The following is a 144,179-nucleotide window of genomic DNA, read 5'->3' as shown; positions in this document are numbered from 1 at the left end:
AGAGCGGCCTCTGTGGGTGTGAGTTGCCTCAGATCCTCACGTAGAACCACTGTGATGATATTTGACAGGAAAGATAGCCTTGCAATTTTAACAGAAATGGCTTGTGAAGCAAAGGTCATGGAAGGTATCTCTTCTGGTTCCTGTGCTAACCACTGAAATTAGGTTTCAAATTATACGGATGGCCACAGATGAATGCTGTTACTAATACTCACAATATCTGTATGCGATCCATTTAGTGGATAATAAATATTAGCAGGTGGTGTAGAGCTCTGACTGTTTCTGAATTTTTATTTTTTATTGTAAAAATGTCAAATTTACTGAAAAATTGCACAAGTAGCACAATGAACAACTAGAGAGGAGAGATGACAATTGCTAACATTCTGTCATATTTTCTTTGTGTTTCTGTGTGTACACTATGCTACTTTTTCTGGATATTACTTTTTCTGAATCATTCAGAAGTAATTTGGAGCTTTGTAACCCCTAAATACTTGAGCATCTATCTCTGAAGAATGGAGTATCCTCTTATAGAACCACAGGAGAAAAGTCAAATTCAGGAAATGTAACACTCTTACAAGACTGATATACAGCACATATTCAAATTCCATTAGCTGTCCCAACAATATCTTCTATAGATTTTTTTTTTTCTGTTTGGATTCAGGATCAATTTCAATCCTACATATTGCATTTACTTGTCTTTTTAGTCTCCTTTAACCTATCAGTACCTCAGTCTTCCTTTTTCTTTTGTGACACATCTTTTAAAAGAATAGGCCAATTCAATTTGGCTTTGTCTATTTACTCAGATCTAGATTGAGATTCTGCCTCATGGGCTGGCAGAGGTGCTAAGTAAGTCATTTGGATCCTTCTCAAATGATCACAGGAGGCCTGAGACATCAGTTTATGCCACATGTGTCAAACACAAGGCCCGTAGGCCAAATCCGTCCCGCCAGGCCTTGCAATGTGGCCCACACCGCGCTGTCATCACTGCACTCCGCTGCGTTTCCATCACAATGACAGTTTATGGCTGTTCAGTAAACCATTCGGCCCGCGATTTAGGCTGGATTTTAGATTTTGGCCTCTTCTCTGATTGAGTTTGACACCCCTAGTTTATGCTAATACTGATGATGCTGGCTTGGATCATTTGGTTAACATGGTGTCTGACAGTTCCTGGTACTGTTTTATCTTTTATCTTTTCATATTTTGGAACCTGTAAGGAGAACTTCCAAATGAGCCTCCTTCACTCCTAAATAGAAACTAGTCTGTTTGATCCATCTGCTACTTTCAGAACATACTCTTCAGTCTATCCTCTGTCCCCATCACTCCCCAAACCACTCTGTCAATGCCAACAGTGATGGTCCTATTGTTCTTTTTTTCCATCTTTCTTCACCAGTTCTCAGCAGCTTTGAACACTGTTGAGCGTTCTTTTTTTCTAGAACTACCTCCTTTGATAGCCTCCTGCTTTTCTGCTACTCATTTTCATTATCTGTCTTCTCCACAGACTCTGCCCCCTGTACTTGATCATTAAACATTCATCATAAAATCTGTACTCTTCTCACTCTATAACCTCTATACAAACTCATTTATGCACACAGCTTTCATTCCCATTTGAACATATTGATTTGAGAGAGAGAGAGATTTCTTGTTCCACTTACACATTCATTGGCTGATTCTTGTATGTGCCCTGACTGGGGATTGAACTCGCAAACTTAGTGTATCAGGATGATGCTCTAACCAACTGAGTTATTTGACCAGGATGAGTGTCTAACTTTTAAACACTGAGTTCCATGAAGACAAGGATCTACTCTTTTTTGGCTCATTATTTATCCCTAACACTTTGCTCAGTGTCTGCCATATGGTAAATATTCAATAATAAATAAATGTATACAATTTATTGAATTTTTAATGAAATACTTATATATAGGGTATACTAATAGGACCAGACACCATTTTTAGAAGATTACATTATTTAACCCATGTGTACTATTAGCCTCTATTTCAAGCACTTTCAGCTGTGTATTTTAGACTGCAATTTAATCAATATTATATCAAATTTGTGATATAAAGTATACATTTTAAATGATCAGGGTTTGTTTCCGAGCCCTTATAAAGGAAAGATTCAAGGGGCTTTTTGTGAACTCTATACACCACTCTAAAATGTGTCACAAATTGTAATGCAGAGAGAGATGACACAACTCTGCAAAGTTAATGGCAATGTCTTCACCTTGATGTGGACCCATTTGTGAAATGTCCCTTTTTAAATAAATATCTGATAATGCTTTCCAATCTAGCTCTTTACTTAGATGATTGCTATATAAATATACTAAGAACATTAACCATGTTCTTTTTCCCCCTTTTATGATCTTGAGCATTATTTAATGTTTTTTAAAGAGGTGGAGAGTATCTCTTTTTTTTTTTTAATATACTTTTATCGATTTCAGAGAAGAAGGGAGAGGGAGAGAGAGATAGAAACATCTGTGATGATGAGAGTCGTTGATTGGCAGCCTCCTGCATGCCCCTCCTGAGGATCAAGGCCGCAACCCACAACCCAGGCATGTGCTCTTGACTAGAATCAGACCTGGGACCCTTCAGTTTGCAGGCCACTGAGCTCTAGCCACTGATCCACTTAGCTCTATCCACTGAGCCAAACAGGTGAGGGCAAAATAGTTTATTTGTCTTTGTTTTGTAAGCAGTTAAGGGAAAATGCTCATTTTGAATATGCTCTGCACACATTAGCAGGTCTGGCAAGAATATTAAATTATGAAGGGAATTTGTTAATGAATTCACAGCAGCCTACATTATTTTTGCAAGATCTTGAAGAACTAAAAAGTTGTTAGGGGACAAAAGAAAACAAATGTAATTGGATATTTTAAAGAGTTGACTGAAGCAATTCACATAAAATAAGTCACAAAAATAGCTTATAACATAGCAGAAAACAATGGAAGAAATGGAAACAAGGCAACATGTCTCTACCAAAGAAAGTTCATGAGTCATAAAATTGATTAGATTTTTAAGGGGAAATCTAATTTTTTATAAAGTCACCGTATCCATAAGATGTGATATATTCTAAGCCCCTCTCTGGTAGAGATTTACCTAAGATGCTGATAGCATATTTATATACTTCCTGTATTAATATCTTTTTTAAAATGTGTCTTTTAAGTGGTCTGGAGAGTACCAGTTATACCCAGGGACGGCAAGGGGGGCAATAATAAAGCAAAAATCAATCCTTAAACCCAAGGATAAATAATCAAAATTTCAACACATGCTGCTAGTAAAACAACCTTCAAATCTATCAATAGCCTGACTGAAGGTTAATCACGCATCAGACCAACTCATTTCATGGCCCACGTGGAGTTATTTTGAATATGCAGACATAAAATAGGTATCATGAAAACTCACAAAAACATTTCTATTGTTGTCCACTGTTTTTGCTTTCATAGAAAAACGTTTTTCTATTATAAAATTCATTTGTTTTTAGAAATTGGAGAAGAGCATCTTTCAACTACTACTTAAAAGACAGAAGACTTCTGATGGGAGCCCCATTGCCATCTAGAGAAGATCACCAAAATATCCTTTCCAACTTAAAAAAAAAAAAATGACAATTGCCAAAACCGATTTGGTTCAGTGGATAGAGCATCAGCCTGGGGACTGAAGAGTCCCAGGTTCGATCCCGGTCAAGGGCATGTATGTACCTTGGTTGTGTGCACATCCCCAGTGGGGGGTGTGCAGGAGGCAGCTGATTGATGATTCTCATCGATGTTTCTAACTCTCTATCCCTCTTTCTTCCTCTCTGTAAAAAATCAATAAAATATATTTTTAAGTGACAATTTATAATAACTCTTTCTTACTCTACATTTTTCCAACTAGATTTCTTTAATTTGTTGGCAAGTTTGTGCTTCCTGGATGCTTCGTGTAATTGACAACATTGACCAGTGAATGGAGACGGCAGAGAGAAAATCATGAGATAAGAATTTAGAGGCAGGAAGTGAGGGCAGCACTTGGGTCATTTTTCTTGTCCCATCACAATAAGAAGCTCCCGCCCTAGATCTTAAGCATCTCTTTCACTGACAAGGACGAAGGAGCTCAACAGGCAGATGACTGGCTGGGACCTACACCTGCCTTTGGGTGTGGTTTGACATTGCTGAATAATTACTGAGCTATGACTCGCTGGAAGGCTTGAAACTCTTTGCTCTTCAACCTCAACTGACAAAGCAATGACTTTAAATCTATGGACAGTCAGTCCTCATAAAAGAAAAGGGGATTGATTGGAATCAAAAGGAAGATTTTTGCTGAGATACCAAAAAGAAGAAAGACAATTTCCCTCGTCAGTTTTACTAATCAAACACGAAGGAACTCTCTCAGATCTGGAATTTTGCATCTTATAGCACAGGCTTCTTCTAGTTTGAAAAGACAGTGTTCATTTGATTTTAAAGCATAATCACTATTTACATTAATTCTAAGAAGGAAATTGGCTGCCTAATTATAATATTGATGTTTTCTTTGTCTAATTGGGTAGGTCAAGGCACTAATTTGATTCACAGCTGTGGCATGTTTTTATAGACTTGGGTGAACTTTAATTGCTTATAAATATGGGATTATTAGACCATGAGCCTTCAGGAGAATCCTGTTTAGCCCCATGTGCTTTCAAACTTGACAATATGCTGTCCATTTCCTGAGAATCCTTCATTCCAAATGGCCCTGAGGGTGAGAGAGAAAGAAATAACACATATGGCTCACATAGCTCAAGTCCATTAAGATTTTTTGGCTGTTGACAGCACCTAATGAATTATTGTCAGGAAAAAATGTTGTCAATAAGCCCATTCTTCCATAATAATAAAATTGAAATACAGCTGAAACCGGTTTGGCTCAGTGGTGGAGCGTCGGTCTGTGGACTGAGGGATTCCAGGTTCGATTCAGGTCAAGGGCATGTCCATTGGTTGCGGGCACATCCCCGGTAGGAGGTGTGCAAGAGGCAGCTGGTCGATGTTTCTCTCTCATAGGCATTTCTAGCTCTCTATCTCTCTCCCTTCCTCTCTGTAAAAAATCAATAAAATATATTTTTTTAAAAAATTGAAATACAACGACACCACAGCTCAATGCCCTGTAGTCTTATTGTGAAAGTTAGATTATTTTAAAATGCTGCTCCTGATCCCATAACCAGCCTTACAATAAGTGTACATGGAAACTTTAGACGGGGTGGCAACTGGGAGTGGAGCAGGCTGCAGCTAGCTGATCAGGTTTCCTGAGTGATATGATAAAAGACCAAACTCGCCTCCTGCTGAAGCTGGTGGCAGCCTGTGACTGAATAACGCCTCCCAGAGTCTGTCCTACACTCCCAGTGCAAGCGGGGCCTGTCACTCTCCTCTTCCCTCCTCCAGTGCCACCTTCTGGTTGCAAGGCCTGGGGGTGTCAGCCCTTCGGGGTCTAGTTGAAACCATGAAGGGTAATCAGAGCTGGGGAGAGAATCAAGTCACGCTTGTACTGCTGGATTACAGCTTGGGTTTCCGGAAGTCACTCATCGCAACCACCCCTACACAGGCGTTCAGATTCCCCCAGCACAGCCATGGCTGTCCTGAAAGTGCAACTGTCCTCCTCCTCTCAGTTCCTGCAGTTCATCCCCCCCAAAACCATCCAGAACCGGTAATGACCAGCACTAGGTCAGGTCAATGATTTCAATTCCTTCCTGTTGCCCAGGTCAGAACTCTCCTGTTTGATAGTCAAGCATTCATTCTTTCTTTGGTCATAAAGGCATGGACTCAAACCCTACCACTGCCACTTGAGATTGGTGGTTAAAAACCAAATTGAATTTTATTAGAACCCATGGCCATAGCCATTTAAAATGTTTCTTTTAATATGAGGTATTTTGATACAGGTTTTGTATCTAAATGCTGACCCGTGAGCAACTTGATAGGAAACGTTTTTGTCTATTCATATGTTCAAGTAATTCCTCTTTTTAGGTGCTTGGCACAAGCAAACATTACATTTTAATTTTTCAGTGGCTCTGGGTGCTGTATGGAGGAGCAGCCAGTTGTAAGGCTACCCCAGGAAAGAGATGGCAGTGCCCTGGATGAGTCTGGTAGATGGAGATAAATACAATAGTGTTAGCAATGATTTTGAATCAATTTTCAAGGTGGAAAAGACCCACTGATGAAATGGAAGTGAGAATGACAAAAAAAAGTTACCTACAACAGCCCTCATGTGGAAGGAATAGAGCCGAGGCCCACTCAGCAGCCCATCAGCAGCCTTGGCAACCAAGAACAGAGCATTTTCCCGAAACCGGTTTGGCTCAGTGGATAGAGCGTCAGCCCGTGGACTGAGGGGTCCCAGGTTCAATTCCAGACAAAGGCATGTACCTTGGTTGTGGGCACATCCCTAGTAGGGGATGTGCAGGAGGCAGCTGATGGATGTTTCTACCTCTCTATCCCTCTTCCTTCCTCTCTGTAAAAAATCAATAAAGTATATTAAAAAAAAAAAAAAAAAAAAAAAAAAAAAAGAACAGAGCAATTCTGAGAAAGCAGGCAGCAGAATAGCCCTCCCAGGAGAACGCCATCATTGGAGCTTCCCAGGAAGATTGGATGGAGAGTACAGAGGTCGGGACGCGGGGCCTGGTGTTTTTATAGTGAATGGGATGGGGGCTCTACTCATTTCCATTGGGCCCTGTGGTGTTCAGAAGCTGGCTTACACACGTGATTGTTAAATATTGAAGAATTTTGTGACTCTCATCAATATCATGAAATTACCCAGCGTTGGCAATACTTCCACCACTTACATATCAGGGCTCTTCCCCCACCCCTGTGCCTTTTTCTCAGCCAGTGCTGGCCGCTAAACTGACCAGCACACCTCCGACAGCACCCCGGAAGCTGGGAGACCTCCAAACACTGGCATGTACGTCACTGACACAATCAGTTCGCATTGTTCTCTCTTCCAGGGAAGCCGAGGATGTGACTAATTCTCCAAAATGTACAAGCTTTTGGAAAACACGTTGAAATACAATGTCTACGTGTCCTACCGACCAAAATTCCTAAGTCCTAATGATGTTTTCCGGAAGATAATACTAATATGATCTTTCGTTTGATGGCACATATTGTATAGGGAATATTTGGATCACAAGAAAAGCTGACCCAATATTTAAAACACCACCCAAAAGTAGATGATAAAAGAAGGTGCTCAGTATCCAAGTAATCAAAACTACCTTTATTTTAATTTACTCTTATGATAGATATTTTATAATATTTATGTGACCCAATCCTATTCTAATTGACCCAATCCTATTTATTATAGCAGCATGTCATTGATAATATAAAAATGGAATATAATGGAATGCTTTAATTATAAAAATTGCCCCTGTGAAAGGCATCCTTCTGGCTCCAGGGGGTGCCAAGAGAGACACCCTTATTGCTAGCGTTAAAGAATCCAGGAACAAAGAGTTTATATAAACAAACCTCACTACCCTTTTACTAATTAACTCATACACAAGCCCAAACTTTGTTTAGATTCCTCACTAATGAGCAACCTGAACCTCAATGCCTCTGTCCTGTCATTTCTTCACAGATCCATTGTTTATCTGTCTAAAAAGTATAAAAAGCTGTGCGATTCATCATTTCAAAGAGCATCCTCTATGATTTCCAATGTGTGCATATTAAATTGATTTTTCTTCTACTAATCTGCCCTTGGGTCAATTCTATTATCCATCCAGCCATAAGAACTCAAGAAGGGGCAGAAGAAATTTCCTTTTGCCCCCAAAAAGCCAAAAGAAGAAAATTAAATCTAGAATTATAGCTTCTAGAGATAATCACTGTTTACAATTAGAGAACAGGATCAGCAAACTACAGTCCAGGAATGAAATTCAGCCGTACCCACTCGTTAAATGCTGTAGACGGCTGTTTTTGCATTCTAGCAACTGAGCTGCGTAGTCACAACAGAAACCAAACGGCCCCCAAAACCTAAAATATTAACTCTCTGGCCCTTTCCAGAAAAATATTGCTGACCTCCAGTCTTTTCTCAATATAGAGTAACAATCTGAAATCAAAAGACAGTGAGATCTTACATATTCTCCCACTTCCTTCTCCCACTTCCGTTGTATAGCGGATGCCCTTCCTTGTCCTTGAAATGATATATTGCATTATTTTTGACAGTTGTGTAAGCATCCATTGTCATGACATAACAAAATTTGTTTAGTTTATTTCCTATTATATTTTAGGTAATAAATATCCTTCAATCTAACCCTCTCCTCTTACCTCTAATTATTTTCTTAGAATTATTTTATTTTTATTGACTTCAGAGAGGAAGGTAGAGGGAGAGAGAGATAGAAACATCAATGAGAGAAAAACATCAATCGGCTGCCCACTACATGCCTCCCTTTTACAACCCAGGTATCTGCCCATGACCTCCTGGCTCATAGGTAGATACTCAACCACTAAGCCACACCAGCTGGGTCCTTAGAGTAATTTTATAATTGTAGAATTGTTGGATCAAAACTAGACATCCTTAAGTTTTAAGATTTGATAAGTTTTGCAAATTTGCCCCATGAAGAAGTTTTCTCTATGTATCTCAGAGCCTTGCTCTGAATTTTACTGTAAATGTTAGAGTGATGCATATTTTCCAGGTAAAAATTTTCCAAAAGTTATTCCATAATATTAGGAATAAATGTGCTTTAATATATGTCTTTATAAAGTACCCTTGTGAGATAAAGGCAGATAAGATTGATATTCTCTTAGATATTAAATTTTAGTCATAAATGTACATTTTTATTTTTATTTATTTTTATTTTTTTAATATTTTATTGATTTTTTACAGAGAGGAAGAGAGAGGGATAGAGAGTTAGAAACATCGATGAGAATCATCAATCAGCTGCCTCCTGCACACCCCCTACTGGGGATGTGCCCACAACCAAGGTACATGCCCTTGACCAGAATCAAACCTGGGACCTTTCAGTCCACAGGTCAATGCTCTATCCACTGAGCCAAACCAGTTTTGGTGATAGATGTACATTTTTAAAGTATATGAGAGAAAGTTGTAATACTGGCTATGTCAGAAAGCAGCTACAGTGATTTTTCTAATCCTCAGCTTTTGCACATATTATATAGGATAATAAAATAGATTACCTGAGATTATTATAATTGAGATAATCAAATAATGTGCATAAGAAGAAGGTATAAAATTCTATGAAATGCAGAGTTATTATTTCAGAAGACCTGATTGTTTAAATTATTTCAACAAGTTGTTTTTTTTTTATTACATTTAATTTTAGGTAGTAAAATTTAATTGATACGAAGATTAAAAAAATAATAAAGTAAATGTGTAACTGAATGGGATAAATTTTCCCTACCTCTTTTTTCCTTCAGAGGAAAATTTCCATGTGCACTTGATAATTCTCTGTGGAAAAATGCATGATAATTGCACGGGTTAGCCACCGCCTCTTCTACCCACTACCTACCCCCCTTCTTTTTCCATTAGGATACTAGGCTTGCTTGATTGCTTGGCCACCTCACCACTCCGTCCCTTTCTCTCTCTCTCTCTCTCTCTCTCTCTCTCTCTCTCTCTCTCTCTGTCTCTCTTTCCAATTAATTTCAGAGAGGAAGGGAGAGTGAAAGAAAGAAGCATCCATGATGAAAATCATCGATCGGCTGCTTCCTGCACACTCCCCACTGGGGATCAAGCCCACAACCCAGGCATGTGCACTGACCAGGAAGGAATCAAACCGAAGACCTCCTGATTTCATGGGCTGATGCTCAACCACTGATCCACAACGGCTGGGTGGATGAGCTGCTTTTCAACTTCCATGTCTTCTAGCTCATCGGCATTAAACTTAGCAAAGCCCAGCAGAGGTGGGTCTTCTGGTGGCCGGGGAACTTGACCTTGGCTCTGTGTAGGGCCTTCATCACACGCTCCTTGGTCTGCAGCTTGGTGCGGATGGACACGATGACTTGGCCAAGGTGGACCCTGGCCACTGTGCCCCAGGGCTCTCCAAAGGCACTCCGCATGCCTGTCTGGAGCTTGTCAGCCCCGGACAGGCCAACATCTTGTTACTGCAGATGGCATGGAAGGGGTGGAAGGCACTGGATGTGAAGCCAGCTTAGCCACAGTTTCTCACCACGGGCTGGTTGGCACAGAGCAGCCTCCAAGAGCTTTGGAGCAGAGCTGCTCAGATTCATTGGACACCATGTGGCTACAGAGGGGGAACTCACCCACTTTTGCCTTCCTCCGCTCCAGGTCAAGATACTGATCTTGGCATCAGAGACACCGGAGGAAGTGAGACTTTGAGGACAGCTGAGTCTCACAGTGCGCCTAACACCAGGGAGAGTGGCGGCCGATGGTGACACCAGGATCCTCAGTGGTACGCCCAAGGGAATCAGTGTTTTAGCTCTTCTGCCTGCCTCTTGTTAGATATTTATGGGACCAGCTCTCTCCCCTCCTTCTCAGGAAAACCCACCTACTTAAATTGCAGCCCCCACTCCTGACTCCTGCTTTTTTTTTTATCTTCTGTTTGTCATTTTTCTATAGTACTTATTTACAAAATTATACCATTTACTTGTGTTCATTATTTCTTACGTGCGCCAGTCCCTGCTCACACACACACACACACACACACACACACACACAGAATGTAAGTTCCATTTAGAGAGAGATCTTTGTTTTGTTCAATAGATTTAAAAGAATTAATAAATAGCTACCTCCTCGGTAGATAACTATGATACACATCAAAATAATTAAAACAAAATTAAAGATTTAGGAAGAAAATGTAGAGTAAAATAAAGAAAATTAGTTAAATGACATTTTTTGAAGACTCCATGCTATAGATTACTTAAATCTCAAAAAAGAAATTTATTATAAACAAGTAAAGAAAAGGATGGAAAATAAGTAAAACAGGCTCCTAGCTGACTAGAAATCAGAAAACCTTGGAATATAGTATTCCCAAAGAGTGAATGTATACAAGGATTGCATAAATTATGGCAAAGCAGTTTTAGTGAAATCTTAGTGAAGAGGCAATTTTCCTGTATGTAAACTTCTAAATCATGTTATTTATTTTTTATTAATAAAAATATCAATTAGTAGACCAGCAATTGGTGTCTTAAAAGTTCAGCAATGACTAGATAAATAGCCAGAATCTAGCTGTAGTGTACTTCATTTATTTTCTTAAATTTCTTTATTGATTAAGGTATCACATACCGTGTTTCCCCAAAAATAAGACATACTTACAGGTTTCCTTCTGAGTGAAATATAAGGCATCCCCCCCCCGAAAATAAGGCCCCCCTAGGCTAAACATGAGAGATTTGGTCCACTGATTCTGAAAGAAATGGAGTCACAAGAAATTCACCAGGAAATTCAGGAATTGGATTGTTATGATGTTCCAGAAGATGATGACATGATTGTCATTGAATAAATGAGTAAATTCTTGATACTGTAGGATTCACAGTTTGTCTGGTTTGTGTTGACAACTACTACCGTACTACCGTACCGTATACAGGTAATAAATTTCCTTTATTTTCATTTAACAATAAATGTGTACCGTATTCTTCTTCATGGAAAAATAAGACATCCCCTGAAAATAAGACCTAGCGCATCTTTGGGAGCAAAAAATAATATAAGACACTGTCTTATTTTCGGGGAAACAGGGTATTTGTCCTCAACCTCCTATTCCAATCCCCCATCCCCACCCACTCCTGCCCCCACCCCCCTATTGTCTACTTCATTTTTTTAAGCCTCTTCTTAAGGCCTGCTTCGAGTTTTTTTAGGAGACTGATAACACTGAAATAATTCGAACATGAAAGTGTTAGGACATATTAGAAGCTCGATTGGAATCTGTAAACAGAGCTAAATATGTGAAGGTCTTGGAAGCAACTCCGGCATTTGTATTCGTTTACTCCAAGACACGTCTCTGTTTTTAGTTGTGTTAGTGCCCTCTAGTGGTCAGAGTGGTATATGCGTTTTATTAAGTCACTCCTGCCTTCAAAACACATCACTGATGACATTCCCAAAAGATAAGAAGAAGAAAAAAAAAATAAGCCTTACAATAGAATCGTCAATTTTTTTAAATGCTGCACTCGGGATAAAAGAACATGTAGGGGAAGCCGAAACCGGTTTGGTTCAGTGGATAGAGCGTCGGCCTGCAGACTGAAAGGTCCCGGGTTGATTCCGGTCAAGGGCATGTACCTTGGTTGTAGGCACATCCCCAATGGGGGGGGGGGGGGGGGGGGGGTGCAGGAGGCTGCTGGTCGATGTTTCTCTCTTATCGACGTTTCTAACTCTCTATCCCTCTCAATTCCTCTCTGTGTAAAATCAATTTAAAAATATTTTAAAAAAAGAACATGTAGGGGGAAAAAAGAAAATTAATCATACTATTAACAAAAAAGTTTTGTACATTAATGGAATTTCAATTTTTTTTTAAGAAATAAGACTTTTCAGGTCAAAGATGGAATTGAGAATGTTGTAAAAGCTATGTGGACCCACTTCTCAAAGAAAAAAAAATACATGAGCAGGTATAATTCAGGAGTTCATGCAGCACCTGAAATTTGCATCCCAATACAAAGGCTTAGGGTTTATCTATACATGTTCCAAGTTCCTCAAGACAACCATTACTAGCTTACATGTTGAGCTTAAGTTTCAGGTTGGAGAAAGATATATACAGTATGACAAAATGAAAAATGAGACTATACAGTTATTATGTATATACAGTAAAAACATACAAACTATGGGAATGGTGAACATTTATTTCATGGTAGTGGTTACTTCTCAGAGCAAGGGAGATCATTCGATGAGGAGAAAAAAAGATGATCATAGTTATATCTGTAGGATGACATTTCTCCAGAAAGTATTCAAGTGTATACATGCATAATATTATTTTAATAAAGCTAGGTTAGTATATATTTAGATAATGGATTTCTATAATTTTATTTTCCTATTCTTTCCTATATATTTGATGTACTTCCCAATTTTAAAAAGTTAAATTTAAAGAAGTAAAATTATTATATCTTAGTAATAAATAATCTAATTTCACTGTCATGTACAAAAGGTTAATTAAAAAAAACAAACATGCCAATGGCCCTAGCTGATTTGGCTCAGGGGATTGAGCATCGTCCAGTGGACTGAAGGGTCCCAGGTTTGATTCTGGTCAAGGGCACATGCCCAGGCTTCAGACTCAATCCCCATTAGGAGGTGTGCAGGAGGCAGCCGATCAATGATTCTCTCTCATCATTGATGTTTCTACCTCTCTCTCCCTCTCCCTTCCTCTCTGAAACCAAGAAAAATATATTTAAAAAACAAACAAACATGCCAATGTAAGCTCAAATTCTGAGAAACATTTAATTCTACATCGTATAAAATCACCTGAGTATATTTTAAAATATAAACTAAATGTTAATATTTTAAAGGAAACCATTATTCTTTTCACAGAGCCCTTAAGAAGAAAGCCTTTATTTTTATGACTATAATTTTATTTCTTGATAGAGAAAGAGAGAAAAGGGGAAATTCTTCTGAAACTAGTGTTACATTGGAACAAAACTTATTATCGATCCATATTCATTCTACCATAAACTACAATGAGAGTTCAGATCAGGTATGATTCTGTTTGGAGATTTCATATATGACAAAGTCAGCATGAAGCCGAGCGTGCCATCGCCTGAGAGTCTGAACCTAATAGCCGGTTAATTGATTCATGCCCGCAGCCGCTCTGCCGCATTGCATCCCAGCTCTCAGACACATCTTATCACCATGCAAACCAGCGAACCTCATGCCTCCCTTGATTTAACTGGAACGCTGGAGAAATGAGGCGGCACAGGCGACATGGAAGGCTGGTAGAGAAGAGCATCAACACTGGTGCCCCTCTCCATGGATAGAGTGGACAGGCCCTAGACATGCCTGGGGAGGTCAACCATGGCCATGGCATGAACCACCTGCTGGACAAATATCCGCCGGTGGCCTCTGGGGTCAGATCTAGGCTCCCTGCCTTGCATTCTTTAGGAAAAGCAATGTTAATTCAAGAGGAACTTTGTGGGGCCAGTAGGGTGAACAAGAGAAAATCAATGTTCACCGGTAGGATGGAGGAGAACCTCCATGGGTAAGGTAAGCAACAGACACAAGACCTTATGGTTCTTTGGCAATGTTCTCCAGCTAGGTTTGTTTTCTTGGAGGTCCTGTCCTTTCTGACTTATCGCGTTAAAATGGAGAGAGCTAGGCCCTGCTTCCCACCTTCTAATTAACTCCTTCAACCTCTTCTCACCTCCCACCCAAACTCCACTTCCTGTCTTGGGAAGAGAAGGCCTGATTTAAGGCAGAGCATTAGACCACTTCAGTTTAGGTCTTAGGGAGAAAAATCTTTTTTCTTTGGGTTTATCTTATTTATTTATTTGCTTGTTTACTTCCTTTTTGCCACTAGAGTAAGAAGATCTGGGGGAACTTTTGGCAGTTAGGACTTTGACAAAAGACTCCTAGGAATGTTTTCAGTCCTGTGTGGTCCAGCACAATGGAACCAAACCCACATACTAATCTCCAGTATTCATGGGTGTGGCCTCCTCCTCAGTGCCTGTATCCCCTGTGGGGAATACGAGAGAGGTGGCTATTCAGAGAGCTAGTGATCTTGAGTATGGCCTCATCTCAACTCAGAAATGGCTGGCATACACTCCTGGAGCAGTCTGGAATGGAGTGAGGGGAACGCAGAATTCGGGCAAAAAGGAGATATCCTGTATGCTACCACCACTGTAAGGTGAGGACCCAGCAATGTGGCTTCCCCAAATCAATGATATTTCTGAAGCCTTTATATTACCCTGAATATTTGGATATTTTGAGGTTGTTGTTTTTTGTTTGTTTGTTTGTTTTTTACTTTGTTAACATTTAAGCTACCTCCCAAAGCAAATGCTGCCTGTCCCAAGTGATTTGTTTTTAAATCAGTCTTGTCTTTAGAATATTCCTACAATCAGGTGGTGAATATCAACACAATAGGCAACTATTCAGCTTCAGACCAGAAGAATCAGCATATTTCCCCATCAAATTGAGATTTTTAAAAAGCAAGTAATCTTAGTCATGTTGAGTGAGATTCACTGTAGAATTTCCTTCTCGTGAGACAAAGCTTGACATTCAGCCATTCATGCATTTCAGAGGTAAATGACATGCTGCAGTTAAATCGGAGGCATGATCCACGTTGCCATAGGTCAATAATGTGGTCAAGGTCCTGATGCCTCATTGATCCTGTGCCCTAACGTGGCTCCTAGAGATCGACTTGAGAGTTGCCCTTTGGTAAATGTGTAAGTTTTTAGGGTGTAGTAACCTTTTATTTGGGGTGGATGAAAGTGGTAGGGAGAAGCATTTGGTCTCTGAAAGCAGGCACACCTGAATTTGAATCCCAGTTTTCCTAATCTTGCTTTCCAGGACTGGCATAGAGCAGATAATCAACACATTGTTTGTGTTTCCTCTGCAACAAGTCTGGATTGGTTTCCTACTGTGGCTATAACAAATTACCACAAGCCTGGGCTCAAATGTGTTGTTCTGGAGGTCAGAAGTTCTGAAATCAAGGTGTTAGTGTTAGCAAGCTTGTTTTTCTCCTGAGTCTGGAGAGGTAAATCTGTTTCCTTGCCAGCTCATAACCCCACTACTACCGTATATTAGACACCAAGTAATAAAAAGAAAGTCTCCTAGGGTTCTCATGGCCAAGCTGTCTCAACATTTTATTGTAAACACAAATAACCACATTATTCTTCCATCGTGTCCATTTTCAAAGTTTTCGGTCTCAGAACCTCTTTATACTCCTAATAAATATTGAAAACCGGGAACAACTGTAGTTTATGGAGGAGGTACCTATTGGTATTTGTCATATTCAAAATTAAGATGGGGGTTACAAAAAATACATGGGAATATAGTATAAGCACACGCTCCCTTAGCTGTCAGAACAATATCATCACACTCCATGGAGGCACTGGAAACTTTGCTCTTGAAAGAATGAGATTCATAAAAGAAAATAACTGGCCAGGGAGCTGTTAGAGAGTCAGCCCACTGTGCCAAGGCTTTGGGTGTGATTCCCAGTCAGGCACCCACAGGAATCAGCCAGTGAATGCACAACTAAGTGGAACACCAAATCAATGCTTCTCTCTCTCAAAGAAATTAACTAACTAATTAAAAAGTTAGTTAAATAAGCAAATAATAGCTTAATATTATGATGAAAATAGTTTTTCCCTTTAACCCCTCTAAAAGAGTCAGGGAATCCCTGCTGTTCTAGAACATATCCCTTGATGAATGCCAATAGCAAAGTTCTGACAGAGCAAAATATAGATTTCAGGAGGCATAAGCAGTGACATAGTCAAAAGTTTTTCTCTGTCACAGGTGAAGAAGTGCAGCATATTCTAATTGAAAAACAGTGAACCAAAATAGCTAACTGAAGACATTTCTAGATTGAGTTCAATAACACTAAAGTAAATAAATACTCAAAAAAATGAATACAGCCGAAACCGGTTTGGCTCAATGGATAGAGCGTCGACTTGGGGACTGAAAGGACCCGGGGTTCGATTCCGGTCAAGGGCATGTACCTTGGTTGCGGGCATATCCCCAGTAGGGGGTGTGCAAGAGGCAGCTGATCGATGACTCTCTCTCATCCATGTCTCTAACTCTCTATCTCTCTCCCTTCCTCTCTGTACAAAATCAATAAAATATATATATAAAAAAAAGAATACAAATTTTCTCTCATTGATGTTTCTAGCTCTCTCTCCCTCTCCCTTCCTCTCTCTGAAATCAATAAAAAAATATTTTAAAAAATGAATATAATTTTCACATAATCATAGCTTTCTGTCATCTGGGGCATCCTCAGGCCAGTGAATGATGGGAGAGAAGCAGCAACGGCTGCAGAAATGCCGGCTCCCCACCTTTTGAAGCAATCGCCATGCTTACTATGCCGAAAATGGCATGGCAGCTAATGTTGCCTTCTTATATTTAATATCATTTCTTCTGCCTGGCTCAATGGTTTCTAGGCTTCCATGAAGCAACACTATTTAATTAAATACCAACAACATACCTGTTTCATGTGATGCTACATTCCATAAGCAATAATAAAGATGCTATTAAAAATCAAGAGAAATGACTCATCTAGATGTATGAAACAATTTAATTGAGAATATGGGTCAGAAGATGTCTTTTTTTTTTTTTAAGCACTTCTTTCCTTTGGGTTTGTGCTGTCTTTATGGTTCTATGCAAGTTTTTAACATTTAATACAGATCTCAGAGTGCTATTACTGAAGCTCACAGTTGAAAATGTTTGTTTACAAGGGTGTGCCTTGCCAAACAGATAAACATTGAGGTGCTCTGTAATGGGCTTTTGTTTTGAGTTTATCCATTGATTTGTAAAATTCAGAGGGAGCAGATCCCCTGTGCAGGTTTTAAATTTGCAAGCACCAGAGTTCAATCAATTCCAATTGTTGGATTGGGACCAACATCCTTAGATGAAAGAAAACATTACTTGATAACTCCTTTTATCTTTTCTAAGCTGAGAAAAGCAGCCATCTCATTCAAATGCCAACTTCCCAATGAGAAGCACACACTTTCTGCTTTATCTCCAGCATAAGGCAGAAAGAAGATGAGAATACAGCAAGCAGGAGAATATTACATTGTGTCTGAACATCTGATAGTCAGACACATCAGAAACAGATCTCAAATTGAAGGCTTTGCACCTTTTAATGGACTTATTCCTTTAATCATAAAAACCAAGGTTTTATATTGCTTCTCCCATGTTGAGAGTATTAAAGATTTTATTATACCCTTTTCCTGATTATAAAAGAAATACATGTTCACTATAGAAATGTGTAATAAAAAAGCAAAAATCATTCATAGGCTTACCACATATAGAGATATATGTTATTAATACTTATTTGTATTTCTTTCCTTTTTTCCCCTATGGATATTCACACATTTTTTCCTATATAGCTGAGATCATTATATGTATATCATATCATATTAGTGTGTATCTTAGTTTTTCACTTACTATAAAGACATATTTTCCAAAGTTAATACAAATTATTCGGGTACATAATTTCCTGTGGTTGCATAATATTATATTGTATTGAATTTATAATGCATATGAGCATTCTTCTGTTGTTGAACATTTAAGTTTTTACAGAGGTTAAGAAGATGGTTTCAAAATTGGTTCAATTCCTGGCTGGCTCTGCCACTTATTAGATACACAACCTTAATCAAGTTACTTAATCTCTCTCTACAGCAATTTTCTCATCTATACAAATTAGGACAATAATACAAGCTACTTTATAGGGTTGCAATAGTAAACAGGATGATGCATATAAAAGAGCTAACCACAATGCCTGGCTTTCCTCAAGAATTGTTAATTATTTCAATACTAGAGGCCCAGTGCATGAAATTCATGCACTTGGGGGTCCCTCAGCCCAGCCTGTGCCCTCTGGCATTCTGGAAGCCCTGTGTGTGTGTGGGGGAAGGGGGGGGGGGAGGGGATATTCGACTGATGGCTATGTCTGCCACAGGGAGCGGGCCTAAGCCGTCAGTCAGACATCCTTAGCGCTGCTGTGGAGGCAGGAGAGGCTCCTGTCATCACTGTTGCACTCGTCAGCCATGAGCCCAGCTTCTGGTGCTCCCGCTATGGCAGTGTACTGATCACCAAGAGCAGCATCTGCCCTCTGGTGGCCAGTGTGTGTCCTAGAGACAGGTCATTTTGCCATTCAGTCTATTAGCCTTTTATTATACAGGATTGTGATAAACATTTTAGATCACACAGCTTTGATCTAGCATGTTTTAGTTAATTTAAACAAATGCCAAATACACTAAGCATAGATTATGAGTATATTTTAAAGCGTACTTTTCAGTTTTGAATACAATCAAGAGAAATAAGTGAACAGTGACTACACTTTATCATGGCATGTTAGATAACTGTAAACAACCTGGTAAGACAATGTTGTTCAGTTTATGGATTTAAATGCCGCAAAAGCGAAAATGCCTAACTTCACTTGTAATTATTGGCGTGTTCCTCAGGTGAATAACAGAAAATTGACTAAGAGTTAAAAAATGGAAAGATGACTATTTGGTTCACTTGGTAAAAGAATTTTGTATCTATTAAAAATGAGGTTATGGACTTAAAAGGATGACAAAATATTCCTTTAAGAGCTGTTTCAGTATTATAAGACTCATGGCTGGAAGTATCATGCAATATTCTTTTTATTATTTCTTTTACTTTTAAATTTTACAAATAAACCAAATGTTGTGCTTGGCCTTTAAGGTTTCATATTTGCTGTGCCATAAATAATCTTTTTTTTTTTTTTTAAGTTTACTCTTACTTGTGACCCATTAGCTCAGCCTGTTAGTTACTGTGCTAAGGAGGCCCAGGCCTCATATCTGGTCCCCAAATGATGAAGCTGGTCTTTAGAAACTCATGCTGTGTCATTCGTCACAAGAGAAATCTAATGGTTGGTGAGAAGCTGGGTGAAGCAGCATAAACCCATCAGCCTCAAAATAACTCCAGTTTTTTTTTGTTTTTTTTTTAATATATTTTATTGATCTTTTTACAGAGAGTAAGGGAGAGAGATAGAGAGCTAGAAACGTCATTAAGAGAGTAACATCGACCAGTGCCTCCTGCACACCCTCTACTAGGGATGTGTCCGCCACCAATGTACATGCCCTTGACCAGAATCGAACTCGGGACCTTTCAGTCTGCAGATCGATGCTCTACCACTGAGCCAAACCGGTTTTGGCTATACCCCCCAGATTTCATAGGTTGATAGCATTTATGCCTTGGGAGCTACAGAAACATGTCAAACCCAGAGCTCACTATTGACAATGTCTTTTTTTGTAGCTAATGAATGATAAAAAGGTTGATCATAAATTTCACAGAATGCTTTAGTTTTATATATATATATATATATATATATATATATATATATATATATATATATATATTGTTGATTTTTCACAGAGAGGAAGGGAGAGGGATAGAGAGCTAGAAATGTCAATGAGAGAGAAACATCGACCAGCTGCCTCCCACACACCCTCTACCGGGGATGTGCCCGCAACCAATGTACATGCCCTGTCTAGAATCAAAGCTGGGATCCTTCAGTCCACAGACTGATGCTCTATCCACTGAGTCAAACCAGTTTCGGCTTGCTTTAGTTTTAATAAACCATTCACCAAAATATGAATAACTAGGACTTCTCCTGTACAGAAAAATTAATTTTTCTCTATCCATAGTTATAAATTGGTGTGCTGATGCTGAGCAACCCTTGGCTTATATTTAATTCACTCTGACTCATCTGGCTTATCCAGGGACTGTCAATTCCCTGTCATTAAGACAGTTCTAAGAGTGTTAAAGCCCTTCTTCACCACAGGCTTTCAAAGCCTTTAAAAGATCATAGTCCCGCTGAGACCGGTTTGCCTCAATGGATAGAGCGTTGGCTTGGAGACTGAAGGGTCCCGGGTTTGATTCTGGTCAGGGGCATGTGCCATGGTTGTGGGCATATCCCCAGTAGGGGGTGTGCAAGAGGCAGCTGATTGATGACTCTCTCTCATGGATGTTTCTAACTCTCTATCTTTCTCCCTTCCTCTCTGTACAAAATCAATAAAAATATATTTTTTTTAAAAATCGTAGTACCTTTTTTAATTTTTTGAGGTAACTCCATACTGCTTTCCAGATCAGGTGTTTCCACTTCTCGGAATTTATCCCAAGAAACCCAAAATACTCATTTGAAAGAGTAGTCTGGCAGCATGGCTCATGGCTGAGCTGTGACCATGAACCAGGAGTTTGATTCCTGATCAGTGAACGTGGCCAGATTGAGGGCTCAATACCCAGTGTGGGGCATGCAGAAGGCAGCCAATGAAGGATTCTCTCTCATCATGGATGTTTCTATCTCTCTCTCCCTCTCCCTTTCTCTCTGAAATAAATTTTTAAAAAAAGAAAGAAAGAATACATACAGTCTTAAGTTCATTGCATCATTATTTACAAGAGTCAAGATTTAGAAGCAGCCCAAGTGCCCATCAGAAAATGAGTGGATATGGATGTGAGGGCGATCTGGCTGTGACATCTGTCACCCCATTGATCGCCAGGGTTGATTCGGCTGATCTGGCTGGCTAGGCGGGTGTCCCCCTCCTCCCTCACTGATCCATGTGCGTCCCTCCCGAAGCTGCGCGCTCGGTCGAAGAGGACGACTTTCCCCCAAGAGGAGAGGACCGGTCTTCGGTCAAGGGTATACGAGTAGCTGCGCTCCCCTGCTAGAACCTCCAAACAAGCTCTCAAGAAAATGAGTGGATAAAAAAAGGCAGTACATGCCGAAACCGGTTTGGCTCAGTGGATAGAGCATCGGTCTGGGGACTGAAAGGTCCCAGGTTCAATTTCGGTCAAGGGCATGTGCATTGGTTGCAGGCACATCTCCGGTAGAGGGTGTGCGGTAGGCAGCTGTTCGATGTTTCTCTCTCATCGATGTTTCTAGCTCTCTATCCCTCTCTCTTCCGCTCTGTAAAAAATCAATAAAAAAAATATATTTTTTAAAAAGGGCAGTACATTTACACAACAGAAAAATACTGTGCCATAAAAAGGAAGAAAAATTTGCCCTTTGCAACAGCAGGGATGGGCCTGGAATGTTCATGTAACTTTACACTAAGTGAAAAAGCCAGTCAGAGAAAGTTAGGTACAATATGATTTCACCCGTAGGTGGAATTTAATGAACAAACTAAACTACCAAGCAAATAGAGACAGACTCCTAGAGAGCAGACAGCTCTGGTGGGGGAAGGATATGTGATGGGTGGGATGAAGGGATTAAGCAGAAAAGAAAAAAAAGAGAGAACTCATGGACATGGACAACAGTGTGGTGACTGAAGGCGGGAAAGGGTTGTTGGAGGTGGAGATGAGGGCATAGAGGAAATAAGTGGTGATAGAAAAAAAAATTTCAAACACACAAAAAACATATCTCCTCTCGGTACTTAAGGAGTCAGACTTCATGTTTTATCTGATAAAGGCCGAGAAAGGAGAGAAAGAGAAATTATTTGTTTAATGTCATCAAATATTCTTACCCCCTTACTTCCTATCGGGTATTGTTATTGAGTGACTTCCTATATAAAATTCAACAGGAGTCCATATCAAAAGCAGGAGGTTCTGTCGAGTCTCTTCAGTACTTAGTTTTTGCCAAAATCTATTCTCTCTTAAAGAGATTTTTTTTTTCTTTAAGGCAACATTTTGCATGCATTCAAATGAGAAAGCCTTCTCTCAGAGCCTTTACGGCTACTTGTTCCATTATTTCATTATGGGAGATAAAATAAGCTAATAAAATCATCTCGTTATAAATAAAATGTACAGTACATTAGATGGTAATAAGGCTCTATGTAGAGGAAATTGTGCAAAAAGGGGACAGAAAGTATGAGAGGCTGGGAAGGGGATTTATAAACACCTGAGTAGCTAACTCCTTCTTCTCCCTCAAGTCTTTCCTTAAATACCATCCTCTTAGCCCTAGCTGGTGTGGCTCGGTGGATAGAGCACTGGCCTGTGGACCAAAGGGTTCCGGGTTTGATTCCAGCTAAGGGCAGGCTCCTCCCAGGCCCAACTCATGCAGGAGGTAACCAATCACTGTGTTTCTCTCACATCAATATTTCTGTTTGTCTTTCCCTTTTTCTTCCACTCTTTCTAAAAATCAATGGGAAAATATCCTCAGGTGAGTATTAAATATATATATATTCCTCTCAATGAGGCCTGCTCCAATCACTAAAATGCATCATTTTGACCCTCTATTATGTGTTCTACTTTTTTTCATAAGATTTAGGTCAAATTTATGTCTTTATTATATGTATCCCTTATTATCTGCCTCTCCTTACTTCATGAGGGCAGGAATTTTTGCCTGTGTAGTCCACTATCACACCCCAGGATTTTAGAGTAGCGTGTGGCACAGAGTGAGTGCTCGGTGAACATGTACGGAGTGAATGAAAAGTGAGTCGGGGATGGCCTCCATGAGAGGCTGACCATGAGGGAAGATGAGGCTGCTCAGGGAGGAAGGCTTGCCGGAGGATGCATGCCCAGGATGTTGAAGCAGCAGCCAAGGGCCCACCAGGGTTGCAATGAAACAAACACGAGGGGGAGCAGTGGGAGACCGGGAAGGAGGGGCAGATGGCATAGGCTCTGTAGGTCATTACAAGTTCTTTGACTTTGACTCAGAGTAGGAGAAAACGCCACTGGAAGTTTCAGAGCAGAGTTGAAGCATGAGTGTAATCATGATTGTATATGTTTTCAAAGGACTTTTTTGTCTGGCCACTCTGTTAAGAATAGACTGCAGGGATAAGAGCAGAAGTAGAAGAAGAAGAAAAAAAACTGTCAGAAGGCTGTTGTAATAACGCAAGAGGCAGGTGACAATTACTTGGCCAGATTGGTGGTCATAAAAAGTTGTTAGATTCTTTTTATTTGGGGGGGGAGGTGTTGAGTCCCACTATGATTTTGATGGTCAAAATAGTTCACATTTTTTACTTCATTTATTTCCCAAATTCCCAGCAGTTTCTGCTGCAGACTTACCTCCAGGCTTTGTGAGTCTCCTAATAGCTACACTCTTGATATAACTACCCCAGAACCTTTCCGGAAAAAGGGCTCAACATAAGTATATATCGTATTTTTTGGACCATAAGACGCTCCGGACCATAAGACGCACCAGTTTTTAGAGAAGGGAAATGAAGAAAAAAAGATTCTGAAACAAATAGTGTCCTAAAATATTTTATGTGCATTAAAACCCAACATCACAGTCATAAACACATGTAATCAACTCTGTAAAGTAAACAGCAGCATTTAGAACCATTTTAGAGCCGGGCAAGCACACAGAGACCACACAGAGCCGGGCAAGTAAAAAAACTTTTTTTTTAAAGTATATGTGTAGGCTATATTTGGACCATAAGACGCAGGGACTTTTCCCCCCCACTTCTGGGGGGGAAAAAGTGCGTCTTATGGTCCGAAAAATACGGTACATTATAACATATACATATTATCATATATTTTTTTAGGTAAAGTTTGTTTGTCTCGGAGAGCTGCACATATTAGAGCAGATTTCAAATCCAAGAGTGACTTACCCACAGCCCTCGGGAACCATGACAGGAAGAGTGAACACCGAGGATTTGCCTGCAGCTGTGGGTCTAGTTATCCACTCAGCCATTAGTAGTCAGCTTCAAATCCCATTCCTTGTCCTCAAGAGCTGTTAAAAAAAAAAATGATTTTTCAAAGAGTTTAGGTGACGTACAAACTTTAACACGTCATGAAGCAGGCAGTCTCCTTCTGGAGAGCTGCCATGGGGCAGGAGGCAGGGGGCTTCTACAGGCTACAGAATAAAGAGCGAGGAAAAGGCAAGTGGGAGCTATGCGACTGGCCGAGACCTCAGAGTCAACCTTGTTTGAGGCAGAGAAAGAACGAGAAGTTCTCACTGAACGTGGTGCATAGATTCTTGAAAACAACCATGTAAGGAAACCAATTATACCAACTGATGTAAATAAGAGTTAAGGTCCCACAATACATTCCTCGTCACAAAAACATCAGCCAACTTCTAAACCAAGACCCTAAACTCTTCTAACATTAAACATTGAAGTAAATGTGAGGTATGCATACATTTAAGAAAGATTAATTAAAACAAGTCTGATAAATCTCTTCCAGGACACCTATTCCAGTTCAGAGTTTTTGGGACACCCCACCACCCCCCTCACATGATGTCCTCCACACACTTCTCTCCCTCTCTCCCTCCCTCCCCCTCCCCCTCCCCCTCCCCTCCCCTCTCTTCCCCCTCCCCCTCCCTCTCCCTCTCCCCCTCCCTCTCCCTCCTCCTCCCTCTCCCTGTCCCTCTGTCCCTCACAGACAGGGATAATGCAGACAGTCGCTTACCTCACAGGCACTTCTTTGAGACATGGAGGAACCCCAAGGCCACGGAGAAAACCAACACCGACGTGAAGGGAACGGGCAACCTCCACAGATGGTAGCCCACCGGAAATCGGTGTGTTTTTCTCATCAGAGTTATGAAAAAAATATCACAGACAGACAGACATGAGCAGAGCAAGGACTGTGGGCCAGGTACAGAAACTCACCAAGGCAGAAAGTCCCGGATGCCTAGCGAGGGACAACCTGGGAAAACAAGAACCTTGCCTCCAAGGGCCAGCTGCATTGACTGATGACCTGCCCAACACCAACCAATCAGTGGAGACCAGACCCTGAGAGAGCACACCGGGAAAGCTGCTGAGTATCCTATTGAATACCTCCCCTCAATGCTCCCCTAGGATTCCCACCTGCAAGAGAGAGAAACACTCACAGGATGAAGGACCCGGTGCAGACTCTCCTCCGGGGATCACGCCCGGCCATTCCCTTCCCCCTTCTTCCCTCTAAGAGACCCCACAAGACTTACAACCAGGAGAGCCATGGGCAGCGGCAGCTCGTCAGGTCCTAGACCTGTCTCCAAGGCGCCCTGTTCCCTGACTTCCCGGTGAGCTAGGGCAGCCCAGCCTGGGTTCTCCCTCCTGTGGCTTCTTCTATGCCCTTCCTTGTGTCACTGCCTTAAGTATACTTTTGTTGTGGCCAATAAATTCATACTCACTTTGCTACACTTGGTTTCTTGATTGAAATCTTTCCTTCAAGAAGACAAGAACCAACCGAGGTTTCATCGTCTCCCTGATAACAAAATGACACTATTCAAGGAGCTTGGCACTGCCAAGTGGGGGGACCGGCTGACTGGCTATATTGTGTTTCTGGTCCAGCAGGGCCTTCACGGGGACGAGGGACACGGACATTATCAGAGTTTCAATGTTCTGACGTGGCACTCCGGGCAGGGCAGCTCCATCTTAGGTCCAGGAAGGAATTGCCACACAGATTAGCACATTATGCCCAGAAATAGCAGCTTCAAACCATAAACACCTATTAGCTCTCAGTTCCCAGCAGCAGGGTACCCGGGTGCTGGCTCGGGGTCTCTGAGGAGTTACAGACTGTCTGGCAGCTGAGGCTGTGGCCCTCGGAAGGCAGGACTGTGGCTGGAGAAGGAGGCCCCACTTCAGGGCCTGGCCACACAGCCTCACTCAGGGCTGCTCCCGGCATGGCTGCTGGCCTCCGGGTCTAAGTGACCAAGAGGCAGGAAAAGCAAGGGTCCGAGGTGGAAGCCTCCCGTCCCCTCTGCAGGGTATATGGGTCACAGAGACAGCCCAGCTCCAGGGTGAGACGGGAGCACACAAAGGAGGAAGAATGGAAGGTGGGCATCATTGGGGACCGCAAATCTTTTTGTCAATGTCCACGATTTTCTGCCCAGTAACTTCCTGTGTACCACCAAGAGGATTGATGATGAGCTATTTGTTAAACAGTATTTCACTCTTATTTCTTACGTAAGGAAGCTAGGAGGAGGGATTTTTTTGCCAAGTTACTGACACATTTTGCGTTTAATGTTAGCACTATCTTGATTTTACCAAGTGTCACTGAAAAGTTTTTTTTTGTGTGTGTGTGTGTGTTTTGTTTTGTTTTTTGGCCTGAAAACTAATTGCTTATTTTAGTGTTCCCAATGCCAACCCAGTACAAGTGGGTATTCTATAAATGCTTGTTGAGTGAGTAAATATTTTAAAAATATATTTTATTGATTTTTTTTTACAGAGAGGAAGGGAGAAGGATAGAGAGTTAGAAACATCTATGAGAGAGAAACATTGATCAGCTGCCTCCTGCATACCCCCTACTGAAGATGTGCCCACAGCCAAGGCACATGCCCTTAACCAGAATCAAACCTGGGACCCTTCAGTCCGCAGACCGACGCTTTATCCACTGAGCCACACCGGTTTCGGCGATAAACGCACTTTAGTATAAAATACGAAGAGAGAGAATTAGGAAGACAAGACCAAGAATAAGAAGAGTATAGACCACTGTCCTGCTTTCTTTAAAAGACTATCAACGCATTTCTAAATATGAACACTCACATATAAACATGGATTGTTTATACACCATGTTTCCTGAAGTGTATCATACACTTCCTTTTTCATATTATCATTTTCTAAAATTGGAATCCAACTTAAAAGTAATGGGCGTGTTATCCCTTTCCTACTCAACAATAAGAAACTTGATTCCAGTCAAGGGCATGTACCTTGGTTGCGGGCACATCCCCAGTAGGGGATGTGCAAGAGGCAGCTGATCGATGATTCTCTCTCATCAATATTTCTAGCTCTCTATCCCTCTCTCTTCCTCTCTGTAAAAAAAAAAAAAAAAAAAAAAATCAATAAAATATATTTTAATCAATCAATCAATAAATAAATAAAACCAATGGTTTACTTTAGAATTGAAAAAATTCAGAGATTGCTTTTTTGTAGGCTGCAATGTATGCTCCCAGCAGAGTGTCTTTCATTCTTAGCTCTCTCAATACGTACAGTTCCGAGCGCAGACTTTATAGAGTGGGGGTACACAATTCCAACTCTACCATGTCCTAACACTGTGACCTTGAGCTTCTACAGGTCATCACATTCTGCATCTAAAAAAATGGGGGTGAGAATAGAATTCCTCTCATTGCATTATAATGAAAATAAATGAGAAGAGCAACTCGTTAGGTGGAAAGCATAACTAGCTGGCTATCTACACATGTAGATGGTTATCTTTGCGCTGCTGCCTTGATGCTGATGACCCAAGGAACGCCCTCTGCTGCTCCCTAGTGGTGGCATCTTCTCCTGGAGCACGGCCTAGAAATAAATCATCTGCTTTCCTCACTCTTTGAGGAGATGCTTTTCCTTGGATAGACTCAATGTTTTGTGTGGAACAACTGCATGAACTCACTGAATAAAGAATATCTATAGAGAATAATCTAAACAGAAAATGGCTTAAGTATTCTGCAATTGCACTTCCTTGAACTTCTCTGCTCTCGTTAAGCTTAAATGTCCTGAGTGCCCTCCTTTTATTCATTCCTGCCCCCTTGCTCTTCCCATCTTCACAAGCATGAATCTGGGAAGGGGGTGGGGAGAAGCAAACCGATACATGAGTTTATGCCATGAGCACTTTGTTCACTCACATTTATATTGTTACACATAATTCCTCTGAGCCCTTTCTAGTTTGCATTATCCTTAAAAAAATGAAAACTAATAATTTTATTTAAAGATAGCTTTATTTAGATTATTTTCACTTTTAAACAAGTTAAAAAAATTTTTGAGAACAAAAAAATATGCTTTTTTTTAAAATGTTATTTCAAGGATCTATCTGTGCCCTGTACTCTCTTTGCTATTATATCCATGTTGAATCAATGGTGCTTCCAAAAAAAAAAAAAACAAACAAACAAATAAGGAGATGTTCTTAAATGTTCATTGAAAACCCAGCATCAAAAAGCACAAATAGATTATGGTTTGGTTTTCATAAAACTTAAAAATTACATTTATTTATAGTTGACATTTAATGACAAAAAAAAAGTGATAAAAAATTATACTGATGCTTTTCTGGGGTAATTCTGCTGCTTGGAAATCTTTTGTTGTTATGCAGATTCAATAATAAATAGATGCAGGGTATGGTCTCTTGGGTCTGACATTTCATCTTAATCCTAAACTAGATTTTTCTAGGGGGAAGGAGACATATGACAGATGACAACTGTGCTCCATCTTCTAACTGAACATATGGAGAGATTTTTCCTACTCTTGAAGAGATACACATGTTTTGCTTCAAGAAAGCTTTGAAGTATTTCATTATGTTCTTATTCTAAGTGATTGAAAATATTTTTCTTTTGCTATTGATTTTTATGTGGAACTCTCCCCAGTGTTAACTGAAGATTTTAGTTTAACCTTGTACACTGACCTTTTATCTCCAAAATACAGTTACATAATATTAAAGATCTGATTTTTTTTATAAATTCTGAGAAACTACACCTCATTAAATGAGTTCATCTTCATAAAGTGTAGAGAACAGTGTGTAGCAGTGATATATGTTTGTAAGCTATATATTTATGATGGTACATAGGCATTGCTACAGCTTTATATTTGTAATGAGTATTACACATTGGTAGAAGTCAGTCTAACATATTTTATTTTAAAAGCTATAAAAAGAAATATAAATCCATATGATATGGGATTTTTTGGACCGAAACACACGGTGTTCCCTGGAATTCTTTGTCTGTAGGAGTCGAAGAATGAAACCACGATGAAACCACAGATGGGCCGAGACTGGTTTGGCTCAATGGATAGAGCGTCGGCTTGGGGACTGAAGGGTCCCAGGTTTGATTCCCGTCAAGGGCATGTACCTTGGTTGTGGGCATATCCCCAGTGGGGGGTGTGCAAGAGGCAGCTGATCGATGACTCTCTCTCATTGATGTTTCTAACTCTCTATCTCTCTCCCTTCCTCTCTGCTCAAAATTAAGAAAATATATTCAATAAAAAAAGAAACCACAGATGGAAGATGGTACAGCAAAGTGGAAATTTATTGAAGAACTAGAGGCCTGATGCACGAAATTCGTGCAAGAGTAGGCCTTCCCCTGGCTGCCAGCTCCGGTTTCCCTCTGGCACCTGGACCCGACCTTCCCTCCAGCTGCTGGCCGGCACCCAGGACCCAGGCTTCCCTCCCAGCCCCAGCTTCGTCTGGAAGGATGTGCGGTCTAATTAGCATATTAGGCTTTTATTATTACAGACAAGTACAGACTCCCACAGCGGGAGAGGGAAAGAGTCCCACCAAGTTCCTTTTTCCCCAGGTTTAGAAAGGCTGCACAGTTTGTGCCTCCACATCCCCTCTGATTGGCTACTAATCCCCTTTGATTTGGTCGCTATAGCAACTCCTGAGCTCAAAGGTCAAACTTCACAGGGGACTAGTGAGGCCCTCCTTCTTTATTTTGTAAATACAGACCTTTGACTACTCCCAGTTCCCTAGTCTTATGGAAATGTAACTTCTGCCTCCCCCAAATCCCATCTTATGAAAATATAACTTTTTTTTTTGCAGCTCTGTAGCCTGTGCTTTTTCCGTGGACCTCTTTAATTTTTAAAAGTTCCCAAAACCTGCCCATTTTACCCCCCAAATTCCTATTTCACATAAAAATTGATTCAGATAAAATTTTTATGAAAATCCTATTATATGAAAATTTACTTTTCCAGCCAAAATCGGTTCAATGGATAGAGCAAGGGTCTCGGGTTCCATTTCAGTCAAGGGCATATACCTTGGTTGCAGGCACATCCCCAGTGGGGGGTGTGCAGGAGGCAGCTGATCAATATTTCTCTCTCATTGATGTTTCTAACTCTCTATCCCTTTACCTTCCTCTCTGTAAAAATCAATAAAATATATATATATATTTTTTTAATTTCATTTTCCAGATACTAAGTCAAACACTTTTAAATCTATGTATATACACAACTATTTTATTTCTAAATTTAAAAATGGTAAGCCCTAACCAGCGGAACAAAGAGTCTCGGTTTCAATTCCAATCAAGGGCACATACCTCGGTTATAGGCTCCTCCCTTGCCTGGCCAGGGCCATGGGCAACCAATGTATTTCTCTCACATCACTATTTCTCTCTGTCTTTCCTGCTCTCTTCCACTGTTTCTAAAAATCAATGGAAAAATACCCTCAGGTGAGGATTAAAAAAAAGAAAAATTTTGAAAAGTTGAAATTCACATTCAGGACATGCTGAGTGTTTAGGTACCGTTTATTTTTCTCTTATTACTAAATCTCAGCATTATTTTATTTTTTTCTTTGCTACCTATTTTCTAGAAAAACCTTGTCGATATAAGAAATGTCCAGACTTGTAGATAATTTGTATGAGAGTTCACTTGAGCCAAACTGATGAACTATACAAGGGAGCAAGACCGCAAATGCTCCTCAGAACATGTTTTGCGGCTTCTTTTAGCCACTTAATTTATTTATTTATTTAAAAATACATTGTATTGATTTTTTACAGAGAGGAAGAGAGAGGGATAGAGAGTTAGAAACATCAATGAGAGAGAAACATCAATCAGCTGCCTCCTGCACACCCTCTACTAAAGGATGTGCCCGCAATCAAGGTACATGCCCTTGACCAGAATCGAACCCAGGACCTTTCAGTCCGCAGGCCCACACTCTATCCACTGAGCCAAACCGGTTTCAGCTCTTTTAGGCACTTTACATGAGGAAGACAGACACCTAAGGAAGACTGGAGACAGCAAGCAGGGGACTGGATTAAAGCAGTGGATTTTCAGCCTTTTTCATCTCATAGCACCCAGAAACTAATTACTAACATTCTGCAACACATAAAAAAATATATTATATTTTGGCCCATCTTACCAAAAAAAAAATAGGTATAATTTTGATCCACTCACACTAATGGCTATTGTTGTGTTGGCTGTTGTCATTTTTTAATTTGACAATCTAAGGGAAAAGAGGTCAATCTGTTTTAAAAATTCTTGGGGCATGCTGGTTGAAAATCGATGGAGTACAAGATAGTTAAGATTTTGTGCTCTCTTGAGCATTCATAACTTCAAAGGGTATTATTTCTGGTATTTCAAAGGAGAGTTAACCTAGATGCATAAAAACAATGGGCAGGGCTTGCTTAGAGCAAAGATAAACCTTTTATATGACTGGGGCAGACTACCCACCAAGACCTGCCCAGCTAGGAATTTATGATCAGCTCACCCTGGGGGGTTACTTTCCATAGAACTCCTTTCCTCCACAGGAATGAGAAAACAGACTCCTTTCTGCAGCTGGGAGCCCCAGCTGAGGAAAAAAAGATAGGCAGTAGTATGCTTTTGTAGTGTAATTCTAATAAAGAACATTTTAAAAGTTTCTATAGACAGTAACATATATATATATATATATATATATATATATATATATATATATATATACACACACACACACATACATATGCAAATTGTTATTTTCAAAGAGAAATTAATATATTGTTTTCCTTTTTTAATATTTTATTGATTTTTTTTACAGAGAGGAAGAGAGAGGGATAGAAAGTTAGAAACATCGATGAGAGGGAATCATCGACCAGCTGCCTCTTGCACAACTACTGGGGATGTGCCCGCAACCAAGGTACATGCCCTTGACCAGAATCGAACCCGGGACCTTGCAGTCCGCAGACCGATGCTCTATCCACTGAGCCAAACCGGTTTCGGCAGTTTTCCTTTTTAAAAAAAAAATATTTTTTTTCATTGATTCCTGAGAGGAAGGGAGAGGGGGAGAGAGACAAACATCAATGGTGAGAGAGAACCATTGATCGTCTGCCTCTTGCACGCCCTCTGCGAGGGTCTGAGCCCACAGGCCCAGCGTGCGCCCTGACTGGGAACCGACAGTGACCTCTTGGTTCACAGGTCGATGCTCCCCCGCTGAGCCACACAGCTGGACAGTTTTCCTATTTTTAATGAACCAAAAATAAGTCATTACTATTCCTCTCTGGTGTGACTCAAATACTATCTACTGATTTGCAAGGAGCTGCAGGTTTCAAGCTATTTTATAACGTGGAGTCAAAAAACTCAGAGGAGCGTCCGCTTTGCTTTGCCTCCCCTGTGGAAACGGTGGCATCATCCCTGAATCTTTGCTCTTTAAGTCTTCCGTTTATTTTATTATTTATTTATTTTATTTTATATTTTACTTATTTTATTTTGTTATTTTACTTATTTTATTTATTTTATATTTTATTTCATTATATTTTATTTTATTATTTTATTTTTTATTTTATTATTGTATTTTATCTTATTTTATTATTTTGTATTGTATTCTATTGTATAGTATTGTATAGTATTGTATTGTATTGTATTGTATTGTATTGTATTGTATTGTATTGTATAGTATTGTATAGTATTGTATTGTATTGTATTGTATTGTATTGTATTGTATTGTATTGTATTGTATTGCATTGCACTGTACTGTATTGCATTGCATTGCATTGTATTGCATTGCACTGTACTGTATTGCATTGCATTGCATTGTCTTGTTTGACGTATTAAAACGCGAGGTGGTTGCCAGGATGCAGTCTACCTCGGCCGCTGCAGGGGCTTCTCCTGGGCGGGCCCTTACCGCCCAGCCTGGGGGCGGCTGCGGGGCAGGCGGGGCTGCCCGGGGCCCGCAGGCCGGGAGGGATCGGGCGGCGGGGGAGGGGGGGCGGGAATCTTAGTGTCAATTTGGGGTCAAGGAAGGTCGGATGGAGCCCACCGCCCTCCCTTCCAGCCCCAGGCTCCGCTTTCCCGGCCTCCAATGAGCGGGGCGGGGGCGGGGCGATGGGCGGGGCGGGCCAACGGGAGGGGAGGGGATGTGGGCGGGGCGGAAATGGGAGGGGCTATTGGCGGGACGCCGGTTGGTGGGCGGGGCTTGGGCGGGGCGGGCTCAGGTGACCCACGTGGCGCCGCGGGCCCCGCCCCCTGTCTTCCGGATCCAGAGGCTCCAGCAGCTCCTCCTGCCTCCGCACGTGGTGTGACCCGGACCCGGACCCGGACCCGGACCCGGACCCGGACCCGGACCCGGACCCCGATCCCGACCCCAAACCGCGCACCATGGCGCCCGGCCAGCTCGGTGAGCCCCGCGTCCCCGGCGATGGCGCCCGCCGCCCGGGTCCGAGTGAGGCCCGGGGCCGGGCCGGGGAGGGGGCGGGCGATGGGCGGCTGCAGATCCGGGTGCCCTTCCCCGCACGCACCGTCCTGGGGGCCGGGGGGCCGGGGAGCCCGGGCCGGCGGGAGACACGTGCCCTCTCTTGCAGCCGTGCTCAGCGTCTCCGACAAGACCGGCCTGGCCGCCTTCGCCGCGGGCCTGGCCGCCGCGGGCCTGGGCCTGGTGGCCTCCGGGGGGACCGCCCGCGCGCTGCGGGACGCCGGCCTGGTTGTCAGGTGAGTCCCGGCGGGAAGGGGTGAGATCCGGCCACCCGGGAGGAGTGCACGCCCTGCAGGCCCCCAGCAAAACCCTGCAAAGCCCTCCCTCCCTCCCGCCTGCAGGGCTGACCCGGGTGGGCGGGAAAGGGCCGCTCAAGTTTGCAGAGTGAAGAAAGGTTAGAGCCCCAGGGCTCCTCTGACGAGAAACTCGCTTTAGGCCGTTTGTTTTGCAAGACAGACTTTATCAGTTGCATAATCTGTTTTGGCTGGCTCTTTAGTAAACTGTGGGCATCAAGGTGCAAGCAGGCCTCCCTCCCTTTAGCATCGTTGTAACCCTATGGAGTCATACAGTCTGTCCATCACTCAGTCCTCCCTCCACATCCACTCATCATCGGTGGAAGAGACAGGGAGAAGGGACCATAAGCAGAACAGTCAGGCTGCAGGTCCTGGCCCCAGGGAGGTGGGCATTCTGGTGGGAGAGGGAGCAGCCCCTGAGAATGGAGACAATGGAAAAGGCCTGATGGGAGAATCCAGAGGAAGGCGGTCCCCACCCTGAATATGTGTGAGAAGAGGAGGGAGAGATCTGCCTGCTTTTTTTCCTTTTTTTTTTTTTTTTTTTTTTGTCACGTGGACGATGTTGCTACTTGGCCTCTAGACCCAGGGGTGGTAAAGAATTACCTTTATCATCTTGTAATCCTGCCCTAAGGGGGCAGTACACAGCTTCCCCAAATTCACCAAGTTCCTGTGGCACAGATGCCTCCCTGTACACCTTCCCTGGTCTGTTCTGCAGCGCCGCCTGGTGTTGGCACCACAGCCCCTAAGAGTCAGGGAGGTGGGGTGGGGAGAATCCAGTCTGAACTCTTTCTTCCCGCGGTCCCCATGGGGGTTGCTTGTGGTTGGACCCTCCAAGTTAAGCAAGGCCCTGTCTGTATCCTCTTTCCCCCTCCGTCAAACGTTGTATTATGGAGACATTTCAGACATAAAAGGAGAAATATGAGCTCTTGTGTAGCATACCTGTCCTCCAGTTTAAAAATTTATCAACTCTTTAGTCTTGTTTTATCTATTAGGTCTAGTAATAATTAATGTCGTTTTCTAATACTTTTTTTTAAATCGAATTTATTTAAACAATACAACAAAATTTAATCAACAATATAGTTGCCGTTGTTTTCTACTACTTGTGCCCAACGCTCAGGAAGCATTTTAATCCCTCTGTTGTAAAATTCTTGTGATTTTGATGCAAAAAATTCGGTCAATGCATTTTTGAGGCATTCTTCATTATTAAATTTTTTTCCAAGAAGAAAGTTTTGCAAAGAATGAAACAAATGGTAATCGGAAGGGGCAATATCAGGAGAATATGCAGGTTGAGGGAGAACTTCCCATTCCAACTGGCGCAGTTTTTCAGCAGTGATTCTTGCAGTATGCGGTCGTGCGTTATCATGGTGAAGAATTACACCCTTCCGATTAATCAGCGCGGGTTCTTTTCCTCTTAAAGCTTGGGCTAACCTTTCCAATTGGGCATTATACACTGCACTTGTAATGGTTTGGTTAGATGGTAAAAGTTCATAATGAAGAATTCCTTTAAAATTCCACCAAACACACAACATCACTTTTTTCGCATGCAAGTCAGGTTTTGGCGTGGGCTGCGGAGCCTCATTTTTGTCCAACCATTGAGGCTGCCTTTTCAAATTAACATACAGCATCCATTCTTCATCTCCGGTAACAATTTGTTCTAAAAACGGCAAACGGTTTTGACGAGAGAGGAGCGAACTGCAAATTGTGACTCTTTGATTATGGTTGTTGTCGGTCAACTCATGAGGAACCCATTTTCCAAACTTTTGGACTTTGCCAAGTGCACGCAATTGATTGGAAATTGTTTTTTGTGAACAATTTAAAGTTGTTGCAAGCTCTTGTTGGGTAATTTGAGGATTTTGCACCAAAAGAGCTTGAAGAGTTTCTTGATCAAAATTGGACACACGGCCTCGGCCACTCTTGTCATCTAACGAAAAATTTCCCTCGTGAAATTTCTCAAACCAACGCTGGCATTTTCTGGCGCTAACTGCATCTTGACCAAGAGCACTACAGATGTTTTTTGCAGCCTCACTTGCTTTTCTTCCTAATTGGAACTCGTAAAGCATGCAGTGCCGAATATGCTCTTCATCCGCCATCTTCTTAGCCCTAGTTTTGCAACAAAAACCAAACCAAACACAAACTTTTTCAAGCAAAACTTGTTAATTGCACTTCACACGTTCTGTAGATACCACGTGTTTGAAGGTCATGTCAATACAAGTCAACGCCAAGCAAGATTTTAAACGAATGTTTGAAAACGACATTAATTATTACTAGACCCGATAGCTGTACCTCTACCTATTCCTGGTTTAGCCCCATTGTGGTGATGTCTTTTTTTTTTTTTAATTTGGGGATGTCAATATGTTCCCTATTAAAGTGACACTGATTGGTCACACTTTTAAATAAATATATTAACTCGCATAATTCCTACACCAACTAAGCATAGGTCTGCCTTTTCTCTTTTTTTTAGCAATTATCCTCTGTTGGAGAAGCTGGACTTTATTTTTTTAAATTCTGGGAAAGTGGAGTTTAAAAGCATTTTTATTGATTTTCAGAGGGAGAGTGTGAAAATTCAGTCCGCTGCCCCATGCCTACAGGGGATGGAGCCTGCAACCCTGCTGTGTGTCCTGACCAGGAATAGAATGGTCAGCCTTTTCGTTCACTGGATGGCACCCAACTGGCCAGGACACAAAGGGAATTAAAAAAAATGTTTTCCTATTTAATTTTTTAAGTTACTGATTGGAAAGAGAGAGGGAGAGAAACATCAATTTGTTGTTCCACTTATTCACTGGTTTTCTTGTATGTGCCCTGACCAGGGATTGAACTCACAACCTTGGCATATCTGGAAGGTGCTCCCACCAAATGAGCTACTGGGCCAGGGGTCTGGGAAAGGGAATTTTAACCTGTTAACCAAGCGGGACCTATAAATACGTCAAACGTAAACAATATTGGGAACGGGTAAGACGTATGAATACGTCCTTGAAATATATGTTGCGCCCTGAGAGGGACGGTATATATTTTTTGTAATCTTTATAATTGTTTGTAAAATCTATAATTTTTTAATTCGATGTTTCCATTTTTTTTGATAGTATTCTTTTCTATTTGTAATTTTGTATTTTCCTTTGTGCTTTATATATAAATGAACAAAAAATATATTTCATTTATTTTAATTAAGTATAAATAAAAAATAATAATAATATAAAATTACGTCCACTGAGCATGACGTACTGACACGTCCTAGTGAAAGTGTGTGCGCCCGTTGTACCCTGCATAATTAAAAAGGGAACTCCCCGGTTAACAGGTTAAATTGGAAATCATAATATCACCAACTCGTCTGTTTATATTGGAACTGGGAGTCCCTGAGTAAATTCAATCATTTGCAAATGGCCCTCAGGAAATTCTGTACTCTATTGTTTCAGATACAACTACAAACCTACTTTTGCCCCACCCTGTATTGTGGGCCTTTTTAATATATATATTTTATTGATTCTTTTACAGAGAGGAAGGGAGAGAGATAGAGAGCTAGAAATGTCGATGAGAGAGAAACACTGACCAGCTGCCTCTTGCACACCCCCCACTGGGGATGTGCCCGCAACCAAGGTACATGACCTTGACCGGAATCGAACCTGGGACCTTTCAGTCCGCAGACTGATGCTCTACCACTGAGCCAAACCGGTTTCGGCAAAAATCTTGTTGAAAGTTTTACATGTCTTTTTTTTTTTCTTCTTCTTCTACTTTGGACATATTTCTCATTATTTAATTTTGGTACTTTTTTTTTTATCCTCAAACCTTTGATTCATTGGGAATTTATTTTGGGATGACGTTAACCAGTTATTCCAATACCAACACCACTTTACTAAACAATCTTATTTCTCCACATATTTGATTTGTTTATGCTTGTTTAATCATACAACTATTTTTTTTGTTTGTTTTTACTCCAGTCTATTTCTGAGACAAGGATATTGTTAATGCTTTTTGTTATATACTGCCAAATTCTCAGTTAAATTTACTTTTAAAAATATTTTATCGGCCTGAACCGGTTTGGCTCAGTGGATAGAGCATCAGCCTGCAGACTGAAAGGTCCCGGGTTCGATTCCGGTCAAGGGCATGTACCTTGGTTGCCGGCACATCCCCGGTGGAGGGTGTGCAAGAGGCAGCTGGTCGATGATTCTCTCTCATCAATGTTTCTCACTCTATCCCTCTCCTCTCCTCTCTGTAAAAAAGTCAACCAAATACATTTTAAAAAATATTTTATCGGTATGGCTTAGTTTCAATTTCTGAATTTTAAAATTTAGGTGCTGAAAAATCTCTCAATGAAAACAGTAGGCTTCCTGTTAGAGGCAGCTGTGAAACAGCTGGACTGTGAGTGCCAGGTCAGCGGAAAGCACAGTGTTCTGTTTGTGTTTGCAGGGATGTCTCGGACCTGACGGGCTTTCCTGAAATGCTGGGGGGCCGTGTGAAGACCCTGCACCCCGCTGTCCATGCCGGTAAGTGGCGGGTGTCTTCCCTTTAAAATAACCCGCCGTCTCAGGGCTGGCTGGCCACTTTGTGGGATAAACAAGGAAAAAGGAAAGAACCCGTAGGCTATATTGATTGCGTCAACGTTTGCTGCTAAAGTTCATGATACATTAGAGAACGTTTGGAAACTCGAGTTTGCTTTTTATGGGATGAGTTCAGATTGCTTTCTTTTGCTTGCGCTGTCCGTGCTAACCTGAGGATTAACTAAGTGGTCGTTTCTGCTGGAGTTGATGAAAGTATGTAGATGTTATGAGTGAAAAGATGTTAGCATGACCATATCACTGACTTCCAAAGAGTTCTCTTTCAAAGTACTCTACATTGTTCGTTTGTTCATCTGAGACAACGAATTGCATGTCAGTCAAAAATAGTATGTTGCTAATTTACCAGTTACAGTAAAATACAGCAGCAGAAAAGGCTGTAAGGCTAAGAATTAGACAAGCCACTTATTATTGGAGCACATAGATTGGCAACAGTTAACAGGGAAATTCCTTTTACATTTTGTTGATTAAGAAAAGAGAAATCAAAGGGGCATTAATCTGATGGAAGGAGATTTGACTTGGGGTGATGAACACACAATACAATAAGTAATTGATATATTGTATTATAGAATTGTACACCTGAAACCTATATAATTTTATTATCCAGTCACCTCAATAAATTCAATAAAACATTAGAAAAAGAAGAGAGGACTCAAACTAATAAAAAAAAAATACTTTTAAAAAATATGTTTTGATCGACTCTAGAGAGAGGGAGAGGGAAACAAATGATGAGAATCATTGATCGGCTGCCTCATGCATGCTCCTCACTGTGGAATCAAGTTCAAAACCCTGGCCTGTGCCCTGACTGGGAATCAAACCGGGGCCTCCTGGTTCATGGGTCAGTGCTCAGCAACAATGGCTGGGCAAAAAGATTTTTAAATATACCCACTAATCTTATTTTAACTCTGTTTGCTATTCTTAACTAGGCTATATTAGAATTTCCAGCTTGATTGAGGAACTATATTGGAAAGAAGTGACTTATTCTGGCTTGTTTTTTGAACTAATGTTTTAACTTTGTTTAATTAGGAATCTTGGCTCGTAATATCCCAGAAGATAATGCTGACATGGCCAGACTTGATTTCAATCTTATAAGGTAAAAATTCAAAGTTGTTTAGATTTCCAATAATATTTTGCGGTCTCCATACACACGTCTTGTACTTTTGTTAAATGTATTCTTAATTTTTTCTGTTTTTGATAGTATTATATGTAGAATTGTTTTCTTGATTTCACTTTCAGATTGTTCAGATATCCTGCAGCCTTGCTGAACTCATTTATTAATGCTAATGGTTTGAGTGTGGATTTCTCAGTGTTTTCTTTTTATGAGGTGGTGTTACCTGCTAAGATATTATAGCTTCACTTCTTACATTAGTCCTCTTTGCCTTTTGTTCCATTTTCTCTGCTAATTGGCCTGGCTGGAATTTCTGGTACACTGTTAAATAGAAGTGGACCTTCCTGTCTTGTTCCTAGCTTAAAGGAAAGCATTCAGTCATTCACCTTTAATTATAAAGTTAGCGATGGGTGTTTCTTAAATACCGTTTATCATGTGAAGCAAGTTCTCTTCTTAATTTGCTGAGTGTTATCATGAATGAGTGCTCCGTTTTCACAAATGCTATTAGTGCACCTATCTAAATGATCAGGTAGTTTTTGTCCTTTATGTTATATTAGCTATTTTTTAGATGTTAAACCAACCGTACATTCCTAAGCTAACCCATACTTGGATATGGTATAGACCTCTTTTAATATTTTGCTGGATTCGGTTTGTTGATATTTTGTTGAAGACTTTTGTGTATTTGTAAGAGATACTGGTTCTTCTCTTGTGACATTTTGTCTGGGAAATGCTCTCTTCCGCGTCTCTTTTTTATTAGTTTTTCCAGTTGAGCTATTTCACTGGGGAACCTCACATGGCAGCCCAAGAACGGACGTGCCTCACTGGTTGTTCATTTTAGATCATCTGTATTTTAAATCGTTCTTTGGCTTCCATTGTTTTCCTTTTAAATTTAAATTTAATGCAATATTGTTAGTTTCAGCTGTGCGCTCCAGCGAGTAGACATATAACTTACTAAGTGATCATTCCAGTAAATCTTGTACCCATCTGATACCGTACATAGCTCTTAGAATATTAACAATGTATTCCCTTTTACATCCCCATGACTATTTTATGACTACCAATCTATACTTAATCCTCTCACCTTTTACCTTGATTGTATATGACCTCCCTGAAGATAAAACAAATGAAGTTTTTTGATGGTTTGATAGTGTAATGGGCGGCAACAATGTGTGTTGAGAGCATCTGCTCCTAAGATACTTCTGTTAACCTGTGCTCAGCCACATGGGAGATTTTGACTCTTCACCTTTAGAATTCTAACCTGTCAGGCTCACAGTTTATGCTTTAGATCTTTTTTGGGTTTTGGTTGTATATCAGTAGTGACTAACTTATTTTTTCTATGTAGCTGCCATGTGAGTTGAATCTTAATAACAGGTCTGTTCTTCCTTCAGAGTTGTGGTCTGTAATCTGTATCCCTTTGTGAAGACAGTGGCCTCTCCAGATGTAACTGTTGAAAAGGCTGTTGAGCAAATTGATATTGGTGAGTTGGGAAAACCACTATTTGAAGACGGAGAGAGGAGAGGTTTATTTAAATTTTAAACAAGACTTTGTTTTGAAATTCACTATTGAGGGAGTAGAAAATAGTTACTGCTCCCAGATTGTACTCTAGGATGACTCTAATTCATCTGTATTTTAGCAGTTCTTTCTTTTTTTAAAAAAATATTTTTATTGATTTCAGAAAGGAAGGGAGAAGGAGAGAGATAGAATCATTGATCAGCTGCCTCCTGCACGCCCCTCACTGGGGATCGAGCCTGAAACCCCAGCATGTGCCCTTGACTGGAATTGAACCCGGGACCCTTCAGTCTGCAGGCCTCTGCTCCATCCACCAAGCCAAACTGGATGGGAGCGCTTTCTTTTTTTAAATATACTTTTATTGGTTTTAGAGAGGATGGTAGAGGGAGAGAGAGCTAGAAACATCGATGATAAGAGAGAATCACTGATCAGTTGCCTCCTGCACACCCCACCCCGGGGATCAAGCCCACAACCAAGGCCTGTGCCCTGACCGCACATCGAACCAGCACCCGGTTCATAGGTTGGCCCTCACACTCAACCGCCGAGCCATGCTGGCCCGGGTGCAGCTACTACTTTGTGTAGGGGATTCACGTGGGTTGTCTTTTTCCCTTATTGTTGGAGACGAGAATTGGGTTGAAGTCTGTGTACAGGGACCGTGTTGCAGAGAGGTCAAACCGACGTGCAGATACAAATCCTGTTTGGTTTTGACAGGTGGGGTCACCCTGCTGAGAGCGGCCGCCAAGAACCACGCCCGGGTGACGGTGGTGTGCGAACCGGGGGACTACGCCGCCGTGGCTGCGGAGATGCGGAGCTCCGACAGCGGGGACACCTCCCTGGAGACCCGGCGCCGGCTGGCCCTGAAGGTGCGGCGCCCTTAGGTGGTGGCCCGCTCGGTTCTCACAGTTTGTACCGTCCACCCGGGCTCTGCTTGGAGGGAGCTGCTCCCCTTTGGTTATAAATGAGGAGATCACATGTTAGAGAGATGCTCCCTTAGAAGATCCGCAGCGAATTGGAAAGGGGATAATCCACGGTGCTATCTATTGTAGTATGATTGGGGTGCGGTTGACTATATAATAAAACGAATCCGTCCGGCTCCCACCTGAGGTGCTGCTTGTGGCTCACCAGAGTTCCGCTTCCTGTAGGCCTTCACGCACACGGCACAGTATGACGAGGCCATTTCGGATTTCTTCCGGAAGCAGTACAGCAAAGGGGTGTCCCAGATGCCCCTGCGCTACGGCATGAACCCGCATCAGACGCCCGCCCAGCTGTACACGCGGGAGCCCAAGCTGCCCGTCACAGGTAAGGGCCGAACGCATGGTTTGCCATCATTCACATTCACGTCACGGTTTGCTCTCTGTTCTGTATCCCGTGGGTTTTGTTGAACCACCTAAAACTTCCCTGCATTCCACTCCTCTCAGGCCTGCAGCCACAGATGTTTTTACTGCCTCCAGAGTTTTATTGTTTCCCGAATGTTAGAATGTTGGAGTCATATGCTATCCTGCCTTTTCACACTGGCTTCTTTCACTTATCAGGATGCTTTTAAGGTTCCTCTGTGTCCTTTGGTGACTGGAGAGCTCATTTCTTATCACTAAATATATTCCATTGCATATGGATGTACCATAGTTGGTTTTTCCATTCACCTATTGAAGGACATAAAAAATGAAAGGACAATTTTTGTCAGTTATGAATATAAGCTGCTAAAACATTCAAGTATAGGTTTTTGTGTGCCCATGTTTTCATCCTATTTGTACAAATACCTAATATTTTTGTCCAACCAGCATGGCTTAGTGGTTGAGCATCAACCTATGAACCCAAGCTCACAGTTTGATTCCTGGTCAGGGCACAGGCTGGGATTACAGTCCTGATGTCCGCACTGGGGGGCATGCAGGAGGCACCCGATCAATGATTCTCTCTCATAGTTAATTTTTCAATCTCTCCCTCCCTCCCTTCATCTCTGAAATCAATAAAATTGTTTTTTAAAAAGTTTAAAGAAAAATAAGTACCTAATATTTTCTATTACTTACTATTTATTGCTTATTTTGTTTCTCCTATGTTTTAACCCCTCTCATCAATTCTTATATGTTTATGTAGATCTGTCTGCCTCTTCACTTAAAACGTATTTGCACCGTTGTGATACAGGCTTTAAGAAATGTACACACATCCGACCTATTGGCCAGGCGGTAACGTTTGTGCATTTTCTGTATGCAGTTCTAAATGGAGCCCCTGGGTTTATAAACTTGTGCGATGCGCTGAATGCCTGGCAGCTGGTGAAGGAACTCAAAGAGACCTTAGGCGTTCCAGCCGCCGCCTCTTTCAAGCACGTCAGCCCCGCAGGTAAAGCACGCATGCCTGAGCTGCTCCAAACGCACTTCTTTCTCTTTGTAATGAGACTTGGGGAGCTCCTGGGGGAATGCAGACATTCTGTGACGTCTGAAGCCATTTTTTCTCAAGCCTGTTAACACTTTCAATATAGTAACATCATAATATCTGTAACACAGTAACACAGAAAGATATTTACAAACATACATTGTTATGAGATGGGGTGATTAGGAATTAGTTGTTTTGGGAGTGGGAACATAAAGTTTTAAAAAATAAAAAAATAAAATGGCTTAATGCAGCGTGAGTAAATAGCTTCCCACATGTTGGAAGACGGAACTGAGTGGCCCAAAGAAGTTATTCTCGGGACAGTTTATCTATAACTTTAGACCCAGCTTGTGAGTCTGCTTTTTTACATTTAAGTCAACATCATCAGATCTGTTGACAGCCCAACACATAAACCGGTCCTCCGGTTGATTCAGTGTTAAAGTGACGTGAGCCGGGAAGCAGTAAACGTCATATGGTGTGAAGCAGGATAGAGCGTCAGTAATGGAGTGAACGAGTTCCAGACACATGCCTGGGGCTGGCCGGCTTCAGACACGCGGCTCTGTTTTGAGACCAGAGCGGGGAGGCTCTCCTCTCACCTCCCCTGCAGCTCTATTCTTCGTGTTTAACTGGAGGCCCAGTGCACGAAAACGTGCACAGGTGCGGTCCCTCTGGAGGCCTGCAGCTCCCGCTCATCCGGCCCCACTGCATCTGCCACGCGTTTCTACCCAGTCAGTCTCACCTGCCACAGCTGTTGCCCTTCATCTGATACCCTCCCAGAGGGAGTGGCCTGCGGGGTCTGGCAGCCGGCTCTCCAGCATCCCCTGAGGGGTCCCAGATTGTGAAGGCACAAGCCAGGTCAAGGGACCCCACCAGCACACAGTGGGGCCAGGGAGGGGCCGTCCGAGGGCTCCAGTGTATCTGGCCCATCTCTTTCAATCCCCATTGCCGGACCCCAGCAGTAAGCTAACCTACCAGGCAGAGCGTCTACCCCCTGGTGGTCAGTGCACATCATAGCAACTGGTTGACTGTCTGCCTCCTGGTAGTCAGTGCACATCATAGCAAGTGGTTGAGCAGCGTTAGCATATCATTAGCATATTATGATTTGATTGGTTGACAGTCGACCAATCACTGGACGACCAGACACTTAGCGTATTAGGCTTTTATTATATCAGATTATCTGGCCAAGCAGGTTTTTGTTTAATTTGGCACAGGTGCTAGGATTTATGCTGTGTAGACAATGAAGCTGTTGGCTTATTTTATGGTTTTCTCTCTCAGGCGCTGCCGTTGGCGTTCCCCTTAGTGAGGATGAGGCCAAGGTGTGCATGGTCCATGACGTGTACAAAACCCTCACACCCGTAGCCACTGCATACGCACGAGCAAGAGGTCAGGAGAATAACGGGGTTTTGTGGGGTTTTGCTTTGTTTGTTTTTAACAGAAAAAGCAATATTTTATCCGAAACAGAATAAAATAGTAATATCTGCTTCATATAAGATTTTAAATTATCTTTGTTTTTTATTTATACTTCTGAATGTTCATCTGAATGCCTCAGAATAAATTTGTTTATAAAAGTGTGTTAGCATTTTAATGTAATAAATGGAAACATAATTGGAATCTGATGCATATAATTTCAGATTAGGCTGTTGAATGCATTTGAATTGCTTAATATAGGACTAAAATTGCATGGTTATTCTCGGCTTTACTGAATTTGGTTAGAATTATGTTTCATACATATCTAATTTGTGAGTTTAATAACCTGTGAATGTTATCATAACATTTATGGGGGATTATCAAGAAACCTGATGTCATAGTTTACCTTCTATACCAGGGGTTAATAAGCTATGGTTCATGGCAGGATCTAGCCCCCCCACCTGTTTTTTGTAAGTGGCTTGATTGGAACAGAGCCACGCCCCTTTGTCGATGTGTCAATGGCTGGTTTAGAACTACGTAGGTCAGGGGTCACACGAGAAACCATGTGGCCACAAAACTTTAAAAACAAAACAAAACACAATCTTAATTTTTATTTTCAGGGGCCGATAGGATGTCTTCATTTGGTGACTTTGTTGCCCTGTCTGATACATGTGATGTCCCTACTGCCAAAATTATCTCCAGAGAGGTTAGTGGGCATGCATGTATCTGGTCCATGTGTGACCGAGTCAAGCTTTCTTTGTTCCGTGTTTACTGAAACCGTAACCTATGATAGTTATGTTTATACCATGTATAAATTATCATTTAGAATGATCATATGTTATGTAGAACATGAATCGTGACCGAATTATAATTTGTAGATTTAATGAGTTGATGTTTCAAATACATATTTGGCTGTGAAGATAAAGTTTTAATTAACTTATTTAATTCTTTTAAATTTTCTAATAGTTGCATCTTAATTCCGAAGTTATTTTTTCTAAAGAGCAGAGGCTGTGATCTTGGATGGTGATGCAAAAATGAACTTTACTGTAAAGCTCCCTGAGTCTATAACAAAAAAGACTGTATAATGAGAAAGGTTATAAACTACAATACTTTGAAAAACTAATCCAAGTACCAAACAAGGATTTCAGAAAAGTGAGGGTGGTGCTGGGAGTGAGGAGATAAGGGGGGGGAAGATAGCTCAAATAGCTTAAAGGTAAGGGGGCAGGGGGAAGTAGAAGTGAAGGCTTAAAGCAGTGGTTGGCAAACTGCGGCTCGCAAGGTACATGCAGTTCTTTGGCCCCTTGACTGTGGCTCGGCATTAGAACCACTTCTTCAAAACAAACTCGTCCAGGCCAAAAAAAGACTACAAATTTTCAATTGCATTTTACGTGCGCGCCCACACGTGGTATTTTGTGGAAGAACCACACTCAAGGGTCCGAAGAGCCGCATGTGGCTCGAGAGCCGCGGATTACCGACCCCTGGCTTAAAGAGATAATGTGGCTTTATAATATTTAGGGATTCTTCCCATGACCACTGTCATCTCCAACCAGAACATGCTCTTTCTAGTGCAAAACAACACCCCATGAACAGAATAGTAAGAAATAGTTTTTCTTCCCAAGGGTATTAGAGCAAATCATTCCTATATTGGTGAAAGTGCCAATGACAACCAAAAACTCTGAAAAGACAGCAGATGAGATGAGCTCAGCTATAGAAAATTGTGTTCTAACATAGGCTTATCTTTCCCAATCTAGTACAGTAAGGATGTCCTCACTTAAGGTTGTAGATAGGGTCTGTGACTTTAAGCAAAACGATGTATGGTGAGACCAACTAATGGCTTAAATGAGAGTCAGTTCCTCTGGCATCTCATCCACAAAATGACATCATTTGAGGGCCTGCTGGATTAGCTTTGTCTTGGAGGTAGAAACCGCAATATGCGGCAGCATTATTTGATTAGGTGTTTGGAAATTCTTTAACACAGAAAATACTTTTTTATAGGTATCTGACGGTATTATTGCCCCAGGATATGAAGAAGAAGCTTTGAAAATACTTTCTAAAAAGAAAAATGGGAACTACTGTGTTCTTCAGGTTAGTGAATGTCATGTCTGAAACAATGCTTTCATTTTGTGTCCTTTCCCCACATTTAATCCTTGCTGACACTCCTGAATCCTGCCTTTTTCTCCTCCTCCTTTTCCTCCTCCATCTCCATCATCTCCATCTCCATCTCCATAGTGTATTTACACAGTTTTCTATTCGAAAGGTATCACAGGCATTTGAAGAAAAGTCTCCCAACCTTCCCTCTGCTATGGTTACTTTGTTTAAGTGCAACTAATTAAAATTTCTTGCTGATTTTTCCTGAAATACATGTTTAGCAATTATATGCATTTTTTTAAAATCTTTTCCTCAAGATTTAGGAGAGAAAGAGCAATAAATGACATATCCCCTTTCAATTAGCAAAGACAACAGACTACCAGTCCTGTTTTTCACCTTTTAGCTTCTTTTTAACTTGTAATTCAAGTATTGAGTATGTTATAATAGATTTTCACAAAATGAGAATTTAATTTTTGTGCCACTGCCTGGTTGTTAGCATATTTTGTTTCATCTGTTAATCTTTCAAAAAGGGTTGTATAGATAGTGCTTTTAATTAATGCAATAAAACATGCACTCACTGAAACTATTGGTTCTAATGTTATATAAAAACATGCAAACTCCCAATACCCTACAGAGTTGTAAAACCTATAAAATTTTTGGCACAAATGATTAGTGCCTGGCCTTTCATACCTGTATTGAAATGATGCTATGTATGCTAAAATAGGGGAAAAAACAGCCCTAGCTGGTTTGGCTCAGGGGAAAGAGCATCGGCCTGTGGACTAAAGGGTCTCTAGTTTGATTCCAGTCAGGGGCTGCAGGCTTGGTCTCTCTCCATTAGGAGGCATGCAGGAGGCAGCCAATCAATGATTCTCATCGTTGATGTTTCTTTCCCTCTGAAATCAACAAAATATGAAAAAATACACGTAATCTTTTTTTTTTTAAATATATTTTATTGATTTTTTACAGAGAGGAAGGGAGAGAGATAGAGAGTTAGAAACATCGATGAGAGAGAGTCATCGATCAGCTGCCTCTTGCACACCCCCAACTGGGGATATGCCCACAACCAAGGTGCATGCCCTTGACTGGAATCGAACCTGGGACCCGTCAGTCCCCAAGCCGACTCTCTATCCATTGAGCCATACTGGTTTTGGCAACACACAAGTAATCTTACAAAGAAATCCTTTGGATATAAATGATGAAGATTTTTGAGGGATGTAGATACATTACTTTAACTCTTCATATTTGTAATCAGATGGACCAATCTTACAATCCAGATGAAAATGAAGTTCGGACTCTCTTTGGCCTTTGTTTGAGCCAGAAGAGGAATAATGGAGTCATCGACAGGTCATTATTTAACAATGTTGTTACCAAGAATAAAGATGTAAGTATGAAAATATCTGAACTGTATGTTAGTAGTTCTGTAGGTCATGTTTTAATATTTATAAGCTTATGCATTTATGAAGGGCCATATTTAAAATTGGTTGATATGCAAATGACTAGTGTCTTTGAGTCATCAGGTAATCTTAAGAGCTTAAAAAATGAATAAAAGACCAATTAGAAGCTTCCGTGAATATGTATAGGCTTAGAGATTTGTCTTCATATATACATGAACGAAGTCATGTCTTTTATAATTCTGTTCTGTAACTTGCATTTTTAAATGCACTAAGTTACAAATGTGTTTCTGTGTCCGTAAACATATCCACATCTCCATCTGAAAGGCATAGAGCAATTCATGTATAGACATACTATTTGGATATTTGGGTGGATTTCATTTTTTGTGCTGTGATCTGTGTATTTGAGTAGATATGTTTTTGCTCTTATGCTCATAGTCATCTTTTAGGAAGACATATTCCTGGGATGATAACCATGTTTTTGTTTTGTTTTGTAATTACATATTTCATCATTGAATACAATAGTACTCCATGGAGGTGAGAGGAAACTACTATCATCTCTATTCTAAAGGTCAAAACTGACATAGAAGACAGTTAAGAAATTTGCCCAAGGTTACACAATAAGCAAATAGATGAGCTCTAACTCTCTTAATTGGCTTCCGTTCTGATGGATTTTTTTTCTGCTGGGTCTAATGTTGACTGTACTTTGTTTTTGGTTTTGGTTTTTAGTACTTAAGATATGTCACTCTTATTTTCTGGTCTTGTCTGCCCCTGTGCCTAGTATTTTTTGGTTGGTGGCTGGTCATTGCTTATAATCAGACTACAGAGATATTTTGAGGCTCTGGATGGCATCATTTTTTTCTTCAGAGGGTAGACTTATGCTTCTGGAAGGCAGATCAAATGGAAGTAAATCATCTTTATTCTGGCAGGAATGGAGCTAATTTGAATTTGGCCTTGAGTTTTTGTCAGGACTGGTCTGTTGATGGTTCGCCCCTGTTCTGCTGAAAGCCAGTGTCCACCAGTACCACTCTTCTCTGATACACACTGAACTCCATTTTTGCCTTTTAGTCCTGTAAGACTCCAACGGTTGCTCGGCTCATTCACCTCTGAGTTTGTTGCCTGCATCTTGGAAAGTGCCTTGAGGGAAAAGGCATAGATGGTCACACTCCTTTCTCCTGTCTCTGAGATTTTTCCTGTCTTTGCTTGCTATTTTGCTAGCTCTATGTTTAGCTTTTCTGTTTGTTCTTTGAAGAGGATTAGTCTGCAAAGAACAAACAGCAATCCTGAGAAAGAAGTACAAAGTTGGAGGATCACAATACCAGATACCAAGCTACATTACAAAGCCACTGTTCTCAAAACTGCCTGGTACTGGCACAAGAACAGACATATAGACCAATGGAACAGAGCAGAGAACACAGAAATCAACCCAAAGCATTATGCTCAATTGATATTTGAGAAAGGAGGCAAGTACATACAATGGAGTCAAGTCAGTCTCTTCTATAAATGATGTTGCGAAAATTGGACAGATACATGAAAATAAACTATCAACTTACACAAAATGGGTAAAGGATTTAAATGTACGAGGCTGGGGAACCATAAAAATCTTAGACGAATCATAGGTAGCAAAATATCAGATATAACTCATAACAGTATGTTCACTGACATATCTCCTAGGACAATGGAAACGAGAGAGAAAATAAGCAAATGGGAATACATCAAAATAAAAAGCTTCTGCACAGAAAAAAAAAATCAACAAAATAACAAGAGCTAGTGCATGTGAGAACATGTTCACCAATGTGATGTCTGATAAGGGTTGAATCTCCAAAATTTATAGGGAACTCATACAACTTAACAAAGGAAAGATAATCTAGTAAAAAAATGAGTAGAGTACCTGAAGTAGACACTTCTCAAAAGTGCGCATACATTAGGCCAAGAGGCATATGAAAATATACTCAAAGGCACTAATTATTCAAGAGATGCAAATAAAAACGACAATGAGGTACCACCTCACATCAGTCAGAATGGCTACCATCAACAAAGGACAAGTGCTGGCAAGGATGTGGAGAAAAGGGAACCCTTGTACACTGTTGGTAGACATGCAGACTGGTGCAACCACTGTGGAAAACAGTATGGAGATTCTTCAGAAAATTAAAAATGGAACTCCCATTTAACCCAGTAATCCCACTTCTAGGAATATATCCCAAGATTTCAGAAACACCAATCAGAAAGTATATATGCACTCCTATGTTCATAGCACAATTTACAATAGCTAAGATTTGGAAACAGCCTAAGTGCCCGTCAGCAGATGAGTGGATTAAGAACTGGTACATCTACACAATGGAATACTATGCTGTTGTAAAAAAGAAAGAACTTACCATTTACATCAGCATGGATGGACTCAATAACATTATGCTAAGCGAGATAAGCCAGTCAGAGGAATAATGAACAACATAAACTGATCCAGAAACAGAATCTAACAGACCATCGAATCTCAAGAGGGAAGGCCTGGGGGTGAGAGGGGAGTTGTGGGTAAGAGATCAACCAAAGAACGTGTATGCATATAAGCATAGCCAATGGGCACAAGGAGGGGGAGGGTGGGGGAAATGAAGGCTGGGCCTGCGGGGCAGGGGTAGGCTGGGTTGGCATTCAGCCACTGAACCACACCAGCTGGGCTGCATGTCTATTTTAAGAAACTGACAAACTTTTCCGGGGAGTTTTGGGAGTTTTACATTTTACATCTGGGGTGTATGAGTGATTCTGTTTGTCTGCATTCGTGCCAGTTTTTTTTTTTTTTTTTTTTTTTTTTTTTTTTTTTTTTTAGAGAGAGGTGTGTGGCATTGTCTCATTATAATTAGTGTTTCCTACTATCGAATGTTGGGGATTTTTTTCATGGGTTTATTTGCCATCTGTATATCCTTTGTGGTGAAATGTGTCTGTGTCTTTTGTCAACATTTTCTAACTAGATTCTTGTTGTGGGTGAGTTTTGACAGATGTTTATATGTTTTAGACACTAGTTCTTTGTTGGTGTGCGGTTTGCAATTATTTCCTAGTCTGCAGCTTGTCTCTTTATCCTCTCTGGGCAGGCCTTTTGCAGAGCAGAAGTTCTGAATTTTGATGAAGTCTGATTCATCAGTTTTCCAGTTAGCTAATTTATCAGTTAGCTGCTGCTTAGCTGCTGCCCACTTAGCATTCCCACACAGATCATCATCCTCTTCAGTTCCTATTTCCCCTTATATTAAAGGATAGTGACTCTGAGGCTATAATTCTTGTTTTATATTGGAACTGGTAGTTCGAAATGCATTTTTTAATATTTCTACTCAGGCTATTCTAGATAAAGCAGAACACGATCCTAGTTTGATTTTCCCCAAACGGCCTCGGCTGTGTGGGCATCACGGTTGTTTGTAATTACCCTCAGTGTCTTTTTCTGAATGTAAATGTTATCGTGCCTCCAGGAATTTGCTGGCACTGTGGTAGAGAAAACAGTATTAGTGTTGCAGTGGGTATGGCATCTCTTAATCTCGTGTGTGACATTGTAAACAGGCTTAAGCCAGCCAAAGCTGCTGCAAAGCGGCGTCAGTTTGAATCTGTGATGCATTAGGCGCTGCGCTAAGTTCCATGACAAATACGTTCAATATTGATCTTTTCATGCTAGTGCTTAGCCCGAACAGTTAACCACACGGTAAGTCTATCACAGTAAATGCCAACTAAGATGCTTGCGGTGAAATGAAGTTTAAAAGGCCCGGTGCCACTTACCATCACCCTGTGTCTGTGCAGCTGCCGGAATCCGCGCTCCGGGACCTCATCGTGGCCACCGTGGCGGTGAAGTACACGCAGTCCAACTCGGTGTGCTACGCCAAGAACGGGCAGGTACCAGCGGGGCACCCCGGGGGCGGTGGTTTTACAGAGTGACACTCAGGTCCGCCTGCCTGTGGTGCTAGACCCACCGGAAGGGGAAACGTTGCCACATTTTTCTCTCCGGGGTTTGTCAGAACTTCCTGAGTTGGTGGACGGTTCGAGCCTAGCATGGCACAGTGGTCGGCAAACTCATTAGTCCACAGAGCCAAATATCAACAGCACAGTGATTGAAATTTCTGCTGAGAGCCAAATTTTTTAAACGTAAACTTCTTCTAACGCCACTTCTTCAAAATAGACTCGCCCAGGCCGTGGTAGTTTGTGGAAGAGCCACACTCAAGGGGCCAAAGAGCTGCATGTGGCTCAAGAGCCGCAGTTTGCCGACCACAGGGTTGGCACATTTCGGATTAGTGGGACTAGAACAGCTGCTACTAAACTGGCTCATTCACCCTCCCCGCCATTGGTAGAAGAGTGAAAATGGTGACACCCCCCACCAGCCCATCTTTGCTCCTCGCTGTCTTCAGCTCTTTTCTCGGCATTCCTTTGGCCCCTAAGGCGAGGGGGAGGGTGGATATTCATTAGTGTGTGCCCTGGGAAACCCTCAGGCTTTTAAAAGATGCTAGTCTCTGGTGACAGGAACCTGGGAGATTGTGGCCACTGGTCTCCTCAGGTTCTAATAAGTCCCAGTAAGACCATGCTGCACTACTGATGTCCAGGAGTTGTAGAACCTTCCAGAATATGAAGAGGTAAACTGCGAATAGTAGTCAAAAACCTCTGACTCACCCTCACCTATTAATTACTTCAAATGTATTGCCATGTCTCTTGTTTTGGCCTGCTTCTTTCTTCCACGAAATCAGTGGCTGGGTTGGGGGATCTGAGACGGCCGTGTGGTTGAGGAGGCATTCACTGCCACGGCCGTGCTGTCCAGGTGATCGGCATCGGAGCGGGACAGCAGTCTCGGATCCACTGCACACGCCTGGCAGGCGACAAGGCGAACTTCTGGTGGCTTCGGCATCACCCACGGGTGCTCTCGATGAAGTTCAAAACCGGAGTGAAGAGGGCAGAAATCTCCAACGCCATCGATCAGTATGTCACCGGGACCATCGGCGAGGTACAGGCTTCTCGTAGGGCCGTGAGTGGGGTGTGTTAGCATGTTCACTCTTTTCTGGGTGACTTTTATCTTCCTCGCTACAAAGAGAAAATGCTATTGTTTTGAAATTCTGTATTATTTAAAATGGTTCCTCTACTCTTGTTACCAATTCCTCATTGTCCTCTTTCTCACTTTAACTTTCATCATCCCTTTCTGTCACTGCAAATTTTTTGTCTTTTCAAATTACAACCATTGGTTTAGTTCTGTGTGTTTGTAGTTCCCATGTTAAGTTTTTGACAGAATGGACTGATTTTCATGCATCCACGCATGACGCTACATGTTAGGTGTATTTTCAACATTACATACAAATTGCCTGAAAGCAGGTAACCAGTATCTCCCTTCTCCACCCATATTTTCTCCAAGCACTGTTAACAACTCATGCTTTTGTTATATTTCATGTTCTTTAATATCTTTCGTTCTGAAGGAGGTGTAGAGGAACATTAAAAGTGGCAAGAATCGGGTAGCCTGCCAAAAGAATAGGGGTTAGTCCGGTTTCTGGATATTAGCAAGAGCTTAAGGCTCATTGGATGGAAAACAAGAGAAAGGTCCTGTGATCAAACCTCAGTGGTTTCTGAGGGGTGAGTACTACACGGAGGTGTTCATTCAGGGTCAGGAACCCGGCAGAGCGAGTGGCACTGAAGAGTGAGTGCCCTGTGACGGAAGTGCCTGAAACAGCTTTTCCTTTTCACTTTAATTGTGTCCTTTTCTGTTTGACATTACCAAGCAAAACCCTTCTGATTTTCCTGGACAGGTCTTTATATGTGAACAGGAATAAAAGTATGTGGGTTAAGCGCCCCCAAAAAGAAAACCACCCAAAATGGAAGCACTTTCTTAAAATATGAATATTATGAATTGCGTTTTGATTTGTCAGGAAGACTCTACTTGAGGCTAATGGTGTAAATGTAGTGTTAGTTTTGCTTTGACACAGGAATATAAAGTGGTGGATTTAACTTGAGCAGATATTAAAGAAGAAAATATATTTGGGATAAATTGATTAGAATGTAAATGGTATAGTGTTTATTTGCTGCACTTAGAATCGATTTTCTTCCTCAATGAAATGTTAAAGTATGAAAAAGAGAGAGAGAGAGATTCTAGAAATATGAGCCTGAATGTAAATGCCACTATTTATTGGCATTTATTTCTAGAATATAATTTCTATAATTAATGAATTGATTAATTAAATTCCTATTTATAATGGAGAAGTGCTGGGAGAAATGCCCAAGTGCTCTCCAGGATTGTGGCATCAGATAGTCCTAAAGAGGATGTCAATACCCCCCCCCAACAGGATGAAGATCTGGTAAAGTGGAAGGCGCTGTTTGAGGAGGTCCCTGACTTACTGACCGAGGCCGAGAAGAAGGAATGGGTGGGCAAGCTCAGCGAAGTGTGCATCAGCTCGGATGCCTTCTTCCCTTTCCGGGATAATGTGGACAGAGCTAAGAGGGTAAGTGTGGCGTGTGGCATGCGTGTGCGGTGCAGAGAGCTGGTCACCGTGCAGAAACTTGCAGAATCCCTGCCGCTGATTGTATGTTCTGAGTTATGTATTCTGTGTGCTGTGTCAGGATAGTTGGAGAACTGTCTGACTTCTCCAAGTGATGTATGGATAACTGTGGTCCTGTTATTTCTCTTTTGTCTGAGTGAATCAGTCTGCAGTGCGAGTCATTCTTAGCTTATGCTTTGGTAATGCCGATTTTGATTTTTGTGCTTTTTAGCATAACATTGTGTTCTGAAAGTCAGTAACTATTCCCCCTTCCTCCCCCCCCAGAGTGGTGTGGCGTATATTGCCGCTCCGTCCGGTTCTGCTGCTGACAAGGTTGTGATTGAGGCCTGCGATGAGCTGGGAATAGTCCTCATTCACACGAGTCTTCGGCTCTTTCACCACTAACCTCATCACACGTGCTTTAAGTTTGTTTTTATATATATGGGGTGAAAAAATCATGGGGCAGTTTGGAAAATCCTTTGGAAAAAATCAGACAATAAATCTGAATGATAACCTTGGATTCATGGTGTCGTCGTCGTGTGTCATTTGTCCTAAAGATACAGGCTCTTAAGGCGTGCTCCCCGCTCAGGGACATGTGTGCCTTCCCTCTGCCCCCTCCCCAGGTGTGCTGCCTTTGCCTTCTCCTGAGCTCCAGGGGCCCTCTGCCTGTAACTGGTTTTCTGAGTATGCAGCCCAGCCGGCTCGCTTCCATTACCTTTAGCCATTAATTAATTTAATTAATCCATTCATTAATGACAGAAATTATATTCTGATTATTGGGGGGAGGAAAAAGATCTAGGCATAACAAACATTTGTGTGTAAGAAATACAGGACTATCCCGACCTCCTGGAGCTCGGTGCATCCTAAAACATGATTTGTGAAAAGCTTCTAAGAACCATCCCATGAGCCAGAGACACCAAGCAGCGCTGACTAGATGCCACCCTTCTCGGTTTCTGTTCATCACAGTTAAAGACCCGGCTTTCTGCCTCTAAACAGATCGTCCCTGGGGCCCAAACCTGGCGGGAGATGAATGTCTGCTGTGGACCCCCATCCGGACGGAGAATGCTGGTACTGACCTTTCCCGCTGTGAGGAGTGAAGCGTTTCCTGCCTTCAGCTGCAGAGAAGGTGGCACTGCTCAGCGCCCAGAGGCAGGCCCGCTCTCCCGGCCGGATTGCCACGGGGGGGGGGGGGGGGGGGGGAGGCGCCTCCCTGCGTCATGACGTAATCCTGCACTTCCGTGACCCGTTACACCTGCGATCAGCTAAAAATCTATCCTTAAACACGATTCCCACCTTCTCATGTCTTGAACAAGGATCAGACGTCCCGCTTTTGGCGGGACAGCCCCGATTTTTAACAATTTGCCCACCAATCGCATGCATGTTTTGATTTTTCATTGTCTGTTGTGAATTTGGTTGACACTTCTATTATAAAGGGCAAATAGCAATATGAAAATATTTCTTCTAATTAACTTCCTTTCAGTGTGCACGAATCCTTCCACTAGGACATTAGTAGTCTTAATAAAATGAGACCATAAAACCGACCCGCAATGAGATGCTAACCATCAAAGCATTTATAAACTGGAAATCAACTCAAATGTAAATTTGCTTTTTAAAACAAAGAAACCTGAGGAAATCTTTCTATAGAATCCTAATATTCATTACCAGGTTACTCATTGAAATATTTTCCTACATTGCATAGTAGCATATAAAATGTATTTTCCATGTCTTCTATTTTATGTGTTAATTTTTACTAATCAACTATTCCCAGTGCTATTAGTCTGAGTGTGCCAGGTTTAATCTCGAGTTCTGTTGTTTCCCCAAAGTTTGGCTTTTGCAGACCAAAACTAAGCTAACTGTCCAGCTGGGGGCCCCTAAAACGGCTGATACGAATGCAGACAGGTTGGATTGAGGCAATTCACACCCCAGGGTTTTCCTAGGACATTCCTTCCTTCTCTTCTATTCAAGCAGCTTCTGTATCTGCCACCTTTGCATTCCCCTTGCAGGTAATCTCTGGGGAGGGAAGAATTTTAATTAGAAAAGAGCAACTAGGGGTTGTTCTGACTTTACTTCTGAAGAACTAGCTAACAAGCTGGATGAATAGTTACATCCACTTAAATGTGGTAAAGTGGGACATATAAAAGTCTCCATTGCCGAGGAGGTGAAAGGACAAGAATGAAACTGTGCTTTTTAGAAACTCTTGTACTGAAATCTCCAAGAATTAGAGAGCTGAACACAGAGGTGTTGAAGTGTTGCTGAACTAAGAAAAAGGACAACCATAAGATTTCCCCCAAAACGTCTGTACATACAAGAAGAGCCATGACGTTCAAGTTGTGGAATGTAAATCTTTTATTAAAACAGTTGTCTTTCCACAGTAGTAAAGCTTTGGCATGTACAGTATAAAAAATAATCACCAACCATTATTAAACCAAATTCCTCTTATCAACTGCATACTAAGTGTGTCTTCAATGCAAAATTTTTCCATATAAAAATACTGGGGGGGGGAGGGGGAATTGATAAATAACAGGTAAGAGAAAGATATTTCTAGGCAATTACTAGAATCATTTGGAAAAAGTGAGCACTGTGGATATTTTAAATGTCACGGGGACATGCCGTTCCTACAATATTGCGGGCCAGACGGTTAACTGGAAGCAGAAGTGTTTGGGTAACTTTCCCACTTAAAGTTTTGGTAATAATCACGTCAGTACATTCTGCATCTGGGTTGGTGCATGCGTTTCCCAGCGGATCCCAAACCAAATCACCCATTAGAATCATCTCGTTAAAAATACTGAGCAGTGTTGAACACTCTGGAGCAGCACAGGCAAGGAACTGCCCCTGCTTAACCATAAAAATCTCAAAACACTGCCAGGGTGATGCTTGGAGAAGCTGTGGACTGAGCTGAAGCTGGAGAAGTTACTCTCCAGAGCAAAGGGCTTAAGGAAGAAACAAACACTCTAGCATGGGGTCTGCTAATGGCGCTCCAGCTTGGAGGGGCCTCGGCAGAGATCCACGTGTGGTTTTCTGGGCTGGAAACGTTACTCTCGGGAATCTTCTCTGTCAGCCTGGACACCTACCGGCATGAAGCACTCAATTGGGCAGTCGACAGTCTGTTGAAATGGAAGACGAAGAAAAAATGAGCAGCAAATACTGCAAAGGGTACAGAAAAAAAAAAGGGGGAGGGGGGGCTTCCATGATGATTACTTCTAGATAGAATGTTTCTAGCTTTAAGAACCTAGCAATAGGAGGTCATAGCTCGATTCTCAGTGAGGGCACTTGCCTGGGTTGTGATTTTGATCCCCAGTGGGGTATGTGCAGGAGGCAGCCGATCAATGATTCTCACTCATCATTGACATTTCTATCTCTTCCCTCTCCCTTCCTCTCTGAAATCAATAAAAATATATATTAAAAAAAAAGAGAGAGAGAGAGAACTAGCAACAAACTCAATAAACTGGGTAAAAGGTGATGTTCAAGAGGTTATCCATTAGAAGCAAAATTACGTTATAGGATGCAGTACTCAAGTTATTTAAAGGTTATTTTGTTTTGTTCTTAAAATAGGTTTGTTCGAAAGAAAAGGACCCATGGAAAGAGAGTCCTCGCTATGTGACTAGTTGCACTTAAGGGAGACACGTTCATGCACAGGTACTCACAGAGCTGGGTGGGTATCTCGGAGAATACTGGTTGTAGGAGTGACCAGCAGCTCCCTCGGGGCCGGGGCCTGCGCCTGGCTTGCGGCAGTTGTCACAGCGCCAGCCCTGGGGGCAGAGGCATGCAGTCAGATGGGGTTACGAGAAGAGCAGCACATCACAGGGTTGGCGCGTGGGTTACTAAAGAATGTCAGCTCTTCATTGGCAAATTATAAGCAGTTCAATCACAAAGGACACTTGGATGGTGATTTCATGAATTTATAACGTTTGTAGAATATATGTTGGCTGATTCCTCAAGCGGAAGGGTGGGTAGAAGGGGCACTGTCTTAGATCTGGGGTGCTATCCAACACTTCACTAATGCCAAAGGGGCACCTGTTCTTTCAATTGGAGCTGGAGGCTGAGTGCTACCCAACTTGAACAGGTGAGGTGCCAAAGAGAGAACAGCCTGAGGACATGGGTGTGGAAGGGGCTGGGGCTGGGGCTGCCACCAAAGGGGAGGACCGGAAAGGGTATCACCCAGGCAGCTCTGTGCCAACAGGAAATGAGGTGCTTCAACATTTCGTAGGGGGCACTGCCACACCTGTGCGTACAGCATGCACAAAAGCAGCTCAGCCCTGAACCGGCTTCTCCTGATCTCATCTAAGTAGCAGAGAGCCTTACCCGCTGGCCTCCGAAGCATGTGCAGGAGCAGATGGCGCCCAGATACTCCTTCTGCCACTGCTCTCCCGTGTGGTATGTCTTCCCATCATCATAGCACGTGGCCTCATCTACACGGAGACACAAGTCAGAAGTGTGTGTGAGACTGAGAGCCACCAGACAGACGGGACCCTGGTGCGGGGGTGGCCTCTCTCCCCGCCTACATTTGCATCAGCACAACCAAAGCACCACAGGTTCATGGGAACAATTCGTCATAGAATGGACCACAGAGCAGCATTTCCAAAAACCTGATCTAATAAACTGAGAAGACGGAGATCGTATCTTAAAAGCTGAGTGTAAAGACTCGTAAGGCTTTCTGATGACTTTTCACTGCAGTTTATGGTCAACACGCTCAGGTTGGAAAAGCGCTGAGGTGCCTGTGATAACATTAAAATCGCGGCTCTCTTTGGAAGCCTGTCTCTTGCTTTCCCAGATCACAAGATTAATAAGCCCACTGTCCGTGCCTCAGGGAGACCTCACAACTCCACGCCTTTCCATGAGTGAGAGCGGCAGCTGGGTAACGAGTGGGAGAGTGCTTGACAAGACCCTAATAATGATCTGTGGCCACGTACGAGGCTCGCACTTGAATTCTCCTTTTCCGTTTCCAAGACACGTGCAGCTCAGCAGCTGGCCGTTCTCTTTCTGGTGATCCCACTTCTCTCCGATCTTGTAGTTCACACCGTTGTCGTGGCACCACTCTGTGGGGTGGGGGGAGGGGGAGGTCAGGCAAAGAGTTAGTGGTGGGTTCAGACTCACAAGACAGTGACTGCCCTGGGACATGTCACACACACATCTGGAAGGAATGGTAAGGAAGGTTAAAGGTCATCATGCCTAAGACAAACCACTTGACTTTAACTCTTTTAAGATTCAATTTATTCCACCGTAATCACATCACCAGAACAGTCAGTGACCTTCATTTGAATCCTCATTATTAAGGTAAAACTAAAGTAGGATTTGAGGATTTTAGGAGTAGAAAACCACTTTGGATTTGCAGATACAAAGTAGCTCCATTAACCAAAAAAACTCCCACAAAGATCAACAGGTTTCTTTATGCCATGATATGTGTCTTATAAATGAGAAGAGAAAAACAAACCTGTGTATAAAAAAATAAAAATAAAAAATAAAAAAGCCAACAATAGATAAAGCATTGGTTACTATCTTAAAAATAAGACTGGTTTTAAGGAGAGCTAACCGTCACAGTTATACATCTTTACTACCGTGTTTCCCCAAAAATAAGACATCCTCCAAAAATAAGACCTAGCGCAACTTTGGGAGAAAAAATTAATATAAGACACTGTCTTATTTTCTGGAAAACAGGGTACTACACATAACAGTTAACTTTTTCATCTCCACAGTTCATAACAAAACAAAACACTCTTCAGAAGTTTGTAAAACAATATATTACTTCCATTTTATCAATGTCATTCCTTACACTTTAAGTTAATCAACAGTTAAGACATGTAAGCAAAGAATATGTCATTTGAGGCAAAAAAAAAAAAAGTCATTTGAGCCACATAAATCAAATTATAGCTCTGCACTCAAAATTGCATCTAACTTTTATATAGGCAATAAATATACAAACTTAAAAGTAGTTTACAAGGTTTATACATATTAGGCGATTTTTTTCATTTATACAACTGAACTACTTTTATGTCTATACAAGGTTTATTTATAAGGCATAATGATGAACACCTATAAAAATGAACCAATTATCAATAATACATCCCCTAAAAACAAAGCATAAATAAAAGGTTAATAAATTCTACTACTGAGTCTCAAAATATAGTAATTCCTCAAATTATTTTAACTGAAACATAATTCATGTATTACCATCTCTTTATAATTTGAAAATTATATAAATTTTAATTAAAGATTCTTAATTATAATTATCTATACATAATATCTACTCACTCCCTGCATTACTTAGAAAGATTCAAACTACCTGGTACGCATTTATGTATGTGTGATATGGGAGTGTGCATGTGTGTATACTCTGATACAAGTTTGTTTGGTTTATGTTGAGACAGTGTTGCCCTATGGTTTGGCTCAGTGGATAGAGCATCGGCCTGCAGTCTGAAGGGTCCCAGGTTTGATTCTGGTCAAGGGCACAGGCCCAGGTTGTAGGCTCCATCCCCAGTGGGGAGCATGGAGAAGGCAGTCAATCAATGACCTTCTCTCATCATTGATGTTTCCATCTCTCTTCCTCTCTGAAATAAATAAAACTATTTAAAAAAAAAAGAACAAAGAAAAGAAAGAGTGTTTGTAAACATAAATATTTACCTCTGAGCTGACTCAACACTAAAGGTTAAAAGAAACTCGGGGTTTCTTTTGTCTCTCACTTGACCTGGCTCCAAAGAATCTGACTTAGCTCATGTATCTTAACCGAAGAGTTTAATCAGATTACCACCACAAATTTTATTGTAACTGTCCTCTTGGCATAGTACCCTTGAAGTCAGCAATGTTCCACAAGTAAAATTTCCCATCATTTTTCTATGATGCAAAATGTTACTTTGAGCCAAGCAGTCTCGCCCTGTTTGCTTCATGTTTGGAAGAGCCCGCGCCTGCCAAACATGAGTCCCTGGCACACTGTGCGAATGCGTGGGGCTGGGGGAGAGAGACAGACGAGTGGATGGACAAAGCAAGCTACTCACTAGACGAGTCACATCTGAAGTGACCGCTGCCAAAGCCCAAGCACTGGCAGGAGAGCTTAAAGCCAGACTCTGACAACCGCTCCCACTCCTGTCCGACGGCGTAATGCGACACCGTGTAGGGGTCGAAGCACGAGTCATCCGTGGTTTGGTCAACTGCATGAAGAAAAGGAGGAAGAGGCAATAAAAAAGACATCTTATTCGCAGTTTTTGGAGGATAAGAAGAAAACTGACTATCCCACGTAATGATTTAATCTGACCAAAAGCGCCAGGACCATTCAAAAGCATTCACCTGTCCATCAGCGCAGCAGCTGCTCCAATAAGCAACGCTCAGATGCTGCCCGGGGACACTTGAAAATAAACCCATCTTTCATTTTGGTCATCAGTTCTAAAAATTCATTCCTGGTAAATCTAGTCTACAGAACATGGAACGGATCTGGACTCAGCTTAAGCGAGTTAAGATGCAAAGACTGGAAACACCTCTCCATCAGTACCCACTGCCCTTAAGCTAGTTATTATATTACAGGGATCTGTGATATGGGGATAATACTCAAAACATCTCTACCTGCTCTGCATCTTGAGAAGGCCACGTGAGCTCATGAATTCAAAGTACTGGTCCATTACCAGCATTTAGGATGAGCTCACCAAATAAAGAATAATCTTCAGAGGGCATCTTTTGTTTTCACTGCAATACTCCATTATAACGTGACCTTCACCATTATTTTTGCAAATTTTGCAAAAGAGTGCTAAACTTTGACATTTTTGTACATTATTGCAATGGTAGGATTGCTTTTTATCAACAAAATCAATTGTTCCAGATAAGAGGAAGCAATAGAAATGAATGACTTGGGAATCGGCAATGGAGTCTCTTCACGTTGCCAAGATCTAGATCTTCATGTTTGGGGAAACCTTATTGTAAAGTAATTTATGCAAACAAAGCATGTTTCACATTATTTTAAAACTTAAATAAGCTAACTTCTGTGTCTTTGCATCCCAGTGTGTATGCAATCTCACTGTTTACAAAGCAAAAATCAAAAGCTCAAAAGCCATAGATATTTGAAGTGCCTACTATTTTTAAAAGGCAACACCTTGGAAAAAAAATAGTCTGGGCAGACTGTGAAGTCTGTTTCACAGCCAGGAGAGCCTGGCTAGAATGCAGAATGCCACTTCTGGGAATACGGAGGCGGAAAGAAAAATAGAAGGAACTTATAACAGCTACGAGGGGTTTCACTAAGCCTCCTAAAAATAGCCAGGCATTAAAATTCCATCGGACTAAAGTTAGGGAGATGGAATCTTAAAAAAAAAAAAAAAAAGATGTGGAAAAGCACAAGGACCTTTGTGCTCTTAAAAATCCCTTTTACGTGGCATTCTACTAGTAAAACCACAGAGGCAAAGGGCATGTGTTACCATGGGTATACGCTACAACTAGCACAAATAACACCCTGTCCCCCATCTTCTGCCAGCTATGCAACTGCTTAATTCACATGCATTCATACATGTAAACAGCACCGTCAGATGAGGAAGGATGCTGAGACTAAGTCCCCTGGCCCTAGAAATAAAGCCAGCCCTAATCAGTTTGGCTCAATGGATAGAGCGTCTGTCTGGGGACTAAAGGGTCCCGGGTTCAATTCCGGTCAAGGGCATGTACCTTGGTTGTGGGTACATACCCAGTAGGGGGTGTGCAAGAGGCAGCTGACTGATGTTTCTCTCTCATCAATGTTTCTCTCTCTCCCTCTGCATTCCTCTCTGCAAAAAAATCAATAAAACATATTTTTAAAATAAAATAAAATAAAATAAAATAAAATAAAGCCAGTCCTGGGCAGAGGAAGGATTTCCCCTCCCTGCTGGCAAGACACCCTCTGACGGGAAGATTCAGGACTCAGGGTTTTGATTACTCCCGATCTTATGTTTCCTGGAGAATCTTCAGCTGCTGCAGTTTGAAGAGCCCAAGGACAGACACTCTACTTGTTTAAAAGGACGTCCCAGGAGTTGTAGAGAGTCAAGGACCACTTAACCTCGACAGAGGTTTTGGATCTGGGTCATTAGAAAAAATAAATAAATAAAATGAAAAAAATGGAGCTCACAATGGAATAAGGAAGCCCTTAGTCAGAAATGGGCTGTGTTGTAGCATTTTACACGAGGAACAAACACCAGCTGCCCCTAAAGTCCACGGGTGGGGAAGTCCCTCTCATCGGGTCCGGTAGGTAGTTAAGAATCACTCAAGAGGACTCCAACATGGTGACATGCAGACGGCTGGGCAGAGAGGTCAGGGGACCTGTACCCTGTATCAGCTCAGAAAGGCACTCACTGGCAAGGACTCAGGAGTGTCCGACGAAGGACCTGAGCTTGTGCCAGGTCAATCATTACGTCCCAGTTTGTGCCTCTGTCAGATACGTATGTGTTTTACAAAGATACTAGAGAAATACAATGGAACCTAGTTTCTCAAATGTCTCCCATATTGAACAATTCACTTCTCAACCTGACCACCGTTTCATACCGACGCCTGTCTGATCAGTCACGCACTCCCTGGTGACAGAGGCGAGAAGGTGCACATGGGAGTCAGTTTAACACTGTGAAAACCTCAGGATATTGTGCTGTGAATATTCTCATGCTTTGTTTTGTTTTTGTTTGTTTTTGCTTTTGCTGCTTAAAATCATTGCTTCATTTCCATTTTCCTACCATCCATTTCCTTTTTGTTAAATTTTCATCTACATTTCATGTCCTTTTTTTTTTTTAAAGTGTTCACTTATAAATAGTACATTAGACATGTACTGTAGAGGAGAAAGATTAAGACAGGAAATCATGGGGGGGGGGTCAGTTTACATTCTTTCTAATGGGGAAAACGAATTCAGTTTGAGAAAGGGGGTTCCACTGTAATTCAATGGAAAGTTGCTCGTGTACTTCACGGTGTAACATTACTTCCCAAAGCTCAAGGAGAGCAGCAGCAGCAGCAGCGGAGCAGTCGGGGCAGAAAGCGCCCCCGAGGGGAGCCCGGGCCGGGGTAGCACAGGTGTTCACGTACCCGAGTTGCCCACAGTGACAACCTCCTCCCGAACCTTGTGCCTCAGCTGGTCCTTCACTGCTTCCACGATGATGTTGTAGGTGGTCCCTCTGGTGAGGCCCGTCAGGGTAGCACTAGTAGAAGTTCCAGGAACTCGGAACTGCCATGATTGGCACATCCAAAGGAGAGGAGAAAGCATTAGAGGGAGGAATCTATAACGTTCCCTATGCGCTTATCAATAACCCTCACTGTGTAAATAGAATAAAGGGACACTAATAAAGCAGAGGGGATAAAAGGTCCGTAACAGCCAAAACCGGTTTGGCTCAGTGGTAGAGCGTCGGTCTGCGGACTGATAAAGGTCCCAGGTTCGATTCTGGTCAGGGGCATGTACGTTGGTTGCGGGCACATCCCCAGTGGGGGGTGTGCAAGAGGCAGCTGGTCGATGTTTCTCTCTCATCGACGTTTTCTAGCTCTCTGTCTCTCTCCCTTCCTCTCTGTAAAAATCAATAAAATATATTTTTAAAAAAAGGTCCATCACAGCCAAGAAGGGAAATGGAACGTGGGGTGAATGGCCAACACTTCTACCTGCCAAAAATCTACCCCGTGTGCTCCACAGTCACCAGGAGCCCTCAGTAATTGGAGAGACAGTCTCTGTTCCAGCTGCTGCATCCGCAGGTCTGCACAAGCCTGGGAAACCCTGGCCATGCCCCCTTCACACAGAAGGTGGGCACTGCAGGGAGATTTATCCATCCCTCCCGGGTTCGATTCCGGTCAAGGGCATGTACCTTGGTTGTGGGCACATCCCCAGTAGGGGGTGTGCAAGAGGCAGCTGATCGATGATTCTCTCTCATTGATGTTTCTAACTCTCTATCAGGACCCCCACCGGGATCCTTAAGACACTTTGGACAATCCTCCAACTCAAGCTTCTAAGCTCATAAATCTTCCACAGTTGCAGTCAGTTTTTAAAATTCTGCCACTTTTCTAAAACTAAGAATACAATAAAATTGATGCCAGCAAGACAAATTAAAGAACAGAAGTTTTAGAGAATCAATCACTTACAACAGCTGATATGCACAGCTTCCCCTGAGTTCTTTCTCCTCAGACCTATCGTAGATAATGGGAGTCTTCAAGGACAAACCATAGGATGGTGTGTCAGCCCTTATGAGCACAGACTTAAATTCAGGCAGAATATTGCCGAAGCAGGTTTGGCTCAGTGGACAGAGCGTTGGCCTGCGGACTGAAAGGTCCCGGGTACGATTTCAGTCAAGGGTATGTACCTTGGTTGCGGGCACATCCCCAGTAGGGGGTGTGCAAGAGGCAGCTGATCGATGATTCTCTCTCATCGATGTTTCTAACTCTCTAGCCCTCTCTCTTCCTCTCTGTAAAAAATCAATAAATGTATAGTTTAAAAAAAAAATAAGAGAGGGTTTCATTCTTTTTGCTAAATAAAAACGAATGTCACTCCCTCCAACCCCCACCCAAAAGTAGTAGCACATTGAGATGAAAAAGAAAAAAAATATATATATTAGGGCTCAAATCGAGTGAGCTAAGAGGTCCTGGAAATGTCAGCCACTTGATATGGGAGTTTTGCTCACTTCTGTTGTCTAGCTTGCTCCTTTCCCAGCTTCTCAGTCAGAAGTAAAGAGAAAAAGCCATTAAATACCTGTAAGGTTTCTTCATCAGTGCCAACTGGATTACATGAAATTATATACTCAGAGCTTTCCTGGAGTGGGGTCCAAGAGATGGTTGTCTGAGAGAGAGCTTCTTGTCCTGTAGAAGCATTTGGTTTGAGTCCCACAACATGAGGGTAGAGGTGGTCTACACCCCCCTTGGGGACATGACCAATTTGGATCACCGCATTTACATTCGGTGGATACGGACCTGGCCTCGGCCTGACAGGGGTGGCCATTGTGGGTGGTGTGGTCCGCCTAAATCCATGCTCCTCAAAGATCATTTGTCGAGCATCATTGGGCTGCCCACCTGCAGTGCCAGGAATGTTGTCAGAAGGGGTCTTTTGAGCTGTGGAGGGAACATCCAAGATCTCTGGTCCATGATGATTGGGGTGTGGAAGGGTTACCAGTTTGGGAAGCTCATCTAGCCAAAGAGAGGTTAGAGCCAAAAAAGCAAAGCTTGTTAAAAAGCTCCCCGAAGTACCAGCAATAGTCATCATCAACTCAGGCAACAATGACTGTTTATCAATTTGATCAAAGCCCCTGGAAAATTAGCAGTTCTTAGGTCACAAAACACTTTTTCCAAAAAGAAATTGTAATGATTTTTCCCCTCAAAAGGTTCCTTAAAGCAGGGGTGGGGAACATCCGGGCTGTGGGCCGAGTCAGGCCCGTGGAGTCATTTGGTCTGGCCCTGCCAAGGCAACAGGGGTGAGTTAATTAAATGGTTGACCAAATATAACAGGCCAATTTTTTCAAGTTGATAATTTCGTATGGCCCTTGGCAGAAAAAACGTTTCCCAGCCATGCTTTAGAGTTTAAAATGGAAAAAGTGTTAGTATGAATTTATCATACAAAGCTTCAGACCGCTGAGCCCCACAGAAGCTGCCTCTGCTCAAAATAAGCCTAATGGAATATAAATGTGCAGCCTTTCTCGCCCCCCCTCCCCCCCCCCTTTTTTTTTTCAATTGAGAATCAAGTTTAAGGACTAAAATGCACATTAATTATATCAGCATTTGAAGTATGAGAATTCCAGAGGTTTGGGTCAATGGTGTGAAATGGTAGAAATAGGTTAAATGCATACGTGTTCATTTTTGCATTCCTATAAGCATACATATAGCACTTTCTTCAAATTAAACTGAAATTGGGTGAAAAAGTAAGACATTTTGTTGGCTGCAAGTTTCAGAAATCAAGCAATAAAGACCAATAGGGAATTTTCTCGCAACTTTTTTTTCTTAAACATTTTTAACATCAACAAAAGGAAGAGACAAATAGCAGCGGTAGCCATTTCACTTGTACATTTCCAGATCTGTTCTGAAATGTTTAAAGGTGACTCAAAGGTTTTGTTTTGACTGGCTAAGGAAAGAATAAGACTGAACTAACAGATTACGTTAGGGTACCATCCCTGCTATCCAAGAGCACAGCACATACGTGAGAAATGCATCGAAACCCGGAGACCCTTTGCACCACAAAATTTGTAATTAGTAAACGTCTGTCACTGGTTTTCCCTTGACCGTCTCCAGGTTACCCAGAAGGCACTCTTTCTTTACCTGTCATTTTCCTCCCAATCAGAGGCTCACTCTTCTGGTTGTTCTTGAGGGCAATGATGTGGATTGTGTACTCGGTTCCTGGTTCCAGACCTGAAGAAGGACAGATCGTCATGTGGCATCTGTGTGCTCCGCTTGTCAAGTGGAAATAGATCTCACTGGGAATCACCCTTGAGAGCAAGTATCCTGTGTCCTCTGCCCACTGTCCTGCTGGAAACTAAACCTGACTTCCTTTCCTCCCACAAACACCCAAACGCTGTGCATGCGATGGCCACTAAACCAATTAACGATCTCACTATCAAACTTGGCAGCTGAATAAGCATTTTCATGCTAAATTTTCCTGGGCATTCTTTTAGCACGTGATCTTATTTTGCTTTCAGAATTGCAAAAAAATCTCTCAGCACTGTGGAGTAGACATTTGGGAGAGACAGTGGCAGACTGTACCCATGAAGGTGCTTAATTAGGCCCAATAATCAGACAGCCCTCAGCGACAGGATCAATGCAAAGTCAGAGGACAGGTAAGGGCTGTGAAGGAAAGAATGACCAATCTTTGTGGGGTCCCTAGAGAAAGTATCCAGTTCAACTCCTCTCATATCAAATTCTGTTTTTCTGGCCCCAAAGTTTCTTAAAAATACAGTGTCTGTTTCGGGTACCTTTGTGTTCTATAGGATTTGAAAGTCCAGACAATACCTTATACACAGTTAGAAAATGTAATCTCTGGGAGAAAAATAATACCAGAGGCTTCTGATGTTTCCAACCGAGATGGACAACGCCTAGTCCCCAGGCCAGGCATTCTCTCCAATATGGGAAGCTGGGCATTACTTGGCCTCGAGACCTCTCCTGTGAAAGTGGATAATGAGGGGCGAGGGCAGGAGGCACCCTGGCAAGTCCTGCAAAATCACCAGATCTTGAGGGAGGTGAGAGAGAAGAGGCTTCAATTAGCTAGTTTGCCCTGAACCATGTATTTTTCTAGGACTGACAAGTATCTGGCAAACGCAGAGCAAATAAAAAGATGTTCAGCCATTAGGTCAGTACTGAAACTACTTCCTTCACATGGACTCATGCCTTTTGGGAAGTATTGAGCTTTACAGCTCCTACACCGAGAATGCTCTTTGGGCTTCTCGTTCTCATGGTGTGACCTCGAAGACGCAGCTGGAGTCTGCGAGGCCCTTTCTGTCCCAGGGAGTAAGAAGAGGACGACAGCGTGGAAGCAGCAATACCAGTGATAGTAGCCTCTGTGACACCAGGGCGGGGCCGAGGGACCACTTCTCTGAGAGGGGACCCAGCCTTCTCATACTTGATGATATAACCAGTAATCTTGGCTCGGGGTGGCTGCCATGATACCAGCAAGGAGTTGGGTGTGGTGGCCAGGAAATGCAGGTTGGATGGTGCATCGATGGCTAAAAGAAATCAAAATTAAGTCTCTAAGACAATGAATAAGCAAGAATATCACTCCCACACTCTTTTCCAGCCTTAAAAACAGACTCGAGAGAATCTGAGGGCTCTGTACACTGTATAAAGGATCCACTGTGATCTAGAATACAAAAGTAGCAGCCTCATTTTTGTTTCTTAAGTTCACATGACTGGTCACAGACAAGTGAGTGGCATGTCTTCAGTAAAAGTATAGTTACCTGTGGAGGCGTCGATGATGACAGGGGAGCTCCTGGCATTCTCGTTCAGGGTGGACAAGTGGATCTTGTAGTCAGTGCCGGGTTGTAAGCCTGGGATTTTCGAAGAGACAATTTTGATCTGATCTTGATTCACTAGGACGTTTCAACTCATCTGCAATTTTCATGGTTCCTCTACCCTCGCATATTTATATGAAACAGAAGTGGTTTATATTTGAACAATATATTTAGAGCAGGATATGGGTAATAACTGTAAGTGAGAAATGTATCTCAAAAAAAAAAAATCACTGATGCATACCAAGATGCTGGCTAAAATAAATTTGAGAATATAACAATCCTATATTAGAGAATGAGGGGCAAGTACCTATTGAGTGTCTTCTCTTTATCATAATCAGATGGTCTTTGATTGGTAACTAGAATCAGAATTTTAAATCTCAAAGAGAGCTGAATTAACTCAGATATTGAACATTCTCTAAAAACAACTTTGATCTTTATAGTGTTGATTTTTTTTAAATTTAATTACGCTATATCATCGATGTTAATGTTAAACCACTTTAGTTACTTTTCATTGTAAGCATTACGTTACAATTTCTTAATACAAGAAAGGGTACAATGACTAAAAATCAAAATGATAAATGGAACTTGTGCCATTTCTCTGGCAAACGTTAGATAAAATCGGGCATTCACAGGACAAACCAATTTCTGATTATTGTTTGAAAATAAGTATTAAAGAACAGAGCTGGTTTATCATAAAGCTCTGGAAATAATTTAATCCTGTAAGTGTTGGACTAACTACTGAACTAATGGATGACGGTCCGCACAGTGAGTGCCCTGACCTGTGATGGTGTAGCTTCTGACATCGGGGCTGATCATTCTCTGAACTGGAGCCTGGCCATTTCCTGGTACAGCATCAACTTGGAAGCCGGTGATTGGCTCGGTCTTGGTTCTCCAGCTAATGGTGATGGTGGTCTCAGTGGCATCTGTCACACGGGCTCTTCGTGGAGGGCTGACATCTGCGTGGGATCACAGGCTGAGATCAGTGCTCATATGGGGAAGGCTTTGATATTTTATTTTAAATGTTTCCTTATTATACAAAAAATATATCTATTTCTACACATGACAATGTAGAACACTTCCCCTATGGCAGCCAGAAACAGAGGTTGACAATAATTAGAAATATAAAAATATCCACTTTCTCTTTTTGGAAGAACTGAAAAGCTTGTTAAGATATACTACCAGTGGTTCCCAAGGCTGGTTTATAGCATCTACAAATCCCTCAATAAAGGTGAAAATTATTAACTTATTAAAATGTAAAATATGTGTAGTAGGAGTTAGAATAATACGGTCAGCCAGCAATGATAGATACATGCATTGCTAGTATTTTGTCATTTCATAGGGCTTCATATTTTTTCTCTCTCAACAGATGCAATGCTATCCTTATTTTATACATAAGGAAACATTGACATTTTATACGATTTCTGAAAGAATATACGGGGAGTTCATTGATACGGCAGAAAACTAGAATCTGGACCCAACTTGCTCCGATACTACTGCACTATTAACATTTAGTACAAAGCAGCATGTCCTCCCCAAACTTAACTCTATGGAAACAAATTCCAACAAGTAGAGCATAAACTAGTCTTTGTTCATAACACCAAAGGCACCAGTAGTTAAGTAAAAAAGATGGATGAGCAAATCAATTCCCAGATTGGGAATCCCTCCATTGTTAACTTCGTGGTCTATAAAACTATTTAGCATTCTTTAATTTTTGTTTATACAGAATGTTTTTTGATACTTAAAAGTTTGATCACTCACTCTCCAAGGTACTGACAACTCCTTGAGCTGGTCTGCTCGTCAAAGTGTTCTTAAGAGCGTAGACATTCACTTCATATTTGGTGGCCACCTAGAAAGAAGGGCACGGTAAGCTTCAGCAATCAGAAGCCCAGTGACTTTCACTGCTGCATTGGAAAGATGCCATAGTTATAAAAGAAAAATAAATAAACTAGCAAAACCTACAGCACTATCATTCCTAGATTAATTTCATCCCTGCACTACAGGTGATCAACAACAAATTTAAATTATATCAATTTTAAAATGCCCGTAGGGGGAAAGCCCAAGTAAGCCATAACTGACATACTTATACTAAGCTGATACAAAATGAGGAAAATGGATATTAGCCTGTTTCTTTATGAACAGACAGGAATAAACTGTGAATTTTTCTGATCATAGACCCTACCTCTGAACCCTCTTTCTATAGTTTTTTCTGGAATTGGACTTCTGTTAAATGTATATCAATTTCCTAGGTTACTGGCTAGTTTTTTTGCATGCAAGTCCAGAAGGATTAAAAGTGGTTCTATGAAGGTAGGGTCAGGCTGGGTTGGTACAAGCTGGAGAATATTCCTTGCCAAGGTAACAGCATAGAAAATGTATAATAACTGAAGAAGATATATGCAGTCAACCTGACTCTAAATTGCCCCTTGCACCCACACATACCCTTTTAAAGTGAACAGAATACATTTAAAGAACGGTGCAAAATCCAAAGCTATTTATAACATTGATACAAAATCACAATAAAAGTTTTTGATGGCAGGGGCCAAGAAAATAATTAGATTTAAATATGATGTATTTCTACCACCTTAAACTGTGTAAGAGATGGCCTAGTTCTATATTCCAAGGAAAAAGCTCACTTCTTACCATGAGTCCTGAGATAACCGCAGATGTGCTATCGGGAGCAAGGTTGATTTCTTTCGTTGGTCCTGTCTTCTCCTTGGGGGTCACCCACACCCGATAGCCAGTGAGCTCAAGAGTGGGGGCTGTCCACTGGACAGTCAGGCTTGTTGGGGTAACCTGAGTGAACTTCAGATTGGTTGGTGCAGGAATGGCTGTCAGGAGGGTCATTGGTTAGAGGTTATCTTACAGGAAATGGGGAAAACGGACAGTAAAGTGAGTCCCAAGTGGTAGAACAGATTGTGCTTGGTTTGGGTTAGGTGAGTTTCCTGATCAAAGGTTTAGTACGAGAAAGGAATGGAAAATGAAAAAAAATGTTTGCTGAAAGCATGTTTTATATCCACCAATGTTCAGAATTACTCGAAACACAGTTAAGTGTCAGAATTCTGAGACTTTAGGTTGTAGAAGAAGTTTTTGCTCTCCCTTAAACATTTTTTTTGAAAAGTCAGAATGACTGATGTAGGCCATTGAGATTGATTTTTCATTTGTATGGAAAGATGAGCAATAGCCCTCTTCTGATATAAATTATCCTTGTATGAAAATCCATTTCCCAGAGTATTCCATACCCCCAAAGTTAGAATTATGTTTTGATTTGCTTTATTTGGACCCTGTGGCAGATATTACTGCTAAATTTAAAGTATTCTCTGTAGTGCAGCATAAGAAAATTGGATCATAACAGAAGCAGCAAAGAGAAGCAAAGAGCAATAACACAGATTGTCACCTGCAGGGTTTATGCTGTCACTAGGACACATCTTTAGCATGCCCCTGTGCTTCAGAAACAAAGCACAAGAAGATAAAGTATTGTGGAAAGCATTTGCCCTATGTGTCTGGTTCCCAATCTTTTAAGCAAATTATTCACCGGGCACACGATTGTCTAACCAGAGAAAGAAGGTCTTACCCACGAGTTTTCAGAAATATGCTGCTATGAAATGGCTCATTTTGGGTACCTTTTTCAGAGTAAGCTCTAGGATGCCATACTCCTTTATACACAGTGAGTACAGCCACAGGGAGGCATGGCTCAGAAAATAATCCAAAATTTTAGAATTATCTTGTAATGTCTCATCTTATGGCCTTGTTAATAAGCCAAGCTACTCCAAAATGTTCGCGTATTAGACTTGATTTAAAGATCACCTAAACTTCATTGTTTACTACTATTCCCCATAAAGAGGGCCTTCCTAATAGAGGCAATTTTTTTTTTTTACCCCTTACATGGAAATCAACAGCCTGACTAATTCATTCAGCAGGGCCTAAAGCCTCTGCTCCCATGAGCACCCAGTGGTGCAGTGAACGATATACCTGTGGACTGCGTTCCAATCAAGGGCTTGCTCTCCTTATCGCCGTTCAAGGCAACCACACTGACTGTGTACTCAGAACCGGGCTTGAGGCCCTTCAGCTCTGCAGTTTCTTCTTCAGCACCGGGGAAGACCTCATGGATTCCATCCTCAGGGCTCGAGTAGGTCACCCTGTACTTGGAAACGTGCCCCTGTGGGCTTTTCCAGGCAATTTTGATGGAATCGACATTCACCTCAGTGAATGTCAGTCCTTTGGGGCGATCAATGTCTGTTAGGCAAATTAATGGTAAGAGGTTATGTGAAAAGCAAGTTGTGAAATAAGCATTTTTTTTTATAACATGCAAAGCAGTTTTGCAGATACCATTCTCTTGGATGAATTAAATTCCAATCAACCCACTATTACAGAGAAAATTACCTGATCCCGTTGAAGTATTTTTGATTTTGATGTTACATCACTTATTAAAACAGGTGTACACGGGATGTGTAGACCCTTGCAAAGTGTCCTCTCAGAGAGGATTGATGTGCATTGATTTAAAGATTTTGTACCATAACTTAATTTTGCAATGTGATGTCAGTCTCACGGACCTGGATTTTCTACGAATGGTAAAACTGATATTCAATGTTAGATTTAGATTTTTATAATCCTTCTTTAATAAGTTTGGTGCAGCCGCAGTCCTGCAAATGCTCCAAACATACCAGCTTCATGATAAAGACTTCAATCAACTTCACCATCCTGCTGTAGAAAAGACGTTGCTGGCCAAACATTCTGTACATGTGCAACAGGCAAATAAGCTTTTGCTGAGGCCATTTAAGCAAAAGAAACTTAAAGCACAGCAACCAACTATGGTGGCTCCACAACGTCTTTCCCTATATGTTCATTGCTTGGAACTGGGAAGAAAAATTATGCTTGTAAAGGGCTCAACATATAAACTGACCAACCAGTTGGCTTTCCCCATGTATAATCGCAAATGACATGCAGAAAACATTCAGGAGCCTACAAACAAGATCTGACTTTGAAAATGGAAGATGAGCATGGGTTACGTACTGGTGACGGCCGTCTGGACCAGAGGCTTACTCTCTCCGTTTGGACTCTGAGCGTAGACACTGACCTCATACTCCACTGTGGGCTGCAAGCTTTCGATGGTCATTTCTGTTTGATCTGCAAGGGGAGTGAAAAGCAAATGCAGCATCTATATCATTCCACTGTACTGTCATTCAACAGACATTCGTATTTCGGTAGAAAAATGTGTGGTGGCCTAGGTTTTAATTGGCAGACTTTATCAGGAAAATATAGAGGAGTCAGAGATGGATTGCCTCTTAGATAAATGTGTTCATTGCTAATACAAGTGATCACATTGGAATACAGTCACACTAACGAATAAGCTCCAAAATTTAATATGATGCCCCAACAATAAATTATAATAATTTTGAAAAAAAAAACAACACAAAACAACAAAACTTGACTTTAAGATATTGCCTTAAGGTGCGCGCTCTCTTTCTGTAGAATGTCTGCACTTCCCTCCCCACCCCCCACTTCTTCCTTGATGGTGAATACCTTTGCTTCTCTCTCCCCTAAGATCCAAAGCCCCCTCCCCCCCTTTTTTTGCCTCTGTAACTTGTTTCCTGAGCCCACATAACCCAGCTGGCCCACTTCTCCTACCTCCGTGACTTTCTAAATAAACTTTTACTTGTATTTGAAAAAAAAACAATATTGCCTTAAGATCTACATTTCACAAACATTTTATAGGAAAAACAAAACAAAACAGAAAAAAACAAAAGCAACGGCTAAAGGATATTTAAAAAATCAGTTAGGCCAATCTCTCTCTTCTTGGTGTACACAGTGAGCAAAACCACAAAGGTGGGTCTCATAATTTAAGACGGCCACACCATTAAGCAGGACTGTGTCTGCAAAAACAGAAATGCACTTATCCAGAAAGTTCTCGTGTAAAGGGAGGAACAATCTTGAGCCCTGAATTCACAAATGGGGGAACTGTAACATAATGATATAAGAATACATAGTACTTGGAGGTAGGTGGCTGTTGTTTTTTTAAAAAAACACACTGTGTGGACCTCTCGTTTTTTCTGGCGCACGTGAGATGCTGCAACGCCTACCTGGACCTGCAGTTTTCGTGATGGGCGGTCCCCGGCCGTTTTTGGGAACAGTGGTCACTCGGTAGCCAGTGACAGGGGAGCTTGAGGGCAGCCATCTGACACTGATGCTATTATCCTGAACATCAGTGATATGCATCTGTGGTGGTTTGTCAATTCCTACAAAAAAAAAAAAAAAAAAAAGAGGAGAAATCAATGAAGCCACAGCCCATGAGAACAAGACTGAACAAGTCCTCCAGCTCTGCTCCGTATAGGACAATCCCCTCCTATGATTAGCGACTCCCAAGTATTTCTTTTGCAGAAACAGAGATAATTTTTGGGAGGTGGGGCAAGCATCTGGATACCATGACCTATTTTCAAGATGGCTGCTTCATTCACACAAAAACTATATTCTGAATTAGGTGTTGATCTTCTTAGCGCTTCATTCATTCATTCAAACATATTTATGAAACACCCTCTATGTCTGTCTCTTTCGTAGGTATGTGGAATACGTCCATTAACAAAACAGACAAAAATCCCTGCCCTTGTGGCCATTTCCTTGTCTGTTTGGTTAAAAACTATTGGCAGGAGGTGTTCTTCATCCCAAAGGAGTCGATACCTGTCTGGTAATTAATGGAAACTGGCTTGCTGCTTGCCGGGCTGTCCCCGCGGCCTGTGACAGCATACACAGTGACGGTGTAGTCTACTCCAGGTGTGAGGCCCTTGATTTCTGCTGTAGACCTGCTCCCCGGCACAGTGAATTCCTGGACGGGGCCGTGTCCTCCTGTTTGAAAAGAAGTTAGTGAAAGTGTGAGGGGCTGAGAGAAACGTGGGGATTGCCGAGTTACTGCATTACCATATTGAGAGCAGCCTGCAAGTGACCCTTTCAAAAGGTGCTCTTAACAGGGTTTGAACAAAAAACTCTATTTATGCATGCAATAAATCTTGAAGAGTTCATGAACACTGGGAGAATACTGTGGTTAATGCTATTTTAACATTCCAGTTGTACAAAAGTCAGAAGTGTAAATTAACGTGAGAAGGGAGAAGAAGGTAAGTCCTCCACCCAGGATTGCATAAGCTGTGTTCCTTTTTCAAAATTTTAATAGAATATATCCATGTTAAATAAAATTATTTGAAATACAGACAAAGTAAAAAGAAAAATACAAATCCTTTATCACTTCACTGCTGACACTAGGTATGTGAGTTTGCCATCCTCTCTTCCTCGGCTCTACTAGTCCCCCTCTAGCTATACAAACAATGTCTTATCCCGATGTTGCTATCAATTATTTCACGAATATTTTTCACATATTCTTGGGAAAGACAAGGCTCCGCTGAATGCACTTGCCAAGCTGTCGTTAATTGTGTGTTCACGGTTGGGTTTACAGGCTCTGACTTGATTGGATGGGAAGTAGCATGTGACTGACGCACCTGTTTCTCCATAGGTGATCCTGTAATATCTCACTGTGACGGGGGGAGCTTCCCAGCTCAGCAGGAGGCTGGTGGGGTTCGTGGCAATAATTGCCAGGTCCCGTGGAACATCAGAAACTAGAAAAAGCAAGGGAAAGTTCTCACATCCGTAACTTTCAAATAATGCCCAGATTCACTCTTTGTTCATTTTCCAGATAATTCTAAGTTTTTTTTAATATAATAGTTTAAGTACTGTACAAAATTAAAAATTATGAACAAGGTAAGAGGTTTTAAGGCGTCAATGCAAATTCTAATAAAATGATTATTTCAAATTTATTGAATGTTTCTTCCCCACCCCCCCCAAACTTGCTCTTCTGAAAAAATTTAAAACAACAAAAAAGCCACAAAAATAATATAATGAACACTCATATCCCCTTTAGTTATTTGGTAATTGGTAACATTTACACCCACCCCACCCCCCGTTTTTTTTTTTTTTGTTAATCCATTTGAGACTAGGGTACAAATATCATGATAATGCTCCCTTAAGTACTTCAGCATCTATCGAGAACTTTGACACTATTACATTAAAATAATCATGATTTTAAGAGAACTTTGAAAGTGTTTTCTATATTTTGAATAAAACTGCAGTTATTAAAAATGCTTAAATCAGGTGTGAAATTTCTTAGAATAAAAAAAGTATCTTTTATGTACTCTAAGAAGGAGATTTTTCGCCATAGTTTTCTCTCACTTCCCTATGTCTCATAACATGATCTAATTTTTAAGAGATGATGACATAGATTACACCAGCCTCTTTCACAGAATATACCACTTGCATAGGGAAAGTCCTCTGAGTTTCCTTGAAGACCAGAAAACAAGTTACCTGTTGATTGCTGACCAACCAATGAGGGACTTTCCTCTCTGCCATTGAGTGCAACAATGCTGACCACATATTCTGTGCCCGGATTGAGGTTGGTGAGGGTGATGGAATTCCGAGTCGGGGGCACTCGATCTTCTCGAGGTCTTCCACTACCATGTTCGGGATGATGGCGAATCCTGTAGCCAGTGACGGTGGCTCGAGGAGCAATCCAATGCACCGTGAAAGAGTTGGCAGTGATTTCAGAGAAGTCAATGCCAGTTGGGGAATCAAGACCTGTTTTTCCCACCCAGGGGGGAAAAAGAGAGAGAGGAAGATGGGGGGAAAACACCACCAGATTACGAAGTGAGAAAATGGTGGAAAGTAACATACATCTGATGTTTCTGGGTTTTGTTTTGTTTGGTTTTGTTTTTTAAATCACAAGGAATTGCCATAAACTCAGGTTATGATGAACTGATTCTAAGCCACATATAAATTTCAAAATCATAAATGACTCAGTTCAAAATGGCCAACTCAAGCATTTTCTTTGTTCTTTTGTTAAGCATTCCAAGTGTCATTACAGGAGGTTTCTACATGCTATTGAAGAAAAGGTGTTTAAGATATTCTGGAAATTGATATTTTTAAATGTTTCAGCGTTCAGTAGTCTGTGTTTCTATCCTGTAAGTGTATCTCTGAAAATGAGAAGGTCTTCCCACTCTTGAGTTAAGTGTTTGGCTCTCAAAGCTTTCTACACTCAAGAGGAAATTGATATGTCAACAGGTAAGGATGATGTCAAACATGAAAGTTTCTAAAACTAAGACACTATTCTAGACAAGTTGCAATGCAAGTAATTTCTCATGAATTGGAATTTAGTGCAATGCAGAAAAATCAGAAAGAATTTGAAATTTATCTCAAATTCAAATCGTGTGACCTCTCTGGGAATTCCAACAAATTTGTCTCAGTTAAAACATTCACTTATTCTATCCAGTAACATAATCAAACCAAAGAGATATTACAACACCTTTTTGGAAGCAAGTGGACTGTAATGAATTAATTAGTGGACATATTGCATTGCACTTTTTTAAAGGGAACAATTAAAAAAGTAACCTTTAAGAAAGGACATGTTATGGGATTCAATTCAACTTTGTTTTTATGGTAAATGAAGATTTAATAAAGTAGAAAAAAAGATATAAACTTGTTTATCTTAGTTAAACAGGGAAAATATGACAATGACAGTGTTAGGTCAGCCATTAGACAGAGTTCCCTAAAGAGAAGGAATGTTTACCATGCCTAAATAATAGACATTATTAGATATTCTTCGTGGGAGAGTTTTTAGAAAGATAGACAACAAAGTTTCTGAACTTTTCAGTGTTCTCTGAAAACAGAGAACAGAATCTTTTTTTTTTTTTAAATATATTTTATTGATTTTGTACAGAGAGGAAGGGAGAGAGAGAGTTAAAAACATCGATGAGAGAGAGTCATCGATCAGCTGCCTCTTGCACACCCCCAACTGGGGATATGCCCGCAACAAAGGTACATGCCCTTGACCGGAATTGAACCCAGGACCTTTCAGTCCCTAAGCCGATGCTCTTATCCATTGAGCCAAACTGGTTTCGGCAGAGAACAGAATCTTAGTGGCAGGAAGTCAGGGTAATAGTTGAATAAGGTGTCTTTTAATTTTCAAGACCAGTGATCACAAAGTAATGACAAGGCTATGGGCACCACCATCACCACCACAACTGATGGAGACGTTATTTTTAGAAGGAGTATTCCATTTTTGTTATTTAACGTTGGTCGGTGAACACTACTTGATAAGCATATTGCCAACATGACTCACCTGTTTTCTGCCTTCCTCTGAGTGGTGTGCTCTCGTGTTGTTCATAAACACTGGAGACGCTGACCAAATATTCGGTGCCAGGCAGGAGATCTGAGGAGGCAAGTGGGACTTTAAAACTGTCCTTGAAAGCATCAAAAACCAAAGCACCCCTGGGACTATGTCAGTTTATAAAATATCCAAGAGTCCAGCCCGAAAGCCTACTTATTCCTGTGTGAATGTGGGTGGCTGCCCGGAGATGGGGCTGCCACTGGGTGATAAGGAAGGGTCACCTTTGCCCTGTAGCATCTCTAAACCCCGGCCTCTGTTCCACCTCATGAGTGTGACTCAGCCCGATCTGCAATACCATGGAGTTGTGGTAGCACAGTAATATTACTATCATCCACTTCATAGTACGTCTGTTGGGGTCATGTGCTGACAATGACCTTGGCACTGTGGATGATCATTTACTCAGAACAACCCAGTGAGGCAGTCTGCTACTTTTTTAAAGCAGCTCTCTGGCCATATAATAAACTGCATATATTTTAAATGTACAGTTGGACAGGCTTTGACACATGTATACACTTGTGAAACCATCACCACATTAAAGATAATGAACAAATCCATTACCTCCCAAAGATGGGTTTATAATTATTCCCATTTTACAAATAAGAAAAGTGAGGCATAAAGAAGTGATCTCCTTTGATATGCTTGCCCAAGATCCTACAGGAGTTGACCCAGACCATGATCCATGGTCTTAACAATTAACTTCTACTGGGAAAGGCATATCCCAAAGGGAAAGTGATTGGTTCTGCCGTATTAAGGTAAGAGCAGACACTTAAAAAATTTAAATATACCGTACATTCCTGGATATCTTCTCATTTTGAGGAACAAAAAAGGTCCATAGTAAGGTTTCTAACCATTGACCTCCTACTCAATAACCCCCATTCCCCTCCATATCAACTCCCCTTCAGCATTTCTGCAGAGGTCCACAATGGAGCTTGGACTCCACTATCCTCCTTTCTGCTTGGCCATGGCCAATTTACTTAAACTCTGGGCACCTCTGTTGTTTCATCTATAAAATAGGATATAATGGCTACTCTAAGGCAGCAATAGCCAACCTTTCAGACCTCACAGACCACCAGTGATCCGAGGACCACTGGTTGGTGACGGCTGCTCTAGGAGGAACTGACTACCTTGAGATCTAGAATGAGGTCTTAGAACACAGGATGACATGTGACAGATCTGTGGCTAAGATGGGGCAGATGGTGGTCCTGAAGCAGGGGCTTCTGCATTGGGTAAGGTTATAGCTACTGATCGGCGCTCTAGATCAAAACAACCTTCCTGCTGAAAGATAGATACAAGAACGCTCATGCACTCAGCCACGAAAGGAGAAACCAAAACTATGGTCATACTATGTCTGAAACACAGAGAATGTTTTCAGACCACTGTTTGGTAATGGGCCTACATATGAACTATTTCTCCCTTATGTCTCAACGTTGGCTGTTCTTATGTACATCTTTTAACTAGTACAGTGAAAATAGTGAAAAGCAACGTTTACTTGAAACACAGTACCATGTTGCAGCCCTCTTATAATTTCTTTAATAAACGATATCTATTTCAAAAGAGTAGAAACTGGAAAGAGGCAGTTTCCATAAATGGTTGTTGTTGTTTATTTTCATGTCAGTAGTTTTCTTAAGTCCTCAGCCTTCTGAGAAATCCTGCCAACATATTCTTTCTGAAGTACAAATCAAACTGGCTCTTTCTTCAAAGAGCATCCTGATCTATCCTGAGTAACCCAGTCACTGTCCCATGTTCTCAGATGCTAAACAGATTGCCTGCTGACATTTAGGGAACAAAAAAGAGAATAAAATAGCTACAGTGCCATTATTCTCAATCCTCATTTTCTCTCCAAACATTCAAAGTTAGTCATATAATTTCTCTTGACATACATTACTTTAATGTGCTTATTTGGAGGCAGAGCATGTTCTAATGCTGTGTCTTTAAACTTCATTGCTGGTGTTTTCTACTATGATTTTTTTTAAAGTTGTAGAGATGAAAGACGTGTTAAAGTAACAATAAACATGACATCTTCCAAAACTGATAAAGCCTCAGGTCAGACTTGGACTTTAGTTTGTACTTCTACTGTAGCTGTTTTGATCTTATCTGCTCCCACCTGAGAACTGAGAATTCTTTCCTCATGCTTGGTATTGATTGAACAGATACATTTGAGCTCTTACTTGTCAAGACCACCACATTGTCTGATGGAGAAATGGACAGCTCTGCAACATCCTCCTCATTTTTCACGGGTGAGTAGCGCACCAGGAAGTTGCTCAATTCAATGGATGGAGGCGGGGCCCACGTGACACGAATAGTGTCTGGACCAACATTGGTGAACCGCAGGTCAGTGGGAGGAGGGACAGCTGGTTTCAAGTAAGGAGGAAGACTAAGTTACTATCATTTTTAAATGAAAGGTAACAGAAATAGCTGGAAAGGTAAAAACAATATTTCATGCATAAAGGAAACAAGTCATCATCATGCATAGTCTAATCTAAATCTAATCTAAATGAGAGTAAACTATAGTTGACCCTTGAACAAAACAGGTTTGAACTGTGTGGGTCTGTCTAGGTTTTTAAAAATACTGTAAATGTATTTTCTGTTCTTTATAATTTTCTTAACGTTTTCTTTTCTCTAGACTACTTCACCGTGAGAATAAAGTATATAATTTGTATAACATACAAAATATGCGTTAATTGACTGTTTACGGTATCAGTAAGGTTTCCAGTCAACAGTAGGTTATTAGTAATAAAGTTTTGGGGGTATCCAAAGTTATACAAACTGTGTAGCGGTCAGTGCTCCTAATCCCCATATTGTTTAAGGGTCAATTGTACTGTTAAAAATAAAACACTACACCTAGTACTGTTAGGCCCCTTTCACCTTTCTGCCATCAATATAACTTAAACAATAATTTTAATTGACATCCACATACGTTGCTTTTAAATACTGAAGATTACTTCATCCCAGGCTGAAGAGGCTCAAGTTGCCACACAGCAGAGAAACATAGCAGTACTGTCCGAAGAAACACATGCACACAGACAAAAGGAAGGCAGGGTCCTAGCTGTCCCCCTGACGGGAGAGGATGAGAGCTACAATTCCATTCCACAACTACTGCTCACAAGTGAAGAGGGTTCATGCAAATGGGTTCTCAGCATGTTCCTTACCATGCAGGGCAGAGAACGTTTATAATGTTGCATGCTCGTCCCAGACTGAGGTTAAAGAGGAGTTTCTTTACCTCGCCATAGCAATAGAACTTAGAGTGTGCCAAAGTTTTGTGGGTTTTTTTGTTTTGTTTTTTTCTCTATCTCAAAACAACCCCTTTCCACTCTACCCTAAATTTCCATGGGTTTTTAGTCAGCTACAAAGAAGGAACATGGTAGTGTTGATCAAGAGCAGACAGAAGGAAGCACATAATGGTACATTTTGGAAGTACTTTCTTATTAATAACTGGTGCTCATGATACAATTTGGCATTGATGTTAGATCATTTAAAAAAATCACAGGTCTGAAAATTCAATTAATATTTGTATTTGTAGATCAGATACCGACATTTTGTTAGCTTTCTACATATTTGTGCTTTGAATGAAAGTCTACTGAAGACTGCTTGATTAGGTCTTCACCCGATCAGTTTAGCATCTGCATTGGATTCCTTACTCCCCCCAAACCGCCTTCTCTTAATCTTTGGCAAATGGCTGGCTTCCCCATGGAAACATCCATCTTTAACCAGTGACTGGTGGCAGCATGCAACACCATCCGTGTCTCAAACACAGAAGTTTTCGACATTCACCCGTTTGCTGTGTCAGTGTAGTAGGGGCACTCTCTCCGCCATTAATGAGAGTGATAACGCTGATGTCATAGTCAATGCCCGGCTCCAGCCCTGTAACTGTGTAGTATCCTACCGAGGAGTCCACAAAATCTTCAAATATGGGGATACCTTCTCCTGCCGCAACTACTGTGATGCGGTACCCAATAATGGTGGAGGAGTTTAAGGGGGTCCACCGGAGGCCGATGCTTGAATCGGTTATATCAACAAAGCTTAGGTCAGTGAGCTGGGGCACCTCTATTGAGTTACAAAGCAAAAGGGGGAGGGAGGGGGCACAAGGAAAATAGAGGCAAAAAAAGAGGAAAAAATAAAGCAGTGTACATCAGGTTACTAGTGGTAAAATTGACGGGACGTTAAAGCAACGAGGGTAGTATGCAGTCTGTTCCCAATTATCTGAAAGATTCCTGAGCATCCTGAATAGTTTGCCTCCCTGTGAGAATCAAACAAGTCACACTATTCTTAGGGATTCTCTTGCATTTTGAACATGTCTCTAAACGGTATAATTGGAACTTCTTAGGCTCCTAAAAACTTTAGGACTGTTTAGGATGTCAAAACCATCCCTAAGATCCGTTCATAGTATCTGTAGTATCAGCAATGTTGTCTTAAAAATCCAAAAATTTTCAGTAGGAAAATAAAGCTTGCAGGAAGATTTGTTTAAAAACTTGATTGGTGAGTTTTTTCACTTTTCTCCCCATACAAAAACTCATGACAAGATATGGCCATAATGTTAACACATTATGAATATATGGTGTGAAATATGCCATCTAAAAGCATAGTCAGGGGGCAGACAGACTGGCCTGAGTCCAAGGCCAGTGCCAATATTGTGTTTAACTCATGATCAAAGTTATTTAATTATCACTACTAAAAGCATTCTACCAAAATGCACGAAGGGGAACACCATCTGTCTGCTTTCATCCGTCACAGTCCCATTTTGGACAAACAACAAGCCTATTGGACAGGTCTTTTCAGTTCTGAGTTTCAATCCACAAGAAAGAATGCCCCGAGGGTGTGGTCTTTCCTTTTTTTTTTTTTTCTTTTCAATTTAAAAAAAGAAGGATTTGAAACTAAAGAACTAGATGTGTAGATCAGGTGCTACTTCAGTGCTTACATATGGAAACACGTACTATTTTACAGACAGCAGCTGACCAGTGGACTGTGAGATCAGGCACAAATGGACCGCGGGGATGCATTTACCATATTACTTTTAGCCTGTCAGTACTGAGTACAGACACGTGACATCGTTTTAGTAATATTTCCATGGGAGCAGACAGAGTTAATGCCACGGTTGCCACTCCATCACATACTCATCGCAACAGACAGCTTCCCGGTGAAGCAGGCAGTGAGCAGCGTTAACAGCAAGCATTTGTCCAAATTGTTGCTCTGACGTTTTGAAGAGTGCGGTTGGGAAGTCGGAATTCAATCCCCCCTCTCTCTGACACACTCAACCCCCTGGGGATTAAGATGTTAATCCCCACGCTTACTGCAGCTGCCATTCTGAGGATAACAGCTTATTTTCCCATTACCTGGCACGATGGCAGCAGAGATAGGGGCACTTTCCTTGTCATCTTTGATCGTGTAAACACTGACATTGTACTCCAGGCCAGGACTCAGGTGCTCAAAAGTGCAGGAACTCTGATCTGCATGGACCACTTCTTCCAGAGAATATCCCTGCTGGCCATTTGTTGGGATGGTGGTGATTCTATAACCACTGATGTCTGCAGGAGACAGAAAGGAGTAAGTTAGTTAATGCAGGAAGAATTTGCAACCCAGAGCATTTTAAACCAGAACCCAGTGATGAACCCACACAGGGGAATGGGGAAAGTTCAGGACATTTATTGAGGACTCTGCTGTCATTAGTGCTTACAACAACCCTTTGAGGCAGGCAATAGTATCCTTGGTTTAAAGAAAATCTTGGAATGGGAAAGTGATCACCAAAGGCTTTCTTGCCTCAAAATTCCATGATCTTTCTACCACTGTCCCCGGTACCCTGACTGTCCTTACTGGCTCATCTGCATAATAGCTGGGGAATATTCCATTTTACCTGCTTAGTATGAAATGGCTCTCAACCCTAGGCTCATTCCCCAAAGCGGGCTCTCCTCATGTACAAAGTCTAACTAGGGAATTTACAGGAAGGGAATAGGAAAGGAGAAAAAGTGGGAGAAAGAAGTGGCTCTACTTATTCTAGTGAAAGAATTTGAATTCAGGAATCATAGAAGTAAGGCAGTAAGAGGGTTGAGTGGGGGGGAGAGATTCAAATTAAAACAGCGATGACTAGCAATCTATAGGAACATACTAAAGTAAATGAGAAAGTATACTTATGCTAAACTTAATAAAGGGCAAGAAAATGATGGCATATTTTGCCATTAGAAATAGGATGAAAACAAAATCATAGACAAGAAAACCCAACCGGATGGGAAATACATGCTGAGGTCATTGCATTTGCTAGTGACCATCTATACAGGCAGGCGAGGCCACTCACTAAGACTAAATATTTAAGGACCTAGCTTTTGACAAGCATGAAATTTGCCAACTTAGTTTCAAATTCAGAGTCACTTGGCTGGAAATAGCATAACTTTGGCTTAAACAGAGTTTCCACAGATAATGACAACTTCACCAAAATCACTCTATTTTAGAGGGAGATTAAGAAGGACAGATTGAGCCGAAACTGGGATGGCTCAGTGGATAGAGCGTCAGCCTGCGGACTGAAGGGTCCCAGGTTCGATTCCCATCAAGGGCATGTACCTTGGTTGCAGGCACATGCCCAGTAGGGGGCGTGCAAGAGGCAGTTGATCGATTACTCTCTCATGGATGTTTCTAACTACCTCTCTCCCTTCCTCTCTGTAAAAAATCAATAAAATATTTTTTTTTAAAAAGGAACAGGTTGAGCTAGTTTTATTCTGTGTGATTGTACACATTGATCAGATAATTAAATTCTCTTCCTTGTATGCCTAAGCAAAGAACTATTTCTAAAATTAGAATTAGTGAAATAATAAACTAAATATAGCCCTTAAAGTAACCAGTATAATGGATATGGGTGAAATCATTGTGAGTTGGAACTTCTGTTTTTGTTTAATTTAGAATTTTCTCATTTATGACTATCCCAATATCTCAATAGTGACTCTTTTAATATACTCAATATTAACTAATACAATTACATTTTGGGTAACATTTCTCATTTAAAGAAACTTTGACATGGGCTTAGTGAGTATCTAAAATCTCCCCTGCCATAGTCATAGTACATATATCATGCTACTTGAAAATAGCTATAGCTAAAAATGTTTCACAATAAGTTTCAATATGCGTGACCAAGGAATTTAAACAAAAGCTACATTCAAAGTTTTAAAAACAGTCATGGAACTCCATGTCAGAAATCCCTTGGTACAACTATACATAAAAAACACACACACACAAACAATCAGGTTCCAAATATGTGATGCTGGGTGTGAGAAAGGGTCTGAAAAACTTCAGTTACAATCCCAATTTTGTAACATTTACAATTTGTGACCATGGATAGGCTAGTTTTTTCTGAGTCTCAATTTTTCATTCTGCAAAATAAATGGATCATTTCCACCTTACATCACTCTTAGATTTTTGTGGTGCAACTTATGACCATGTATGCGAAAGCTCACTGAATAATAAACTCAAATCTGTGATAACTCATAAAGGAAAAATTATGCAGTATGATTTCAACCAGTATGGCAATTTTGAATGCCACTGGGCAAAAGCCCCTTCCAGAATGCTTTTCCACAGCCCTCATGACTCCTTACAGAGCTCAATGGGCACCTGCCTTACTCTCTTTCCTGTGAGCCAAGTAAATATGCGGTAAAACACCCTCCCTGTCGCTCTATGATGCATACTCATGCCCTCCTGTGCTTCTTCTGGAGGGATAGGTACTTTCCATTTTCACTCTGTACTTCTCGGAAAGGACCGGTTCCTAAAACCCTTGTCTTGGGAAGGTATTGCTTACGCATGCCCTCTGATACTTCTCAGGCTTACCAGGGGTGGTGCTTCTTTCCCAGGAGACTGTCAGCACTCCCGTGTCAGGGTTGCTCTCCAGGTGTAAGTTTGTTGGGGGAGTTATAGCTAGAAAAATAATGGAAAATTAAAAGTTAAAGCTAACACAAAACACTTGACCTATGGAATTCTTCCCTACCTCTTTATGTTTCCTTCCTTCCTTCCGTTCTATCTCTCTTTCTGAAAGAGTTAGTAAAAATACAGACGTTGTACTATGAAACCAAGGTGGAAAGCAATTCTCTGACAGAATTTTTTTTTTTTAAATGACCAATGATTTTGCAATACTATTGAAATCGTTTCCATCTTACCAGTTCATAAATATTCTTGAGATGGAAAGAACACTTCGGATGCCATAGACTATATGGCATGAATTGAACTTGCTACTTGAAATTTAGCAACAGCTATTAATATAAGTAGGAGTAGATCTTCCTCCTATGCCATTATCATATGTAAAAAGTGATGTGGGCCTGGTGAGTGTGGCTCAGCATTGAGTGTCCACGTATGAACCAGGTCGCCAATTCGATTGCAGATCAGGACACATGGCCAGGTTGCAGGCTCAATCCTTAGGAGATATGCAGGAGGCAGCCAATCAATGATGTTTCGCTTTCACTGATGTTTCTATATCTATCCCTCTCCTTTCCCCCCACCCCCTCTCTCTCTCAAAAAAAGAAAAAAGAAAAAGGGGGTGTGTGATTGATTTAAGCTATTCTTTGAAAGTGGAACAGTTTAAACACTTAAAAGAAAGAAGAGCAGAGAAGTCCTCTTACGTGTCACCACTTTGTTGACAATGGGTGTGCCGCTCTGTCGCCCGTCTTTGAGGACCGAGACGGAGTACTCGTACTCCACACCGGGAGTCAGGCCAGACACCACGATGCTTCCTGACTTTGAAGTCACTTCTCGCGGAGCTTCTCCTCCCTGGCTTGGTCGTACCCCCAGCTAGAAGAAGAAAAGCAAAATAAGCACCAAGAACAAACCTTCCCAGAGCTGGGTTTCTCCCGAGAGGTTGTGGCTCCGTTTCATAGACCGTGACCTCGGGGATGGCACCGTGTGCTCTCACTGGGGGATGAGCTGAAGCCTGGCCTTCGTTCACACACGTCAGCCGGGATTCTCTGTCCTGGGGGGCTGGCGTGGGGAAGGTGTCCTCTGAAGCTACACAAAGGTGGTTGTCATAAAAGGCTCCAGGAAAATGTGATTACCTACTATTTTTTAAGATAAATCACCTCCTGGTGCAAACAGTAAATTCGCACACAGGGGCCTTGGGCCACATGGAAGTTCATTACTATTTCCTTTCACTGGAAGAAATCCCCTAGCTCTTGCTTTAAGGAGTTATTACCATTCAATTCACCATTGAGTGGCCAGGCGGGATCCAGCCCCTGTGCCACTCCTTTTGAAGAAGTAGGCTCAGAGCTTTAACTGCAAGACCGTATGTTACAAAAGGAGAGTTAAAACAAACGTGCCCATCATTTGAAATCCTTTTAAGAGTTCCTTTCAAAAACCTAAGTAATATTATGTCATCAATATTCCACTCTAGAGACATCTTTTTGTAGGTTATAAGGCTTCTGACATTATTAAGGGAAGTTTAGAAGGTAAGCTGACAATCTTCAAAAAGGGCTTCTCTAAATGTAAGTAGCTTAATCATCAATATGACCATTTGTACAGCTCAAAGAAGAAATGAACTTTGGTATATTTTCCTAAACAAATAATCATGGGGGGGGGGGGGGTTAGTCTTGATTTCCAATAAATATTTCTCTCTATATATTCTAAATTTAGAAAAAAAAAGAATTATTTTAAGCAATTCATTTGTATTCATCATTCCCCTAATATTATCACTTTAGAGAACAGGAATCCATATACTACAGGGAAGACCTTAATCTTAATTTCCATTAAGTCATTCACCCACAGGAGCTTAGAACAAGTTGAGATGAAACCGATTGGATAATAATGTGATTTTTGAGTGACACTCAGTTTAATTGGTCTCCCTAAATGGGCTTTCATGAACTTGTTGACACCCATTTAGAGCAACAGATCAAATGGAGTTTCCTTGTGTTTTTAAATGTAGTTCCCCGAGGGAAAGGATGGAGAAAATAAGATAACAGCAGTGACAGTTGCATGCTAATGTTTTATCCTTTGCAAAGCACTTTCTCTGCCTTCATCCATCCTTCTAGCCAGTGAGGCGAAAGTACTGTTATGCCCCGACAATGTGGTCAGAGAGGTCTGAACAGAAGCAGGTAACAAACCCCCGCCAAAGTGGCTCAGTGTTTAAGCATCGACCTATGAACCAGGAGGTCAAGGTTCAATTTCTGCTCAGGGCACAGGCCTGGGTTGCAGGCTTGATCTCCAGTGTAGGCTGTGCAGGAGGCAGCCAATCAATGATTCCCTCACCATGATGTTCCTACCTCTCTTTCCCTCTCCCTCCCTCTCTGAAAAACAAAAACAAAAAAAAACAAAAAAAAACAAAAAAAAAAAAAAAACCAGTCCTCCTGACTTTTGAACATCTCGACTTCTGCCGCATCCAGAAACAGGGGCACCTCGGGGCTGTATCACAAGAGATGAGAACATCTACGATTTACCTTAAAGCCAATCCTGGGAGCAGGTGTCCATGTTATCACTATGGTGGTCTCGTTCACCTCTGTGTCGTAATGTGGGATGGAGCTCATGGGCTTCTCTGTGAAATGGGATAAATGCACATGTCAAAACCTGAGACCCACAGGCGATTGCCTAGAATGCAGATAGTGAGTATTTTTTATCAAGAACCTCGGTTTCATCAGCCGGTGAGCCCAGAAAACAGCACCTGTCCCTTCGCTGGGTGAAGGTCTAGGGTAGGTCAGGGCTTCCCCGTCTTCCAGGAGTTACCCAAGTCATCTGAAACCTGGCTGGAAGGCAGGTTTACGTCTTTTCTTCATAGTTAGGATTTAAGTTTGAGGACAGTAAATTTCCCTATAGCGTTAGTTTGCAAAACTGGTCACTGCCAACTAACTACCCATCTGGCTCTTAACGCTTTGAACACCATAAGCGTCCATAGCCACAAACCCCAGATATCAACTCTGGTCGCCCAATTTTAAATTCAGATTTGTTGGTGACATCTCTGGGTTTGTAAAGAAAATTACGGTAACTTAAGTTTGTAAATATTCCAGCGCATATGGAAGAAATAAATGGGGACGGTTTCCATTTTGGATGCGTGGGAGTTAACTGGCTAGTCACTAACTTGAGAACAATGTTAAATTTTAGATGGCGATCTAAAAACAGCTTTGTGCTGAATTACTCCCTGAGGGTGGCTAATTAAATTTGGTTCCAATAAGGGACGCCATTAGAAAGTTAAACAAAACTGGCCACCATGGATGCAGTTATAAATTCTAAAGAGACCTTAAATATGTGAGCATTCAGAATAACAATACTGCAGATATTTAATATCTTACCACTGCAATCAAGGATTATCACAGAAGCTTACTCACATAGTCTAGCATTCTGGCACCACTGTTATTTCTCTTAGTGAAAATATTACTTTAAAAAAAATTTTAAAAAAAGGAAAAGAGGAGTACAGAAAGTTAAGACAGACATTTGTAATAGTCCTAGAGATCTTATAAATTTAGATTTCTAAAATAGAATGGGCTGAACAACTGAATCTTGTAATAAAAGGAATAAGCACTCCAATAACTGGCTGCTCTGGGAAAGGTGAGGCCTCAGAAACCAAGACATCTGAGTGAGTCAAAGTCGAGGATTTTAAGTGTGTAATTGGTCCTGGTCACATGTTTGGGTCTTAGTTTCCAGTTGCTTCCTCTTTACCTCCCGGCCAAATTCTGTGCCTACCGGAGGAATAAAAGCTATTAAATGCATTTATATTAAATCATGAAGGGTGGTGAGGCCCCGTGTTGCCCTCCAGAACTATGCGTATGTTCAGGGACTGAAACGTGTGAACACTCCGTCTCCACCTAGCTTCAGTCAATTATTTGGACTCTGTCATGTGGGAATTCAGACCCACGATTACAATTCTTTCTTCTTTTTTATTCCCAGGTTGGAGTCTAATGTGCAGTTTTTTAAAAGAATGTTTTAAAAATATTGCCCTAAATATTGTAGTTTGGCTCAGTGGATAGAGTGTTGGCCTGTGGACTCAAGGGTCTCAGGTTCGATTCCAGTCAGGGGCATGTGCCTTGGTTGCGGGCACATCCCCAGTGGGGAGTGTGCAGAAGGCAGCTGATAGACGTTTCTCTCTCATTAATGTTTCTAACTCTTTCCCTCTCCCTTCCTCTCTGTAAGTCAACAAAACATATTTAAAAATAAAATAAAATAAGATATTGTGTATGGGAAAATAAATTGTGTGTGGGCCACTTTGCCATGACCGTTCTAATGGCTCACTACACGTGGCGAGCTGTTTCTATGTCTGTTATTATTCTGATGGCATTTGGGGAAGGGAGAGGGCGGGAAACCAGGGTGAGTGACCCGTGGTCCCTTTCCAGTGTCTTTTAAATCCTACCCCACTTAGCTGCTGCTGCTGGCTTGGCCAAAATGCCACCGCCAGCCCCGTGTGACTAGGTTAGTGGCCACAAGAAACGATGTGGTAAGCTTTCAGCTTCTTTCACTGAACATCTGTGAAAGCCACAACCTTTTCAAATTATATTCTCCTCAGCTGCCCTGGGCTTTCCGATTGGGAATGTCCCATTGCCTGAGCCCGCCAGCAAGGAGCTCCTCAGGCTGGAGAGCATGCCCTCAGCCTGGGAAGACCATTACAGGAACATCTCCAAACCACAAACCGACACACTGATGTCCAGCAAAGGATGTGTCTGGAAGCCGGCAGGTCTTGTGAGGTAAAGAACAGCCTGGCTGTTTGTTAAAGGAGTGACATGTACCGGATTTATAAAGGAGCAAACGGAATTTACCCCCCAGGAATGCCTCTCCCACTCACACAGTTGCTCTTAAAAAAGTTAGCAAACCCCAGCAAAGTTGTTCCCAGGAAGCCCTGCTGATGGTTAGAGCCGCAGAGAGTACTGGCAGTTTAGCAAACATTGTAAAACTCCCTGCTTAGTGGGTTTATTTAACACTAAGTGTGGTTGAGCTGTTTTCATCATTCTTTCCTCTTCATCTTTTCCTCAATCATTTATTTCTTTTAAAAATATATATATATACTATGTACAAGGTAATATGGTAACCTCTAGCTAGTGAAATTAGTCTTGACAATATGTAAATATATTGTGCAGAGCAAAAAACAACACAACCTACATATCAAAGTCTCCTAAAAGGTTTAAAATAGTCCATTTTGACCCAACCTACTCCACTCAATTACTGTGAGTTGCATTAAAAATTATTTTTCTTTTATAGGTACCCTGTCCAATGAAAGAGATCACATGAAATGCATCTTGTGTGCAGGAGTAAAAATGATAACTATATAAGTCTACATTTACGGATATGTTTATATAATTGTGGAATCCTATGTAGTCAGTAAAAGACTACATCTACCGAGACCCATATTCCATTGCAGTGAAGGACATCTATAAAAGTTCTATAGTTACAAGAATATCAAGATACTGATTTTATGTTAATAGATTTTATGGTATCTCAGTAATATGTAATATAAACAGCAATTACTTAAAAAGAAGCCTTCACTAGTCAAACTCCATACACTAAATTTAAATGGAAGTACATTTTTGGTAAATTATAAATTCCTATAAGAAAAAATTTATAGACAATTTCTTTGGGAGATAAATTCCATAGCTGTTTTGTTGTTTGCTTGTGTTTTTTTTTAACTAAATTTACATTCATTTTTTGAATGCTTTTTAACATCTATATTTTTGGTCAGAGTAAATTTGTTGAAAGCTTTATGAAAATGGCAAATTAGTTCCTAGTTGTGTGTGTGTGTGTGTATATATATATATATTATATATATAATATATATATGCTAAAAAAAGTGTTACATTAGGTGTTCTTATAATTCAACATGTCACGTTAAAAATAAATAATGCTCAGCCAGAAATAAGGGCTCTCATATTATATAATTCTTTGTAGACTGAGCGAGAGTGTGTTTAGTAGAAGTCAGTTGATGAAGACAGGCTTACACTGTGAAATGAAAGAGATTTAAAGGCCACTTGCTGTAAAATTGAGCTAAAGGACAGATGTGACCAAAAATTATTGTCAATATTTTTCCTTCTGTGGAATTTTAAGAGACATTGAAGAAACATGACATTCTTTTTTAAAAAGCTATTCTGCTCTGCAGGACCACTGAAATCTGCTGCAGCAACACTGGCAGAGAATCACTTCCTTGCTTTTGTTCTGTTGGTGCCTGTTCAGTCGGTACATTTCTTACCACACTTACTGCTGCCATTCGATACCCAAAGTGGTAGCATGTAGACATAGGTGCTGATCTCCTCTCGCCTTGACTAGTATTTGGTAAATTCACTAACTACGTTAGGATTCAATTTTCAAATAATTGGGTGTTTTCAACCATGTTACTCAATGTTAGTCCTGGAGCAAATAAGGGGACTGGCAACATATGTAACTTCATGCATTGTTTCTCTCATCAGGAAAACTCTGCCTTTAAAAAAATGATCACTGGACTCAGCAGTGTGCTTCATGCTTTTCAGTCCGGCACAAGCTCTGTACTGTCCAGTCACAAACAGTTCATGGGCCAGCAGCTGGTCCACGGACCACACTATGTGTAGCACCACTTTGATCTTTAAAAGACTATCTTGCTGAAACCGGTTTGGCTCAGTGGTAGAGCATCGGTCTGCGGACTGAGGGGTCCCGGGTTCGATTCCGGTCAAGGGCATGTGCATTGGTTGCGGGCACATCCCCAATAGGGGGTGTGCGGGGGAGGGGGAGGGTGCTGCTGCTCGATGTTTCTCTCTCATCAACGTTTCTAGCTCTCTATCCCTCTCTCTTCCTCTCTCTCTCTATATAAAAAGACTATCTTAAATTTATTTCTTACCCCAGCTGGTGTGGCTCAGTTGGTTGAGCATCGCCCTATACAAAGAAAAGTCACCGGTCTGATTCCCTGATACGGCACATGCCCGGGTTTCAGGTTTAATATGCAGTTGGGGTGCATGCGAGAGGCAATTAGTATTTCTCTCTCCCTCTCCCTTCCTCTCTAAAATCTATAAAAAAAATTAATTAAATTTTTATTTCTTATTTAAATCTTGTACTAAGTTTCTTGAGTTAACTTAAAAAAAAAAATGGATCAAGAACAAAGAATGTAACTGTCAGTGAGAACCGACGGCATCCCTAAGAAAAGACTGAATTTTGGCTTACGGGTAGTAAAGACTCCAGTGACCGGGGGGCTCTGCTGGTTGCCTTTCACAGCCACGAGGGTGACCGTGTTCTCGGACCCAGGCTGCAGATTCTTCAGGGGGTGCTGTGTGGCGGAGGGCCCCACAGTGAATTGCTGGGGTTGGCCTCCCCGGGTCAGGCCCACGGTCAGTCGGTACCCGCTTATCCGGGCCCGAGGCGGAGTCCAGGTCACTATGACAGTCGTGTCAGTTTCATTCATAAACTGGAGGTTAGTGGGAGAATCCAATTCTAGAGGGAAAAAAAAAAAAAAAAAGGATAAAACACATCAAGAAATACCTGAACCTCAGTAATTATCACACTGAAATTCTACAGTTTGAACTTTCTCAAGTTTTCTTAGGGCTGACACGATATCCATCAAAGCCTTGGAAATGCTGAGCCATTAAGGAAGTGAGCGCTACATCCTTATAAAATTCTGTGTCAGTCATGAGAAACGGCCGACCTTGTTTTACTTGGCTGTGATTCTGTGGAAAGTCTAATTTTCCCTCCTCATTACCTTCCAGAATGACACTAACATTATAGAGATGGCATTAAAAAGAAGAGACACAACATTTGTAAACACAAGTATTTACTCTGCTGAGCCAAGAAAATTAAGAGGAACAAGCCCAATAAAACGAGGGCAAGCGGAATGCTCCACAAGGAACAAAAACAGTGTGTTCCTCGTTTATTTAAGGAATAGTCCTTTGATGGGGAAATAAAAGTAATTTTCACAGGATTCTAGTTAGACGATAATTACTACATAAGACTCAGAACTTCAGAATCATGGCAGGAGACTGGCGAGTTTGCACTGACGGGAAGAAGCACATACTATATTAAGTTGTGAGTTCTCTTCTGGAGTATGATAACTAGCAGTAAACCTGCAGTGATTTAAAATGCTTTTAAGAGGCAGAAAATGTCTGCAAAGTAGTTAGGTGTAATAATTGGAAGCATGAACCTGTCCATCCAGCTCCATCCCTTCCTAGACCAGAGACCTATGTTGTTCTAAGCGACAGAATGTTGTTCTAAGCCTCAGTTCCTTCATGGACCCAAAAAGGGTAACAATGAGACCTTAATTGTTAGGTCAACACTAGGATTAAATGGGATAATAAAGCTTCTAAAGAACTGAGCAGAGGACCTGATGCCTAAAGAGCACTAACTGTTTTAGCAATGACTGGGTATTTCTCGGAAGAAACCCAACACACTCAATCGAAAAGACATACGCATCGTATATTCATGGCTGCAGTATGTACAGTGGCCAACATACGGAAGCGCCCCAGGTCCCCATGAAAAGATGAGTGGATAAAGAAGTGGTGCCTATAGAAAATGTAGGATGACTTAGCTATCACAAAAGAATGACGCCTCGCCATCTGCAACCACGTGGCTAGACCTAGAGGTTACTGCGCTGAGTGAAATAAGTCAGACAAAGACAAATGCCAGATGATTTTCCCTTACATGTGAAATCTAAAAAAACAAATTGTCTTTAAAACAAACAAGCAGAACAGAAGCAGACTCATAGATATGATTTGTTACAAAAGTTTTAGATTACATCTGGAGCTGGATCTAGATATATTTACTTGCACAAACGTGCACTCGGATTTTTCAATCCATGCCTCCACTGCAAAGGAAATTAGGTTCTCTATGTTCCCCTCTCCCAGTGCCATTTTGCTGACGCATGTATTTGGGAAACAGATCACCATTTGTGTCCACGCGGGTGTCGCTTACTGACTGAGCATTTTCCGCTTCCTAACTGTAGAAGCCAATGGCGTGCTGTGCGCCCAGCCCAGATGGGCAGTGGGAGTGGACACGGAGGCGGAGGTGAGGGCGGGGGTAGAACTTACTGGTTGTCCGTTCTCCCACGAGAGGCTTGCTCTCCATGCCGTGGTTCACGGCAAAGACCTTGAAGTGGTACGTGACCCCGGGGGTCAGCCCCAGGATTTCGGCAAAGGTGTTCCTGCTGACGGGCAGCTGCTGGCCGTGCTCCCCAGGCATGTGGACGGGGATCACATCCACGCGGTATCCCGTCACCGCGCTGTCAGGGGCTGTCCACATGATGGTGACCTTCACGTCCGTCACTTCCACAAACTGCAGGTCCCGGGGCGGAGGCACTTTATCTGACAGACAAGAACCCACTGGTCATTCACCATTCTGGCCGAAGATTATTATTTTTAAAAAATATATATATATTTTATTGATTTTGTACAGAGAGGAAGGGAGAGAGATAGAAACATGGATGAGAGAGAATCATCGATCAGCCGCCTCTTGCACACCCCCTACTGGGGATATGCCCGCAACCAAGGTACATGCCCTTGACTAGAATCGAACCCGGGACCCTTCAGTCCCCAAGCCGACGCTCTATCCATTGAGCCAAACCGGTTTCGGCCGAAGATTATTTTTTAAAAGGCAGTTTCCTGAGTCGCGGGAGGCAACTCCTAGGGCCCCTCATCCCAGAGCAATGGTAAGCTTCGTCTCTGAGCCAGAGGCTGTGCTTTTTGGCTTCTATGTTCATGGTCTAGTCATACTGCTTTCATCTGACATTGGGAGGTTTTATTTCAAATACGTAAGTTTGCAAGTGAGGTTCCAGCACGGGAAGTGTCTTACTAAGGGGTCTGAAATGAACATGAAGAAAAAAACAGAACACCCCACTGAGGACAACAGAAAAATATGCGGTAATTTTCACTTTACTGAATCATAGTATGATACTTAAGAGCAATAGATGAACTGACCTCCTGGGTTTCCAGGGAAAAATACAAAGACTTCATGGTGTCAGTTTTTTTTTTTAATCAGGAAAATCAACAGCCAGCTTTGACATTGTTTTATAATATAATAAGGACATTTCAGCCAAATTTCATAAATTTAGAAACACACTAATCTATGATTACTAACATATAGGAACTTCTGATAGAAATAATACACACACACACACACACACACACACACACCCAAGACAATATTCTTTCTCCTTACACTCCTGGTCCTCCCAAGCAGGCTAATAGAATGAACACAATTCAAGGATGGCTCGGTTCCTCTAACACAGCGATTTCCAACTGTATGCCACAAGAATTTTTAAAACATGCAATCCCTGGCTATTTAGTCAGGGGACCTCTTTTGCCCTTAGATTGTCAAATAAAAACCTGACACCAGCCTATATATAGATGTCCGGTGTGAATGAATCAAAAATATACCTTTTTTTTTTTTTGCCAGATTAGCAAAAAATGTATTTTGGTGTGCAGAATTTTAGTGATTAGCTAATGTGTGCCATGAGATAAAAATGGCTGCTCCACCAAAATGAAGATGAAAGCTGTTACCTGTTAGGCCCCAGCAGATAAGAGAGTGTGGGCAGTGTCTCTGAGTTACCTGCACGGGGGACACCAGTGGTCTCCTGCTGGATGAAGACAGGAGCGCTTTCTAGGTTCTCCTCTACAGCGTAGATGGTGATGTTATACCGCACGCCAGGCAGCAGGTCACTCAGCGTGACGGAGTTGGCGGTCTCAGGAAGGTTGAGTTCTGTGCTACTGCCTTCAACTGAGGGTGAATACACGATTCTGTATCCTACAGATCCAAGAAGGAAAAGTCAGCTGGGTTAGCCAGGAGGCAGTGGTTCTCGGAAAGTAGACCCTTTCAATGCCGCCACTCCTTTAAGAACCATTTCGTACAGAGATAGGAATAGCCATGCACACACACACACACACACACACACACACACAGACACACACACACACACACACACACACACACACACCCCTCCACCCTAGGCTAGCAATGATGTAGGAAATGAGAATGGTACCCCCGTCCTCAGACCAGAATCTGTCCCTCACCCCTTTCTTATGCCATCGTGATCACCATGGCAGCCAGGAAGAGGAGGCTGAGCTGACCTGTGATGGGTGCCTGGGGCCTGCTCCAGCGAACAACAATGGCGGTGTCATCAACCCGGTCCACAGAAGGGTTCGGAGGGGCATCGGGTGCTAACAACAACAACAAAAAACACACACACACAGAAAAACCATCAGAAAAGATTGCTATCGGTCTGCTTTACAAAAAGAAAAGGCTATTTTGACACGAGGCATTACACAGTACCTGTTGTCTGTGAGGTAGACAGGATCAGACTCTGCTCTCCTTCCTCGGATATCTGATAGACATTCACAATGTATTTCCGGCCAGGCAGCAGGTCGGGGAGGTTTACAGAGGTGGCCGTGCTTGGAAGGTCTTTGAAATAAGAAGGAAAGGTTACTAATCAAGGATACCAAGTCCCTCAAATGACTTCACAGCCCAGGAGAAGAATATTTTAAAAAATGACACATTCATGAGGGGGGAAGACTAGAAGGAAATGTACTCATGGATACTTAATAAGGATCAATGCACAATGGGATAATTTTTCTTCCTACTTTTTCATTTTTTCAAATTGGTTCTCTAGAGATGCATAATTTTTGTGCATTTTTGTGGTCACCCATCAGTGTGTGACCACAGTCCTCTTGTAAACCAAGTAACTAGAAATCAGAGCAGTGGTTATGGGTAGGGGTGATGGGGAGTGAGGTGTATTCACTTTATAAAAATAAAAATAAAAATTCACTGAGCTCTATATTTATGATCAGTGTGCTTTTCAGTATATACTGAGTGACTAGATTATTATGATCTCTGAACGCATAATAATAGGATATATGCTGAGTGGCCAATACGCAAATTGTCCCCTCCACCAGGAGTTTGACCAGCAGGCAGGCTGGCCAACTGCCCACGTCCCCTCGCCCTGGCCATGCTGGCCGGACCCCACCCATGCACGAATTCATGCACCAGCCTCTAATATGCACATTAGAGTGGCCAGATTATTACGTCAGTGTACAGATTATTCTACAATCAAAGTTTTAAAAGGCCCCTAAACATGAGATTTTTGAAAAGCACAAAGGAGGTTACTGTGCACCCCCAAAGCTAACATTTTCTACCACAGTCTTCATACTAGCAACTAGTGTCTGGGCAAACACATAGTGCAGGTCACAGCAGGGACCAGGAAGCCGTGAAGCTGGCTCCGGAAAAGCCCAGTGCAGCCCTAGAAAAGGTCGGTCGTTTCCCCCTCTCATACTGGGAGGTGTTGTTCAGACCGAGCTGTCAGACAGCTCACAGACCCCTGCCTGAGTGCCATCTTCTAAGCAGGGCCTCCCACTCCCAACCTCTCCCAGCACCTCAGCTTACCCAGGTAATGGGGGTGGCTTCCATCCTCGCTCAGCTCGTACTCCACACGGAATCCTGTCACCGTGTCTGAAGCTGAGACCCACGAGACCACAAAGCCGCTGGACGTGATTTCAGTGACAGATTCAGAAGTGGCCACCACGGGAGAAAGGGGTGTTGTCTCGCCCGTCACGGTGTTGCCTAGAGTGACAGGAAGGGGAAAGAGAGCCTCAGCCGTCAAGAAAACCTACTATCATCTGTAGAACATAATTTTTTGTTGTTTTTTTTGTTAATCCTTACCCGAGAATATTTTTTCCATTGATTTTTAGAGAGAGTGGAAGGAGCGGGGAGAGACACAGAGAGAGAAGCATGGATATGAAAGAGACAGATCGATCGGTTGCCTCTTGCATGCATCCCGACTGGGGCTGGGGATCAAGACTGCAACCAAGAGATGTGCCCTTGACAGGGGACCCTTCAATCCATGATCAGGACCTTCCAACCACGGAGCTAAACATGGTAGGGCTATAATATAATTTTTTTTTAAAAATGTGAGTGTGATCCTTGAAAGAATATGGATCAAGTGTGAATCAAGCGTGAAAAGAAAAGCTGAGGCACAGACGGGGTGGCTGTGGCACATACCGGTCATGGAGTTGGTACTGGTGGTTGTGAAGTCAAAGCGTGTCACCTCTCTGTGGCCAGACTGCTGGAAGCTGATGAGCTGCCCCTCGTACACCACGTTAGGCCTCAGGCCTTTAATCATGTAGGAGTTTAAGTGGCCTGGAATGGTGGCCTCCTTCCAACGGCCTGGAGAATTTTTCTAAAAATTTAAATAAAATAAAATAAAATAAAGCACACCCATATTCACCAGGAAGACTAGTCAGAGAGGATGTGGCATAATCTATCTAAAGAACTTCAGAGGGTCAAAAGTCAGATTTTTAAGAAACGACCACTTAGAAAGTAAAATAAAAGAGGAAGATATTAACGTAGCTGTTGTTTTTCTCCCATCGGTGAAAATGACAACAGTCTTTATCCTTTGAGACAGTTATAAAATGTATGAAAAACTTTAGATACTCTTCCCATGTTGAGGAAGAATAATTTTTAAGCATGATCATTCCTAAGTCTTTGCTAAGAAGATCTTTTTAACATGAAGAAATAAAATTTTCTAAATACCAGAAAAGCTAAGCCTGTATGTCAACTGATCAGATATTGTTTTGTCACTAAATAAATATAAACATTATACGAATAGTTAATCCAATCTATTGATATTAGCTCAAAATCTGAAGGAAAATACTGTCAGCATCTGTCAATGTGAGGAGACGCAGTGTCCAGGTTTCAGAGTGGCATACTCACAGGCCTCCATCGGAGGATGTACTGGGTGATGTGGGATGACTCGGGCACATTCCACTGGATGGGGTGAGTATTGGGTTGGCTGGGGGTCTCGGTGATGATGACCTGGACAGGACCAGTCCTTTCTGAAGATGGAACTGTGAGATTTGGTTAGCTTAGCTATTCATTCACTTCAGCTTGAAATTCAGTACACATGGACGAGATCACTAAAAATAGTTTGGCTTATCAGTAAATGTGAATATACGTAATAATGAATTGGCATCAATCTTTTACCTATTGACACTGGAAACAGAGCATCATTCTTTTTTAGCTGATAAATTATTGCTTATCGTGAGAACTGCAATTAGAACTTTATATGACAAATAAAATACATTTTTTTTAAAAATGCCTCTTAGCTTGCTTTCTTCTCCATTTTCAAAATAAGAATTGTAAGAAATTGTGGAACTAACACAAAAACATAATATGGAGTGCCTACAGATTCCATATACTTATTATATTTAGCTTCCTTGAAGCAAATTCTGGTTTGTGGAAGCTGTCATCAAGAATGAATCTGCCACCAAAATCAGTTTCGCTCAGTGGATAGAGCAGCAGCCTGCAGTCTGAAAGGTCCCAGGTTCGATTTTGGTCAAGGGCATGTACCTTGGTTGCGGGCACATCCCCAGTGGGGAGTGTGCAGAAGGCAGCTGATCGATGTTTCTCTCTCATCAATGTTTCTAACTCTCTATCTCTCTCCCTTCCTCTCTGTAAAAAAAAATCAATAAAATAAATTAAAAAAAAAAAAAAGAATGAATCTGCCACCTCAGGAGGACACAGCATTCCAAAGGCCATAAGGCATGATGTAAAACACATTCCTAAATAGGGTAGACTCTTAGACAAATAGACAAAAGTACTAGTTAAAGACAGTTTTATTTCTCATCTTCAAATGCACAAGCTATCTGTAAACGCCTTATCATTTTGGGGAAAAATATTATTTTATTTTTATGCAGTAATTACCCTCTATTGTTTGGTCAAATTATTAGGAGAGAAATTTTTTCTAAAGCAGCTATCAACTGAAATGAGATTTTGCAGGACACACTAAATTCAATATTTCCACACATTGATTAAAAGTATGGTTTGGTACATCTACACAATGGAATATTATGCTGCCATAAAAAAGGAATTCTCATCATTTGCAGCAACCTGGAGGGAATTGGAGAACATCATGCTGAGTGAAATAAGCTAGTCAATGAAAGAGAAACACCACATGACCTCACTCATTTATGGATAATAAAGAACATTATAAACTGATGAACCAAAAGATAGATATAGAGACAGTAAAGCAACAAGCAGACTATCAAATTCAGCAGGGAGGGTAGGGAGATCTGAGGAAGATAAGAGATCAACCAAAGGACTTGTATACATGCATTTAAGTACAGCCAATGGACACAAAACTCTGGGGAGAGAAGGCATGTATAGGGGGTATATGTACACAGATAATAATTTAGTAAAAAATTAAAAATAAATAAATAAATAAAGCATGGTTTTAGTTTTGCTTTTAAAGCAAAATAAGAGAAGTGTAATTAAGTCTTCATAGTGTAGACACACTTCAGGGTAATAACGAATTAGCTGAATTACTACGCTAGCAGAACAGAACACTATCTTTTTCCTAAACTGTCATTTTATGACATCCATCAATGTTCAACTTATTAGAAATAAAATTAAAGTTCCTTATAATAATCTTTCCAAGAATTTCTAACTGCCATTCTGTGAAACAGAGCAAAATTTTGGGCGTTTAATAAAACACTTCACCAGATCAACAGATGTAGGTTTCCTGAAAACTCTTACAATATGTTGATTTAAAAATTAACTCTGCTTTTAAATTCTCTTTGAAAATTCAGGTCCAGGGCACATGCCTGGGTTGTGGGCTCAATCCCCAGTAGGGGATGTGCAGGAGATAGCCAATCAATAATTATCTCTCATCATTAATGTTTCTATCTCATTCTCCCTCTCTTTTCCTCTCTGAAATAATAAAAATATATTAAAAAAATATACTCACAAATGTAAATGAGTTTTGAAAGATAAACACTGAATCAAAGTTTTAGAGATGTGATGATTTAAAGTATTACTGCCATGCAAATCAGTAACTATGGGAATATTGTATCCTTACATTATTTACAATCATTGGCATAAGGTTGTTTAAATATTGATCCTTCCCATAAATCCTACTATAAATTTTCTCTTATAAAGAGATAGGTGTTTTACTTAGTTTGGCAATCAGGATGCTGAGGGGGAAAAGTTCATGATGCTGTGGAATATATGTTGATCCCTAGCCTACACGATGGACTTTAAGTCCACCGACCGTAGCCAATGCATGACTCTGGTGGGGATATTGACAATCAGCTATGCATGTGTGGAGGCAGGGAGCATAAGGGAAATTTCCCTTTCAATTTTGCTGTGGACCTAACACGGCCCTAAAAATCTTTAATCTAAAAAACTGATGATAGTTAAGTGTCTACGAAGAGGATGTTTTATAAAGGCAACACAGATAAACTTTCCTGCCCACCTTTAAGCCCAATCATGCACCCACATCCACCAGGAGGATAACAAGGGAGAAGGGAGGGAAAAGTAAAGGTGACTTAGTGATTTTCACCTCAATGATGGAGCAAACCTACAGAAGTTTCTTTTCATGTATGTATGTTTTACTGATTTCGGAGAGGAAGGGAGAGGAAGAGAGAGAGAAAAACATCAATGATGAGAAAGACATCGATGGGTTTCCTCCTGCATGTACCCCAACCAGGGGCCAGGGATCAAGCCTACACTCGAACTACATGGCTTTGACCTGAATCAAACCCGGGACCCTTCAGTTCACAGGCCAACACTCTACACACTGAGCCAAACCAGCTAGGGCAGAAGTTTCTTTTCTTTCTAAAACTATAAGCTTTGCTTTGAAATTCTGTTTTCAATGTCAGGCTTGTGGCACAGCTCCCGTGAAGGGAACTGCATGGAACACAAAGGGGAGGTCACACATTTAGCACATTCTTGTTCAGGAAGTAGAGAGCCTGTGCCCATTATTTGTAAGGTCAATTAAATTCCTATGATCATTATACTCGACCAGGCTACATATGATTGGAAAACAAAAAAGCTGAAAATTCTGACATCATTTGCACCATTTAAACTTAAAATCCTGATAATCCTTTCAAAACTGGTGAGTCAATAAAACTTTTTTAAAAAGTATCCAAACTGAATAATTACCATGGAGAAAACTTTACTCCTTCTCTTACTCAATATGATCAGCCAAGCAATAAAATAGTTAAGTAAAGATATGATACAAATCATACTTTAAAAACTAGTGTAAAAGAAGGTCAAAATGAGCAATTTCCAATAATGGTGACCCTGGAGAAGTTAAACATTTATGGGTTTGCAACTCAGTTCTTTTTTCCTGTTTAGTTTGCTGAGCTCTGTGCCTTCCTAGTTTATTGACACACCAACTGCCTCTTATCTCCTGTTAGTTTGAACGACTCAACAGGTCCTCGGTCAGAGGAACAGACAGGGCAAGGCTCAGAGACAATCTATTGGTAGCCTGCTGTTCCTTCCTTCTTCCATATTCCTGGAGTCCCACATGCAAATCACGAATCACTGATCAAACTAGACACATGGATAAGCTGTGTACTGAGGAGACGCGTCAGGCCCCTCGCCCCTAAATCTCCTCTGTGGTGGACTGGACCACTACCCTTTTTTAAAGAGTAGTAACAGGCTGGCGAGTGTTACTCAGTGCTTGAGCGTCCATCCATGGACCAGGAGGTCATGGTTTGAGTCTTGCCAGGCCATATCCCCAGTGTGTGAGCTCGGTCCTCAGTGTGGGGCATGCAGACGGCAGCTAATCAATCATTCTCTCTCATCATTGATGTTTCTATCTCTTCCTCTCCTTTCCTCTCTGAAATCAATAAAAATATACTTAAAAAATAATACAGAGTAGGAACACGGTGGCCATGTAAGACTCCGATACGGAAAAGCTCCTTCCGGTCTGAGCTTCATCTCTGACATGTTCACCAAAATGCTTCCAGCCGGCAGCGATGTGAAGTTCCCTCAAAACCATGGAGGAGGAAATGACTTTCAACAGATTGCCATCCCCCACCAACAGCCATAAACATAGAAAGCAGAAAGCATTATCATTTAGAACATTCTATCTTCTGGCTGCATAATTTTTTATTTATTTATATTTTATTGATTTTTTACAGAGAGGAAGGGAGAATGATAGAGTGCTAGAAACATCAATGAAAGGGAAACATTGATCCGCTGCCTCTTGCACACCCCCTACTGGGGATGTGCCCGCAGCCAAGGTACATGCCTTTGCCCGGAATCGAACCTGGGACCTTTCAGTCCACAGGCCGACGCTCTATCCACTGAGCCAAACCGGTTTCGGCTGGCTGCATAATTAAAGAAAACCCAGTTATACTTTCTGAACCTATGGTAATCCTGCAGCCAAATTTTTAAAAATTACTAAAAAAATAAAAAAAAACGAATGACTCGTATACTCAGATTCACCATGAAATACAATTTAGAGCCAGGTCAATCAGTGCTCAGAGCCTGCCCAAAGCAGTCACCCGGGCAGCCCTGACAGTGTGTAAGGTGCAGGGAGAGCAAGATCACTTCAGAGGTCATAGAAAGAGTGTGTCTGCGTGAGTGGTAGTCAGGATCCCAGAATGTTAGTCTGTTAGTGCGGGAGGGAACTTTAAGGGCAATCAGCTATGATCACCTCATTTTACAGATGAAGGAATGAGTGATGCTTGGCATATGTCTCTTCAGAAGCACAGAGAGAGCTGGGACCCGTGCTTTGGTGAGCACTGCCTTTCGCTGGAGTGTTTCATATCTTGTGGTCAGGAACAGTGAATTTGTGATCCCATGATGGAGGGATTCCGTTAACTTATTCTTAATTCCTGTTACAGGTACATTCTGAGACCCTGAAAATCTGTTTCTATTTCTGAGTGCAGGCCATATTTTAAGTCTAAAGGTAACAGGAAGCTTTGCACTTCAGTAGTTGCTCAAATAACTGATGCCTAGCAATTAGACTTTCATAACTCAATGTGTTTTATTATAATTAATCACTCAGTGAAAACTAAGATCAAATTTTCTTTTCCTAAAATGAATGAACAAAACCAGTGTTCATTCATTTTAATAATGCCCTGTGACCTGAGAAACTCCCAGCAATGAACACTGGAGGGTATTTGAACTGTGTGGGTGGAAAATTGACCTCATTACTCAACTCTTGACCCAGGATACTTTGTTCCACACTCGAACTGATCAAACAAATTGGAAATTTTGACAAAAAGCCTAGATGGAAAGTAGGATGAAAGCAAACCCTATATTGTCTTTCACGTAATTTCTCTGTACAACTTCTCTGTTAAGAATCATGACATAAAATGCTAGCCCCTTACTCTTAGCACAGCTCACTGTTTGGTTTCTATCCCTATGTATGGGTGTGAGATAAAATCAGTCAGAAAGTTTTAACCTAATAGAATGTTCTACAGTTTTAAGAAACAAATTACAGCCCAGATGGCATGGCTCAGTGGTTGAGCGTTGGCCTATGAACCAGGAGGTCATGGTTCGATTCCTGGTCAGGGCACAGGCCCGGGTTGCAGGCTGAATCTCCAGTAGGGGTGTGAAGGAGGCAACCAATCAATGATTCTCATCATGGATGTTTCTATCTCTCTCCCCCTCTCCTTTCCTCTCTGAAATTAATAAAAATAATATTTTTAAAAAAGAAAAGAATTACATTCAGGCACATTTGCATACTTGCCGTATCTTTTTCTTGACTGGGAAGAAAGAAAAATCATTGTTTGTCAAAAATTCAGCTGATTATTAGACAGTAATATAAGGATGGAAAAGGAAGGAAATTTTAACTTAAGCATCAGAATATTAGTAAACACTGAGGCTGCCCTGTTTTTATAACGCAGCCTACAGTTCTCACTTTGCAGTAATTGAGCTACTCACCTGCATAGGTCTGAAGAGGTTGGCAATGCCATTCCCCAATGCCGCGACCGAAGCAATAGCACTGGTACCTGACCCCCTGCCCATACTTCTCCCAGGTGTCTCCGATTTGATAAAATGTTCGGGTTTCTGAATCTTGGCATTGGTCTAAAATACAGACAAGTAAAAGTGAAGCAGCCTTTGAGTGAAGACTTAAAACTACAAATTTAATTTCAGTGTGCTAGAGCATTCATTCTTAGTTTCACTAGAAACTGGCAACTGTTCTTACAAATAAATACGTGTTGCTTAAAAAATACTTTGTTCATATCTTTTACTGTCCAGAACAATTAGTAGTAAAAACAAACAAAAGGTACCCATGGGGGGAGATATTTAGTTTTCTAAAAAAACAATATTTTTAAATAAAAATTGAAGATTTAAATTTCAGTAGGTATTGATAGGCTGAATATTTTGAGTAAAAAATGACATATATTTTTACCCATATTAATGCAACTGATTTCCCATCTGAACAGCAAGGACAATATGTCAGTTGATACACTTTCTCAAACTTTAGCAGATTTAATTGTGCATGTAAATCGATGAGCCAGATTTTAATTGTGAATACTCGCTGAGCAGTTTCTGAGAAAATCTCTCGGGCTTCTCCTCTGGCTTTGGCAATCTCGGGTCAAGCAAACTCGAGTATCTGATCAGTTTGTTTTCTCAGTGAGTAGCCTGCCTCTTTTCATAAAGGAGTATTAATGGATTACCTCAAAGCCGGTAACACAGCTCGTTTAAAGCTCAACCTTCACTGTTTGCTCAGCCCCATTAGAAAGGGCAGCCAAGAAAAATAAAGTATGTGGAGGGAGGGATTTACTGACCTAATCATTTGCCCATGTTCTTGCACTATCAGCAAAGGGCAAGTCTCTTTCATAATGCAACCATCTTTATGATTCAGAACTAAAGAACGGATTGCATCTAATTAAAATAAGTTTGTATTTGTCACCAAATTTAGCAAACATAGATGACTACCAAAATCAACGTTATATATGGTCCATGATGAGAAGAAAGACTTTGCAAATCTCTTTGGTAGCCACTGACCAAAGTCCGAATCCAGCTTCAATCAGGTAACATCCAATCGCTCTCCTAATGTGAACCTTGCTCACTGTCCTGGGGGGTCAAATCCATCGGGAGAGACAAGGCTACTTACCGACAGGATCACACTTCCACCGGCCCCGGCCCTGACCAAAGCAGGTGCAGTTCAGCAAGTGGCCCTCTTCATGGCGCTTGTGAAACGTGTCATTCACATTGTAAGTGACGTCGTCCACAATGCATTGATCTATTTAGGGAACAGCGGGATGGGTGGAGAACGGGTTTTGGGCTTTAATGATGAAATTTTAAAAAGCTATGCTTTTCAAAGCACACCGTTCCTTCCACTACATTATCAAGACCTCTCATTAAAAAAAACTTTTCTAGCGGCAGAGAACGAACACTTTTCAAAGCTTAGTCAGTATTACAGCTTCTGCATACAAAAGAAGTCTCCTGTATGAACTAAAGAATGTGGTAGCCGAAACCGGATAGAGCATCAGCCTGCGGACTGAAAGGTCCCAGGTTCAATTCCGGTCAAGGGCATGTACCTTGGTTGCAGGCACATCCCCAGTGAGGGTGGGGGTGCAGGAGGCAGCTGATCCATGTTTCTAACTCTCTATCTCTCTCCCTTCCTCTCTGTAAAAAAAATTAATAAAATATTTTTTAAAAGAATGTGGTAAATTACACTTTCTTGTGGAAAGCCCATTTTTTAACAAATGCATGTCTTACTTTCAGAAAAGTTCTTGCTTAGTTGATAATGCCCTTTAGATCCCTGTCTGTTATGATAAATAGGAGGAAGATTAAGCAGACTTATATATAGCACCCAGCATAATGTGATGGTGGGGGTGGGGAGATATTTGGATTTGGAAAAGAAATGACATCTATGGCATTCATAAGGTTAAAAAAAAAAAAAATCACGCGAACTCTGTTCCTAACTCCCTGAGCGATACTGAGAAAATTACTTTCTCTCTTCAGGTCTCAGCTCCTCCATCTGTAAAATGAGGAGCTGGTCTGTCTGCCTTCCTACCAGGATCCCTCTCAGCTCTGCAACGCCATATGTCATTCTCATTGCTCCCGGATTGTGTTACCTGCTGACACACAAAAATTCAGGCCAGTGCCAACACATGAGCTACATGGACTATTTATTAGCTCACAGTGCTCCCCTGTATCTTACTTTTTAAAAAAATATATATTTTATTGATTTTTTACAGAGAGGAAAGGAGAGGGATAGAGAGCTAGAAACATCGATGAGAGAGAAACATCGACCAGCTGCCTTCTGCTCCCCCTCCTCCCTCCTGGGGATGTGCCCGCAACCAATGTAGATGCCCTTGACCGAAATCGAACCTGGGACCCTTCAATCCGCAGACCGACGCTCTATCCACTGAGCCAAACCGGTTTCGGCTATCTTACTTTTTAAGCAAAAGAAATAGAAGAACTAAAATAGTTTCAATAAATCAATAGCCCTATATTCTATACCTGGGTCTAAAGGGGAAAATCTCACCTGGACAAAATGAATTGGCCCCTCAATGTATATTTCTCCTTAAATCTGGATCTGATCTTAGAATAGCAAAGTCTTTTTTCTTTACAAAAATTACTCACACTTTTCTGGACATGAATCCAATGGCATAACTAAACACTAAGGGATCCAATGATCGCGCTCTAGCCTTTGAAGTCAGCCTAAGAACCCGAATCCTGGAAACGTTTCCAAATCGCTGGGCCAGCTTCTCTTAAGTGGCCGTCTAAAATGTGACTCTCACGCAGCACGATAGACTAACTTGCTGGGATTGCACCTCTCCTCCTTTTGGTGAAGCACAACTTTTCACATCAAAGCCACACTCCCCGGACCCTTTATCCTCCCAAATGTTCTCACTCCTGAGCAAGCGTACCTCGGAGCTGGGAGTAGGCGACACAGGTCCATTCCCCACGACCATTGCCCACACATGTGCACCTCATCATGTGCCCCATGTCATGCTGCTTATCCCACTGGTCTCCAACACGGTACATGATCCCTTCCGAGGTCGTGCAGATTTCTTCGTGGGCTGTTTGGAAAGGAATGAGAAATGTCCAAATGATAAATGGTCACAAGTTCTTAAAAGTTATGCAGTATTATCAGTCTAATGTGGTCATCCTACAAGCTCTCCCTTAGAAGTCTGGTGTGCCTTGAAGAAATCTCAGTGCTGCTTTGTGCTCGTATAGAGGCTTGAGTAGCAGAGAGGAAAGCACAGTCCAAAAGGGAGGCGAGTTGCAGGAAATACTTACAGGAAGGGTAAGTGGACAGTAAACCGCAATGATCCCTACACATGGACTCAAAGGGTCTACGTTGTTCTAGAAGCCTGGATCTGACTACTGCTCCGTAACTTTCTAGTTCCAGTTTATTCTAACTCAAAGGGAAACTATGAGTATGAGCATTGCACTGTAAGCTCCAACATGTTTTTCTTCTAAATTCTCTTTGGTTGAAATAAGAGAACTAAAAGCAAGCTGTTTTTTTCGTCTTGCGTTTTGGTGCCTCATTGACAATGAAATGTACAGGTCTTTTTGGTTCTACAACTGGGAACTCAAATGTAATCTGTGGGACTCTTGAAATTTGAAAACTCAAAATAAAAGGCACTGGTTCTCCTTTCTTCATTCACACAAACTAGAGCTCCATCCCGCTCTTTAGAAAAAGATCACTACTTTTCAGAAAATAGAGCTTTGGTCATTTGAGTATTTAATGAAGGATAGAGCTTATGTCAGTTAAGCCAAAATCACGTGTAAATACTGGCAGGTCTGTGCCTCTCAGTCAGTTACATTTGACAAAGTTCCTCAGTTGTGAGCTCTATACAAAAGACAAATTTGTGCAAAATGGAAATGTGCAGACATTTTAAACAGTATTTTGATTGTACTTATATATTTTGGGGCATTCAAGTATATGAATGGGATATTAAAATTATATAAATAATTACATAATTCATATAAATGTATTATGTCACATTAAGCTGTTTGCGATCTCAAAAGTTAAGTGTTAATGGGTCAAGTAGTGCAAAGTGGCCAGTGTTCTGTCTGACTCCATCAATGGTGTCTGCAAGGGCTTCCTCTTACCGGCCATAGGGCAGAACCCAAACTTCTGGTCAGTGTCGTAGTTGGGTGTGGTCCCGCACCACTTCATGTTGTCTCTCCTGCCCTCGGAGGTACAGTCGGTGTAGTTGTGGTTGTTGTACAGGAAGGGGAAGTGGCACAAGGCACCATTGGAATTTCCACCTCGAGTTTGAACCATAACTGCCCAGAACAAAGGGGAAGAAAACATTACACTGAGCTTCCCATGAACAGTGGGAACGGCTACAGAAAGGTCCAGAAAGCCTGGTCTCCGCAGCTAATTTCCACGGAGTCCATCTCAGAACCAAAGCTGCCTGGTGACAGCATTCTATGTCTCCTTCTCCTTGTGAAATGTGCTCACCTTTACCCTTCCAAAGAGATTTAAGTCCAATTTTCACTCCCCTTGTTCCCAGCCCAAGAAACATTTCAGTGATCGCTTGGAATAAAAACAGTGTTTCAACCAAAAGAGAAACAAAAATACTCAGTCATCTATTCTGCGTATTCTTCAGCCCCGTGGGATGACATCCTGGTTTTAAGATGCCAGCATCTGTAATCACATCGTAAGCCCGATGTGTCAGAGAGAAAGGAACTGGTGGCCCTTTCCCTTGGTGTCATTTCCCAAGGGCACGAGGGACCATGGAAAGATCTTCAACTGCCAAGTTACTCCACGTCTCTTGGGTCCAGAGTGTAGAAAAGTGATACTTCTCATGCAGCCTCAAGATTAATGGCTACATTGCTGACCAATAAAAAGAGGGCATGAGAAATGGGTCTTTCTCACAACTGGGTTCCCCCCGGGACACTCACCAGTCTGGTCTGTACAGAAGGAATATTTCTGGTCTTGTTCATAATTGGAAGTCGTGCTGCACCAGAAATGTCCATCCTGTCGCCCTTCACCGGTGCAGGAGTAGAAAGTCCGGCTGTTGTAGGTGAATGGTAAGACACATGGCTCCCCGTTGGAATTGCCACCAAAAGTCCGAGTGACAGCTACAAGCATAACCAAAAGGGTCTCGGTAAATAGAGCTGCATGGATTGCCGCTGCTTATTTATACCTTAAACTCGAGGCCTGGTGCACCCTTGGCCTGGCCTGTGGGATTGGGCCAAAACCGGCTCTCTGACATCCCCTGAGGAGTCCTGGATTATGAGAGGGCCCAGGCCAGGCCGAGACCCCCCCATCAGTGCACGACTGGGGCCAGGGAGAGATTTGGGAGTTTGGCCAGCCGGGGAGGGATGTGTGAAGGGTCCAGGGCATGTTTGGTCCATCTCCTTTAGTCCCAATCAGGCGGACCTCAGCAGCAAGCTAACCTACTGGTCAGAGCGTCTGCCCCCTGATGGTCAGTGCACATCGTAACAAGTGGTTGAGCGGCCATAACATATAATTAGCATATTATGCTTTGATTGGTTGAATGGATGACTGAATACTTAGCATATTAGGCTTTTGTTATATAGGATTAGAGACTGATCTTGTGCTATAAATATAGATGATCAACTGGTGAGTTTCAGTCGAAATGCACTCCTTAGAAGGCCATGCTTTTTGTGGATAGAGCAAAATCTGTTTCTCTGCTAATGTCCTTTGTTACCACCTCTGCTGTCTTGCCTTAGTTTCCCCATTTGTACAACTTTATTAACACAGGTTAATTAAGGGTGCTGCTCAAAGAATACTGAAGGGATATGCATGCCTCAGTTGGTGGCGTAAGTATTAATACATGAGGTTATTCTAGGGATAACATCAAGTGCATTAATTATAATTGCTATAGTTACTAACTACCATTTTTGTAGCCCAGAAGAGATGCATTAGATGTTGTTAAACCTCCAGAAATCTGAGATTTATAGTATGAAGTATGGATGATTAGTTATTCAGAAAGCAACCCTCTTATAACAGCAAAGATAGTACACTTAATATTCACTAAAGAAAACACATAGATTAAAAAGATTGGAAGAAAATGTATCAATGCCAATTCTTTCAAAAACTAAATCATAAAAAGGTTTTCAGTAGTTTTTTGTTTTTGTTTTTGTTTTAAAGATAAGGCAGACCTCTCTCTTCACAGCTGACTCCATTGCCCAGGCAAGTGCAAAGCATCTGCTTATCTCCTTGTATCTTCAGCCACTGCATCCCGACTGAGTAGATCACACCGCTGTCTGTGATACAGTGCGGATAGGAAGGAGGCTGGGGGTAAGGCTGAGGCTGAGGCTGAGGCTGAGGCTGACGCTGAAAAACGGCCATTTCAACATCTGGACAAGAGAAAGAAAAGTCACGACGTTGGACAAGAGAAAAGAACTTGTATTTCTGAAGTAGGGACCACCTTTGGGATCCCATTCGGATCACTTCTGAAATCCACATTGTTTCTAACCTAACCCTAGAAAGAAATGGCGCCCCCATTCTGCATTAGTTTTTGCATTCAGCATATGCCAGATGGTCTCCACCTTCCAGCTCAGAAGGAGCTACTGGGATTATATTTCTAAATCCCAGACAGTATTTTGCCACTGAACAGGGCAGGTACCTTCAACAACTCCTTACCCATCCAGGAAGCTCACAGGCCATGCCTTCACAACGCTTCACCCCTGTCTTCGTCCTGGCTCACGTCGGACCACGTCCTCCTTGCTCTGTGCCCTGTCTCTCTGAACTACCCATCATCCCCTGCTGTCCACAGGCTCTTACCTTCACCTGAAACGGTCTTCTTCACCCTTCCTGTCTCAGCAGTTCCAATGAGCCCCAAATATCTGGCCATTTCTCTTCCTCACTTATTCTGAGACATCCCTGCCCCTCTGCAGTGAACCCCTGCCATCTGCGTGGCCGGGGGTGGATCGAGGCCCAGTGTTCTGAGCCACCACCCAGTCCTCCAGAAGCCGCCCCTCCTCCCACACTTTGTGAATCGGTTGTGTGTGTGTGTTTTCCGCCTAAGATCCATTTTTATTTCATCTACGTTTAAAACTTAACGTTGAAAAAGGTTTTAACAGTCCAGTGAGTGGACTCAGCTTACTAGCCCACACCCTGCACGCCCCCCTCGAATGGCCTGCCGAGGGAAAGGTGCATGTGCAGGGACGTTTTTGGTGACACACCCCGGTTTCCGCCCAGCGCGCCCTGCCCCTCACCAGTGGACGTGGTCTGCAGGGACGTGTGCCTCTCACACTTCCACTCCCCCCGGCCGTTGCCCGTGCAGATGCACTGGAGCTGGTTCCCCCGAGCGTCCTTCTTGCTCCAGGTCTCCCCGATGCGATAGGACGTCATGGTGTCTTGGTCGTTGCATCTGTCTGTGTGAGAAAGGAAGCGTTCCGAGATGTGAGTCAGGTCAAGCTTGCACATGCTCAACTGAAACTTTAGAAATATATACACTGAAACCGGTTTGGCTCAGTGGCCAGAGCGTCGGCCTGCGGACTGAAGGGTCCCAGGTTGGATTCTGGTCAAGGGCATGTGCCTTGGTTGTGGGCACATCCCCAGTAGGGGGTGTGCAGGAGGCAGCTAATCGATGATTCTCTCTCATCGATGTTTCTAACTCTCTATTCCTCTCTCTTCCTCTCTGTAAAAAAATCAATAAAAAATATTAAAAAAGAAATATATATATATATATACATACAGTCGTTTAAAACTTGACAAGTTGCCCTAGCCGGTTTAGCTCAGTGGATAGAGGACTGAGGTTTGATTCCAGTCAAGGGCACATGCCCAGGTTTTGGGCTCGATCCCCAGGAGGGGGCGTGCAGGAGGCAGCCCATCAATGATTCCCTCTCATTATTGATGTTTCTAGCTCCCTCTCCCTCTCCCTTCCTCTCTGAAATAAAAATATATCTTGAAATATAATAATAAAGCCTTGTAGGTTATTTTTTGATGATATGTTTCTATTTAGCTGTGGTGCCACAGGCGCAAAACTTCCAAACAATGGGTTATGTCTGTTCCAGCAGAAAGAGACCTATGGGACGTACTCTAGCTCCACTTCTGTCTGCCAAACACTTTTTCATCGGCATTCACTCATTACTTAATTTCATCATTTTTAGAGTTTTCACCTTGCCCTTTTGACCAAATTCATTCTCTGGCCTCTGATCACCCCTGTCTTTTCTTTCCAGACTCCCCAATAATTGCTGCTGAAGGTGACCTGCCTTTCAACAGGGGCCTTTCTTTAGAAAACTAGGAACAGAGGAGGCAAGTAGGTTTCCAATGGTCTTGGAGAGAAGCCCCAAAGAAGCTAGAAAAAGATGCAGCGCCCTTTCTTCATTTGTCATAGGAAAAATTCAGGGGTTTACCAACTTCTCAGACTCTGTTCTCTACCACTCCCTCCCCCTCTCCCACACACCCTTATTTAAAACACTACTAAGACGACCTCTTTTGAATTGCTTAGTGTTAACCCTACAATGGAAAAGTGAGATTACAATTGTATAATGATGTCTTATAACTAAATCACCATCAGTCTACGTGTTCCATTATCTGTCAAATAGTTTGCTTCAATTATAATCTGGTTTTGCCCAGATGCTACAAAGTGAGTATAGAAGATCTGGTTTGTTTGTGTCTCTCTGCACTGGGTGAGAGAAAAATAATTGGACAGTTAATGTAAATTCACACAAATAGACGCCCACATTGATCTACCACCAGAACAGAGAGCTGAATGAAGATGTGGCTGGTTACAGCTTTTTTCCAAATCCCCAGCTGAAAGGCTTGACTTCACTTGAACTTCCACAGCACTATGTTCAGTATCCATCTTGAAGTCTTAACATTATGCTTTATAGATGACTACCTAGGCCTCCCTCATCTCGACCTACTTACTGAGGGCTCTTTGAAAGTGGAGTTGATATCCAAGTCATTTTCTTATTCTCTGCACCTTCTTGTACAAAGTAGGGGGTTGAATTATTTCATAAAACAAATGACTTTTCTTCGAGAAACTTTACCCAATTTGCTCTTAGAAGAGTTTTAAATAACAGATGTGAGAGTTTAAGTCAGGTATCTAATTTATCTAAAGCTAAAAACATTACCACTGAAGTCTTGGAAGTCTGATGATCATAATAACATTTTAAATCCAAAAGACCTAATGAACCATCAAATTTCTGGGCAACATTTGGTCATAATCGCTATTACTTTCCATGAGAGGTTTAGTTTTTGTTAGCAAAGAATTTAAATTTGGATGATGAACATTTGAAGATGGTTAAACATTTTAAGCTAGATAAATGAAATAGGTCAAAATATTTAGATTTTATTTTAAAGTTATTTATAACATCCACAGTTAATGCCTATTTTACTTCTATAAACTCTATAGTTGCTATTAGTTTGAAGTTTCAAAACAAAACAAAATGTTTCGAACCGCTAAGGCAGGGGAGGGGAACCATTTTTCTGCCATTTGGATATTTTATAACATCATTCTCAGGCCATACAAAATTATCCACTTAAGCCCTACCCTCTTTTTCCCAGTGGTTAAAGCATTGGCCTGTGGATTAAAGGGTCGTGGGTTCGATTCTGGTCAAGGACACATGCCTTGGTTACAGGCTCCATCCCCAGCCCTCCCCTAGTCAGGGCCTATGCAGGAGGCAACCTATCAATGTTTTTCTCTCTCTAGTCTCCCCCTCCCTTCCACTTTCTCTAAAAATCAGTGGAAAAATATATCCCCAGGTGAGGATTAACAACAACAAAAAATGTATAAACTTGAAAGTTAGCCTACTATATTTGGCCAAACATTTAATTAACTCAACCCTAATGCCTTGGCAGGGCCAGACCAAATGATTTCTCCAGCCCAGTACAGCCCTGGGTTCATATTCCCCATCCCTGCCTTAAGACAAGTAAGGTCCAGGATGTCCTAGAAGGGACAGCAAAGCTGTCAGAGGTCAGTTTTCGTTAGCATTACTAAGCTTAACTAGGACTTTGAGCAAGAGACACTGTCCTTAACCCACAACAGACACATCATTTTAACCAATGGGATAAAGCACTTTTTATTTCCATCAATTTTGCTTATGAATAGGCCTTATTTAAATGTGAAGCATAAGGAAACCTGAAACTTTAGAGCTTTGCTCCCTTCTATGTCAATAGTACTCACATGCCCAAATATGCAGTCCTAGCTCTTAATACTTTGAAAATATCTGTGATAATTTAGATTATTAGACATTTGCAACTAATCTTCATGCCACAACGCATTTGGCTTTTATATGGATATTAAGGTTCCTAGTAGCAGATAGTCTTTAATGAACAAAGATATTTTTTAAAATTTAATCTTCTTGGAAGAAGCAGAATAGGTTTCATATAGAACTTTTCCTGACATTCAAAAGTTACAAAAACAACAACAACAACAAAAAACCACACACTGATGTGTTGGGTGTGTTCTAGAAATCACATTACATTTCTCTCTAAGAATCCAGAAAATCACCTTCACATGCAAATCTAAAACCTACTTCTGGAGGTGCAGGTGATGCGTCCGCTGCCTTCTCCCAGACAAGTACAGTCCACCATCATCCAGCCTTGATAGGGCTTCTCCCAGGTTTCCCCGACAACGTAGGACGTCCCAGCAGCGTTGTCAAAACACTTCTCAGCTGTGGGAAAATGTGGAGGAAAAAGAGGGGGAGAAAGCTATTTCAAACTGTGCCATCTCCCCTGCAATTTTAAAGTGTATTGTGTAAGCAAAAAAACCCAGCCACATGTTTTAAGTAGTACTCCGTTCTACCAGAAAAGCATGCCCTGTAACTAAGCACATGGTAACCACAGCAAAAGAAAGCTCCAATCGGGCTGGCAGGCAGAAGCTCTGTTCCCCTAGTAAGTATATGGGCTGTATATTTTCAGCTGATATTCTCCTTCTTCACACCAGTATTTTAATGAAAAGGATCTATCTATACTATGTCCATTCCGTAGGACACGAAATGTGCGAAATTCCAATCTAATCATAAATGGCCAATTATGAATGCCCCCCCACCCCCAAAAATGACAAGAAAGCCTTTGGAATTTGGATTTCTGTAAAAAAACAAAAACATAACACAAAGAAAAATAAAAGTATCTGAATTAGAAAACAATGGTGAGTAAAATTTATAGACAGAAACTTTCAAATTTGGGATTGAGACCAAAAGAAACTCTACAATTTTTAATCTTGAAAAAAAAAATGTACTAAGGTGTGACAGAGCACATACAATTTTATGTTTCGGTCTAGTGTGTTCCACTAAAATGTCAGAAGTATCATTTTTTTTCTTTTAAATAACATATCTTGACAAGGAAAACCTGAGATTAGACATTAGACAAAATAAACTTTTTTCTGAACCTTTCAACTTTATCTTTTGCTTTTGAAACAAAGTTAAGACAAGACTTCTTTGCAGTGAATACTTTTTATCTGATTCTTTAAGACTATGGATTATAAAACATTTCATTTTTTCAAGTAAAACTCCCATTTCATTGTTTTTTTTTTTCATTGGAATTCAGATCTCTTGTTCATGTGGAGTTTGGTTCAGCCCAGCATCTGGACTGTGCATTCCCACCCCTCAATCGTCCCTAATTGTCACACACCTATGGGCTTGCAGGTCCATTCTCCTTTCCCGTTACCAAGACACACACACTCTAACATGTAGCCACCGGTCTCATGTGGTCTCCTCCAGGTGTCACCAATCTTGTAGGACTGACCCCCTTCGTGGCAGCGGTCTATTCATGACAAAAAAAAGAAAAGAAAGAAATTAAAGAGAGTGGGACAAAGAAACAACATTAAAAAAGGAGAAGGAGGAGGAGGAGGAAGAGGAGGAGGAGGAAGGAAGCAGAAAGAAGCAGAAGGAAGAAGAAGGAAGCAGAAGGAAGCAACAGGAGAAGGAGAAGAAGCAGAAGGAAGCAGCAGGAGGAGAAACAGTAGAAGGAGCAGAAGAAGAAAGAAGCAGAAGAAGAAAGAAGAAGCAGAAGAAAGCAGAAGAAAGAAGAAGAAGAAGAAGAAGAAGAAGAAGAAGAAGAAGAAGAAGAAGAAGAAGAAGAAGAAGTCTCATGAAGAAGAAGAAGAAGAAGAAGAAGAAGAGGAGAAGGAGGAGGAGGAGGAGGAGGAGGAGGAGGAGGAGGAGGAGGGAGAGAGAAGATAAGGAAGAAGAAGAAGAGAAGAAGAAAAAGAAAGAAGAAGAAAAAAAAATCTCATGTTTGTAGAATAAAGAAGAAGAAGAAGAAGAAGAAGAAGAAGAAGAAGTCGTCTCATGTTCTACCCGGAGTAGATACTTAGGCGAGCCACTGTAAGTCTTCAGAGAACAGCTTTCCCGTCAGAGACAGGGGAAAAGTTAACAAGTCTGGTGACTTGGGGTCATCCAATTAAATGCTTTGTTTAAGCACAATGGGCAACCACAGAGAAAAATACTTGGCAAAGAAAGAGCTCATAAATCCGGGTTCCCAGAGCGATGGCAGGAAATAGGGTTCTGAAGCAGAAAAGCAAGGCTGGCAGACATGACCTCCACGCAGACACAGCAGGGTGAGCCTGAGACTAATTCAATGAACGCCCATATTGGGTATAGTATTTCAGCTTTCGGAGTGTGGAGAGTGTGTGTTTTATCCTAGGTTACACATATCATTTTGGCAGGAAGCAAACAGATGTGTGCATATCAAGTGTGAAAAACCAGGTACTTTTCTAGGCTGTTAAACACGTTGACACATCTACCCACTAGATTGTAAACACTATGGACCACTGACTCTTACCATTTACCAATAAGTTTGGATAAACCCTAACATTAAGTATGGGAAAAGCAGATTGGGCCTATTCACAAGAGACTATCTTGTACGTTTGGATATAACTTTTTTAAGTGACTTAAAGAATGGATTTTTTAAAAAAAAGCAAATGCTGTTAATAGAATCCACTTATATCACAGTGAATCCTACTGGAAAGACCTTCTGAACTAAACTGTAATTGACTGAGAATCAACTCAGTCCCAAAGTATCCTGGAAACACTCATAAGCTCATCATTCCACATTGTCCCTGGGAATAGAGAGATCCAATTCCTGGGTGTAAACCATTGGTCACAAAGAAACTAGACTGTTTGTATGGGATGCAAGAGGTCTTTGCATTGCAAACAAGAGCAGTCCACACAATGGAAGGTTCACTCTTCATGACCATCTTCCAATCATTGCAAGTAATCACATGATCAGTCTGACGAGATCGGGCGCATTCAGGGTGGTATGACCGCAGACACGTGATCAGTCTGGCTTGAAGAAGCCCAGTAATGTGAAATGGGCAACTTCTCTAAGTACGTCTTATTGGAGTGGAACCCAGGAGATCCACTTGGTCACACTGCACACACACACACACACACACTCACACACATTCACACACCCACACACACTCACACACTCACACACACACTTAAAACCACACTGATTCTATCTGTGCTTAGAATCTCCCAGAAGCACAGGAATCAGTTGGGTGACAGCACCTGGTTAAGCCCCAAACTTAGGGCTAACCAGTCATCAGTCTCAGAAAGTGACAGTGACAGTAAGGCAGAAATTCATATTCATGGTATTTTAGCATCATCTTACTTGCAATGGTACAGCTTATTCTTCTCCGACCGGCCCCGATGCAGGTACAGTCCCAGATCATGGAGTCCTTGGGACGCTCATAAGTTTCCCCCACCTTGTAAGTGTTGCCAGTGTACTTGTCAAAGCAAGTCTCCTCCGCTGAGGGGAGAAGGAAAGGGCACATGAGCCTCACATATGAAAAAGCCTCCCTGTGCCACCAACCTCACCCAAAGGAGAACCCTGTTCCCCTCTAAGAGCAACACGGCACCACCAGAAGCTTTTAAAATGAAGTGGGAGACCTAGAATTTACTTAGGCTCTCATCAAGCCTTGACTTTGCAAGTTCCCTAATTTTCTGTAAATTCGTTTCTGTTGTAAAGGATCCTCAGGCCCTAAGAGAAAGCCATATGCAGTGCTGCCTTGACAGGACAGGCTAGATGGTGAGGGAAAAACTTCAGATTCAGATCTCTGACTCAGAGTCCAGCCAAGGTCCACATAAAAGCAAACAATCTGAAGAGCCCAACCCCCCCCAGGCACAGTGCCTTGTGAATCCTGCTATTCCCATTTTAGCGTCATCTGAGCTGCTCTGTGCAAACTGCATGTCCATGGTCATAAAGAAGGAGAACCTTGAAGTGGTTAGTGGTTTTGTGTAAAAAAAAAAAAAAAAAAAAAAAAAAAAAGCCGCTTTACGTTATAATAATGCCCAAAGTGTTTTCTGGCCCATGATCTTACTGTTTAAGACTTAACATTACTTCCTAATAAATTAAAATTGTATAAGTAAGTGTTTTTAGAGGAAGAATACGCAAACCTTTTATTTTCTCATCAAAATCTTTGGGAGAGTAAAACAGAAAGACTCGAGGAATTACTTGGGGATGCAATTTGTTCTTTTGTTTCAAAGGTAAAACTAGCACGTAAAAAGCAGGTATTAGCAGTTTTTAAATGTTTTTAAAGAGGAGCTGATAGATCGGTGTATTGAAAAACTGGTGTACGGATTTTTACTGCCAGTGCTACATGTCACCAAGAAGCTCCCCTCCCCACAGGGACCAGACGGCCCACGGCCCACCGCTCACCGCTCACCGCTCACCTCACCGCCCACCGCCCACCGCCCACCGCCCACCGCCCACCGCCCACCGCCCACCGCCCACCTTCGGGCTTGCTCTCGCAGTTAAAGCCTCGGCTCCCCCCGTAACACGTGCAGATCAGGACGTTGCCCAGGTACGTGCGTTCCCATTGTTGGTTTATTTGATAGTGATTCCCGTTATCATAGCAGCCAGCTGTGAATGAACAAAAAAGTGATTCCGTTTGCACGCCCCCCCCCCACCCTCTCTCCAGATTATGGAATTTTCTTGCACAAGGAAACTGAGGAGCCTAAGCAATAAACACAGAAAAGTAGGTTAATCGCGGAGAGTGAGAAGCAGCAGTGCACTAACGTGTAGAGGTAGAAGCCAGCTCTCCCAAGCCTCAACCACAGTTTGTACACGTCAATATTTTGGTATTCCTCCCCTCCTCCCCCCACTCCCCTTCCCCTTCCCTACCCCTTTCTTGTAACTTAGCTAAGTGCTCTACAGTGATGTCATTCCATCTGGCCAGGGGTCCCCATCCAGGAAGAAGAAACATTTTGAAAAGCGGGTAACTACAATTTGCATCTTAAAACATGCCAGGAACTTCCACGATCTTCTCGGGGAGTGGGTCAGAGGGCAGTTTTAAGCAGTTTCCTGGGGCCAGAGGAGGGTGTGTCTTTGGGAAACGGGAGTAGGAATTCCTATCTCCTCCTGGGAGAAGTGTCCTGAGGGGCCCCTAGGCGATGCAAACTCAGTTACCGCCTTCCCCTGGGGTTCGGATCCCCTGAGCTCCGCAGCCGCCTCCCCCCCACCCCACCCCCCAAAGCTGGAACTCGTTAGCCAGCTCTTCGGCAGCGCAGCCAGCCAGACCACACCGGGCCCCGAGGACGCGCACACGCCCGCATCCCTTTCCCCCCCGGGGAGGTGAGTTTGGGTGAATTCACAGAGTTGCTGAGAGAGGGCACAGGAGCCCCTGAACCCCGATGGAGCCCCTGGGCGCGCAGCCCCGGCTCCGATGCCCTCTGCACCCACAGCCGGTCCCCCCGGGAGGCGAGCACGCGCTCCGCGCGCAAAACTTCATCCCCAACTTGGGCTGCGCCGGTCCCGCGCGCCCGGTCCGCGCCCGGTCCCCGCCCGGGCCCCCCGCACTCACGCTTGCTCTCGCTGACGGCGGCGGCGAGCTGGGGCAGCAGCCGCTGCTGCTCCTGCCTCCGGCCCCGCCGGGCGCCCGCCGCGGCCCCCGCCAGCGCCAGGCACAGGGCGGCCAGCAGCGCGGGGCCCGCGCCCCGCAGCATCCTGAGCGCCGGGGACAGCGCCTCTCCGCGCCCGGTGCGTCCGACCGCGCGAGCCCTGCCCGCGCCCCGGGGATGCCTTCGGGGAGGGACGGGTCCGAGGACGGGCACGGGGACGGGGACGGGCGGAGGGCGGAGGAGGAGGAAAGGAGGATGGAGACAAGTTGGGGCTGCGGGGCCGGGATTCGTGCTGGGGAGCCCTCTCGCCCCGGGTGTGAAGCTGCGGGTGCGAGCGGCCGGGGGTTTATATGGGACCGGGCCCCCCCCCCCGCCCCCGGGGCCCGGCCGGAGGAGGACCGCCGGCCCCCCGCCCCCGGATCGCCCCGCCCCCCGCCCACAACGCCCCGCCCACAACGCCCCCATCGTCCCGCCCCCACGCGCCCCCCACGCGCCCATTGGCCGCCGCCGGTGACGTCAGGGCGGGGCCGCCGCGGACAAAAGAGATGCTGAGGCCGCCAGCCCGCGGCCCGCAACTTTTTTCGGTTTCCTCGGCGGCCGCCCCACTTTTCTGGGGGCCGCGGGGGCGGGATGGCCGGCAGGAAAGGGAGGGGCCGGAGTCAGCGGAGCGCAGGGGTTGCACGTCCTCCCCCCTTCCCCTTCCCCTTCTCCCTCTTCTTTTTTATTCGGTCGGGGGGTGAGGGCATTTAATAAGAAATAAGAAGTCTCTGCTCCCCGGAGGATGCTTGTGGGGGGGAGTGGCCACCAGCTTGCAGCTGCAGGAATGCAGCCCTCGCAGCCCCAGGGCGGGTGGCTTTTCCCCTCCTGTTCCCTCTCCTCGGTTTGGGGCTCCCCGGAGAGTGCCCTCGGGGCTCCCTGTCCAGCCCGGTTCGGGGAGGTGCTGGCGAGGGGTGTAGGGGGGGCGGGGGTGCAGAAGGAGCGTCCATCCTCCCGACCCTCCCCAGGACCCGCAGGTCCCGGGGGTTTCCTTGGAAAGGACAAAGCAGCAATTCGCTTGAAAAGGAAAAAAAAAGTGCAGGGAGAAGTTTGGGGGTTTGTTCTCCCCTCCCCGCCGTGGGGTCTGTTTCCACTGGAGGAGCCAGCGGCCCGGCCGCCCTGAGGACGGGGAACGGCCCGGTCCACGCGGAGCAGCGGTCCCGCCTGGACCACGGGGAGCGGGGCACGGACCGGCCGGCCTGGCCTCCCATGGCGTCCTGCCGCCTGCCATTCGGCCTTTTCTGTGGCCATCGGTGGGGTCGCATGCTTCCCCTCCCCCAGCCCGCCCGCCGCCAGGTTTTTTAAATTTCAGGGATTATCCACTCCAAGAACAGGGAGGTTCCCATTGAGATCCCCTGGGCTGGCTTTCCCTCTGAGCTCGGAGGGTGCACACGGACTGGCATGGAGCAGCTCCTCGGATCCGTGCTTTTCAGACGGACACGAGTCACACTTGCTTTTTGCATTCTTCAAAAGGCCCAGTCCACGACCTTCTTCAGTAAATCCTGAGAGACCCAAACTCCAACCTCTGCCTTCTGGTTTTGTTCGCAGTGCGAACTTCCCTTTTGCTTTGAAAACCCATGAAAGCTACGAACAATGTGTTCATTTCTATAAGGGCTTGTTTTCCCCCCCAAAAGTTCCATCTTCGGTAACTGCCTTGGGGTAATTCCAACTCTATGGTCTAAAACACACCTAACACATCAAAGACGCAAAACTAACATTTGTTTTGTTAATGCAGGGAATTAAAAATAAGACAGCAAACAGCAGTTTCCTACAAGTAGTGTAAAATAACTTCTTGTGGAGTCCCGTCTAGGTTAGAGGTGGTTGTTGTTTTTAATTTCTCATCACCACTTAACAGTTTTCTCTTTCAAATATAAAAGGGTCTCCTGTAAACTCTCACTAAATGTCTGGGAAGCCAGTGTTCCTCCCAGAGGTAAGAAGACCTGGAAATCCGATGTCAGCAAGACAGACCTGAGGCTCACTCACACAGGTGTCTAACAACATACCGTATTTTTCGGACCATAAGACGCTCCGGACCATAAGACGCACCAGTTTTTAGAGAAGGGAAATGAAGAAAAAAAGATTCTGAAACAAATAGTGTCCTAAAATATTTTATGTGCATTAAAACCCAACATCACAGTCATAAACACATGTAATCAACCCTGTAAAGTAAACAGCAGCATTTAGAACCATTTTAGAGCCGGGCAAGCACACAGAGACCACCCAGAGCCGGGCAAGTAAAAAAACTTTTTTTTTAAAGTATATGAGTAGGCTATATTTGGACCATAAGACACAGGGACTTTTCCCCCCACTTCTGGGGGGAAAAAAGTGCGTCTTATGGTCCGAAAAATACGGTAGGTTCTGGAGGAAGGAAATAACTGCTTAGGGAAGTATGTTGTGAACCAGAAACATGAGACTTTGGTATATTTACTGTACTCAAAATACATTAGAATAATATACACATGCGAACTTGGAAGGAAAAAAAAGCCCACCTCACATTTCAGAAGAATTGTGTATATTTCAGCCCCATTGAAATATAATTTGTTTAAGGAAACGGTATATATATATATAAAATGTCTCCTAAGCAAAAACTTAATGATATTTAACTCAAGTTTATAGGAATGCTTGGGAGTTTACTCTTTTACTTGGAAGTTTTTGTTTTGTTTGAACTTAGGACATAGGAATATTTTCTTAGTTAAATTAACAAGGCTTGAGACCAATATTCTTCCATTATCAAAATTTCCTATAACTATGTGAGTCTATTAGTTCTAAGTAGAAAGATAATAAAACTTTGTTATAACTCGGCAAATATGCCCAGTGTGCGAGATTCCCTTGTATCTCCTTTAAAATCTTAAAGACTACTTTGACAGAGTAGGTTCTTCAGTAAACAGTGTGCTTCTGCTTGTATGAAATATCCTTAGACTTCTTTTCCTTATCTCCAAAGCACAGGGGAATGTAACCACACGGAAGACTCAGAGATGCCTGGGGCTAGGGCTGGGCACAGGCATCGATTGTAAATGGACACTAGGAATCTTGCTGGGGTGATGGAAATAAATCTTCTAAAACTAGATTGTGGTGGGAGCTGCACAACTTGGTGGAGTTATGGGAAATCATTGAGTAATACACTTTATGGTGTGTAAATTCTATCTCAATAACGTTTTTAAATGATTGATTTAAAAGTAGTATTTCTTTATCCTTTTTAACTTGTACTGTCTCCTGAGTTTGTTCAAGGTCGCACACCCAGGCGGCAGCAGTGCATACAAGCTGTCCTGATTTCTTAACTTTTCCAAAAGGACGTTTGCCTTTACTACAGAAGTGGATTGTCCCTTCCACACCAGTACCTGCTTAGGAAACCTGGTATTGGTGTGATGGCGTGTATGAGGAAGAGACAGAACAAATGTTCATTGAAGACTGCGTTGTTGTTTCTTCTTGAAATTGCCATGGCAGCCGAAACCAGTTTGGGTCTGCTGGCTGAAAGGTCCCAGGTTCGATTCCGGTCAAGGGCATGTACATTGGTTGCAGGCACATCCCGGTAGGGGGTGTGCAGGAGGCGGCTGGTCGATGTTTCTCTTTCATCGGACGTTTCTAGCTATCTCTCTCCCTTCCTCTCTGTAAAAAATCAATAAAATATATATTAAAAAAAGAAAAAAAAAATTACCATGGCGATAGGATTTTCCCAGAACTTAAGTCTACTTACATTTTCAATAGCAAAAAAGAGCACATGTCTGCGGGTGGTGAAGGAGGATTATTTGGATGTTTTGCTATTGGAGAAGGTCAGTGAGGAGCATGAGCAATTATGGAAATCTGAATTGAACTTACTTCATTTGAATCGAAGATCGTGGTTAAGTATAAAAAGAATTGATCAGATCAAACCATTTTTAAAGGATTCGAATTAAAACAGTGTAAGGGGTAAGTTTTAAAAGGCAATTATTTCCATCTAAAAAAAAGGGGAGGGGTTTTCTTTTAGAATAATTAAGCACATTGTGGACAATACTCCTTCCAGCCAAATCCCTTGCCTATTGAAAAAAAAAAAAAAAAAAATATATATATATATATATATATATATATATATATATATTTCTGATAAAGAAATAATTTCTTGACACCATGAGCTACAGTTTGAGGTACGTTGTTTTTGTGGGTTTTTTCCCCCCTTGTTTTGTTTTTCCAGGAAACCTCTGGTTTTTATCTTGTTTTTAATCTCTTTTAGTCCTGTTAGGGAGGTCAATGACTAGGTGACCTTTGGAACTTTCTGACTTAAGAACCTGCAGCATCTTTTTTCTAATTCATGGGCTCCTAGAGGTAGGTTGGATAGAGATAAATACAATAGTTGTATTTCTTATATTTATTTATTTGTCTATTTATTTATTTATTTTTGGCATGAACTCCTTCCCATCTTCTTCCCTTGAAAACAGCCAAGCTTGCACAACTGATACTGATTAAGCTCAGGTGCAAGAATGAAAAATAGAGGCCTCATGGGCAGCCCCATGGGGAGAATGTCTGAGCAGTTTGTCTAGACCTGCCACCATGGAGAAAATACTTGAGAAGAGCTTTAAATTATGCCTTGAAAGCCAGCCAGTTTTTACTTAATAAGCATTTTGTTTACATTTTAAGTTACTTTATTATTTAATCAGCACTTTAACAAGTCTTAATCTATGCCCTTTGTTTCTTGGCAGGCGGTCTCCTTTCTCCTTAAAGGACAGTAACTCCCAAAAGGTTTTGCAAAGGAGTCCAATTCATCCAGTAAAATGGAACTAACTACTGGGTAGCTGGAACACTTAACCACAACTTTTTTATGGAACATTTCAGCTTTCTAAGATAGGTAGTGGTTTCCTATATATATTTTCTTTTTCAGTGTTGTTGCTCCCTTTTCCCAATTTTGCTTTTTTCAATGTTGGTAGCTTTAAAGGTTTGTTTTGAAAGGCCAGCCAGCATGGCTCAGTGGTTGAATGTCAGTTCGATTCCCCATCAAAGCACATGTCCATGTGGTGAGCTCAATCCCTAGGAGGGGGCATGCAGGAGGCAGATGATCAGTGATTCTCTCTCATCATTGATGTTTTCATCTCTCTCCCTCTCTCTTCCTCTCTGAAATCAATAAAAAATATATATTTTAAAAGATTCCCTACCAACACTTAAATTTTTTTTATCCTTTTTGCATAATTTCAGTATTTTTCTATACAGCTAATCATGAAGGTTGTGTCAGATGCTTTGAAATGCTAAACTTTTATGTCCTATCAAAAATAAACTTTTACTTTGACAATAGACTACTGTGATATGGTGGTCACAGACACTTTTTCTATTGACTCTGTTGATCAATTAGTTATAATAAATCAAAGATAAATTCACCTGAATTACAAAATTAAAGTATAAATATAACTATCATTAAATTAATGCTGCACCCCTTTCCAGATAAAATTCGTATGTTTTTTCATTAGGTATGAAAATTTTACTGAGATGAAATGGACATTTAAAATCATTTCATTTTAAACATGAAAAACTAAGGCAAGCTGAAGTGAGTGCACAAGTTCATAAAGATTTCAGTTACTGAAGAAAAATATATTTAAAGCTAGATTATATTAAGAGCTTACTCTGAGCCAGACATGGAATTAAATGCTTTATATACTTTTTTTTTTTTTTTTTCATTCAACTGGGGTAGGCAGTTGGACAGACATGAGCCCAGGAAGGATGCGGGGCCAGGCAGAGAAGATCACCAGGGAAGAAAGCCCTGGTGCCTCACAGAGGACAAGTGTAGGGTGAGAACTCGCCCCCAGGGTGACCTTTCCTCTCACCATACTACTGATCACGCAGGTTGGACCCCATGACCTTTGTTCCCTAGAGCCTCAGTTGTACCTCAGCTCTTGGCCCAGAAAAGCAGCAAATCCAGACAAACAACACCAGGATTGCTGATTGGATGATGACCCCCTGCCCTGGTGCTCACCAATCAATCCGTGGAGACCTAACCCCTGAAAGGACCTAGAGAGCTACTGAATATTCTGCTGAGATCCTCCCCTGGGAAGATTGATTTTCCAAATAAATGTTCTCTTATAGTTTGAGTCTGGGTTCTGAATTCTTTCCCAGCCGGAGCTCAAGCACCGAAGCTGCTGGACCCGGGTCTGGTCTGACCTCACCTGTCCGACACCGGAGACCCTTCCCGCAGCCCACAAAGTCATGGCGCTGGGACTCGGATTGGGACTCGGATTGTGTGGCAGGATTCCAGAGAAGCCCAACCAAGACCGCTTTGCAGACCCAGACCAGTGCTAGGTTTCAGCGCCTCGCACTGGAACCCATTGTCCCCCCACCTTCTCATTTTGCATTGGCTAGACTTGGGTGAGTTTCTTGGAATTCTAGACCTCTTTAAGATAAGAGGCTGACTTTCTTTTAGCTGTTTTTTTTTTGTTTGTTTGTTTGTTTTTTTAATCCTTGAGATTTTGTAATCATAGAGGTAGAAGTAATTCATAGAATAAATGGGCTGGGGGGAAAAACAAATTATGGAGGCAATGGAAGGGACTTAGGAGCTTGGGAGTGAGTAAGGTAATGGTAATGTACCTGGAAGAGGGCAAGGGGAAGGGAAAAGGAAAGGTTTGGGTGTGCTCCGGGAGGGAGAACACACTGGGTCCTCTGTCCTAAGGTGTTTCATTTACTTATTATTATTATTTTTCAAATTTTTATTGAGTTCAGAGAGGAAGGGAGAGGGAGAGAGAAAATGAAACGTCAATAATGAGAGAAAATCATTGATCAGCTGCCTCCTGCACAGCCCCCTACTGGAATTGGACCTGGGACTGTCCACAGGCTGACATTATCCACTAAGCCAAACCGGCTAGGGCTGTCCTAAGGCTTTTAAGGGTAGAGATTTCAGGGTAGGTATCAAGGGAAGATCTCAATAGAACATTCAGCAGTTTTCTAGGTGTGTCCTTCCAGGGTCTAGGTCTCCGCTGATGGATTGGTGAGCACCAAGATAGGGGGGAATCATCACCCAATGCAGCTGATCCTCAGGTCAGCATTGGTGTTGTTTGTCTGGATTGGCTGCTTTTCTGGGCCAAGAACTTAGGTACAACTGAGGCCTACAAGCTATCTTGAGGGAGGAAAAAGCAGGGAGTCCAAACTGCATGATGAGCAGTAGGCTAGGAGAGGAAAGGTCACCCTGGGGGCGAGTTCCCACCCTTCAATTGTCCTTTTCTACCCACCCAGGGCTTTCTGCCCATTGTCCTTACTCTTCTCCTATCTTCCTAACTGCCTATGACACAACCCTCTTAGGTAAGTACTCCCAGTTGTTCACTCTTACAGATGAGGATACAAAGCTTACACAACTAACTGGAATGGTATTTTTGAACCACCAACTTCATAGAAATTGTGGTATCACTTACTGATCTCCGTCTGGAACAAAGGTATGGGCAAAGCAAGTGGCTAAAGGACTTTGTGGATGACGTGGACGTGCAGCTAATTTATTCAGAAGATGTCATAGAACCTTACTCACTGATATGCTATCAGTTTTCACCTGTGACATCCCAAGCAGTTCTTTTGTAGGCCAATTTCTTTCAAACAGTCTGCATTTTGGCATCATGAGTCAGATGTGGAAGATTGTTACCTCTGACTCTGCTGGACCACAAGCTTGGTGAGCAGAGTCTGAGTCTCCTATGGTCTGCATGCTCAGAACTGAGCACGATGAAGGGAAGGGTGGAATGGCAGAAGATAAATACTCTAACATTCACATCTAGTGAGTATTTATCCAGCCAGACACATTGCTGAGTGCTCTGCACATGTTATTTTAGTTTATTTTCAAAGCAACTGCCAGAAATAGATATTAATAGCCCCATTTATTCTCTGAGGGTCAGAGTTTAAAAATGGTTCATAAGTTTATGCACTGAGAGAGGGACAGGGCTGGAATTTACATCAAGGTCTTCCTGACACAAAATGCATGTTTTTCACCATGACATGCAAGGCTTTCCCCAAGAGATCCATCTTCTCCCCTAATTTAAGTTATAAGAATTTGGGGAAAAATAGCTGGTAGTTATTTTCTTTGTTTTCCTGACCTTCATGCTCTTCCCTTCACTGCCTTGCTCTCCCCTAGGGTTGAACCTTTGACCTGTCCAGCATGCTCCTCTGCTTGCTGGAGGCAGGAAGTCAAAGAGGTCAGGGTGATTCTTCTGATGTCTTCTTCCAGCTTCAGGGCCACAGTTCTGGTGGCAGCTGTCTCCCTCTAGAACAAGCATGTCAAACTCAAAGGTTAACACAGGCCAAAAAAATGAGGCATGTGGCCCTCGGGCCGTGAGTTTGACATGCTTGCTCTAGATAGAACATATATGCTCAAAGGGGGGCAATATTGACCCCTAAAGGGGTGAAAGTTAGTTCTTGCCCAGGAGATATGGTACTAAGAACAACAAGCAAACAAGAAACTCAAGCCTACAGTCTTACTCCTTAGTTGTTCATAATCTCATTAGGTAGAGATTAAATTATATTTGATTTTGGGGGCATGTAGCGTGGGAATAATAACTGTTAAGAAATGGGGAGGAGCCCTGCTCTGTGCCAGGCTGCTATCTGAGGCTCTAACTGGCTCTCGCTCCCTTCCTTCCAAGTGACAGTGATGATGACCTGTAGCCGAGGGAAGAGAAAACCTCCCGCTACCAATCTCTGGTGCTCAATGGTCCTTTATCCTGTGCTGTGTCCACACCACTTTAACAGTGTCTTCACCAAAAAGTCTTCTCATATTATTAGAAGGGTGTCCTTTCAGACTTCATCAAAAAGTTTTCTCATAGAAATAATTTGAATTATATTTCTTGCTGTAACCCTGACAATCTAACCATGGCAGTCTAACATATGAACAGTTCACATAAAGCTATCCTTGGGTTGTAAATTGCAGCAAGATTGATTTAGGACATATGAATTATTTTTCACACTTAGCAACTGGTATTACTTGGTGATTTATCCTTGCATTGCATATGTCTTTCATGGTCCCACTATTAGGAACATACTATTTCTGAAATGCTTTAAAACTCCTAATGTCCTATTGATTTTTCAATTTTCTTTACTCATTATTTGAAAACTATAAACGCCCTTGTTTGGGGATTAATCTAGAAATTAAAAGCAATTATTAGCTATGTGTGATCAGTAATTTTTTTTACATCTTGAAGATGCTTGATACTTTATTTATTTTAATACTCACCCAAAGACATGCTTTCATTGATTTTAGGGAGAGGGGGAGAGAGAGGAGAAGAGAGAGGAAGAAAAACTTTGGTTCCTCTCCCATAGTCCTGAGCAGGTATGGAACCCACAAGCTGGTATGTGCCCTGACCAGGAACTGAACCTGTCTCCAACCAACTGGGCCACACGAGTCAGACAAAGATACTTGATACTTTGTTCTCTATTTTTTACCACAAATTGGTCACATTTTTGTCATTTTATACAAAATTCTTGAAAGATTCCTGATAGCTTACCAACTTACTCATTCAATTAATTTTTCTACATTCATTGCTCAATTAAATTTTGAAGCAGAATAATATGAATATTTATAAATTCATATTATAAACCCATTTCATTTTAAAGAGCAATAATAAGCAAATATAATATGGAATTATAATGAGAACATCAAGTTTGTACTGACTTGTTTTTTTAATATCTCTGAAGAACTAAGTATAAACCACAAGAATAAAGAGAATAAGACAGAACAAAGACAGCAGATAGGAGACAGAGAAATAGTAACTGAGGTCACAGAATAAGCCAATGAGAAGCAAGTTGATTTACATTCAAGAAACCTTGAAAAGCTCAATAATCTGAAGGAGGAAGGAAAAGTGGGACTGAGAAGTGTCTGCAAGCTTCTATCAAAGCAACAACTAGACGCCCTCTTAATCCCTCTCCTGTTCCACCAGACCAATGACTAACCAATCTTCCTACACCTCGACCAGGCAAGAGCCCGGAAAAATGCTCACCATGGTGGTGGTGATCCTGTTGTCATAACCTGGTTATTGTTTAACAGGAAAGGAGTGACAGGGAAGACCAGATAGACGCCTGCCCAGTAAGATCTGAATGACCTGGGAAAGTCCTTGCCCATCAATCAAATCTGGGAGTGATTCACTAGCCAGGATGAGCGTGGCCCCTGCGAGCATGGGAAACCTACATAAGAAACTTCCAAACAAAAAGTGTGCTCTCTCCCCCTCTGGGGACTCGTACTCAGGGGGCTGCTCTCCCCTCTGCCCTCCAGGCGCAGGGCCCCGTTGGACTCCACACAGGAACTGACAGACTTCAATCTGCCCTGAAGGCTGGACTCTGCCCGCGCAGCATGGAACGGAAATTCTGGATGCCGGCCCTGTTTCTCACTCTGATCAGCTCCTAGTTGCCCCTCCCCCAGGGCTGGCTGAAGGGCAGGGAACCCGAGACATGTCACTTCACACAAGTGAAGCCTTATTCCACATTCTGTCCTCTCATGAGGGCTTCTAGAAATGTTTCTTTTAGCAGCGCCCCAAGAATGTCACTCCCCCAGAAGACAGGGGAGTTTCACCCGCCGGCATCAGTGGGAAGGGGGAAGCAGTGCCAAAAACAGGAGGGCAGAGTGGCATTCTCCATGTTTGCTCTCCATGTGGCAGGTGGGATCATTTCTCCCTGGACTTCGTCTCTTTGGAGATAATGATCCATAGGTCAAACAAAACAGATGGATTCCAACCTAACCTCCTACAGTGATACCTGTCAGACTGTAAGCTACTCCGTTTGGATGGTTTCAGATCTTCAGTGCCTTGATTCTAAACCTAAGTAGGCAGCCCAGGGTCTGCAAACATTTGAGGACAGCCTCTACCATGAAGAAAGATCAAAATAGATTTACAGAAGGCAAAACAAAAAGGTCTGAATAAGGGATAATGCAGCCCGGCTGGTGTGGCTCAGTGGTTGAATGTGGACACATGAACCAGGAGGTTACAGTTTAATTCCTGGTGGTCAAGGTAAGTGCCTGGCTGCTGGGCACACAGGGGGCAGCCAATCATTGAGATCAATAATTCTCTCTCATCATTGATGTTTCTATCTCTCCTCTTCCCTCCCTCTGAAATAAATAAAAACATATTTTGAGATGTGGAGGAACAGAATGAGAACAGTTGTTTGTCATAAATGTAGTACTATTTATCTTTTAATAAGATAAAATAAAAAATCTTTAAAAGAGCAAGTAAAGATAATTAAAAACTAAAATAAAACCATAAACAAGCAAAATAATAATAAAAAATAACTACCAAGATATTTGATTTAAACATAAAATTCCTAATTATTTTAATACTGGAGACAAATTTTGTAGTTTCTTGTATTTCAGTAATTTTCTGAGTTGGAAGGATAATGAGAGGCCAGGACAAGTGAGAGAATTCTACTACCCAAATCCCCTTAGCAGTCTTTGCCGAACAAGAATTATTTCAGGCCTTTGGGAAGGGAAGAAAATACCTCGTTCCTAGGCCCCAGATGTCGCAATGTTTTCTGACCAAGAGGACATTTGAGAATGAAAAAATTGTATAGATTAGGTCAGAAATCAGAAGAGAAGACTCTTGAATATTTCCAGAATATGCTCCTGATCTAATGTATATCTATTAAAAACATTCAAAATTATACTATAGCTGCACTTAATTAAATAAAAATAAATGAACACTAAAAACAAAATGCATCTGCTTTTTTAAAATGCAAAAATCCCAAATTTCTCTGGGTGTTTTTTTAAATTTATTTTTATAATGCTTAAAATATATCTTTTTTTTCCTTCAATGTGAAATTTTTTTTTAATGTGTTGTGAATTCATTCATCTAATATAACCATTTAGGACTATTTTTACTACCTCTACTAGTATGGACAGATAAATTTACAGGCATTATTTTGAATGTACAGACTACTTCAGTTAGCATAATTTTATGTAGGGAGTTATAGCAATTGAACTTACATATGGTGTAGTTCATGGGACAAGCTTCTGATCCTGAAGTCTCACTTTGAGACCAGCTCCCAGCTTACTAGCAGCTGGGCAAGCCAAGCTTATCAACTCAAGACTCTACACGTCCATAAAACAAAAACATTACGTTACAATCTGTCCTATCTACTAGTACATCACAGGGTTCTTAACTGAAGTTTTTCAACTATAAAATAACTATTTCAGAGATACATCAGTAATTATTTCAACTTCATGCCTATAACCAAAAGCTTTAAATGAAACAGTTTAAATAAAGTGGTTACTGAGCAAATGAAAACAATATCACTCACTATGCTCCTAGACTACTCTATTTAGAGTTAAATTTTTTGAAAAATTTAATTCATTTTAGAGGGAAAAAAATCCGAGCTAAGGTATTTATTAGTGTTTATACAAACAATTTGCAACCACATTCAAAAATAGGATTTTTTCCTCTCCATTAGAGTGCATTCTTTAATAAGACTGTATTTGAATAAGAATTTCACACAAATAGAATATATACCTTAATAATACAAGAAAGTAAGGAAGGAATATTTACATCATACAGACCAGTCAGTTGGTTCAATCACGATGAGCTATCCTTCTATCCAAATATTTTTTATATTTATTACAAATGTGTAGTCAGTTCAGTATATGCCAACAATCATACATAGCTCTAACATTTAGTAGTGTGAAGCACACTTAACTATTTCCAAAGGGGCATGGGATGCTGTCTTTATTTCAGAAGAGCAGAAGGACTGGATTATCGTCTGCTCTTTAATGCTTCAACTAACCATTCCACTGCCTCATCAAGGCCAGTGCCTTTGGGTGCTGAAGTTTTGAATATCTGCCATTTTCGGTCCTTCAAGGCAGGTAACCCAAGTGAATTTGCCATCTCTGAGGGAGTCATAGCCTGTTCCATGTCTTGCTTATTTGCAAATACCACCAAAAAATGGCTTTTCTCAGCTCTTCTTCCTCCAACATGGCAACTAACTCTGATTTGGAAATGCCAGTTCGGTCTCTGTCACAACTGTCTGCTGCATAAATGATGGCATCTGTGTTTGAATAATAACATCTCCAGTATGGCCTAATACTAGTCTGTCCTCCTAAATCCCAGACTTGAAATTTAAGGTTCTTGTATGTTACCGTGTCAACATTAAATCCAATGGTAGGAATAGTAGTAACAACCTCTCCAACCTGTAATCTGTACAAAATTGTAGTTGTGTAGTTTTTCCTGCTCCAACTAATCCCAAAATTAAAACCCCCCATTTCCCGGGTTCCAAATAGATTCGAAAATATACTTGAGAAAAAGCCACCCATGATGAAGCGCCTGTCCGCCTTCGTCGATCGTCAGAGACAGGCCCCGGCCTCAGTCCGCAGCGACTCTGCTGGATCCCTGGCGCAGCCACCTCCGCTCATCTTGGGCCTCCGGGGGCTCTGAGGCGGTTTCCTTGGAAGCCTCCAGTCAGCCAGCAACTTCCACCTCAGCCACCCTGCCTGGGCAGGAGGGAGGAAGGGCTCTCTGCGTGGTTTTTTTTTTTAAGACACCTGACCTAACCCAGAGATTGGCAAAGCCGAGGGCCAAATCTAGCCCATCTTTTGTTTTTATGAGGCTATGAGCTAAGAATGATTTTTAGATTACAAAATGGTAGGAAAAAGAAAAGAAAAAAAAAACAAAGAATAATATTTAGCTAAATTTCATGACTATAAAAACAAATACATCTGGAATAAACAGCATAGTATCCAATAACTGGTAAACACAGAACTGAACTGATAGGAATAGTTGGGAGGGACTGTGGACCGTGAGCACAGCATTTCCAACATGCTTTGGTTATCTCAAGCATGCTGGATGGAGAGAAGGCAGAGCCTACGTTAATGCGGTGAGTGGGTTGAAGATGTTTAAGAGAGTTCACATTGAAATTGTAGTCTGATTGTGTCAGTTGTTTGGTTTTCTCTTCCCAACTAAAGTATAAACCCCCTGATATTTCTTTTGAATCTCTCTTCCAAGCTTTGAACACTGAGTTAAGCACATGAAGGAATGTTCAGCCAATACCTGTTGGAGGCCCTAGCCAGTTTCTCAGTGGATAAAGCATCAAGGACTTTATCCTTTCCCCTACCTTCCATCCTCTGAAAATCAGGTGTGGATGAGCAACAACAAAAAACAACAAACAGAACCTAGTGGAGGTTAGATGATGAAGCTTCCACTAGCCAGAGGTGAGAGTTCCTGGGGTACGTCAGTTCTCATAGCCACGTGGAAACATTTGCTAGAGCGCTGATTTTAGACCAACAATTTGTTTTGATTTGTGATGCTGTAATCTTTTTTTTTTGCCATTCTCCCAAGTGACACATCAGCTTTCATGACTTATTTCTCTGCTTTCTCATCTGTCATTTCAATATTGGACTTTTGCCTAAGCAGCAAAATTCAAAGAAAACGCTCCCAGAATTGCTGATGTGAAAGAATACCATAAGGTTTAAATGACCTCATGGCACATAAAATGTGAGTGAAAATGGGCACACTAGACAAAGATGAGCATGTTGTTACAAGCTTGCTCAGTTTTGGTGAAATGGTAGAGCTTGCTGCACACTGCCTAAAACTCTAGTTATATTATAAGATGTCATTAATATTGACAACAAAAAAGACCTGTCTAAAAAAGGCCCATTATTATATGTAATTCATGTAATTCTTATTTTAGCTGTTTTTATTTTTAGCTACCCAGGAATATGATTAAAACTCTGTTGTATAGCACAGTCTAGTCTAAGATTCCATGTTGCTCTAAGAAGAAATGCTTTTGTGTTGAAAATTAACCCAATCCTATATAATAAAAGCCTAATATGCAAATTGTCCCCTTGACCAGAAGTTTGATGGGAAGTTTGATGAGGAGGCAGGGCCAACCAGCCAACTGCCCACAGTCTCTACCCTCAGCCAGCCCAGCCCGATCAGTGTGGGCCAGCCAGACCCCAGCTGTGCACAAATTCATGCACTGGGCCTCTAGCATTTTATAACATCTCAGTGTGTAATTCTATCAAATGCCAAATATGTGTAATCTGTTATAGGAAGCACTGATAAAAAATAGGTTATTAATTTTATTCATTTGCTTTATGATTGCAGGAAAAGTACTTCTTTTTAAACTTAATCACTTTATATATATATATATATATATATATATATATATATATATATATATATATATAGCAAAAGTAGAGATTTATTGAAGAACAAGTACAGACTCCCACATGGGGACAGGGAAAGAGTCCCACAGAATTGACTCCCATGTAGGGAGTGGGAAAAGTCCCCTAATCACTCTCTTTTGTAAAAATTAAATAAAATTATATCTGTCTACATCATTAATATGTCAAAAGATGCATATAAGTGGTCTACAATGGCATTATGGCTTTCAGCTTTATGATATTTATCATTAATATTTTTTATATAACTGGTGCTCAGGTCCCTACTTTGCCAGTACATATATATTTATGTGCCCCCTCCCTTTCTTTAAATATATTTTTATTGGTTTCAGAGAGGATGGGAGAGGGAGAGAGAGATAGAAACATCAATGATGAGAGAGAATCACTGATCAGCTGCCTCCTGCATGCCCCCTACTGGGGATCAAGCCGCAACCCGGGCATGTGCCCTTGCCGGGACCCTTCGGTCTGCAGGCTGACACTCTGTCCACTGATCCGAACCTGCTAGGGCTGTGTGTGTCCTTGACTGTGCTTCAACTTCTCTGTGCCTCAGGTTCTGTACTTGTGAAGTGGATGTGTTGCTTTAAGTTATCTTTTACTCCGTGGGCTAAAAGATCACACGATTATAAAGCAGCTCTTGTCAATTATAATTTTTAAAACGTTGCCTTTAAAAATGCCTAACTATAAAATAATGACACATTTGCACGTGCTGAGTATTTATGTGCACAATTCACGTATATCCAGAATATTGGGATATATATCCTCAGCTTGCTTCTGTTCCTAAGAGTAAAGGTAAAGAACTAAAGCTTTCCTGATAGCAAGAATAAAACCTTTGTTTCTCCCCTCTGTTTAAATAATCAAAACGTATTTGTTATTCCACTCCATGATTTCCCCTTTTGGGAATCCCTGGAGGTGGGAAGCACAGATGATAAAACAGACTTCTCTTCCCTGCGTGAGTGCTAAACAGAGAGCTGGTGGGGCCGAGGTGAAGGAAGTGAGTCAGCAGAGAGCAAGGTGGGCCTGCTCGCTGTTCTCAGAGTGAGTGAGGCTTCCCTGCCAGCTGCAGGCCCCGCAGGACAAAGTGACCCCCACGGCCCATGCGATTGCCCCCGCAGGGCCAGCTGCCTGGAGGAGCAGAGGAGCAATACGGATCTCAATAAACAGACTTAACACCTAGGGGAGGGGAAGGGGTGCAGAATTGATCCAGCTTGTCTGATTATTCTTCCCAAATTTACAAATTCAGTAAGTCACTTCATTTCTCCAGGGGAGAGAGAAAAGGAGGAAAATGTCTAAAGAGTTAGAAGGACTTCGCTTTGGGAAGATCATCAGTAACAGGGTAAATATGTTCCCTTTTGAAATCTACTTGCTATATCGTCTAGAAATATACCTTTGTGACTTTCTAAAAATCTCAGGAAATGCCAACATATGCCATGTAAAGCAATTTAGTATAACTTTTCAAGCAGTTTTCTGTTTATAAGGAAACCACTTGTGGTTCTTCATTTGCAGATGCTGTTTGCAGAGAAATGTATGCGAGTGTTTAACATGTTTCTTCAAATTTACCCGTGTTAGTACTATTATTGCTTACTTTGACATTTTAGTTTTAACATTTTTATTTGGAGATTTAAAAAACCAAAAACCAATACACTTAACTTTAAAGGAGCTGTAACTAATTTTCAGCATGTGCCCTGACTGGGAATCAAAGGTGGTCAATGCTCTACCACTGAGCTACACCAGCCGGGCTACAATCCGAGCTCATGTAAGTGTTCCAGAAGAAACTTCAGAAATGGCTTTGAATGGACGTGGAGAATGAAATGGTCTCTGAGCTAATATTTAAGCCTGTGCCCTTTGAAAATTAAAATCCTCCTTGTGGGAATTGCTTCTATGGAAATAAATATCAATGTACGATGAAGAACGTATTTTTTATAGTCTAGGTATGTAGGCAGAATTTTCATAGCTACTATCAATAGATAAAGACCTGTAATTAAATAACTAGCAAGATAAGGACAAAACAGCTGCAATCTTAAGTACAGTTTGAATTTTATGACAATAGATAGAAATTATAGGGCGGTAGATTTTTTTTCAACATAAAGATGCTGAGTCTAATGGAAAGACTCAAATGGGCTGCCATAGTCAAAGGCTGTACAAACACTTGCTGATAGTACTTGAAGGAGACTCATTCGTGCTTGTATTGCATTAGGTGACTTACAAATTCTCTTTCAATGCTAATATTCTATAAGGGCTACTGAAACATGTAATGATGTCAACCCTTTTAAGGTTTATTTTTCTTTATATCCATTATTAGAATATACTCAACTACCAAGTATTCCTTTGCTTACAAAATAGCAAAGAATCCAGAACATTTGAGATCAGTTAGGGAAGAGCAGGACCACTTGAAATTAATTTTTACAAATTAAGATGTTAAGAACCATTTCCATTTCTAGAAATTAAAAAAAAGATCCTTGCTGGTGAGAAGTGTCTTATTCTATTAACATTCAATTGCCAGTTTTGAAAAATAGTTTCTGTGTGTTACGCCTTAATCAATACTGTAAATGATCAAAATTATGTTGGTAAAATTACTTGGCATATTCTAAAATTTATAAGGGACACTTATGATCAAAGGCTGCCCAAAAGAAGAGACAGTGATAATTTGGAAGCATGTTCTTGAGGATTTGCTAAGTAGATGGATTCCAGTGATATGCCCATATTTTATGAACTAACCACAGCTTCTTGTTGTCTGGATGGCTGGAGCAACATTGATTTACAGTGCTGGAGGCAACAATGGTCCGAACACATGACTAACTTCTTTCCTCCCGAGTACAGTTGGGCTTCACCATGAACACACTTCCTGATTTGACAATAAATACCTCACCCGAAGTGACAACTAGGAGGAGCTGTTTGGACTTTACTCTGTCTCCAAATCCTCTTCCTGAAGTCAAAGCATTGCACCTACTTGAAATGAGTTCACCTTTTGTATCTTTTGGTTAACAAATGTAAAAGGTAAAGACGAATGCATGCACATTAAGGTATTTGAAGAAAACGGGATTGCTGGATTCTTTGTGTCAATGAAGATGCATTCCTTTGCCTTTTTTTTCTCTCAAATACTTTCTTTTTTTTATATATATTTATATTTTATTGATTTTTCACAGAGAGGAAGAGAGAGATAGAGAGTTAGAAACATCGATGAGAGAGAATCATCGATCAGCTGCCTCCTGCACACCCACCACTGGGGATGTGCCCGCAACCAAGGTACATGCCCTTGACCGGAATCGAACCCGGGACCTTTCAGTCCGCAGGCCGACGCTCTATCCACTGAGCCAAACCGGTCCCGGCTCAAATACTTTCATACGCTGTTTTGAAAGAATGGGTTATTGAATTGTCAGCTTAATCATGAACTCTTGGTCTTGTTTCTATAGATGGGAACTTACTTTCCTCAACTGCTCTTTCACTTGGCAGATAAAAAGTTTAAAAGTCTCGATCTCGCCTCTAAACTGTAAAACATCTTTTGTCCCCAGTGGCCATTGCCAAAGCAAAATCCCTCATATCACTCTGCCTAACAGAAACATTAATTGTTTGCATTACAAAGCGCCGTGGGTGTAAGCTCGAAGATTGCAATATTCATTTATTAAAAGAGTATTATCTTAAATACTCTACTGGAAATAGAGATACAGTTTCTAACCTCAAACACTTGAAGATCACAGTTGAGCACAGGCACAAACTATAATATAGCTCATAATTGGAACAACTGCAGTTAAAAACAACATAACGAGGGTGGGAGACATTTTCTCTGGTTTAAGACTGATGACAAGATCAGCATATATACTTTTTTTTTGCGTATGCATTTGGGGAATGAAGGACAACATAGTAAAGTCTATGAATACTTATTTTTGCTGTCTTTCAAAGATGTCAAGTCTATAAGAACTATTAACTAAATTAATAGTGTTAGATTGAACACATTCACTTAATATTAGGTTGAACCAACTGAAATAGTTATTTCTGAAGATCAAAAAAGTGAATGTTGACAGGTCAATCAATCAATCAAAAATAGTTTTCTATTGCTGTGTAACAAATTACCACAGACTGAGCAGCTTAAAATAACACATTAAATAATACATTAATTCTGGGTAGATCAGAAGTCTGGATTGGCTCCATTGGATTCTCTGATTAGGATCTCAACAGGCCAAAAATCAGGGTGGGACAGGATCTTATCTGGAGGCTCCGTAGAAGAATCTGCTTCCCTAGTTTACTCAGATTGTTGGCAGAATTCAGTTCCTTACAGTTGTTGCCAGAGATTGATCTCAGAGCCACATACAGTGGCTCTTCAGTCCTTGTATGAGGACCCCTCCATCTCCAATGTAGCAATGGTGTATGGAATCCTTCCTCATGCCTCAAATCTCTGACTCCTGTCACAAGCCTGAGAAAGCTCTTTCTTTTAAAGGATTCATGTGATTTATTAGGCCCATCCAGATAATTTTCTTATTAACTAAGTCAATTGCTTATTAATCTTACTTACATCTGCAAAATCCCTTTGCCAAATTTATAACTAATCAAGGCTTGAGCTCTTCATATGAGAATAGAAACTCAGGGGGGGTGGGCATTTTAGAATTTTGTCTATAACATATATTAAATGTCTTGGTTCTCCCAGAGAGTGCATTATGTATTTTTTATGTAGCACAGATTTAAAATCATTGGTACATTTATGAAATTTAGAAAATACAAAAGACCTCTGCTTCTCAAATTTGGAGGAAAAAAAAACCCACCACATTTATTATTCCTGCTGATAGAGATAGTGATATGCAGCATGTCTCTACTTCTGGTTTATTTGATAGATTAAGTTAACAACATGTTAATAGTTTTACTGAGGAGAACCAAGATGGTGGCATAGGTAAATAACTATACTTGCTGCCTCTCACAAACACATCAAAATTACAACTAAAAGGCAGAACAACTACCACCCAGAACTGCAAGGAAGCTGGCTGAGTGGAAGTTCCACAACTGGAGAGGCGAAGACAGTGCAGTGAGACTAGTAAGAGGTGCAGAGGCATGGAAAGTGCTGGCACCTGGAGTGCTACTCTTTTAATCGGGAGAGAGATACAAGCTCCCACTTGCTCTGAACTCCAGTTCTGGGCGAGACTCCGGGGGACCCAGACACATACTGGGAGATACTGGACTGTCTGGCATCAGGACAGGAAACTTCCCCTACCTGGTGAAATAAACAGAGTTACAAGTCCAGGAAGCACAGTGAACCCCAAACAAGAGTAATTCAAAGAGGACCACACCAAGACACATCATAATCAAAATGCCAAGGGCAAAAGACAAAGAGAGAATCTTAAAAGCAGCAAGAGAAAAACAACTGATTTCTCAATAGAAACTATGCAGACCAGGAGGGAGTGGCAAGAAATATACGAAGTGATGAATAGCAAGAACTTACAACCAAGATTACTCTACTCAGCAAAGCTATCATTTAGAATTGAAGGTCAGATAAACAGCTTCACAGACAAGAAAAAGCTAAAGGAGTTCATCACCACCAAACCAGGATTACATGAAATGCTGAAGGGTATTACAGTGTTTCCCAAAGTGTGGTATGCATACCCCCAGGGGTACGGGAAGAGTTTGGTGGGGGTACACGTTGCACTGGAGTTTGGTGGGGATATGCACTGCACCATGCTTAGCTGTGCCTAATTCCATGTTCTCATGAGTACGAGGGGTACTCAGCATTACGGAAATTATAGAAGGCATACACATATGTCAAAAGTTTGGGAAACACTGCTCTAAGAAGAGGAAGAAGAAGAAAAAGGTAAAGATAAAAAAAAAATTATGAACAACAAAGTGACAACAAATGAACCTAAAACAAGTGAACCTAAAAATGAAATAAATAAAAAAACCTGATGAACAGAACAGACTGGTGAATGTAATAGAATCAGGGGCATGGAAAGGGAGCAGACTGACAATTCTTGGGAAGAAAGGGTTGTAGGATGTGAGTGAAGAG

The 144,179-nt window shown here is 41.8% G+C and overlaps 2 protein-coding genes and 2 pseudogenes across 5 annotated transcripts; 1 reads left to right on the top strand and 3 right to left on the bottom strand.

Annotated features, from left to right (window-relative positions):
- Positions 1 to 9,711: 9,711 nt before the first annotated feature.
- LOC118709192 lies at positions 9,712 to 24,103 on the bottom strand (annotated as a pseudogene).
- A 9,152-nt stretch (positions 24,104 to 33,255) lies between these two features.
- ATIC (5-aminoimidazole-4-carboxamide ribonucleotide formyltransferase/IMP cyclohydrolase) lies at positions 33,256 to 55,177 on the top strand. Its single transcript, XM_036421102.2, has 16 exons — positions 33,256 to 33,396; positions 33,581 to 33,707; positions 38,166 to 38,242; positions 39,338 to 39,404; positions 40,808 to 40,896; positions 41,640 to 41,791; positions 42,071 to 42,227; positions 43,137 to 43,262; positions 44,568 to 44,675; positions 45,320 to 45,405; positions 46,695 to 46,784; positions 48,040 to 48,168; positions 51,953 to 52,045; positions 52,959 to 53,141; positions 54,466 to 54,621; positions 54,943 to 55,177. The coding sequence occupies exons 1-16, from the start codon at positions 33,378 to 33,380 to the stop codon at positions 55,060 to 55,062; spliced, it is 1,779 nt and encodes a 592-aa protein (XP_036276995.2). The 5' UTR covers positions 33,256 to 33,377; the 3' UTR covers positions 55,063 to 55,177.
- A 1,808-nt stretch (positions 55,178 to 56,985) lies between these two features.
- FN1 (fibronectin 1) lies at positions 56,986 to 123,390 on the bottom strand. 4 transcript variants are annotated; one of them, XM_045575664.1, is made up of 46 exons: positions 123,048 to 123,390; positions 121,979 to 122,107; positions 120,857 to 120,994; positions 118,871 to 119,002; positions 117,775 to 117,912; positions 114,505 to 114,663; positions 113,446 to 113,643; positions 112,219 to 112,398; positions 111,421 to 111,597; positions 110,229 to 110,381; positions 108,464 to 108,592; positions 107,284 to 107,427; positions 101,317 to 101,450; positions 100,606 to 100,783; positions 99,991 to 100,167; positions 98,884 to 99,012; positions 98,682 to 98,771; positions 98,164 to 98,358; positions 96,648 to 96,920; positions 94,795 to 95,061; positions 90,129 to 90,223; positions 88,326 to 88,494; positions 87,541 to 87,627; positions 85,068 to 85,259; positions 83,509 to 83,781; positions 81,906 to 82,088; positions 79,690 to 79,779; positions 77,880 to 78,149; positions 77,021 to 77,137; positions 76,212 to 76,376; positions 75,617 to 75,772; positions 74,550 to 74,663; positions 73,509 to 73,772; positions 72,180 to 72,367; positions 71,301 to 71,388; positions 70,322 to 70,498; positions 69,489 to 69,578; positions 69,078 to 69,257; positions 67,861 to 67,950; positions 66,308 to 66,738; positions 64,666 to 64,804; positions 61,647 to 61,799; positions 59,568 to 59,693; positions 58,960 to 59,066; positions 58,302 to 58,406; positions 56,986 to 57,761 (listed from the first exon to the last, which is right to left on the bottom strand). In XM_045575664.1, exons 1-46 carry the CDS (start codon positions 123,187 to 123,189, stop codon positions 57,690 to 57,692), a joined length of 7,383 nt encoding a protein of 2,460 aa, XP_045431620.1. In that variant the 5' UTR covers positions 123,190 to 123,390; the 3' UTR covers positions 56,986 to 57,689. The 4 variants fall into 4 exon arrangements, with proteins under 4 accessions (XP_045431620.1, XP_045431622.1, XP_045431623.1 ...); XM_045575666.1 differs by having other exon boundaries at positions 66,308 to 66,414; XM_045575667.1 differs by lacking the exon at positions 73,509 to 73,772 and having other exon boundaries at positions 66,308 to 66,414.
- A 12,053-nt stretch (positions 123,391 to 135,443) lies between these two features.
- Positions 135,444 to 136,450, bottom strand: LOC118709041 (annotated as a pseudogene).
- Positions 136,451 to 144,179: the final 7,729 nt, after the last annotated feature.

This window comes from Pipistrellus kuhlii, unplaced genomic scaffold, assembly GCF_014108245.1.
Source record: "Pipistrellus kuhlii isolate mPipKuh1 unplaced genomic scaffold, mPipKuh1.p scaffold_m20_p_7, whole genome shotgun sequence".
Taxonomy (NCBI): domain Eukaryota; kingdom Metazoa; phylum Chordata; class Mammalia; order Chiroptera; family Vespertilionidae; genus Pipistrellus; species Pipistrellus kuhlii.
This window is presented reverse-complemented; position numbering and strand designations above follow the sequence as displayed.

What these genes read in the sequence shown, in the direction of transcription:
- FN1 (XM_045575664.1), bottom strand. Translation starts at nt 123,189, where the DNA reads ATGCTGCGGGGCGCGGGCCCCGCGCTGCTGGCCGCCCTGTGCCTGGCG. An exon ending in CTCCCAGGATTGGCTTTAAG is followed by an intron (nt 88,495 to 90,128) that starts GTAAATCGTAGA and finishes TTCTTCTTCTAG; the next exon opens with CTGGGGGTACGACCAAGCCA. An exon ending in TACACTGACACAGCAAACGG is followed by an intron (nt 82,089 to 83,508) that starts GTGAATGTCGAA and finishes ACTTGAAACCAG; the next exon opens with CTGTCCCTCCTCCCACTGAC.
- ATIC (XM_036421102.2), top strand. An exon ending in GGCGCCGGCTGGCCCTGAAG is followed by an intron (nt 41,792 to 42,070) that starts GTGCGGCGCCCT and finishes CGCTTCCTGTAG; the next exon opens with GCCTTCACGCACACGGCACA. An exon ending in TCACCGGGACCATCGGCGAG is followed by an intron (nt 53,142 to 54,465) that starts GTACAGGCTTCT and finishes CCCCCCCAACAG; the next exon opens with GATGAAGATCTGGTAAAGTG.